This window comes from Lissotriton vulgaris, unplaced genomic scaffold, assembly GCF_964263255.1.
Source record: "Lissotriton vulgaris unplaced genomic scaffold, aLisVul1.2 SCAFFOLD_1706, whole genome shotgun sequence".
Classification (NCBI taxonomy): Eukaryota; Metazoa; Chordata; class Amphibia; order Caudata; family Salamandridae; genus Lissotriton; species Lissotriton vulgaris.
In genome coordinates, this window is record NW_028246877.1 from 298 (window position 1) to 144,476 (window position 144,179).

General features: G+C 46.7%; 1 protein-coding gene across 1 annotated transcript; it reads left to right on the forward strand.

Annotated features, from left to right (window-relative positions):
- The first annotated feature begins 12,989 nt into the window (after window positions 1-12,989).
- Window positions 12,990-95,673, forward strand: LOC147665720 (putative phospholipid-transporting ATPase IA). Its single transcript, XM_086949565.1, has 4 exons — window positions 12,990-13,074; window positions 13,565-13,657; window positions 49,952-50,043; window positions 95,370-95,673. The coding sequence occupies exons 1-4, from the start codon at window positions 12,992-12,994 to the stop codon at window positions 95,465-95,467; spliced, it is 366 nt and encodes a 121-aa protein (XP_086805691.1). The 5' UTR covers window positions 12,990-12,991; the 3' UTR covers window positions 95,468-95,673.
- Window positions 95,674-144,179: the final 48,506 nt, after the last annotated feature.

Sequence of the window (144,179 nt, forward strand, 5' to 3'; positions counted from 1 at the left end):
GGCAGTACCAATTCCGCTTCTGGCCATGGGTACGGAATGCTGGCATCTGGGTGAAACCAGGTGTGCACATAGCTACATTGTGCAACTAAATAGTACAGCTGGAGATTTGGAACGCTGAAGCCACCTCTTTCGTAAGGAAGGGTCATAACCTTCCATTTGACCCTGGGCCTCTTGCCTCCCCAAGTAAGTCTAATGAGGTGGGAATGCAATGTTAAAAAGAAACTGTTCGTGAGTGGAATTGGGATACTGTTGAAGAGATACAAGATTTTAGAAAGCACTACCATTTTTATAAGAGCCACTCGACCCGCAATCGAGAGGAGAAGACCCAGCCCTCTCTCAACCTGCGACTCGAGTTTGTGAACAGCCTATCCAATTATTTGAGCTGCTTTTATATGGATATGGATTCCTAAGTACTTAGTCGAATTGTCACACCATTCAAGCGGGAATTCAAAATCCCACTGCTTAGTGTTGTTGGTAAGGGGAAATATTACCGACTTGTGCCAATTGATTCCCAGGCCAAAAAAGCGACCAAACCTCAGAATTTCCCTAATCAGGGGTTCAAGGTTTACTTGTCGGTTCCGAACGTACAGAATAACGTTGTCCGCGTACAGGGATACGAGGAGGGGACCCGTGTTAAACTGGAGCCCTCTCTGTAAATGTTTCTCCTGAAAATATCTGACCAGTGGGTCCATTACTAGTATAAATAATAGCAGTGACGGGGTAGCCTTGCCTGCTGCCCCGCGAGAGAATAAATGAGCTGGATAGCATGCCATTACGGTGTGGTCTCGCAGTTGGGCCGCTATATAGGAGCGCTGTAACATCAATTAACCCCCTGGGCATATCCAACTGACAGAAAAAAAGGCCACACCAGGGAGTCAAAAGGCTTTTTCTGTGTCCAGTAGTACTGCAGCAGCTGGGACTTCCAGATTTATTCTGTGCAGCACTGAACACAGAGTTCTTAGGTTTAGAGAGGTGGATCTGTGGGACAAAAATCCCAACTGGACAGGGGAGATAATTCTATCCAGCAATAGGGCAAGCCTCAGGGCAATCATTTTTGCGAGTATTTTGTAATCTAAATCTAACAGGGAAAGCGGTCTGTACGACCGGCACAGCAGGGGGTTTTTCCCCGGCTTGGGCAGCAAAATGATCACTGCCTCCCTGAGGGAGGGGGGCAGTTCTTTCCACTTGAGTGCTTCATTATACACCTCGAGTAGGTCTATATAAGATTTATAAAAGTCCTGAGTGAAACCGCTAAGGCCCGGCACAGTGGGGCCATTCAGTACCTCAATCTCGCTGGTGATCTCGTTTGAGGAGAAGGGTTCGGCCAGGAAGTCTTGCATAAATGTTTCGAAGTATACCAAGGTTATTTCCTCAAGATATTCCTCCTGTGCGGTGGAGTTATGCATGACTCCAGATGTATAAAGAGCATCATAGTATGTTATAAACTTGTTGCATATCTCTGGTGTTGGGAAGGAGTTGTCCGGAGGAGGATCTAAGTTCAGTTATATAAGATTTACTATATGGAGGTCGCAGCAGCTGCGACAATGTGTGGCCTGGCCTTTCACCCTCTCCGTATCGGTGGGCCGTCACATACTTGCTTAGAAAGTGGGTTTCGCATTCCGCCGCTTCCCTAAATTCAGTGAGCAGGGTTAAGCTTTGCCGCAGTCCGTCTGGCCGTGAGTGGAGAAGCAATTCCCTGTCCAGTTCTACCAATTGCTGCTCAATGGAGGCCACGGTCACTCTTAGATCCTTAAAAACTCTTGCGTGCTTTGCAATACAGACCCCCCCCCCCGAATGTATGACTTAAAGGCCTCCCAAAGAACGGCCCAAGTATCAACCGAACCAGTATTTAATACAAAATAGTCTTCTATTGCCTCTCTAATCTCGGTGTGGAACATATCGTCATTGAGGGCTCAGCCTGGGAATCTCCATTGCCGCTTGCATCCTTCTATTCTGGGGACCCGAACTTAAATTACTACTGGGGAGTGATCTTAGTACTTTCTGGGGAGTGTGTTGATGGCCTCATACCATGGTCATAGACTTGGGGGAATCAGCCAGTAATCTAACCTGGCCCATGTGTCGTAAGTGTGTGTAAGTGGCGGCAGATGGGTTGCGACGTCTCAATAGGTCTAATAATATCAGGGAGACGCATAGTTCTAACAGCACGCGACGTGTGCCCGGCTTTGTGTCCAGCGAGGTGGAGGAGCAATCTAATGCGAGCTTTGGTAGCAAATTAAAGTCCCCACCCATAATCGTGTGGTCTTCACCCAACCAAAGGATTTGAGAGTATAAATTCTGGAAATATTCAGGGCAGTCAGTGTTGGGAGCATACAAACACACTAATGCCACGTTGTGACCCATCAGCTTTCCAACCACAATCAGGCCCGGACTGGCTGTTGCGGGCACCGGGCAATCCCCCGGTGCGCCGCAAGGGTGGGGGGGGCGGTTTTGGGCCCCTGGGGGCTGTTTTTGTTACAGCGGCCCTGTAACAAAAACGGCCGAAAAACGGCCTTGGCAAAGAGCTCGGTCCCCCAGGGAGGGGGGCCGGCCAAGCACTTTTCCAGGGCCGGTTTTGGTTCCCAGTCCGGCCCTGACAACAATTGTGTAGCGGCCTTCGCTGTCACAGCAGGCTTTATGTAAGTGGAAAGGGAGCCGTTTGTGGATCAATATCCCGGTGCCCCTAGCGTATGTGCTGAAATTTGAAAAATAACGATGCTGGCCCCAACTTGATGCGAAATGGGTGGCTTCTGATTTGGGGAGTTGAGTTTCCTGTAAGAATGCCACATCAATTTGGTGTCTCTGCAAATAGTGTCGTACCTGTTTCCCCTTCCTACTATTGTTAAGGCCCCTAACGTTCCACTTGATCAATGACAGGCCCGAGTGGCCAGGCAGTTTAGCTATCGCGGCCATCTTAGCTGCCGTTCTGCAAAAACAATAGTGGCTTCATAAAGAGAAATTTCTGGTGCAACAGTGAGCTTATTGATAAACAAGTGACTATGATGAAATCTATATCCAAACCCCCCCCACTACCCTCAGACAGCCTTGCGTATTCCAACGCAAGGAACCAACACCTTCAAACAATACCCAAATGTATCCTGTAAACATCCTAGTTGTAAAGACAAATGTATAGTCAGTTACATCATATCAGTGATACCTTCAACATGATATATACACACTGGGGGCAGGCAACGCCCGACGACGTCCAGTGTAATGTTACATTGACCTGAAAAAATTATTAGCACTATCTCAATGAATATAAACACACCAAACTGAAAAACAGTGCTACTGCACTATACAACGTGGTCATTGTGTTGAAAAAAGTTAAACGCTGCTGACCGAGCCATTGTGATGAGGGGAGTAGACTGTTCCTGTGGCTTTCTACTGGCCGATATTGTTTTTGTAAGTTCCGCAAAATTCCTGGACAGCAGTAAGTGTATCAAAAATACAGGACCTGCCCTCGATGTCCACGCCTAGTTGTGCAGGATATAACATGCCGTATTTAAGACTTAAGTTCCTGAGAATAGCTTTCACTCCGTTATATTTTTGCCATGCCTCCTGCACCATCGCTGTAATGTCCGACTATAGTGCAATTGTTGAACCATGCAAAGTAGTTTCACCCCTTTCTCTAGCAAGACGCAAAGCGGTGTCCCTGTCCCGGAAATTCATGATGCATGCAATAATGGGCCTGGTAGGGCAGCCAGGATTTGGGCGAGGGCCCAAAGAACGATGCGCTCACTCGACGACAAAACCAGGCATGAAGGCTTCTTTCCCAAAGAGGTCAGAGAGCAGGGATTCCACAAAAAGATCAATTCCGCCCGTGTTGGTTGATTCCTGGACCCCAAGAATGCGAAGATTATTGCGCCTGCTGCACGCTTCCAAATCCTCGTTTTTGATTGCAACATCCTTGAGGATTTTTTCCATGCTCTCAAATCGCTTGGTAGATTAGGCTGCCCCGTCCTCAAGATCCGAGATTCTCCCCTCCACAGTGTCCAACTGTTTATCATGAACGTCAATGTTGGCCCCCAGGTTTTCCAGGCTTTTCTCTAGAATAGTGCTCTGAAGCTGGCTCCAAGCTCTTGCAATAAGGAAGATTGAGTGAACGCCAGGTCGCCCGTGGGCCCTGTGTCTTGGCCTCCCTCCACCATGTTGGGGCCTGTCTCCTGTGCTTTTTCAGTGAGTTTGCCAAATGGTAATACCCTTCATTTAGGGTCTTTGCTGGCCATACCATTGTGCATGTGCGCAATGGGAAATGTTTATGGTGGATCGTGAAGCTACTGGCGAATCATCTGGGCACCCGCTCTCCCCCTTCTGAAGACTGGCAAGAGAGCATTCACAATGCAACATCCCCTCCTGCAGAGCCACTGAACAATGCACCCCCAGCGATCTGTTGTATGATAAATATGGGGGAGCTGCTATTAATTTAATTGCCATGGTGCGGCAGTCATAATCTTGCCAGTGTGCGCTGCGTAGTCAGTGTCTGTGGTTGCACACTTGAAAGGAATATGAGGGCAACAGGACCCTGCCCCACCAGCCAAACCTCCACACACCTGGCGTTTTCAAAATGGCAGCAGGGCACACCACCACAATCTGTCTCAGCACACCCCCAGTGATCTGTTGTATGGTAAATGTGGGGAAGCAGCTATTAATTTAATTGGCAACCTGCGGCTGTCGTAATCTTGCCCGTGGGTTCTCCAGTCTGTCTCTGTGATTGTGCCCTTTAAAGTAAGAAGAGGGCAGTTGATTACAGGGCGAAATTGTTTGTTCCTTTTCTGTACCAGAAAGATGTTACTGAGGAAGTCATGGGGTCGAACTTGGTTTGTTTGATAGCTTGTTTTGGAAGTAGTGACTAAATTTCGTCCTGGACCAGAGAAAACTGATACTGAGAAAATTGTAGAGGACGGGGCAATTGTAATTGCATAGGGAGAAATTGTAATTGCATAGGGGGCTAGTAGAGCTCTATGTAATACCCTTGAACTGTTTGAAATACCCAGGGATCTGTGATGAGAGAAACCCAAGCACAGAGAGCCAATCTGCCTTCAACGGTAGGAAGGCCAGAATTGGAAATTCTGACCTGAGTACTGGTCTGCTTTATTCTTTTATCCCCTGAACTGGAAACCTCTGGAACAGCGGGGATAGAATTGGGGTTTGTAATTCGAGTATGCCTCCAGGTGGGAATCTTGCTTGAAGAAGCCTTAGTTATAGGATTGTCCTCTTGCGGTATAACGGCCGGCAAAGCAACTCATGTCATTGATGGCCCTGCCAAAAACCAGAGAAGAAAATATTTCCCTCTAGAGAGAGAGGGGCCTTATCCATGGTGGCAAATGTGAATACATATTTGCCTTGTTCCTTGATGAAGGAATCTCCAAACAGGAGGCTGTTAGCTTGTTGACCCTCTTCTTTGGTGCAAAAAAACTGCTAAATTTGGGATCTATCTTCACTAACAAGTGTTTGCCCCTGACATGGGAAATGTGAGAGTATGCTTTGCCCAAAATGCATGTAGCCCATTGGGCCCAGTTAAAGAGGGTATCCGGATCAATTAGAATGCCTTTAATTTTTGCCTCATCAGCCAGATCCCGCATTCTGGTGAGAGGACAAGCCATGTCTAAAATCCTGTCCTATCAGTTGGACCATGCTCCTGTCCACCCCTTTCTTCAGATCCTTTTTTTTGTGAAAAACGTTCAGCATGTTTGGATTGATGAGAAGAGAGATAGCAGCAATGTTGTTGTGGAGGGAAGGCCGGGGACATTCTGATTTTATTTCTAGAGGATTTATCTAGGGAATGATGAATATAAAAGGAAACGTACTTTGAAACATGCCCAGAACGAAAAGTTAGGGTGGTGAAATAAAGAGGGCTCATACATGGGTTCCCCTAAATGGGCAACTAGATCACTATGAAAATTGTGTGGTGGTAGAACAATCGCACTCCTGATTCAAATGGAGGGTAAGAGTTTGCTTATAAGGTCTGTAGGTGATATTTGGTACTCCTTTCGGGGCTGAAGAATGAATCAGTACGTTGTGTAGCGCTATCCCAAATGTGGGTAGCGTCACCAAATGCACTCAAGGAGAAAAATGTTCCAAAATGTTGTTATGAGTTTGTATCAATAAAGTTTTATTGAAAAAAGTTTTTTTGTTTCTGTATTTTTTAAGTTAAATTCACATCATTTTGTTCATCAAACTTCAAAATTCATAATTCATTTTCAGTTGCCCAATGCATTTCGGGCACTTGGCCCTTCATCAGGGGATTATATGTGCTGCAAACAAAGGATTGTACACAAACATTAATACATGCAGTAATTCATTACGATCATTGTAAAACATATCATGGTTATATATACCAACATCATCTTCACTTTGTTTAAACCATTTACGACCTGTATGGTACATCTTATATCCCACATGATTTAGAACACTTTTTCGTGTCTTTTACACTCATTGCAATGCGTTTAAAAAAAGGCTCAAGCACTAATTAACATGCACGTAGTGAGTGCGTTTTATGAAGTGGTGCATAATACTGGTGATTCATAGAAGTGAAAGGAAACGTGGCCTAAAGACATAAACGAGTCAAGGCTGAATTACAAATGATAAATAATAAATTGTACACGTCCTACCTTTGGACCTGTTATGTTAAAGTGAAAAGTCGCACATGTCGGAACAACGGTGCCCTAAAAAGCGGAAAAGTACAATCAATCTAAAACGTGATACAGCACAGAAGGTGCGTAATCGAGGTGCCATCCCCCTTATTTTCAACAATCTCGTGAGTATCATACCTTATCAGCGTATGTCACACGGAGTTCCACTATGTTGAATAGGATAGGTCTGAAAGAAAAAAGGTCCCGATGTAACAGAAGGCGATTTAAAAGGTCTTCGCCACAATAATATCAGCCCTGCCTGGGGGGTGCGTGTATCATGACCACCGAGGTCACTTACCAAGTTGGTCGCGTGCAGCCCACTCACAAAAGATTTCGCGGAGTTCTGCTACAAGTAGCGTGATGGAATGCGGAAATCGCAGCTACCGGTATGTGATCAAAATTACGTGACCGGCCACGTCACGTGGCTCAACAGTAAAGAAATACTTCACGCGTCCAGCGTGAGACGAAAACAGACTGTAAAAGGCAGAAACGAACCGTTCTGACCTACGTGGTGCTGAAATCTAAACTTGAAAAAGTGAAAGTAAACCAGCATTAACAATGAAATACGAAGTGCAAAGAGTGCGCCTATTACTAATTACGGTCGGAAATACGGACTAGGGATATGTGGGTCGAAAAGGTATCAGACAGAGTCAATAAGCCTTGTGAACATGTCCAAGGAATGTATACCTATGTAAAACAAATGGATTGTGGTTGAGAATCAGGTCAATTCCACTGTCATTGTTACAAAGTTAATGACCATTTGAATTAGAAAAATAAATAAATTTTAAAAAACTGGTATGCCAATGTATATAAGTCATCACATCAAAAGATAGTAGCTTCGCATATGGTGTCTGTTTACAAAAAGCAATTCAGATCCAGCCAATCATTGAGTCCTTTCGGTTGGATCGTGGTCAGACGGTTGATCCAGAAGACCTCGCGTCTGAGTAGATGTTGACTATTATCTCTTCCTGGTAGAATACTTGGTTGCTCCAGAACAAGAAATCTGAGTTGACTGGGGGTATGATTATGGGTGTTGAAATGTACTGCCAGTGGTGATTTCAGGCTCTTCGTTCGAATGTTACTTTTGTGTTCATTCAACCTTGTTTTTATTTTTCGTTCAGTTTTGCCGACATAGGCCAGGTCACATGGGCATTTGAGCATGTAAATTACATTTCGACTGTCGCAAGTGGCAGACACTTTCAATTTGATTACCGTTCCTTGGCTAGGATCTCGGAATTCTTTGTCTTTGATAATGGCATTGCAGTTCCCACAGTTGTGGCATGGTAAAATTCCTTTGTATGTAGATGGTTTCAATTCACTTCTTTTGTTTAGTATTTCTTTCAAATTTCTTGTCCGCTGATACGCAAACCTAGGTGGAGTGAAAAAATACCATTGAAGTCTTCTTCTAGTGCCAATAGTGACCAGTGTTTGAGTATGATTTTTTTGATGCAATGGCTTTCTGTAGAGTACTTGGATATAAATGCTGTTCTTTCTTGTTGCTTAATTTTTTCTTTGGTTTTCAACAAAGACGATCTGTGTATGGTTGATGCCTTGGTGGTTGCTCGATTGAGGATATCAGTTGGATAACCTCGCTCCCGAAATTTATCAATGGTACACTGCATGTTTTCATTGTACACTTGGTCAGAAGACTAAATCCTTTTGGCTCGTAATAGTTGAAAATACGGAAGGTGTTCTTTTAGTGAGGGTTGATGAAAACTTTGAAAGTGTAGTAGTTTTAGTAATGTAGCCACTTATTGTAGGGAGCTCCGATTTCTTCTACTGTCTATACTTGCTTTTGCTGTTGTGCTCCTTTGTTCTATCTGCCAAAAGGTTGACCTGAAGGGAGTGACATGATGATCGCTCTATATTAATGGGGAATTACCATGGCATTTCCAGGAGGGAAACCAATGACATTTAGTGTGGGTCCGGTGGAGTGAGTAGGCCCAATATAATCTGCCACAGGTGAGGGCCTGACGGTTAAATGTTATGAAAGCAGTTTGAAATTGGTTACCAAACCAGATGCTGAGGTTCTCTAGGATGTAAAGGTTGGGGTGATTTAGCTGGAATTTGGGATTGCATCCTGTTCACAAACATTTCCAGCTCTTGCTGCTTTTCTGACTATAAGTCTGAAAATACCTTGGATTTTTTATTTATTTCACCTATCCCAATGTGTTAGTCGTGGCTATTACTAAACAAAGCTCTCTAAGCTTGCTTTGCACCATGCTGTCCATAGTGGTATCCAAGCTACGAGGTATTTATTGCTTACTGGAAAAAAATTAACCTCTGCAAAAAAAAAAATGTCTGATTTATGGAGGTGATTTTTACCTGCTTGAAATAGGGTTAGGGTTGATCAAAGTATTATTCCTTGATTTAAGCACTGACCAGCTATTTGTATTTGTTTCTGTAATGAGGGAGCAAACAACTGACTATCTTAAGCGGTTCCTGGCTGAAGTTCTGTTGATGCAGGTCTTTCAATCAATCAATCATTCAGGGGTTTGTATAGTACGCTACTCACCCATGAGGGTATCAAGGCGCTGAGGAGGGTCAGTCGAAAAGTCAGGTCTTGAGGTCCTTCCTGAATGTGTGCAGGGTCGGGGAGCATCTGATGTTGACGGGGAGCTTGTTCCAGGTCTTTGCTGCGATGTGGGAGAAGGCTCTCCCTCCGGTTTTGTTTCTGCGGATGCGGGGGACCTCTGCCATGGCGAGGTCGGCAGAGCAGAGATTCCTCTTGGGTACGTGGAAGGATACTCACTTGTTGAGGTATTTGGGTCTGATGTTGTTGAGGGCTTTATATACGTGGGTGAGGAGCTTGAAGGTGACCCTCTTCTCAATGGGGAGCCAGTGGAGGTCGCGAAGGTGTTGGGTCATGTGCTTGTGATGAGGAGTCCCGAGGACGAGTCTGGCTGCTGCGTTCTGGATGGTTTGGAGTTTGTGTAGAAGAGTTCTGTTGATTGCGGCATAGAGGGCTTTGCTGTAGTCGAGTCTGCTAGTTATGAGTGCATGGGTGACGGTCTTTCAGTTAAGTGCATTTGTCACAAGGCCTTCAGACAAATGCAGCTGATTTAAATGTCCTTGGTAACTTTTACAGTTTGACCTCGAAAGTATCTTTTTTGATCTTCTTTGCACAGGAACTTTTTGCAAGAGTCTGGATAATACTTTTCACCCACTCGACTTATGAAAATACAATATTTGTTTATTTTAACCACTATGATTTATTTCAGCCTCTGTATTTGCGTTCATTGAAACCGTTCTCTTCAAAGGTTGTATTGACGTTAATACATTTTGTGTGTCGTACTAGTAATCAGCTACCATTAAACGCATATTTTCTTTACACTGCTGTTTATTGAAGAGAGTAATCCTCAAAATAAAACTTTTTTTTCTGAAGGTAATTTGTGTATCACATTTACCAGACAGACATTCTACTATCTTTTATCATTCTCTACTTCCATCCAGTGCAGAGATAAATATGGTTTTCGGTATCTTACCAAAGGTTTCTTGCACAGCACATAATCTGAGGAAGCTGAAAGTTTTTAACCGATTAATGGTGTGCGAGGTCAAAAATGCAGCCCAAAAAATTACTGGATGGAGAGGCATGTGCCTAAGAGTCGTATTTGCTTAACTGGTGGCTGTAGACCCGTTTGCAATGATCTGATATTCCGTTCCAAAAAAGCAACCGTCTAGATGCAAACAAATGTCCTGATCTTTATGTTTTCGTTTACTTTTTAAATGTCTTCCATTCAAATGGGAAGAACAATTTAGAAAGTTTGTATGTTGACTTAAGGAAGTCTAGCAAGAAAAAGATGAGCAAAAACGTATCTATACTTTCAGGAAAAAAGTGATCGATTATAAATTTTGGGAGAATACCAATCTCCGTGAAAGTCGAAAATTATATTTACAAGCAAAGAATGATATAACATTGGACTGTAAAAACTGCGCTTCTTCAGGCCTGAACAATTTATCTGAATGATTTTTCCAACATCTTAGTTCAATGAATCTGTTAGCCAAGTATTGAAAGACAGGTAAAACATAGCATTTTTACTGGAGCTATTGTTTAAAAGATACCAGTACCGTACTCTGCCAATTACAAAAAAAAGAAATATGTTAAAGCTCATCCCATTTACAAGTATTAGGGAGTAAAAAGAAACCCTTTACATATTTTTTAAATACCGCATAAGAAGATGTGCTGCCTGGGCTAAAAGTTACTTTCCGTAGAAGGGTGAAGGGGATTTTATGTTTTCTAAAGTATTATGCTTTCTATTCAAGATTCATTCTCCCTGTGAGCCACTTACTTTTGAGGCAGGATTCCATTGGTTTCACAGGGCCTGGACGAACAAAACTTGGCATAAATCGTAAATCCCACACATTAAGAACAATTTGTAAACCGCTAACAGAGGCATCCAGAGTCCATGTGGAACAGTCTGCTCCCGTTACTACCATTGTCTAAGAAGGGCTGGTTTACCATTTCCCTAATGATTTCTCTGCGAGCACAGAGATGTGAAAAGTTAGAAAGAAAGAATGGTTCTTGAGAGAAAGGGGAGGCGCTTTATTGGGTAGAAAGGAAGGAGGAATGTATTTTCCTCTCTTCCTCCAAAATATACAAAGAGGCACTCTGTATTTAATACGAATGTCAGCTTTAAATCTTTTAAGTTTGGATTAACTGCTTTAGCAAAAAAACCGTAGGGCTTTCAAATATGACGCAAAAAAAGTCTCTCCCAACTCATGATGTTCATTCGTAAAGCCAAAGGCCGGGTCCACTGAATGGTGAGCTCCAGTCGTCCCGTCTGCCGTAGTTAGCATGACAATGGTTAGAATTAACATCCCAAGAGCTACATTATCACTTTTTGCTCTTTCACCAGCGGAAGCTGCAAAGACAGTAGTAGAAGATACGTGTCCCCTTCCTTCACATTTTTGGGCAATTTAGACTTGCAGAGACGTGTGGCAAGCAATATACGGCGAATGCGAAAGGCAAGCATGTTGTCGCGTTATGATAAACGTTCTTCGCATCGTGTCTGTCACGGGTTCATTTTACGCCTATAGCTCGGTCTGCCATTCAGAAATCACTGCCGTGCAGGGAAAGAGATCCTATTTTTTTGCTTTTTGTGTTTATTCTTTTTGAAAGATCCTGAGAACAATTACGGTACTTGAAAACTAAATGTTCACCGCGTTGTTTTACACAGTTTTAGGAATCTCTTGTTAATCTTATAAACTCAGTCGTTCCCGCCCGTCTCTCCTTTAGTGCCATGTGTAAAACGACGTCCGCGCGCAATGCCGCGTGCGTGTAACACGCATGAGCGTCAAAGCCGAGGCTGGCACGGCGCGAGGCCTCTCGCGCACCACGGTAGTATCGCGCTTTCATTTCATACAACAGAAGCAGAATGCTGCAACGCGGACCTGCCTTCTTTTTTACTCATAATAGCAAAAAATTTCTACCGGCATTCCAGAAATTTTGCTGCAAACTAAGAACAATGACAGCATTTGACATGCCTCACTTTTTCTGTTTGACAGACTCATGGAGCCATGTTTGAGAGCTAATTATACTCTAAGGAATGAAACAAACTAATTGTTAGCGTATAGGACCCAGGTATGCTGCTTTTAATCTTGGACATCTAATTTCTTTGCCAAGGCATGTGTACTATTGTAATTGCTGCCAACTGACAGACAGTAATTTGTTAATCAGAGAATGCTTTTTCGTGCAGCAGTAGTACTTACCTCTGTAGCAGGGGGTTAGCGCGTTGTACAAAAAAATCAGACCATGGCTCATTTTCTCTTATTATTTTACTTCACAAATGTCTTTTGTTTTTGTTTCCTATTTGGCAACCGGTGTGCAACTGAAGGAATTTAAAGCGTTTGAACGTAATATTTTCCGGTTGTTGCAGAATCCAATAATATACATTAATATTTATTTGACATACTACTTAATTTGAAGCAAATCATCTGTTTCTTTTCTGCTTTTAGAATGTCTTTTTTCGGCGTTAACCTACACTCTTGGCGTCTTGTTAACTGCACAAGGCTCAGTGTAACATTTCATCAACAATTTTCCGAAAAATATTTCCCTGTTTTACAGGATGAAAGAAACGCTAATTTTTCGGTAAATTGGATGCTGCGTGCTTTGTGTTCTTTCAAAGTCACATGTACAAATGCGGCACAAAGTGCAAACATCCTAATTTGTTCATATTTTTTATCAGATTGGCTGCATTAAATAGCTTTTTCGGTTCTCTGTTAAATGCTTTGTATAAAAATGTACTACAGTTTGGTTTCCTCTCTGGCTAACATTTGGAAACAGCACAGTATAAAAGGGTCTGTTTTCATCCACAGATGAGAAATACTCATACATTCTCCTGATTTGTGTTTTTCAGGCTAACATGATGTTCAGCTCTGGCGTTTTCTGGATGGGTCTTCTTTTTATTCCGGTGACCTCTTTACTTTTGGATGTAGTATACAAAGTGTGAGTGTAAATAACAATGTTTTTATTAGCATGTTGTACCTGAAACTTTTTACCTTATTCACATAGAAAAACCTAACTTCTTTTTTATGTACCTGTGGAATAAAATGCAAAGATGGTATTACTATCACTCCTTTGGTCTGTAGTAAACAGTACATTCTAATATTATATAACTAATTACTTTTACCTTATTGACATAGAAGAACCTCACTTCTTATTTATGTACATGTGGAATAGCATGCAAAGATGGTTTTACTGTCACTACTTAGGTCCATAGTAAACAGTAGTATATTATATGATAACGTGATAAATTAGAAAACATTTTTAGTAGTTGTGATAATAAAAAAAGCTCAATGTTAATTCGATGTTTGTTGAATTAAGTACTTTGTTTATATAGTTTAAATTTGTCTTAGAAATAGAACTTAGTCTAAAACTTAGATGCTAGTTTTCCATGTTGAGCCTTTCTTTCCATAATCCACATTTTCAATTGCAGTGTTAAGAGAACCAGTTTTAAGACATTGGTCGATGAAGTGCAGGAGCTAGAAGCCAAGTCACAAGATCCAGGGGTAGTTGTACATGGTAAAAGGTAAGAGCGACTGCTTTTATTCTAAAGCCTGATTCACTTTTAGATGCTACATACTTTACACTGTATCCTGTAATATATTTAGGTACACACTTACACTAGAATTACAATGGGGTGTCCGCTTTGTTGAACAGATTTTAAGGCAGCATAGCTGTGGAGAATTTGAGAAATGTAATTGTCAAATGATTTCTAGTACTTTAAATTCGCTTTGGAATATTTAACTAGTAGATTAACAGTTGCCATTTCCGTCTCAGGGTTTGTTTCTTCATTTAGATGGCACTTTGGAGCTGGGATTTTTTTTACCTTTCTTTGACTTCTAGCTAGCATGACAGTGAATCATAGATTCAACATAATGTTTTACTTGGTTTCATTGGTAGTTTTGTTTGTCATTACCTTTGACTGACTGTTGTGTTTTTTCATGTGAGTGATAAAGCATAAACAGTACAGAACCATGGCTAATGTTCTTAATAGTGGCAATGGTACTTATAATTCAGCTGTCTCATTCCAAATACAGAATACTCATTCCTGTCACCCCAAAAGGCTACTAACATTACTTGATGGGTTACAATATATTTGTGTGTTTGCCTGTTGACTTATAGCTCCTATTTAAGTTTAGTCATAGCAAACAGCATTTTTAATCCGCTCTGCCCTCCAACCCAATGACCAAGTGAATGAATGAATGAAAATCCATTTGATAGGCATGCACAGCTCCTCCTGCAGGGAGCATCTCAGCGCTTAGCCAATTAAGGAACTGACATTCAACTGCATTTCTCTTAAAAGGAAGGGTTGTAAGCCAGTTTTAAAAGCTGATTCCATTTTAGTCTCCCATAATTTCATTGGCAAGGTATTCCATAGCCAGGCTCCCCATAAGCAAAAGGATCTGCCACCATTCTGGCCTTTCGGACTTTAAGAATGCAAAGAAGGTTCTGGTTGGCTGATCGGAGTGCTCTATTCAGAACTTACAGTTCAACTCCTACCTGAAGGAAAGTAGGACTTCTTTTGTGTTGTGCTTTGTGAGTGATCATTAACGCTTTAAATTTGACTCGTTGCCTGATAGAAAGCCAAGGCAGTGCTTTAAGGCCATTCCCTATGGGCTGATTTTAGGGATATTCAGAGTGAGACAAGATCCAGCTTTCTGCACCAGTTGGAGTTTATTCAGAAGTTCCACCGTGCCCCCAAATACAGGATATTTGCATATTAGTCTATTAGATAGGAGGGACTTGAACCACCTTCAAGCTTAATCTACGATTCCTGCTTCTTCCAATCTCTTAAAGAAAATCTTGAGGGACACCGTCTCAAATGCAGCCGAGAGGTCAAGCAGAATCAGCCCTGTTTTTTCCCCACAGTCGAAATTGTTATAATGAGTACAGTGACCTATGACAACGCTACTTCAGTACCGACCCGGAGCGAAATCTATATTGAGAGGGTAGGAAAATTAATTTCCCTCAGTAAACCTGTTAATATGGCCATTAACTCGTTTTTCCAGCATTTTTGCAAGTGCTGAAAGAAAAGAGATGTGTCTATAGTTACTCAAGCAGCGTGGGTAGGCATTTGTTTTTTTAAAAGTAAAGGCATCTCTAACTTCTTTTTCCAGGCAGTGGGCACTATTCCTTGTTCCAAAGACTTGTTAAACAGTGTGTTAACCAGATCATTAATGTGCGGAGCAGCACAAACTAGAACCTTAGGAGGACAAGTATCCAAAGTTGAGCCTGAACTTGCTTTTTAAATGCTTGCTTTAGAATCTGCCAAGGAAATCTTCTCAAAAGCTGCAAGCTTACTGTTAGTGTTTGCAGCCATTCCACCCTTGTCTGCTTTAGAGAAACATTGTCATAGAACAACTTTTCTAGCCCTTCTCGGAGTGGCGCAAAGAAAACACAGACACCATTGCTTAGGAACAGAGTAAATGTATTTGCAGGCACAGATGCTTATTGGCTAACCAAGGCAGAAGACTGACACACATCCCAGTGGTATGCCTTAGAAACTGACTTCTTCTACCCTGAATCACTCTAGTGTTCCCTCTATATACGATACAGAGATGCAGCCACTAGTAGAAACCAAAAAGATAACAGTTCAAACAGGGGCAAACCGAATTGCCACATATGCACAAACTAAAAGAACACAGTGCCAAATATACATAAAGGCAGTGTAGGCAAAAAAGAGAACATAAAATAGGTGTACAGTTTTAGGCAAAGGAAGCTATGACCCTGCTTGTGGATTGTCCTAACGAGTAAACCTTAACGTGTGAGACAGGAGCTAAACTTAAGGGAGATACATTAATGGCATGTAGCCTTGGAGTGGTTTGTATGTACAGCTGTAAGAGTTGTCAGAGAGGTCAGCGGGGAAGCCTTGGTTGACGACTGTAATAGATCTGTGAAGGAGGGGGAAACCACTCTGTGAAGGAGAGGACCCCTATCAGTATCACTTGAGTGGAGAGAAGAGAAATGCGTTCTAGACAATTGTTCTGCAATCTGCCGAAAACTTTCTAAGGTAATAGTAGGATTTCATTTTCAGTGGTCTTTGTGTCCCTGAACGGACTGTAAACAGGCCCTTGACCGATGCTGAGTAGTGGAATTAGCCTCCTTTCTAGTTGTCCACGCCTCTCTGTCAGTCGTATCTCAGAGCTCTCTTGCATGTTATTTCATTGTGCTCTAGTCGCCAGGATTCTCACAGGTGCGAAACCCCTGGCCCCATTGGTTCGCATGGACAACATATTCAACAGATCCTCATCCCTCTGGATATAAATCTATTTCTCTTTTTCCTGTGGTTGAGTGGGCTGGGGAGTCGATATGGAGGAGACAGAGAACTTGGTTCCTAAGCTAACTAATTTGGTACTCTAGTCTCTCCTCGGTATGTCACATTCCTCAGACTTGGGATTCTTGCTTATGCTTGTGTGGCTCCTCATGCCATTGTAGGAAGAGCGGCCCTTGCTCAGCGCCTATTTTGTTTTTTGGGTCTTTGGTTTCTTCTGCAAATTTGTTAGTCTTTCTATGTCAAAAGTACTGTGCTTAAGAAATGAATTCTCACCATCCTCATTAGTGATTCCCACCCACTTTCATCACTACCTGCACATGCCTTTACCTTATCATAGTATGGGAAAGGGACCCTTTAGGTGGAAGCGTACTACATTGAGATTTTTCATCCCTCATATCTGCTTCTTATGGATATGTCTACCTGCAGATTCTTCAGCTTTAGAACAAATCCAGGTGCCACATTGGATCCGGGAACTTCAAAGCTCTCACATGGTGGCTTCAGATCGCTGCCAGAAATGGTGTCATGTGAGGTAACTAAAGCCATATAGCACACGCCCGTGCAATGTCAGTTCCCTTTTTGCTGCCCTTTCGATCCAGAGCAGGAGCTTATACTTCCTTCCAAGAAGCCATGGTTTAAACCCTGTAGGCATTACGCGGAACAAATGTCTAACGCAGACCCCCATGGCATGTGTCTGTTACCTATTGTCGGACCATGACTCCAGGACCAGTGCTTCATGTTGAAGCATGCCCCCAAAGGCCATAAAGGAAGAGCAAAGAAAGCTCTTGATGGCTCGGGCCAAGAAGGACCATCTGAGTTGGAAGAGTTCCAGGCACTGTTCAAAGTCTCCATCCTCTTCCTCCAGGGGTAAGACGAGGAAACATAAAAAGAGCTTAAAGCACTTAACAGGTAAGTCCACTCCCTAAGAACCTTCATCCTCGAAGCCAGAGATAGTTGACATTGAGCTGGTCATCACCCTCTGAATGGCCTCGATCCAGTGGTTTGGTTCCACTGGACCCAAACTGGGCCCTTTCTCCATTGGACTAATCTGCGTCAGGAACGGCGCTGTCTGTCTACCCTGCACCAACTCCAGCATACCCCAAGATACTAACTACTGGGTCGGGTCTTTGCGGATGTTCTCAATGCCATGCACTGTATTTCCTTTAGGTGTCAGTGCCAACCAGCACCTGTATGGGTTCTTTCACACCAAACTGATAACCATTGTTCATGCCTATGGCCCTGATGCAGCACCGCTGGCCCTGGTGCCGGCCCAGCATTTCTTTCACACAGCGATACACAATGCCATGGATAGTGCTATTACCACCAGTGCCGCCTCCACCTCTGACTTCGGAAACAATACCACTGGTGCCTAATGCCACTCCCAAAATGCGATCTCATAGGGAGGCAAAGCGCCTCATTGCAGAGGAACAATACAGGGAAAGGCTGCTTGAAATCTTTGGCACTGATTCAGACACCCTGAATATGCACTTCGATCAAAATCCACAAGGAGAATTTCAAGGCTTATCTGCAAGCAGCCTGGACATCTGTCCTGAAGTGGCTATTGACTTCCTCACTGGACCACCAATACCTGAGGTGAATTTTCTTCATAAGATCATAGTGAAGGCTGCAGATGCACAACATCTGCAACTCCAACTGCAGAGACGAAGACTAATGTCCTCACGAAGATGATCCTGCCATTATCACTACAAAGGAACCCCTATTCCCCTTTAACAAGGCCCTCTTAGAGCTAGTCATGGCAGTGTGTGAGATATCTTCCTCTGCCATGACTGTTAACAGGCTGGTTGCTTGTTGGTATCGCCTTGCTCCCGGTCATTGATTCAGGCTTCCTGCTCTGGACAATCGGGATAGACCTTCCGATACACCCCCGATGACAGAGAGTTGAAGCACCTAGAGCATGAGGAAAGAAGACCTTCTCTGTGGGCAGCTTGGCGCTAAATCCATAAATGCGAAGTGTCTACAAGCAAGATTCCCCCATGCCCTGTGGAATATGGGCCAAATGGTAGTTCCTCCATGTGCCGGAAGACATGTTCCGGCATATTCAATGAGTGGTTCAGGACTTAATTGCGTTGGCGATGGGTATCTCAGTCTCGATCGGGAGGCAGGCCGGACTAAGAACCTTGAACTTCGTGGATGTACAGATAGCTTGATGGAGTGCGCTTGTCAGCAAAGCCAATTCTGCATTATAGCACTTCAAGACCAGTAAGGCCACCACTCCTTCCATGTTCTTACAACTACGTTTCACCTCAAGGGATTACCATCAATTTCACCATTTTCGTGGCTTCGCTAGGGGCTTTTCCTTTTGCAACAGGCAACAATATTGGCCTCAAGACCAGCAGTAGCAAAATCCACTGCTTAGGCAGTACAGACATAGATCCAGAGGAAGGGGCCAAGGTTCCATTTAGCAACCCTTCTCCTTCCCTGCACCTTCAGGAAAGCAAACCTCGTTTACTTCCCAACCTCCACCTGTAGCTGAGAGTGTGTCCTGCTTTCTCTCTGCCTGGAAGCCCATCACTTAGCTGGGAGCGTGTCCTCTTTTCTCTCAGCCTAGAAGGCCATCTCATTTGACCAGTGTGCCCTTCAGATCGTGTAAAGTGGTTACACCCTCCATTTTCTTTAGGCTTCACCCCTTATGCCCCCCTGCCTTCTTTCCTCCACCCCCTCAGACCACCTGGCCATTCTTTAACAGGAGGGGGCAGCATGTCTGAAGAAAGGAGTTGTGGAGTTAGTGTTGGAATAGGAAAAGGCACAGGGATGTTATGCATGTTACTTACAGGTGCCCAAGAAGAACGGCGGTCTGCGTCCGATCCTGGACTACAGAGGCCTGAACCTCTTCCTCAAAAAGGAGGTCACGATGCTAATCCTAGCTCAAGTTCTGCTGGCGTTGGAGCTTGGAGGCTGGACGGTGTTTCTTAGCCTATAAGATGTTTACTTCCCTAACCTGAGGTGGCATCAGCAGCACTATCAATTTATGGCTGGTACTACGCACTACCAATTTGCGGTACTACCCTCTAGCTTGACATTGACACCTCAAGTCTTCACAAAGGTGATTGCAGTGGTGGCGGCACATCTCACAAGGTTGGCCATCTCTATCTTTCCATATCTGGACTTCTGGCTAATCAAAGCAAATTCGCCATGGGTGGTGTTCTGGGATTTGTGGTCGCCAGTATCTCTGCTGTTCGGCCTGGGCTTTTCAGTCAGTGAGCCCAAGTGTCACCTGCAGAGGAACAGGTTCTTCACATCAACCTGTTAGAGATGCAGGTGATTCGGCTGGCGCCACAGACCTCCTTCTCCATCTAAGGCCAGTCCGTCCAGACCTTGACGGACAATACAACTTCAATGTGGTATGTCAACAAACAAGGGGGAGTAGGCTCTTGCCTCCTGTGCCTGGAAGCATTGAGACTGTGGTATTAGGGACACCAATAAGGGATCTGGCTTACCTCCAATTACCTAGGGGGGTCTCTGAACGTCAACGTCAGCCTGATCTTACTGATCACTAGTAGCGTCTTCTACGAAAGATAGTCCTGGACATCTTATGCTCAGTGGGACACTTTTCAGTTGGTTTTGTTCACCTTTTCAGAAAATGCTCATTGTCAGCAATTCTGTGTCCTCTAGTATCCGTCGAGGGTAGACTCAGTAAATTTAGTTGAGGTGGACATTTCAGCTGTATTACAGGTTTCCCCTCCTACCTTTGATTCTAAGGACGTTTCACAGAAACCGAGATAAAGTCATAATAATTGCCCAAAATTGGCTGAGGAGGTGTGGTATGCAGACTTCCCGCGCTTCTACACATGTCCCCTATTAAGACTTCCACTCTTGCTGCACCTTCTCTCCTTGTCGAGGGGGAATGGTTCTTAACCCCAATCTCCAAGGCCTCCACTTACATGCTTGGAGATTGAGCGGTGACATCTGGGCTATTTTCAATTGTGCATCATCCTTCCACCAAATCTGCTTACTCAGGCAATTGGAGCAACTTCGTTGCTTGGTGTCACAGGTACTGCAGTACGCACTATCCCTTGCTCAGAATAGTTATGCAGTAGGCACTGTCAAGGGGCCACAGGTGTTCCCATTGCAGATATATGCAAGGTGGTGATGTGGACATCCCTGCACACATTTGCTAAGCACCACTGCCTGTACTCTGAAGTGTGTAGGGATGGACACTTTGCCTGGTCGGTTCTGCAGGATTTTGTTGTCTGACCATCCATCAACCCTCCTACTTAGGCAGGGTATTTCTCTGTGATCTGCTCTACAGGTGAGAAATGTGCAGGGAGAAGTATCCATCAGATGAAAAAGTTATTTTGATATGATAATTCTTAACCAACTGTCATAATTTCCCCCTTTCCAAGAAGGTTTTGTTAACTATACCATATTGACAGGATTTTCTTCTTTTTTCTAGTCGGTTTTGGAAACTGTACTTAATTGTCAATCCTTTTCTCTATTTTGCAACCCCCTTTTTTCAAGTCCTTCTTCACTTTTTACTCCTATGATATGAGACGCTAGTCCTTCAATTTTTACCCATGAGACAACCATTTTGTTCTAAAGAATGGCGTGTGAGCCGCCCGCTTCTGATCTCCTTACTCATTGGAACACCACATTTTGCAGTAGTTCCCTTGTGCTACAGTCGGGCTTAATCTTCATCAGCCACACTGCAGGGTAATTCTTGATTCCTCACCTTGTGGATTGAAGTACCTTGAGGTATGTTGAACATATTTGCTAAACAGGCGGTCTTTCATTTGTTTTTCCTAATTAAGTTTTATCTGATTTTTCCTGATTCAATTAAGCTCTGTTTTTGGTTTTTAAAGTGGCTGAGTCTTAATCCTGTTTTTGTTGAGTCTTTAATGGCAGAACTTTTGTTCTAAGATATTTTTCTTAATGGTACCACACTTCCTTATGGGGTCACAGTTTTTGGATTCAATTCTTACAGTTGTTTGCCAGTTTATTTGTAGATTCAGATTGCTGTACCAGGTTCAGTGAGCTGATGAGTTTACCCTTTCTTTAAATAAATAATGAAGGTCCCGGAGCCGTTCCTGGAGTCGTACCTTCCCGTCGGCTCTCTGAACCTCAGCTGGAGATGCCTAGCGGATCACGAATGGCGTCTCCATCCAGAGGTAGTGCAGCATCTCTTTCAGGAGTGGGGAGAGCCATGGTTAGATCTGTTTGCCCCCGCGAGAACACACAATATCAGCAGATTTGCATGCTGGAGTTTCCAAGGCGGCTATCGGTTGTAGGCGCATTCCGTCTCGATTGGTGCTCTAGCCTCCTTTACGCCTTTCAGCCAGTACCCCTCCTGCCCAGAATTCTCAAGAAGATCACACTGGGCCCAAGTTATTCTTGTGGCTCTGGATTAGGCACAGAGGTTCTTTCGCGGTTGCCGGACCTCCCTTGTTTGTTCAAGCCACCTGTTGGGGCTAGGTTCCTCAAAAGCTGCAACATATAGGTACTGTGCATATCATTTCTGGCCCACATCGCTGACTCTGAGCTGAAAGGTGCAACCTACCTGCTCACAGCTTGAAACTTCTGGATCCAGTTTAACATCTGCAGAATATTCTAAAGTGAGGAATCTATGGCTAAATAAAGTCTACTAAAGCATTATAAAAGGCAAGTAACTTGTTTATCAGTGCATGTTCACAAAGCATTATTTCCTGACAGACAGGTCCGACAGAAAGGACATTTTGGCCGTTCAGTCCTGCAGGACATTTTGGTCTGGGTGTTGGTGTCTATTCTAAAGGGGAGGACTCTGCAGTTAGATGTATCCCATCAGAAGAACATGTTCCTTACCTTTGGTAACAATTTTTCTGATGACTACTCTATTCAGTCACAGATTTCTCGCCATCTGTCTGACTTCCTGTTATGTGGAAAGGACTCTTATGCTTCTAAAAAGGTCCCAGGGGGGCGTGGCCAAGATGGCGGTGTGAGTGGACGCGTCTCCAGGAGCTCCCGCCGCCGGCCGTCTTTAAAGCACCTTGTACCGCTCCGGTCCCCCATCGGTGGGTCCCGGCTGAGAGCGCTTACCGCCAGGAGGGGTTAGCCTGCGGTGATACAGGCGGCGCGACGCGAGGGACGCCCGGAACCGGGACAGAAGAGGCGCCGTGAACGAGGCCGGGCTTGGCCTAGCAGAGCGGAGCCGCGGGGCGTGGCCGAGAGCCCAAGTAGAGACGTCCGGCTGGGAGGTGCCTCGGGCGGCAACAGACTACGCGAGGCCCGGCGGATTGGCAGTGGATCCGGCCCGCGCACTATCAGCGCGAGGCCCCTGGGGCAGATCGGTCCGGGGGCTGCTGCGGATACACTAGCAGGCGATCGCTGTGGCTGAGGTTGAGGACGGGACGTCTAGAAGCGGCCGCACGGGCGGCCGAGTGTGGTGGACCCGTTGGCGGAACACGGAGGTCGGGGGACGGTCCCCAGGTCCCCCCGAACGGAGGTGAGGTGCAGCGCGAGGGAAGCACTTGTAGGCGGAGGCCGACAGAACCGGCGCGCCAGGTGTGGCGCCGCATCGGGACTTTGCAGGGCTCGCGCTGACGGGTCCGGTGCGGCCTTTGGCGCCATTGGGCGAGCGCCCGCCATTTTGAACAGACAGACTGCCCCTTGTGTAGCGTCCTGGGGGCACCAGCTCAGCCCCGGCGCTACAGACAGAGCGCAGATGTGCAGCCCTTAGTGGGCAGCTATAGGCTTGAGCGGAGCCAGGAGCAGCTAGAGGCTCGAGCGGAGCCAGGAGCAAGGAGGCACCGGCGGCTACTGACCCAGACCGGCTGAAGGGACCCAGTGGGGCGGTTAGACGCACAGAGGCATCTTCTGGACAACGAGGGGGGATTCGGGGGTTCCCTGATGGGCCTTGGTGGTACCCCCTGCGTAATTGTCTGGCCCAACAGGCCCCCTGCACGCTCGTGGTTGGAGAACTCATTGGCTAGCAGCACTGGTGGTGGCTGGGTCGGAGGGGCTCGGAGGGGCTCGAAAGGACATGTCCTCGGGGAGGCTCCGGAAAGACCGCACCATCAAGGAGCTCTTCACCCCTAACACGATGGGGAAGCGGACAGACGCTGCCACATCCAGCCAACGGGTTGACGCCGAGAAGAAGGCCTCAGACTCCCCGTCCTTGGGAAAGACGGACCTCGAGGGACCCGTCACACGGTCCTTTTTGGAGTCCCTCTTCACTGGCCTACGGGAGGACATCCACGCTTTAAAGAAAGAACTGCAGGAGGAAATAAAGGAAGTACGCCACGACACCGACGCCATAGGTGAAAGGGTGGCGTATTTGGAGACCAAAAGCGATGAGCGAGACGTGGAGATAGAGGCGCTGCGACAGGAGATAGTTTGCATACATGACCAACAGGTGGACCTCCAAACTCATGCCGAGGATTTGGAGAACCGCTCTCGGCGGCATAATATCAGGATTAGGGGAGTGAAGCAGTCCCTCGACACGGAAGACCTCTTTCAATTTACCCAGGGACTGTTTAACCACATTTTGGGCCGGCCTGCGGACTCCCCTCTTCGGCTGGATAGGGCCCACGGGACGGGCCCGCCTAGAGCTAATGCGGCCCACCCGGCAGGCATCCTGGTCTGTGTGCAGGACTTCAGAATGAAGGAAGAGATTCTTAGCAAGGCGCGCCAGTTGGGGGCGGTCTCCTTTGGAACACACTCGCCGACTCTGTACCAGGACCTCGCTGCCATCACACTAGAGAAGCAACGAACCTTCAGGCCGGTCACGGCGGAACTGCGGAAGCGCAACATTTCCTACAGCTGGGGTCATCCCTTCCGCCTGGTGTTCAGGCTGGACAACAAAATTCACCAATTGCGCTCTCTCAGGGACGCTTGCAATCTGCTGGGCCTTGAGGAGCCGGCGGAGGATGAGGTCCCCTCCGGGGAGGGTGCTGCCGGCGCAGAAACCCCCGGACGATGGAAGCAGCAACGGCGACGTCGCAAACCGAGGCGCCCAGCAGCAACGGAGATAGAGGAAGGTCAACGAGCAGCAGTGGAAACCGTGGCGCAGGGACTGGAGAAGTCCGACAGCGGATGACCACCATTATGGCGGAGTTAAGGCTCTGATGTGAACGATGGGGCTGAGACCACTTACGCCGGCGGCGGCTATGGACTCCGACACATTTCCCCGATTGTGACCCTAATTCTTCATCTACGACTGTGGATGAGGGACAGGACTGTTCTTTGTACTTTTCCAGTCGTCTGTGAGAGATGATGGACAGTGATGTACTTTTCTGGCACTTTGACTTAAGGTTTTCAGTTTGGGGAAGTTGGGGGGGGGGGGCCGGGGGGGGGTGGAGGGTGACTGGAGGTGTGCATGGGGGTAGGGTAAGGGTAGTTTTGGTTGTGGGTTGGCGAGGGAGGGGTTCCAGGTCCAGGGGGTTCCGAAGTGACAGGCAAAGTGGGCATTCCAAGTTGCAGGGGGCAGGCCGCAGCTGGACGCGACACGGCACGATCCAGGAGCCCGGTCGGGGAGGGATTGTGGGCACTGAAGGTCAGCATGGCGATCGGGGGAGGGAGGTACGGATAATGATTTATGGCCTCTACTGAAGTGCGCATCCTCTCGCTGAACGTGCGAGGTCTCAACAACCCTATCAAACGTAGGGCAGTACTGTCGTGCCTCGAGCACTCACAAGCAGATATCTGTCTCCTCCAAGAGACGCACTTATTGCAGAACGATTGCACACGCATGAAAGCACACAACTTTCCACACCAGTTTTTTTCGTCCGCACCACACAAGAAAGCTGGGGTTGCCATACTAGTGGCAAGAAGGTTCCGGGGGCGGGTTCTGAGACAGGGAGCGGAAATCAAGGGGAGACTCTTATCTTACCACTTCTCACTGGGGGGGTTCAGATTTCTGGCAGCGGGCGATACCTTCCTAGACTCTGCCCAACTACCGGTGCTTACCACAGACCTGGAGGCGGCCTTGGAAGGCGACATACGACCCGAAGAGGTAATATCGGCCATCTCCCGGCTCCGGCTGGGGAAAGCCCCAGGGCCGGACGGCTTCACGGCCCTCTTTTATAAAAAATTCTGTGTGCAGGTGGTGCCGCTACTTACCACTCTATTCAATCATTTCTCTGAACCAGGAGCGATCACGGAAGACTTGCTAGATGCCACCATTTCCGTGATATCTAAACCGGGGAAGGACAAAACGAGCTGCGCAGCATATCGGCCCATCTCGCTTCTCAATATAGACTTGAAGCTCTATACGAGTATCCTCGCCACGAGACTCGGCCCACTGATGCCGAGACTGATCGACCCAGACCAAACAGGGTTTATTTCGGAACGCCAAACCATCGATAACACCAAAAGGGCACTACACCTTATAGAAAAGGCCACGCACACGGAAGGGGAATATATGCTACTGTCCATCGACGCAGAGAAGGCCTTCGACCGCGTCCATTGGCCGTACCTGGAGCGGGTTCTGATGAGGGCCGGATTGGGTGACCGTTTCCGCGCATGGGTGCTCAACTGCTATTCAAGGCCCTCGGCGACAGTACGGGTCAATGGGTGCTCGTCGCCCCGCTTCCCTATAGAACGTGGCACGCGGCAGGGATGTCCTCTCTCCCCCTTATTATTTGCCTTATATATGGAACCCCTGGCACAAGTAGTGCGACTTAACCCAGAGATTCGTGGCATCAAGATGGGGGCCTTTGAACATACCATCAGCCTATACGCGGACGATGTCCTGTTGTCCCTCTCCTCCCCTCGTGAGTCCCTCCCGGCCTGTGTGGCGGTACTTGACACCTTCGCGGAGGTGGCTGGTTTTAAGGTTAACCTTAGCAAATCTGTGGCGCTTGACCTCTCCTTGGAGGCGTCCACGAAGACATTCTTACAGGGCCTCTCCCCTTCCCATGGGCATCGGAGGCCGTCCCATACCTGGGTGTCCAACTGGCACCTACTCTGCAGGGCACGGTCCGCCTAAACTATGCGAAACTTAGACACACGATTCGATCGGAGTTGGGCAGGTGGAAACACCTTCCACTGTCTTGGCTTGGCAAGGTGGCAGCGATTAAAATGACGATTCTACCGCAAATATTGTACTTATTCAGAGCTGCCTCTATGGGGCCGCCGGAGGGATGGATTCGTCAAACCCAAGCTGAACTGGCCAACTTCATATGGAATGGGCGGCGCCCGCGCATGAAACTACGCTTGGCAATGCTGCCTCCTGCACAAGGAGGATTGGGCCTCCCGGACCTGTTACTATACTTCCAAGCGGCACAGTTAAGAACGCTCGTGGAGTGGAGCAAATGGGAGTCGGAGAAGCACTGGCTCTTCCAAGACCAGGCAGTGGTGGGTCGCACTCTGCAGGAGGTACCTTTCCTACGGTGGCGCCATCGACCCCCGAATCTCTATGCTTCCTTCATTACGAGGACGCCTCTGGAGGTGTGGGATCAGGTGAGCATACCACATGAGCTAACGTCCTTCCCATCCCCGCTGACACCTCTAGTGTCCAACCCGGACTTTGGTCGCGGCATGGACGTGGTGGCTTTTGCAAAATGGGGCCCTGCGGGTTGCAAAGTGTTGTCCCACATCTATGCTAAGGAGGGAGCTATCCCCTTTGATGCCTTCTGCCGGAGGGGGAACGTCTTCGCTACTTCCAGTTGCGACACTGGGCGCTCCACCCCACCATTAGAGCGGGGGCTGACCGCAGACTCAGCAACTACGAATACTGGCTGCTCTCTAGGAAAAATGACCGCGGCTTGATATCGGATCTTTACCGCATGCTATTGGGCAGATACACACATATTCACAATGCAGGAAGGGCGAGGTGGGAAAGGGACTTGGGGCGCACACTGAGTAATAAAGAGTGGGAAGGCATTTGTTACAGGGCCCGTCATTCTGCGCACCACATGGGATTAACAGACACTCTCACTAAACTGGCCACATACTGGTATTATACCCCAATTTCCAATTTAAAACATTTATAGAGCGCAGCGTGCACCGTACGGTTTCTTGGCGCTAGTAGAGAGTTTAGGCAACTGAGTTGAAAAATAAAAACCTGTCGTAAAGGAGAAGGGAAGTTACACGGGGAAGGCCTGTTTGAAAAGAAACGTTTTTAGGTCTTTACGGAAAGAAAGATAATGAGTGGCAGAACGAAGGTGATCGGGGAGGGAATTCCAGAAGGTGGGAGCTAAGGTAGAAAAGGTGGTTCCACCCCACTTTTTACGTTTGAAACGTGGGATTTGAAGGAGAGACTTGGAAGAAGAGCGAAGCTCTCTGGTGGGGACGTAATCTTTTATTAGCGAGGAAATGAAGGCGGGGGCAGTGCCTTGGCGAGCCTGGAAGACCATGCAGCCTATCTTAAACAGGGAACGTTCCTTAACAGGAAGCCAATGAAGCTCCCTGAGGTGGGGTGTGGAGTGATGATAACGTGAAAGACCATAGACCAACCGGGCCGCCTGGTTCTGGACCATCTGAAGCCTCCGCAGGCTGTATGCTGGAATGCCGTTGTAAAGGGCATTGGCGTAGTCCAGCCGTGATATCACCAGTGCGGCCATGATCAACTTAAGTGCCTGGGGAGAAAAGAAACGGGAGACAGTGCGGATGGTTCGGAGGGTGAGGAAGCAAGAAGAAACTACAGAGCTGATTTGTGAATGGAGGGTGAGCAGGTTGTTCATTTTAACACCCAGTGTTTTGACCGTGGTTGAAGGAGTGGGGGCGGGACCAAGAGTGGGGGGCCAGAAGAAAGGGTTCCAGGGACTGGAGGAACCGCCGGTGAGAACCAACTCGGTTTTATCCGGGTTCAATTTGAGATGGTTGTGGTTCATCCAGTCCCTGATGAATGTCATGGTGAACTGAAAATTAGAGACAGAGAGGGGAGAAGAGGATAGATCAAAGATGAGCTGGAGGTCATCCGCATAATTATACACGGTGACCTCCAGCTGCTGAAGAGCGAAAATAAGAGGATAGATATAAAGATTGAATAGTAAGGGGGAAAGAGAGGAACCCTGGGGGACACCACAGGTGACAGGGAGTGGGGTGGTCGTGAAGTCTCCTAGCCGGACCGCCTGGGTGCGGTCCCTCAGGAAGGAGGAAAGCCAAATCAGGGCTGAACCCTCAATTCCAGCCGCCTTGACACGGGACAGTAAGATGGTATGGTCCAACGTGTCAAAGGCGGCGGAGAGATCGAGGAGTACCAGCGCCTGGTGTTTGTTATTATCCATACCCTTCCTGAGGTTGTCCAAGACCGAGACCACAACTGATTCGGTCGAGTGCCTGGGGCGGAAGCCGGCCTGGCGAGAGGCCAGTCCCCCATTAACCTCTACGTGGGCGCTGAGTACCGCGGTGACATGGCGTTCCAGCACCTTGCCCAAATAAGGCAGCAGGGAAATGGGGCGATAATTGGCTGAGATGGACGGGTCAGCGCCAGGCTTCTTTAAAATAGGCACTATGGTGGCTGATTTGAGTGCAGGGGTCACTACTCCCTGCGCAAGAGAGCTGTTGAGGAAAGTAATGGGGGGTTCAGGGCAAGAAGAGTAGATTTGTTGCAGGATACGTGCCGGACAGATGTCTGCCGGAGAACCCGACTTTACTTTGGGGAGTATCTCCTGGAATATTGCCTCAGTGAGGGGGGGGAATAGAAGTAAGATGACTTTGAACAGTGGAAGGGGAGGGGTCAACAAAGGCGGACGAGGGGGGGGGATGTTGGCCTTGATTGTAACGATCTTATCCAAGAAGTAAGTGTTAAGTTGGTCGCATAATGACTGGGATGGAGGGATTTGGGGTGAAGCTCTATCGGAATAGGCCAGGTCCTTCACTATACCGAAGATTTCCCTGGGCTTGTTTTCGGCTGACATGATTTTTGTTGAAAAATAAGTGGTTTTGGCGGAGAGGATTGCAGTTTTGTATTCGGCAAGTGATGTAAGATAGAGGATTTTTAGTGAGGGGCAGGAATTTTTTCTCCACTGCCTCTCTGCCTGTCGGACGGTCAGTTTTAGCTTTTTTAGGTGGTCATTAAACCATCTGTTGGAGTCCTTGGGTCGCCGGATGGAAATGCGACGCAGGGGAGCCACTGAGTCACAACCTCCAGCCAGCCAGGTATTAATAGCGTTGGCTTGAGAGTCGGATGAGAGACCAGAAAGGGTCGGAGTGGAGTTCCGAAGCAGGGAGGACAAGGAAGGAAAATCAACTCTGTTCCAATTCCGTGCCCAGGTATTTTTGGCGTGTGGGGCTTTGGATACAGGGTTGAGAGAGATGGAGAAAGAGATGAGGGCATGGTCGGACCAGGGACAAGGAGATACAGTCACCGAGGAAACTGGAAGGTTGAGGGACCAAACCTGGTCAAGTATGTGGCCGTGAGAATGAGTGGGGACAGTTATGTGCGGGACAAAGTTCAGAGAAAGAAGGGATTCTGTGAACTCTTTCGAAGCAGTGCACTCAGAGGGGTCCGAGGGCCAATAGTTAAAATCCTCTAGCACCAAGACCGAAGCGTAGTTGACCACCAAGTTGGCCAGCAGGTCTTGAAATGCCGGTAAGAACAGAGATGAAGACTGGGGTGGGCGATACATTAGAAGGCAAGTAATAGGGGGGGAGAAGAAGAGGGAGCGGACTATAAGGAATTCAGTGAGGGGGATGGGGGAAGAGGGAAGGATTTGAAAGTTCAGTTCAGATCGAGCGATTAACGCCACACCACCGCCAACCCTGCCCGCTGGGCGATCGGCACGTAAGGCAACGTAGGAAGGGGGGAGAGTAGCCAAGAGGACGGGGAGGGAAGAATCGCAGAACCAGGTCTCGGTCAGGAGCAGTAAGTCAGACTTCTCAGTATCGAGTAAGACAAACAGCTCGTGATGGTGCTTGACCGCTGACCTGGTGTTGAGTAAAAGAACAGATAATGACGGAGTAGGGGGGGAGGGATCAGGCGGGGAAAAGCAGCGTGGCGGGGAGGCCGACCGGGAAGGCGGCAATGTTGGAATAGAAGGGGGGGCAAGCCCTAATGAGGCGATGTGCCTACGGACGGTTTCTGAGAGTGGCCAGTGGCCTTGGAGGGTGGTAAGCTCCTCAGAAGAGTATGATGTAATTTTGGCATGGAGTCGTGCCCCTAGCCCCGTCCGGGCGCAGACGGGCTTGCCTTAGACGCGCCTTCGGCGCGCAAACGGCGCGCCCGCTGCGCACGTCCGCTGCGCGTTCTGAAGTTGCACATTGTTATAGGAGGCCTCAAGGGCGGGAAGGGGGCGTGGCCTCAGGGTGGGCGTGGCCAGCGGCGATGGCAGCCGGTGCAAGGGGGTCACGTGAGCGCTAGGTCCGCTCTACCGTGCCCTGAAAGTGCGAGGTGCTTAAGAGATGGCAAGGCAAGTTTTAAAAGTGCAAGTAAGTTTTAAAAAGACAAACAATTCAATTTCGCTTCTGCTCCCGGCTTTTCGCCTCAGGAGACTAAACCCAGCCGAGCACTAGCGTGTCAGGGCTTATGAAGGGCGGGAAGGGGGCGTGGCCTCAGGGTGGGCGTGGCCAGCGGCGATGGCAGCCGGTGCAAGGGGGTCACGTGAGCGCTAGGTCCGCTCTACCGTGCCCTGAAAGTGCGAGGTGCTTAAGAGATGGCAAGGCAAGTTTTAAAAGTGCAAGTAAGTTTTAAAAAGACAAACAATTCAATTTCGCTTCTGCTCCCGGCTTTTCGCCTCAAGAGACTAAACCCAGCCGAGCGCTAGCGTGTCAGCGCTTATGAAGGGCGGGAAGGGGGCGTGGCCTCAGGGTGGGCGTGGCCAGCGGCGATGGCAGCCGGTGCAAGGGGGTCACGTGAGCGCTAGGTCCGCTCTACCGTGCCCTGAAAGTGCGAGGTGCTTAAGAGATGGCAAGGCAAGTTTTAAAAGTGCAAGTAAGTTTTAAAAAGACAAACAATTCAATTTCGCTTCTGCTCACGGCTTTTTGCCTCAGGAGACTAAACCCAGCCGAGCGCTAGCGTGCCAGCGCTTATGAAGGGCGGGAAGGGGGCGTGACCTCAGGGTGGGCGTGGCCAGCGGCGATGGCAGCCGGTGCAAGGGGGTCACGTGAGCGCTAGGTCCGCTCTACCGTGCCCTGAAAGTGCGAGGTGCTTAAGAGATGGCAGGCAAGTTTTAAAAGTGCAAGTAAGTTTTAAAAAGACAAACAATTCAATTTCGCTTCTGCTCCCGGCTTTTCGCCTCAGGAGACTAAACCCAGCCGAGTGCTAGCGTGTCAGCGCTTATGAAGGGCGGGAAGGGGGCGTGGCCTCAGGGTGGGCGTGGCCAGCGGCGATGGCAGCCGGTGCAAGGGGGTCACGTGAGCGCTAGGTCCGCTCTACCGTGCCCTGAAAGTGCAAGGTGCTTAAGAGATGGCAAGGCAAGTTTTAAAAGTGCAAGTAAGTTTTAAAAAGACAAACAATTCAATTTCGCTTCTGCTCCCGGCTTTTCGCCTCAGGAGACTAAACCCAGCCGAGCGCTAGCGTGTCAGCGCTTATGAAGGGCGGGAAGGGGGTGTGGCCTCAGGGTGGGCGTGGCCAGCGGCGATGGCAGCCGGTGCAAGGGGGTCACGTGAGCGCTAGGTCCGCTCTACCGTGCCCTGAAAGTGCGAGGTGCTTAAGAGATGGCAAGGCAAGTTTTAAAAGTGCAAGTAAGTTTTAAAAAGACAAACAATTCAATTTCGCTTCTGCTCCCGGCTTTTCGCCTCAGGAGACTAAACCCAGCCGAGCGCTAGCGTGTCAGCGCTTATGAAGGGCGGGAAGGGGGCGTGGCCTCAGGGTGGGCGTGGCCAGCGGCGATGGCAGCCGGTGCAAGGGGGTCACGTGAGCGCTAGGTCCGCTCTACCGTGCCCTGAAAGTGCGAGGTGCTTAAGAGATGGCAAGGCAAGTTAAAAACTGAAAAACTTCACGAGATGGACCACACACGAGACGCGCTCTGCTGGCCGGGCTGCGGGGAGAGGGGTACACTGGTACACCTGTTGTGGGACTGTTCTCATCTGCAGGATTATTGGAACCAGGTGCTAGACGAAATAGATCTGCACTTAGACACCACCATCCCGAGGTTCCCCGCATATGTGCTGCTAGGCTCTCCCAATCCCATCACTTACCCCCTGCGCTCCTACAGAGAAAGGCTGATAGCTATAGCTTTGGGATCAGCGAGACAAAATATCCTCACTTATTGGCGCACTACACATGTTCCCACTTTTCAGGGCTGGCTGCACCGTCTCTGGTACGTCCTGGGGATGGAGAAACTGTCACTGATTGCTAAGGGGGAGGGCGACAAATATCCAGAATTATGGCAACCCTTCTTAACGCCTCTGGCTTCAGAATTTCGAGAAGTGACCTGCCCCAGATACCTACGCCTGTTGCGGCTGTCGCAGCCGGCTGCCACAAACACGGAGGCCTGAGAGACCACTGTTACGAGGTAGGAAAATGGACCTGGAATAGGGGTGGGGGGTGGGTAGGCTGGGGGGTGGCGGGGATGGGGACATTTCGTTTGGTTATGGTTCTTTTTCCCTTTTTTGGACACTGCTAAACTGCCTTGATGCGGACCCGATTGCAGGAGCAATCTGAAAGAGACACGTTAGTGATAGATTCCTTACCTTAGAATATCCCCAGGCGTCAGACTGGATCCGGAAAGTTTTGCGTAGCAGTACCCTTGCTCGTCGGTAGGCGTCGTCTGCGGCTCCACGTCCGTCGTCGGCGTCGTGGGCGCCGTGATGACGTCGTCGGAGTACTTAGACGCCGCCTCCGCGTGCTGACGTCAGTTCTTCTTTTTTCCGCGCCAGCCAGCGCAGATCTGGAAAAAGCAGTTCCCTAGTCATTTTTTGACTAACTTTTTGGATCTTTTGATCTATTTCGAAGTCTTCACGACTCCGACGGTGCCGTTAGGGATGCCCGGCTTCAAGCACTGCGACGAGTGCGAACGCCTCATGTCGATTACGGATCCGCACCGCCTGTGCCTGATGTGTTTGGGTGTCGACCATGACGACGAGGCCTGCTCCGACTGTCGGGCCCTCTCGAGGAAGGCCAGGCGGGAGCGGTCCCGCAGGCGACTCGAGATCCGCCAGTCGGCCCCGCGCCGTGTGAGGTCCCGGTCCCGGTCCCACGGGATGTCGAGGGACAGGTCGCGGGGGCGGAGCCGTCACAGCTCCGGGAGTCGGCACCACTCCTCCGGGTCCAAGTCGTCAGGTAAGAGACATAAGAAGTCGAAGAGACATCATCGCTCTTCCGACTCCCCCCGACGCTCGCGCGATGCGGCCGGGGGTTCGGGTGACACCGTCCACGCGGCTCCTCAGGAGTCGCGGGCGCCGCGTTCGGCTCCATACCCCCCGGTCCCTGGGCTGAACGCGACGCCGGAGGAGATAGAGCGCTTCCTCATGGCCATGAGGTCCCTTTCTTCTCCGACGGGTTCCGCGGCGCCTTCGGGCCCAGCGAACCCGTCTGGGGGCCCTAGTGGGTCGGGGGCTGCGACCCCGACGCCGTCGGGTGCTTCGGCCCCGACGCCGCCGGCGTCTTCAGCGCTGGCGCCGCAGGGCTCCACGATCCCGACGCGGCCGCTGCCCTCGGGCTCGGCGCCGCAGGGTTCAGCGGTCCCGGCGTCGTCGGTGCCTTCGGGCCCGACACCGCAGGGTGCCGTTCGGCCCTCGTCGGGCGTTGGATCGTCCCCGGTGGACCTTACGACCCCCCCGGGGTCGGTCCGTGTGGTGTCCCCTCTGGCGTCGGCCTCGGCCGACGCCGTCCCCAATGCCTCCTCTCTGTGGGTTCCGGCGTCGGGACGGAGCCTGTCGGCGCCGATCTCGACGCCGGTCGGGGAATTCCATCCCTATGACCCATCCTCATTCACTTACGACCCTGAGTCTCAGGAGATGGGGGAAGAGGAGGATTGGGAGGGGTCTGAGGACCCTCTGGCAAGGGAATGTCAGTCTAACATGGACTGGACAGGAGACCTTGGGGAGGCCAGTGGCCTGGACACCTCTCCAGACCCTGGATTCGTCTCTCCTCCTTCCGTGGCTTCGGAGGAGGGCGCGACATATAGTGTGGTGTTGATGAGGGCTGCTCAGGCGTTGGGCCTTGAGCTCCCCGTCGCGGCAGTGAGGACTAACCTCCTCACTGAGGTCCTTAAGCCGCAGTCATGCTCCATGGAGCCTATGCTGCCGTTTAATGAGGCCTTGTCGGACGTTCTTTTGGGCACTTGGTCCAGGCCCGCTACAGGTTCGCCTGTAGATAGGAACGTGGCCAGACGCCACCGCCCGGCCCCGGGCGACCCATGTTTCCTGTCCACCCACCCCACCCCCGAGAGTCTGGTTATCCAGGCCTCTAATTCCCAGACCGCCTTCCCGACGGCCCCGCCGGACAGGGAATCCAAGAGGTACGAGGCCTATGGCAAAAAGGTGTTCTCGTCCCTCAGCTTGGGACTGCGGTCTTCCAACACCGCATGCCTCTTGGGCCGTTACACCCATTCTATATGGGAAACGGTGGCGGAGTTGCTGCCAGAGTGTCCGTTGGAGGTACGGGCCAAACTCGGCCAAGCCCTAGTGGAGGGCCGGGACGCAGCGAAGTATTCGATCAGGTGCGGACTGGATACAACTTACTCGCTGGGCAGAGCGATGGCTACGACGGTGGCGATTCGACGCCAAGCCTGGCTCAGATCCGCAAACTTCTCGGCTGATGTCCAGAATACACTCATGCACATGCCGTTCGATGGCCGTCGCCTCTTTGGCGACAAGGCAGACCACGCGCTTGAGCGCTTTAAGGACTCCAGGGCTACGGCCAAGTCCTTGGGCCTCTCGGCCCCGCGCCAGCAAGTGGGTGCCTTTCGCCCCTTTCGTGGCCAAGGAAGGGGCGTCCCCACGCGTGCCGCCAGCCACTCGCCGCAAACTGTCGTCCAGCGCGGCGGCGGCCGTGGAAACCGCCGTGGAGGCGGTCGGGGAGGCAAGCGGTACCAGTCCACACCTGCCCCCGCAGCATCCGCCTCTAAACCCTCCTAGTCCGTGCTTTTCGGCCCATGTGACGCCAGTGGGGGGCAGGGTTCGCCATCACCACTCTCACTGGCGCACAGTCACTTCGGACAGGTGGGTGCTGCAGATCGTCCGAAGGGGCTACTCCCTCCCCTTCGAGACGACCCCTCAAGCCATGCCACCGCAACACCACCGCGTATCGGGGGATCATTTGCGGCTCCTGCAGGAGGAAGTTTCGGCCCTCTTGGCCAAGGGGGCCATCGAGCGCGTTCCTGGGCCAGAAGTAGGTCGTGGTTGCTACTCCCACTACTTCCTGGTACCCAAGAAGGGCAAAGGGGCCCTACGCCCTATCTTGGATCTGAGGAACGTCAACGGCTTCCTCCGGAAGGAGAAGTTCAAAATGCTGACACTGGCTCAGGTCTTGGCTGCCCTAGACCCAGGAGACTGGATGGTAGCGTTGGACTTGCAGGATGCGTATTTCCACATCCCCGTCCTGCCGGCCCACCGGCGTTACCTGCGGTTCACGGTAGGCCTCGAGCACTTTCAGTTTACCGTGCTCCCCTTCGGCCTTACCAGCGCCCCACGGGTGTTCACGAAGGTGATGGCGGTGGTCGCAGCTCACCTGCGCAGGTTAGGGGTTTCAGTCTTCCCCTACCTAGACGACTGGTTGTTGAAGGCGGGCTCGCCCCAGGCAGTCGTCAACCACCTCCAGACTACGGCGGATCTCCTGCACCGGCTGGGATTTTCCATCAATGTGCCGAAGTCACACCTGTGCCCCTCTCAGAAGCTCCTTTTTATCGGAGCAGTTCTCGACTCGGCACAGTTTCGGGTTTATCCGCCCGAACAGCGGGTTCGGGATATACAGGCCCTGATTCCGATCTTCGGGCCGTTATCCCGGGTTTCGGTCAGGTTGACGCTGCGGCTTCTGGGGCTGATGGCCTCCTGCATCCTTCTGGTGCATCACGCACGGTGGCGGATGCGGGCTCTGCAGTGGGACCTGAAGTTTCAGTGGGCCCAGCACCGGGGCAACCTGTCCGACCATGTCCTGATCTCGGAGGGCACTGCGAGACAGCTGCAGTGGTGGCTCACGGACCGCGATTGGGTCAGCGGCAGATCCCTCTCCCTCCCCCAACCGGAGCACGTAGTTGTGACGGACGCGTCCCTCCAGGGCTGGGGTGGCCACTTGGGAGAGGCGGAGATCAGAGGACTCTGGTCTCCGGCGGATTCCCGGCTCCATATCAATCTGTTGGAGCTGCGGGCGATTCGTCTGGCACTGAAAGCATTCCTCCCGTCTGTCCGAGGGAGTGCAGTGCAGGTGTTCACGGACAACACCACCGCCATGTGGTACTGCAACAAACAGGGCGGGGTGGGGTCGTGGACCCTATGCCAGGAGGCTCTGCGCCTCTGGCAATGGCTGGAACATCAGGGCGTGACTCTGGTGGTTCAACACCTGGCAGGTTCTCTGAACGCCAGGGCGGACGAACTCAGCCGTCGGTGCTCGATGGATCACGAATGGCGTCTGAACTCGGACGTGGCGGAAGGCCTCTTTCTGCGATGGGGAGAGCCTTGGTTAGATCTATTCGCCACCGAAGAGAACGCGCAATGTCATCAGTTCTGCGCGTTGGAATTTCCAAGGCGGCGCTCGCTCGGAGACGCTTTTCGTTGCGAGTGGAGCTGCGGTCTGTTGTACGCCTTTCCGCCTATACCTCTTCTGCCCAGAGTGCTGAAGAAGATCAAGCGCGACCGGGCACAAGTCATCCTTGTGGCTCCGGACTGGGCACGAAGGTACTGGTATCCCGAGCTACTCAGTATGTCAGTCGATCCCCCGGTTCGTCTGCCTCTTCAGGAGGACCTTCTGTCGCAGCAGCAGGGGACGGTCCTCCACCCGAACCTGTCCAGTCTCCACCTCCATGCATGGAGATTGAGCGGCGACAGTTGAGGCCATTTGACTTGCCTCCTGAAGTTTGCAACATCATTCTGGCAGCCAGGCGTCCCTCCACGAAGACGGTATACGCCTGCAGGTGGAACAGATTTGTGGCATGGTGCACAGCAAAGGCTGTGGATCCTCTCAATGCCCCTCTCTCTGAGATTCTTCTCTTCCTTCTTTCTCTTGCCCGGCAGGGCTCTGCTCTGGGCACTATCAAGGGCTATCTTTCGGCTCTTTCAGCCTTTCTGAGGCTGCCTGACCAACCTTCTTTGTTCAAGTCCCCTATAGTAAACAGATTTCTGAAAGGCATCACTCATACCTTTCCTCCTGTTCCTTTCGTGATGCCTCAGTGGGACTTGAACCTGGTTCTAACATTTCTGATGTGCGCTCCCTTTGAGCCACTTCATAACTGTCCACTTCGCCTTCTTTCTTTGAAGACTGCCTTCCTGGTAGCCATCACCTCTGCCAGGAGAGTGAGTGAGCTCCAGGCCCTCTCTTGTAAGCCTCCTTTCCTTTCAGTCCATCCGGACAAGGTTGTTTTGAGGACTAGGCCCTCCTTCTTGCCTAAGGTGGTCACGGCCTTCCACATTGGGCAGTCCATCACATTGCCCACCTTCTTTCCGCCTCCGCACCCCTCGAGAGAGGAGGAGAGGCTCCACCGTCTGGACCCAAAACGTGCGCTCTCGTTCTATCTGGATCGCACACGCCAGTTCCGGGTGGATGATCAACTCTTTGTTGGGTACGCGGGCGCTAAGAAAGGGAAAGCGGTGCACAAGAGGACCATTTCTCGATGGATTATCATGTGCATCCAGGCGTGTTACTCCTTGGCAAAGAAGGAACCACCTGTTGGGCTGCGGGCTCATTCCACTCGAGCCACGGCCACTACAACTGCCTTGGGCCGAGGTGTGCCCTTGCAGGACATTTGCCAGGCTGCTACGTGGGCTTCGTTGCACACGTTTGCGAGGCACTACTGCCTGGACAGTCAAGTCCGGAGGGATGGCTACTTCGGCCGTTCCGTTCTCCAGGACTTTCTGGTGTGAATATTGGTTTGCAGACCCACCACCACGGGGATGGTATTGCTGGGGTATCTATTCTAAGGTAAGGAATCTATCACTAACGTGTCTCTTTCAGATGCACAAGTTACTACTTGTGTAACGATATATCTGTAAGAGACATTAGTTAGTGATAGATTCCTTACCGACCCACCCATCCTCCCCGTTCTGCGAACCGATATCTAGGGTTAAGGTCATCCCCTTTCAGGGCCCTAGTTTCTTGGCACCAGTGTCGGTTTTTGTCATGGCTCTGCGCTTCTGGCGCGGAAAAGCTGTGGCTAAGAACTGACGTCAGCACGCGGAGGCGGCGTCTAAGTACTCCGACGACGTCATCACGGCGCCGACGACGGACGCGGAGCCGCAGACGACGCCTACCGACGCGCAAGGGTACTGCTACGCAAAACTTTCCGGATCCAGTCTGACGCCTGGGGATATTCTAAGGTAAGGAATCGATCACTAACTAATGTCTCTTACAGATATATCGTTACACAAGTAGTAACTTGTGCATTACCTTTATGTGGTGCCCCACTATTCCGGGTCACCACCAATGGTGCCTTGAAGACACTCTATTAGCACTTGGGCTTCAGGACAGGGTCCGCAACACGCATATGTCCAAGCACCCTTCTCTCCCTTTTCCCTGTTTTGACCTGTTACTAAAAGCTGTATTGACGCTGGCTGGGCTGAATGTTGACGCCACGCCAGTCTGTGAAGCATATTGGTATGATACACTGAATTTGCAGCGCAATAAACAAAGTTTATACATAAAAAGGTCCCAAATGAGAGATCTGCACACTAGGTCACATAATTGTTTTTGGGCTACATGTTGGATGGCACTGACAGTGTCCAGAAAGAAACTGACGTCAGCACTTGGGTGGTGCCTATATGTGGTTTCAGTTGTCACTTCTGGGGTTGATCGGGCCAAAGTGGAACGAAATGATGCCACCTACTAGCAGGCATGAGCTATGCTGAAGAATCGTCTGGATTTGGATTAGTCCCTGGGTATATTCTATATTCTACAAGGGAGAAATTGGGGGTTAAATGGAGTATCTACTAGAAACATTGTTACCTAAGATAAGAAACTTGTTTGTTTGCTACCACCAGAAACACTAATTCCCAACAGTTCTGTGTCCTCCAGTATCCACTGTAAGGATGCTTGAGAACGCTTTTTGGTTAAAGTGGGGTGTTTTTCTTTATTATGCATTTCCTCCTATGCAGTGTATTCCTTGAGTTCTGAGGATAATTTGCCAATACCAGGCCCAAATCATTCTAGTAGCACCGGATTGACTGAAAGGAATGTGGTGTACATCTCCTCTGCACCTTTGCCTATGCCCCCTGATCTGTCAACCATTCAGAGCAGACCTTCTCTGTTAGTCAGAGGGACAATATTTGCAGCCAACCATCAGAGCTTCTACCTTCATTCCTACAACCTGAGCGAGGGCATCGGACTTCTTTCCAGATATCTGCACAGGATAAATGTTGTTCTCTCTGCCCCCCATCATTCCACCTAGATTGTTTGCGCCAGAAGGTGAAACAGGTTTGTCACCTGGTAAGCGGAGAATAACCTGGATTCCTTGAAGAACCATTTGTCTGACATCCTCAGATTTACCCTTTCTCTAGCTCAGCAAGGCTGTGTTGTGTAGGGATACCTAGCAGCCTTCTCAATTTCCTTTGCCTTCCAGACCAGCCGTCTCTCTTTAAGTCGTCCATTGTCTTGTGTTTCCTCCTGGTACATTTATCATGCCTTAAGGGGGTCTTAATTTGATCTTAATCTTTTTGACAGGCTCACTGTTTCAGCCTCTTAACAATTGCCAGTTGCAAACATTAACCATTACAAACCGTTTTCTTGGTGCCATAACTTCAGCAAGATGGGAGAGCGAGTTGCAAGCACTAAGTGTCCTACCTCTTTTCACTTGCTTTTTACGTGACAAGTTGTCATTTAGATTAGAGCTGCTTTCCTACCCAAACTAGCAATTCCATTCCATCTGGACCAGTCCATTGTTCAAAGTTGTTTTTATTGTTGCCAATCAAAGATAGTACAAATCAGTGACATAGATGAGACCGCACAAGGTTGCACTCGCCCCAACTCCCACCTCACTCCTTTGCTCCGCCTTCGCCCCATGGGCACTGGACACATAATCAAAAATGTTGATGTCAACATGTGCACAACAGCTTACCAAGAAGAGCCTATTCCCGACGGTGTGGATGTGGGGTCAGTTAGGCAAAGTAATCGAAGGTAGGGCAGGTCAATTCCGTGAACTCGTGAGAAAAGAGTGAGATGAATGGCCCCCAAATCTCTAGATAAGACTCCCCTTGTGCTAATATCATCATGGTAATCTTCTCCATCCCCAGCAGATGCCACAAGCAGTGAAGCCAACCGTGGCGAGTCAGCACTCTTTCAGTACCCCAATTTGCCAAGATAGTCTGATGTGCTGCCCCCAATGCAAGGCCTATTAGTCTGCCCCTGCGGGATTTGAGTGGAAATGTTAGTGGGTTGGGAAATTCCAACCTAGGCATTTGGGTCTGTAAGAACGTGTCCACGTCTTTCGATATGTCCTCCCAAAATCGGGTTAGACGGGGACATTCCCCCAGAATATGCAACAGAGTCCCAAGTGTACTATATCCCCTCCAAAAATCTGCACTACGCTCTGAGTTACCTATATGTAGACGGACAGGGGTCAAATACCAAAATGTGGCAATCTTGATGGAAGCTTCCTTGGTGGATTTGTTATTAGCCATATGTCCTGCCCTATAGTATATATCCTGCCAATCCTCAGGGACAACTGTCTACCTAGTTCCGATTCCCATCTAGCCTGCGCTGCCGTCTTATCTTCAGGGGCCAGGCCGAGCAGCATAGTATAGAGATCCATGATCAAGTGGTTATCTGTATCCTTAGTACGAAGCCACTTTTCGTACCTTGTGAGGTGCCTTCGTACCGCCTCCCTTACCAGGGGATGCACAAGCCAATGCCGCTTCTTGAGATAGGGAAATCTCTCAATTTCAGAAATGGGATTATCCTGGCATAGCTTGTGGATGGGTATGGTGCACTCGACAACCTGCTTCCTCCCACACCCTGAATGCCACCCCCTCGAGGCCCAGTGAAAAATCTGGGTTGCCCACCACCGGGGTGAGGGGAGATGGAAATTATGTGAAGCCCCTTAGAGTCGCCTGGTTATTCCACACTCTCAAGAGCTACCTAGTTATTGGAGAAACATAAAAGAGACAGTGGGCGTTGAATATGAGGCAAAAACTGGATTATCCACAGAGGGATGCCCTCCACTGGTCAATCCATGCTTAACCAAGGCTTCTCAGATTCCACCCAGGACCATTCGACCAAATATCAAAGTTGCAACACATTATAATAGTGCTCGGGATACCCAATCCCCCCATCCTCTGGGGGCACCAACTCAACTCCCAATGCATACATGACCGCCTGTGAGCTCCAACGAAGCATCGTAACGCAGTTTGTATGGATTTTATCCATATCCGAGATGGTTGAAGTGGGTGAACCTGGAAGAGGAAGAGAATTCTTGGGAGTACTGCCATCTTCAATGCGGCTATATGGCCCTGTATTGAGAGAGGGTACAGCTATCATCGGCCCAAGTCAACTCGGACCCGCCCATCAAGAGTACGCTAGTTTAGAGTCCTGATTACTTTTAGGGTGGGCGCCAGCTGTAAGCTGTGTTAGGGAAGAGGGCAAGGCAACCAAAATATTGAGTAATTTTGGGCGATAGATGCCATAGAGTCGGGCGGGACCGAAATACTCATGGCCCGTGATTTAGTCATATTATCGATGGCCACCAAAACGTCATCCGCGTTTAAGGTAATGACGTGCTCGTCACCCCCATAGCGCACCCTCGTAATACCAGTGTGGTCTCTAACCATCTGGGCAAAGGGCTCCACATAGAGAGCAAACAGCAGGGGTGACAAAGGGCAACCCTGCTGCGTGTCTTGCCAAATTGGAAAAGGGGCCGAACTTCTCCCATTAACCCTCAACGAGGCACAAGCTAAAGTGTTTTTACACCTCTGTCAAATGCCTTCTCTGCATCGACGGAGAAGAGCATAGCCTCCCGCTGGGATCGATAGGCTTTTTCTTTGAGATGTAGAATTCTTTTAATTTTGTCTACACATTGTCAGTGGGGAATAAACCTCTCCTGGTCTGGGTCCACCAGTCCAGGCAACACTGGAGAAAGACGCGCCGTCAAAATACTTGTGAAGAGCTTTGTGTTCACATTAAGCAGGGAGATCTGTTTATATGACCCACAGAGCTGCTCGTCTTTACCAGGCTACAACTGAAGCATCCAACATCGAGGGTGTGATGGTGGCAGGACCCTAAATTAGTTAAAAACCCTAGTGAGAAGGGGAGCTAACCGGATGCAAAAAGTCTTATAGAACAACGACATGAAGCCATCAGGGCCATGGAATATCAAGAGCTTCTGTTTCGAGATGGCAGATACCACCTCTTTGATTCCAATCGGTTGTTCGAGTCTTGAGGCCTAAGTCCTGATCAGCCGTTAGGTGAGTAGTATCCGCATGATGCAAATAAAGATCCGAGTTCTCCCTAGGGAGATACTGCGCCGTATATAGGTCGGCATAAAATTCCCTGAAACGTGAGGCAAATGACCCATCATCCTCAAAAAGGTCCCCATCCTTGGTAAACAGAAAGGTAACTCTAATAAAAGAGAGAGGGACCCCAGTACCAAAGGGATAGGGTTCCACAACTGACTTTCGTCATATAAAGATTCCCTTTGCGCACCTTAATGTAAGGACCCAAGTCCACACAGGCATATAGACATCCAATCAATAATTAAAAAATATTAAACTAAAGAAGCAATGTAAGAGCAAAAATACTCTAGTAAGGTTATCCTGTACAGTTTATTCATATCAACATACAATGAAACATAATTAAAATTGGGACACAGACATTTTTAAAAAACAAGGAAAAATGGAGTTCCTATTAGTAAAAAGGAGATACCAAACAGAAAATTAATCCAGCAGAAGTCAGAATTATCCTCAATTAATGTAAGGTTTATTTCTCCTTTTGCATCGACACGTTTCGGCGGACATTAAAATACAGCCACCTTCATCAGGAATACATCTAATGTCTTCCCTAGTAGTTCTTCCAAATATTTCTATGTTTTCCAACCCTGGGGTCTATGCCTCCTTATATTCTCACGTAGTCTCGTCCAGCGAGTTGAAGGATTTTCATTAAAATAGTATTCATGTAATTTAAGTGCATATCTCTTATCGCATTAATATATATCAGGGCAATTACTCCGGTCGTTCTTCAGCGGGGTAACAATCTCTCTTTAAAGACCCAAAGGTGGCTACAATACGTTGTTAAGTACACACGCGAGAAGCTGTAATCAGTATTCAGCCATGCACGCGGTATCTCATACCTGCGTCTCCATGGATCTGTTACGAAGAAAAGCGTTATGACGCTCTCAAAGTATGCATGCGGTAAAATATGGCCCAAAAAATGATATCCAAATGCGGCTTTATCCACCCACGTCCCATGAGGCTAACACTTACCCAGGTTCTGTCTGCCTTAGGCCCTTGAGACTTTATGGTAGTATTGGACCTGCAGGAAGCATATTTTCAGATCCCTGTCCTGCAGGCCAATGAGCGTTCCCAGCGGTTCACAGTGTGCTAGGTGCATTACCATTCGCTGTGCTTCCCTTTGATCTCACTAGTATTCCTCTGTGTTCCCGGAGCTGATGGTTATGATAGCAGCACATCGTCAGGGGTCCCAATCTTATCCCTACCTTGACGATTGGCTGAGGAAAACAAGCTAACTCAGATAGTTTTCACCCACCTCCAAACTATGGCGGACCTTCTGCTTTCGCTGGGATTCACTATCAACATGCCGAAGTAACACCTGAGTTCTTTTTAGATGCTCCCTTTCATCAGGGCCATTCTGGACACGGTGCAATGTAATTCCTATCCTATAGAGGGGAGAGTCCAGGACATTCGGGCAATGATCCCGATGTTTTGACCTCAGTCCTGGATTTCGGTGTGACTGACTGTAGGAAAGTAGGATCTGCTTTCATGGTTCCCCAACTTTTTGCTGGTGTCAGTCTTTTACTAGTGTGGCTGGGATCCTGAAATCAGGACCCCAGCCACTGTGCTTCCTCCCTAAATTTGTCAGTACTTTGGTACCTCCACAATTGTCTACTGGCATACCCATGTAGGTCCCTAGTATATGGTACTAAGGTACCCAGGGCATATGTACACCAGGGTTCCCCATGTGCTGCAGCATGTATTCTGCCATCCATGAGAGACTACTCAAACTGTAACTACAGTCCTGCCATTGCAGCCTGTGTGGGCTGGTGCTAGCACCAATTACGACAGACATGTTTTCGTATATCTGAGGCCACTACACTTAAAACCTATAAGTCACCCCTAAGGCAGACCTTTCAATCTGAGGGTGCCCTACATGAGCAGGATATCCCTCTAGAAACCAGAAGTTGATTCTCCAGGCTTTGTAAGTACGGTCAGCTATTTTGATACATATATACACCATGCTTATTATGGTCATTACGCAATGGCTAACTATATACTGGCTGTCCTGAACCTGATCAGGTTTGGTTTCAAACGTATTGGAATCATACTCCATCACCGTTAACGGTGTTGGAAGTATGATTCCATGCACTGGAGGACTCCTCCGGGAAGTCCCCAGTACTCCTGGTAGCAGCCTTCCAGGGTCTGCCAGCAGACTTGTGCTGCTGCCGACCCCAGACATGATTCTGCCCTCCAGATGCTGAGTTGAGCTCGAGCAGGGGAAGGTAGAACAATAGGTTTCCTGTTACAGGGAGGTGTGACCACCTCCCAGACAAGACTTTGTGTATTGAGCTGGGTTGGGGGTGCTTTCTAGCGCCACCAGACGGCTTTGAAGGGCACATTTGGTACCCTCCGTACATACTCTAGTTAGGTTAGAACCAGTTCTGGGAGCCCTTGGCTTCTGCTCTGGTGCAAAACTGGACAAAGGACATGGGAGTATACTTCCCTCTGTCCAGCCCCTCCTCTGGGCGGTACCCATGAGTCATCTTAACCCCTTTCTTAGTGTATACAAGGGCTTACCTGTGGCTGGGTCCTCAGATTCGTCGTGGGACAAGACTCAAGCCTGAAAGTCGCTCTTTGACTGTATGGACACTTGGACTTCGCTGAACTTCGCCTGGAACCTAGACTGCATCACGGAAGAATCCTGATGCTCCTGGACTCGCTGCTCTGCAAGTCTTCTTCGCAATCTGTGTCTGTGCTTCATCCAGGATTTTCAACAGACTTGTGGACATCAAGGACGCCCAAAGTATTCTCCCTTGTAGTAAAGTAATCACTCCCCTGTATCTGCAGGCACCGCAAAGAAGCAGACCGGTCTGCTGCTCCTGACGTCCGACGGACTTCGAAAAGCTCAGCAACACAGGTGGTGGTTCTGCAACTCCCTCGAGGCCTGACCTGTCCTCTCTGGAATTTTGAGGCCAGTATCCCTTGTCAGAACCGCTGGGACTGAACCCCTGTGCACAGCATTGATTTGCCGTTGCCAAGGGTTGTTGGCTCTGCACTCCAGAGACCTTTGGGCTACAGGAAGCCCCAGCCTCCAGTATCTCTTGCTGCCAAGATCATCTTCCTCACCACATCCTATGTATCGAGGGCCATCCTCTTTGATGAGCTGCTCAAGGTCCTCCAGCGACTAATGTGCCTATGGTCTGTGGGTCCTCTTGAGGGTCTTCTCTTGCTTCAGTGGGCTCCCCTGCTACCAGGGCCTTCTCTGACTCTCCTGTTCTTGGTGAGTCCCTTGGGCCTAACTGGTCCCCGTTTTGCTCCTTCGTCGTTTTCTACATCTTTTGCTGCTGCCAAGGCTAGTTGGTGCTCCCACCAGACACCGACCCCCTTGTTCCTGACTTCTGACGTGGGACAGCTCGTGAACGACACCTGGTCTTCCTCAGCGTCACCTGTTCCACACTGCTGCAGCGACAAGGTCACGTCATCATTCCTGCATCTTCCATCATTGGTGGTCATTGCTCTTCCATGCCTCCTGGTCATCCCTGAGTGGCATAGACTATGTCTCTGCCTGCAGTTTCTTCTATTCTAGAATCTATTCTAGAATCTATACTTGGATTCCACCGGACTCTTGCACAGTCTTCACCAGCGGCATCGTTTCTGAAGTCCTCCATTGTAGTCTATGGCAATTTCCGATGTTACTACGCACCTATGCACCCGGCTTTCTTGGTGTAGTTATCCTGGTTCCTGGGGAATCCACGGGTGGGGTGACTCCCCAACCTTCTGTCTTCCACTGGGTTTCTTCAGGGCCCACTGGGAAGGGTCCCTCTTCAAAACTGCAACCGCAACTTTCCCGTTGACTTTTATTGAGTACTCAGGTGTGTTCGTGCTCTGCACACAGCTCCGTGGGTTCCTGGATACTTACCTTGGGTGGTTCCTTGAGATCCCAGCTCGTCTGAGTCTCGTGGTCCAAGCCCCAACTTAGGTTGCAATTCGCATTCCACTTTCTTAGTATATGGTTTGGTCTCCCTTTGAAAACCACTGTGTATTGTGCTTACATACCTGTTTGTATTGAAGTATTGTGTGTATTTGTGTTGATATCTCCGGGTAGGAGATATACCAATGTGTTAGTGAGTGTTCCATAATAAATAGCCATATTTTTATAAATGCACTGTGTGGTTCTTTTTCATTTAACCTACACTACATGATTAGATCAGGTAAAACAAGCTGCTTAACACTCCTGAACTAAGCTTGAAGGCTGCTCTCCACATCGACCACTTAGAGAGCTTTCTTTGTTTGCCTAAGACCACTAAAATCACCATAAGGGTTGTCTGGATTAGTGTAATTTCTTCACTTAAATAAGTGTGCACCATATACTAAGCCATCCGCCTACGCTGACTTTGAGACTTCTTGGTCTGATGCCCTTCTGAAGTAGGAGCTGAAGTTACAATGGACACAGCATGAGGAACACCTGGTCCAGATGTCGAAGGAGACTGCAAAAGACTTGCAGTGGTGGCAAACAAACCCAGACCCCACTCTCTTACCCACCTAGAGATGACAGTCGTAACTGATTGTTTCTGAACTGAGGCGGCCATCTGGGGCAGGTGGATGCCAGAGGCCTTTGGTCTTCAGTGGAGACGCAGCTCCACATCAGTGTTCTGGAGCTCAGAGAAATTTGCTAGGCATTGAAAACTTTACTATCATCCATCAAAGGAAACCTGGTCCAGATTTTCATGGAACACACTACCGCCATGCGATACTGCAGCAAGCAGGGCAGAGTAGGGTTGTGGAGCTTGTGCGAGGCAGCTCTGTGCCTCTGGACATGCTAGGACGCCAGGACATTTTCTTGGTCATGCAGCACCTGGAAGGATCTCTTAACGCCAGCTGTCGATGCCTCACAAACCACAAATGGCATCTGCATCTGGAGGTGGCTCAAAGTCCCTTTCGGGGCTGGGGAGAACCTTGGCTCAATTTATTCACCACTGCCTAGTACACCCAGTGTCAGCATTGGAGTTTCCAAAGCGCCTGTCGCTCGGAGACGCATCACCTATACGTCTGCCTGCCAATACCTCTTCTCACTCAAGTTCGGAAGAGGATAAGAACCGACCGGATCCAAGGTATCCTGGTGGCTCTGAATTGAGCAAGGAGAGTTTGGTATCCAGAACTCCTGGGCATGTGCAATCTGTCCTCTGATCAGGCAGCCCCTTCGAGAGATCTCCTGTTGCAAAAACGGGAGGGTTTTGCACCCGAACCTGCACAATCTCCAACTTCGTGCTTCGAGGCTGAGGGGCGATAGTTAAAGGTCTTCGATCTTCTTCCAGAAGGCTGTGAGGTTGCCATCAATGAAAACTGTGTTTGCGCTTGTTTGGGAATCACGATGTATGAACAAGAGCGATGTGGGGTCGAAACGAGTCATATTTTCAGCCTGAGTACTGGAATAAACAAGAGCCATGTGGGGTCGAAACGAGTCATACTTTCAGCCTAAAAATTGGATTAAAGCTTCACCACAAAGCAGTTCCAGTTTGGCATGCCTCTTTTCTTGAACACTGGTGTGTGTTGTATACATATATGTATGTTTGAGTGTGTGTGTGTGTGTGTGTATATATATATATATATATATGTATGTATATATATATATATATATATATATATATATATATATATATAGAGAGAGAGAGAGAGAGAGAGAGAGAGAGAGAGATATCAGTATATATAAATAAACATGTTTTTGTGTATGTATATATTATATATAAATTAGAGGTGTGTGAAATTTGTGTAATTTGCTTTAGCATAATTCAGCAAAATTACAGCAAAATTATGTATCATTCTGCAGAATTACAGAAAATGCTAATCCACCATTTTGTGCTATATTTTTAAAATGTTTACCTTGAAAGGCACCACATTATATATGATGTACAGACCCAAGTGATATGGTCTTGTATTGCCATTGAGGAGTTCTGGTGACCTCATAACCCACAAGTTGACCTCCTGGTTTGTAAATGTCACCTGACCATTTGCCCGGTGATGCCAATATAGGACTGTATGACACCTGTTATCCATTGTATATTTTCTTCTATTATAAGTTTGTCTTGGGGTAGTTAGCTTGAAAAAGCTGCTTCTTCAAAGTACAGCTAACAATGGACACTGAATAGAAATGGAACGTTTAGGCTTTGTTTATATCTCATGAATACATGTTTGATAAAACAATAAGCAGTGGTGAGGTCCAGTGGATTTATGTGAATCCATGGTTGTTGCGTTTAATGCATAATTATGGAGGTTTTTCATTTGCAACATAAAATACAGTTTTAACAAAAATGTTGTTTCTATCTCAATTGGATGAAAAAAATTCTGCCAGAGAATATGCTGCATAATTTACGGGGTTGCCGAATAGTTTAGCTAACCTTACCGTGTAATCAGGTCCTGCATGCGAAAAATCCTGGGAACAGTAAAGCTCTGCAGAGGGGCTTGAGCGCTGAGGGCTGTCATTATTTTATAGGGAACCATTAAATATTTTCCATTTTTCAGGTTTGCCTGTGAAATATGGGTTTTTATCCCTTTGTATTATGTGCAGTTAAAACACTCCTACATATAATGTATACAAGATTAACACTAACTGCATTAACTAGTATTGCCACTAGTTATTATTTACTACAAAGATCAAAAGTGTATATTCTGTCCTGCCTCGCATGCTCCGGAGGTGTACACAAACTGCCACACGGTTGCATTAGTTCTTCACAGGGCATTTATGCATTTACACTTGTATGAAACGAAGGGGTAAATGTTTACAATATATGTGAAAAATCAACCAAAATGCGATAGTTTCATAGGATTTATTGTGGAATTAATTTCTTTAAATTGAAATCTGTTTATCTCCTAGACAAAGAAAGGTTAGCTGTCTGCAGTAAATATGCTCTCTGAAGAGTGTAGCGCACAAAAATGTACGAGTTCTGTTGATTCTTTATGGGGAACTTTTGGCATTTTTGTTAATAAGTAGTAATTTTACAGATATTATGGGTGTGGGTACTATACTGTGTTTTTTTACGATTGCATCGTTATGATGACTCTTTTCCCATTATAGGAGAAGCAAAAGCGTTTAAGGTGGTTTTATGTATTTTAGAACCGAAAAAAGCATATTTGCTATGACATTAATAAATGTAAAATGGTGTCAGTGTTGTTTTAACAAATTTAACAATTATGATTTGTTACCAGCTTGACGGAAAGAGCTCAGCTTTTGAAGAATGTTTTTAAGAAGAACACATCAAATTTGTATCGCTCAGAATCATTACAGCAAAATCTTCTGCGTAAGTGGTTTATATATTTTTGCTTCATTTTATGTTAGTGATACCAAAAACACTTGTGATTCTAAATGTGTTGTTATTTTTACTTAAATGCTAATATGTAGAGTGTTTACAACCTCTGTACCTACATAAAGTGTGTGACAAGAAGTTCTCAACTCAAAATGTGAAGTATTGTGTCTTCATTACAGTACCAACGTCAATATGAAGAGTAGCCTGCTTATTTTATTGATTTACAAAGATTTTGGTTGTTTTTAGTGCCCCCTTCCACTCCACCCCAAATGAAGCTGTAGCGGAGTTCTGACTAAAAGGCATTTTGAATGGAAATAAAAAGGAATTTAATTTTTACTGAAACTTTCTAGTAGGCAGTTGCGTTATGTATTTTTGCTCATTGCAGTATTTCGGTTCATTATAGCCCGTGTTTTGGGGCGGTTTCAATTTTGTCCGTTTCTAGTGTGAGACTAGATTGCTTACATTTCCTTACTTGCAAATTATATTTTGTCTAGACGAATTAAATAGCAAAAACAACTCCAGAGGATGGGAGGGGTCAGCGTTATCGACTGAACCCACAGAAGCAGTTGTTAAACAAATCAGTGAAACTGAGTACGTTTTCTGGAAGACAAACATATGGAGCTGCAGTCGTGTGCAGGGACACCACTAATTTTATGAACGCGTCTAAAATAAAATCGTTTTATCCACATGTTTACCCAATATGGATTGTGCAAAAATATTTCTTCGGAGCTATGCGAGTCGCTTAAAATGAGTTCGGGCAGCAGTTTGTTGCAGAATTACAGATTGAAGGCCCAGACCTCCAGCAAAGAGACGTATTTAAATGGAAAGTTAAGTGCCTATTGTCTGTTGAGCGACAACTAATTGACTGCTAAGAATTACCCGAGTTTGAGATTAGTGTATTATGCTGGTTTTCTGCCATAAAATGCGAATATTTCCTGTGAATTCAAATGTTTTCACCCTTGGTGGGTATTCATATTATTTGTGATGCATATCTTTGGGCTTTCTTAAACTCTGTGGCTCTCATTATACAAGCAGTAACTCTTACCTCATGTTTCGGCTTGGGAAAAGTGGATGCACCACAGTCTACATGGCAAGTGAGTGGGCGTGTGACAATGAAGAAGTTGTGAATAGGGAATGACTCTATTCATAAGGTGAGGCCTGGGATTTCCACGGAGACACCGCCCACTTATTATTGCTACCCCCCTCTCTTCTTGGCCTCCAGGTTTTTAGAAATATCTGAGGTACCTTTATTCTGTTCGCGTTAATCTGGTCTGAATAATTCGGGAAAGGGTTGCTGAATACAAATGGGGCTGACGTTTGCTCTGACTTGAGCCTGCCCTTTGTTGAATGCAAAGAGTTGACCTCTAAGCTAAAGTCTTTTTGGTTTGCAACCTGTATTTTAAAGCGTTCATCAATAGACTGCTGCCTGAACCCGGGAATACAACTGAAGAATGTAATTATATCCATGAATTAAATAATTTTTACTATTCGCTGACATTTTGTGTGTTCCTCCTTTGTAACGCAAATGTAGAAACTGTTACACCTAGTTTACATTTACTCAAAATATTTTACTTGTATCAGATATGTATGGCAATTGGAGTATGAGTCAGAAGTGATTTGGCACATAAAGAGCAAGGCATTTATGGCCATGCCGCCACCAAAACTTGCTGTATAGTTGTTTTATTAAAATGTCGGCTAATCCTTGTTTTTTCTTAGTTTTTTAAGTTCCCTTTTTTTAGTCCATTGTTGAGAAACCTGCTGCCGTTTTCTCGTATTGAAACCTTACTGCGTTGTCCTGAAACTGCTTCTCCAAATCCATTTTAATGATATACTGGAATTTATTTTTTATGCAGTGTTTGAGGAGATATCAAAGTGCAAAATAAAAGCAAGGCTATCTCCAAATATTAAAGGGGCTGTAGCAATAAATGTGTGATTGAATGACAGCAACCCAGCCGAACCATGCGCATTAGCTAGATAATAATTGTCTCCGAACCTTTAACAGTTTCTGTTGTAAACATCTGTAATAGAGTGAGGCATATATTGAATCGTGGATAAGTCTACATCTATCCCTCTCCGAGGCACGTTGTATCACTAGAAAGAAGTCATCTAAGTTGCAAGGAACATAAAAGAATACAAGCACTTAAAAAGAAAACAAAGAAAGCAAAATTCAGTGGGACGGATGTATGTCGTTACAACGCCTACTTTTACAACGCATACCTTTACAACACATTTTTTACACCGCAACATCCATTACAACGCATTCCATTACAACGCATGCCATTACAACGAATTCTTTGAAACTACCTTTGCAACGCATTCCACTACAACGCATACTTCATTTACAACGCATACCATTACAACGTATACCATTACATTGCATGTATGGTAAGTATTGGATAGTGTAGGGGTAAAAATTACTATTCTAACTCCAGGGGGGTGCAACAGTAGGGTAAGTGTTGGATAGTGTAGGGGTAAAAATTACTATTCTAACTCCAGGGGGTGCAACAGTAGGGTAAGTATTGGATAGTGTAGGGGTAAAAATTACTATTCTAACTCCAGGGGGTGCAACAGTAGGGTAAGTGTTGGATAGTGTAGGTATGCGTTGTAATGGTATGCGTTGTAATGACTGCGTTGTAATGACATGCGTTGTATGTATGTATGTGTGTTCTTATATAGCGCTCGATGACCCGAAGGGTATCTCGGCGCTTGCCTTGGGAACCCGTCCTGGCTTTTCCCTGTGAGATAGCCCCTACAGGGCATCCCCAAGGTGAAAGCCAGGCATCCCGCCGCGGGGAGCCATTGTGGAGATTAAGCAAGCTTAATGCCCAGAGTTGCAGAGTGAGAACCCATGATTAGAGCAGGCACCGAAGCGAGAATTATCAAGTCCGTGGACATTTGAGCTCAAGACCCTGCCGCGTCGGGAATTGAACCCTGGTCCCGGGTCTGACCTCTGCTTCAGGGTCTGCCTGCTCTACACCATGAGCCACACTTCTCCACTACACGTTGTAGTGGTATGCGTTGTAGTGACATGCGTTGTAATGGTTGCGTTGTAATGGCATGCGTTGTAATGGATGTTGCGTTGTAAAAGTTTCGTTGTAAAGGTAGTGCGTTGTAAAAGTTGCGTTGTAAGTGTTGTTTCCCCAGTGGGACAAGTCTGCCATAGCATCCTAAGCTGAGGCAATTCATGGCCAATAGAATGCTAGGGCATTTGAAACTTTGCCTTCATACGATGCAGACTAAGGGCCTGATTTAGATCTTGGCGGGACTCCCGTCGTCCTTCCGCAGTGGAGTATAGAAGTACTCCCCCAAGCTGACGCTATCCTTCCCCAGTATTTAGATGTCGGATGACTGAACTGCTGTCCGAGTCAACAGACTGTTTCCCGATGCGTAAACAGTGCACCTTTGTCGATGCAGCAGACTCCTCTGCTGGCTAACAGTACTCCACCGGCTTTCCAGGGTAAGTCTAGGAACAGCTGACTGGTATGCAGTTTGTCAGGCAGTACTTCCTCTTTGAAGTAGCTGGTAGTCCATGGAGCATTTCTCCATGCAGAAAGGGAAATTGATTACTCCTTATACTGTTTGGTTCCCAAAAAGGACAGGGTCTGGATTGGGGTTTCATTGGTTCTGCAAAATCTCGAGATTGGCATTGCAGTTTATAATTCACAGACTGTTCCTGTGCCTCACTGTAGAGGATGTACACTATTTAATTTGGTATCCTCTTTCGGCCACTGTAAAAGTGTTCTCAAAGGTGATGGTAGTGGTAGTGGCTCAACCCAGCTGGGCTTACGGATGGCTGGTCCAAAAAATAATTTTCTTCTGACTGACTATTCACTTGTTTTGCAAATTCCACAAAAATGAAACAATGCTTTATGAGCATAGCAGGTCAGACATCACGTTGTAAGGTTTTGGGTTTCAAACCCTGTTGATGTTGCCATAAGATTTCATTGTCAGATCCTTTAGACTCACCCTGGATTTTCTGGAGATTTTCCTGCTGCTCTAATGGATATACTAATTGAGAAGAAGCTCTTATGTTACGGCACAATTGTTAGAACTGGCCTCTATGGCTAAGCAATTCCACCAGCAGTGCTGTCGCTTTCACAGCCTTCCCATACCGTTGTGACCCTGCAGCAATCCTTTCACTCTTTTCACTGACAAAGTGAATATAAGGGACATTAGCAACAGTTTCAGTCATCCCTTCTTCCACTGATTCTGCAGCCTCAAAGCCACTTTAGTTTGCCCTCCCTCCTTCATCAGCTTCTGATCAGGGGAGTGTTTCCCATTTTCTGACTCAATTAGGGTCCATTACTTCAGATCGCTGGGTACTCCAGTTAGTCTTCAAAGGTCATGTGCTCCTGTTTCTGTCCACTCCTCTGGACTGCCACCAGGGCGCGCCCTCCAGCCTATGAGTTGCTCTGGGGCAGAAGCCCTGACCAAGTTCTGCCCATGGATGAAAGTGGCATGGGATTATTTTACGTTTACAACTTATTTCCCAAAAAGGACAGTAGCTTCAGGCCCATTTTAGACCTAAGGCTCTTGAGTGTATTGGCCAGTCAGGACAAATTTAAAATGTTGCCCCTCAATTGGATTCTCCGCACCCAGAACTCACAGGATAAGATTGCCCCTGTATCTGCAGGACACATATTTCCTCCTGCTGATACAGCTCATAGATGTTAACCTTCACCAGTTTGCCATACTGGCTTTTGACTTACACCACTTAGCAAGTCTTCACCAGGGTGCAGACAGATTGCGGCTTCCTAAGAAGGCTAGAATGTCATGTATTTCTATACTTGGATGATTGTCAGGTGTAAGGGCTTGTGCTAGTTTTTGTCCATCTAGGATGCACCCTGACCTTGCTTCAGTGGTTGGGCTTCTCAGTCAAACAGCAGAAGTGCTACCTCCTCTGAACTTAGAGGCTGGCCTTCATTGGAGTGATCCTGTACTCAATAATCTGAAAGAAACACGTTAGTTAGATTCCTTACCTTAGAATAATCCCCAGACGTCAGACTGGATCCGGAAAGTTTTTGTCAGCAGTACGCCTGCGCGTCGGTAGGCATCGTGATCGCCGGGATGACGTCATCGGGGTACTTGATGCCGCCCTCGCATGCTGACGTCAGTTCTTCTTTTTTCCGTGCCAGAAAGCACAGATCCGGAAAGAGCGTACCCTTAGTCATTTTTTGACTAACTTTTGGACTTTTTTGGTCTATCTTTTTCCAGTCGACATCAACTCCTGGTGCCGGTAGGGATGCCCGGTTTCAAGCCGTGTGACGCCTGGCACTGCCTGATGTCTGTTACCGACCCCCACTGCCGGTGTCTCTACTGTTTAGGGGCCGACCACGACGACAAGTCGTTCCCCGACTGCCGGGCCTTGACGTCGAAGGCTAGGCGGGAGCGTTCCCGTAAGTTGCTCGAGATCCGGCAGTCGGCTCCTTGCCGCTCGAGGAGGAGGTTGAGGGACCGGTCGCGGAGCCGGAGTCATCACCGTTCGTCGGGATCCAAGTCCTCGCACTCCGGTAAGTCGACGCCGGTTGACCTCACGACTCCTGCGCTGGCGCCGGCCCCGGTTTCAGCCCTGGTCCGGTGCCATCTCTGACACCGACTGGTGAGTTGTTCACCTAAAATGTAAAAATTTTAAATGTAGTGCTTATATAGCGCACGTATCACCCCCGAAGGGGTCTCAAGGCGCTGTACACATACCGCTGTGGAACCCTTCCTGGCGTTTCCCTGTGAAGTGCCCACTCCTGGGCACCCCAATGCGAAGCCAGGCATCCTAGCGCTGTTGGGGCCGTTGTGGAGATTAAGCAAGCTATTGCCCAGAGTTGCAGAGTGGGACCCATGCTTAGAATAGGCACCGAGGCGAGAATGATCAGGTCTGGGGAAATTGAGCCCAAGACCCACCAAGGCGGGAATTGAACCCTGGTCCGGGCCAGACCTCTGCATCAGGGTCTGCCGCTCTAACCATTGAGCCACACTTCTCCACCTACGCCCCGGCTCTGTCATTTATGCCTGTTTATCAGGACACGGATGAAGGGGAGGACTGGGAGGGGTCTGACGACGCTCTGGCACAGCAGTGCCAGTTAATTCAGGACTGGGCAGATGAGCTAGGGTAGGCCAGTGGTCTAGACACTTCGCCTGACACTGGTTTTCTTTCTCCTCCTTCCGTGGCTACGGAGGAGGGAGCTACTTATGCTGTGGTGCTGCGCAAGGCAGCCAAGGCCTTGGGCCTTGAGCTCCCTGCAGCGGTCGTGAGGGCTAACCTCCTCACCAAGGTGCTTCAACTGCCAGTAAGCTCTTCGTAGCATCTGCTGCAGTTCAATGAGGCCCTCACTGACGTTCTGATGGGCACTTGGTACAAGCCCACCACAGTTCCTCCTGTGGATCGGAACATGGCCCGGTGCCACTGTCAGTCAGTCAAGATATCTTTATTCGACTTTAACCAAGTCATACAAAGAAACATAAACAATAAAAACACATGGCGTAAAAATACATATATACAGTTGAGTGTTTAAAAAAAAGTACTATATACAATGGTTTAAGAAGGCGAAATTTTACCAGCAGCTTTCATCCTTGCTGCGGCCACTAAAAAGTTAGCAATACAAAATGTTGAATGTGGGTTTGACGCAAGCTGTAGATAGAGCAGCGCCGGACGCACCTGAGTAAACCCTGCTTCTCTCAAGATGGGGAGCAAATATTTTTTCCTCGGCTCCTGATATTGGCAACAGAACATGACGATGTGCATTGTGTCCTGCACCGAAAGGTCATCGCAACTACACGGTGGGGCTAACTCTGGCTTCTGCCATTTCTTAAAGGAACCCAGGTAAAAATGTATCAGGTTAAACCTGAACTTTGTTAGTAAAAACCTGTGGTAGGGATGTGTGACAAAGCTAAGATACGGGGCTAGTAAGGGAGCGCTGACCAGAAGGTTATGTGCCCTGACTGCGGGCTTCAATAATTCAACATCCTCTCGACTAGCTGCCTTCTTTTCCATAAATGCCTTTTTTATATGGGCAATATCTGATGCCTTAATTTTTCCTGGGCTTAAGAAAAGTTCTGGACGGTCTAAATCAGTAAATGACTTCTCTAAGTAGGACAGCCATGGAATGCTCTTAGATTTATCTAGGGAGAGTACATCTTTCAAGATGGTATGGTTCAAAGGGAGATCGTCATTCAGCCACATTTTCAGCCATAAGGTCAGCGGCGCTAAGTTTAATAGATCCGACAGGTAGGGTAAACCCACCTCCTGATGTATTGAGTAAGTTGGGGCTGACTGTGGTAAGGAGAGGAGAGATCTGATAAATTTATTCTCCGCTCTCTGAATAGGCTCGAGGTTAACATATCCCCATAACGGAGATCCATAAAGAGCTATAGCCACAGACTTGCACCTATAGATCTTTAAAAGGGCTTCCATTGGCCTTGCCCCCAGCTTGCCCGCAAAGCCAAGGATCGCTAAGGAGGACCTAGTTACCGCCAATCTTTTTGCTGTTACCTGCGGCCCCCATGTTCCCTTATTATCAAACAAGACTCCCAAGTAGGGGAACATAGTAACTTTCGATACGGGGACCCCATTACAAAAGAATGATTTATGACGTTTTTTAGTGCACTCCCTCCCCATAACCATCGTGTGAGATTTTGACACATTCACTTTCAAGTCCAAATTGTCCATAAAGGAGCCAAAGGCGTCCAATAGGTGCTGCAATCCGACGCCAGTACGAGCGATCAGCACCGCGTCGTCCGCATACAGGAGTGCCGGTATTTGCACGTCTCCTGCGCGCGGAACGTCCGCGTCCTGACCACGCAGATGTTCTCCTAGGCCATTAATGTACAGGGTGAAAAGTGTAGGGGCCAGGATACACCCTTGCCTTACCCCCTTTAAGGATTTGAACATGGGGGTGCACCTGCCATTGGTTGAGACACGTACTGCGGCAAATAGTTCCCGGTGCAATGCGGCCATGAATAAAACCAAAGCTTTATCAATACCCAACTCTAATAAAATCGCCCACAGTTTTGATCTATTTACAAGATCAAACGCCGACGAGAGATCCATGAAGGCGAGGAATACGGAACCCTCCTTGGCGACTGTGTACTTGGAGATGAGTAGGTGCAGGTTGCAACATTGCTCAATAGTCCCTTTCCTCTCCCTGAAACCGTATTGTAATTCAGACAGCCCCCCGCAGGCCTCAACATTCTCCCTCAGTCTTGCTAAAAGTACTCGGCCCAAGATTTTTACAGTTGAATCCAGGAGGGATATTGGCCTATAAAATGCTGGGTCGTCCCGCCGTCCTTTGTTTTTAAAAATGGGGACGATGATGGATTGAGCCCATGAGGTGGGGGCTAAATTTCCATTCACCGCGTTAAATACGTTTGTCAGGACCTCAGCCCAGAGTTTAGGTGAGAACAAGAAGAAATCTGCAGGTACCCCGTCTGGCCCGGGAGCCTTGTTTTTTGTGGTTGCCAGCAGAGCTTTTTCCACTTCTTGGGGGTTGAAGGTGATATGATGACCATCGCTGTTCGACAGTGAGTCTTTCTTTGTTCCTTCGTCATCACCCCCGTATACTTTTTCAAAGAAGGACAACCAAGACTCATCAGTGATCACGCAGTCCATGGGATCGTTGGTATCGTCGAGGAATAAAGGCTGTTTGATTATTTCCCAAAATCTCCTACTGTCTTTCAAAACAGCTGCCGAAAGGAGATTCTCCCATGTTTCGTGTTTGATATTATCTTTGCGGTTCTTAAAGGCCGCTTTGTAGGCTTTCCTTAGGCTCACAATGTCCTCTTTGACCCTAGGCACAGATTTGAGGGCCACCAATAAATCCCTGTGAGCTTTGGAACATGCATGGTCAAACCAGCGCTTGTGACCATCGATGCCCTGGATTGGTTTAACAAGTAAATCCTTCGAGACCTGATCACAGATTGCCTCGTATGCTGCAATGATTTTATGTCTTTGGGAACCCGGATCTCTGCACTGTTCCACCTGTGCTGTTATTTTAGGATAACACTTTTCATAAAAGTTTTCCGGGATGACTTTAGCCCACTTGATGCGTCTGGCTTGGTCTGTAGACCTCAGGGGATGGGTAGGTTTGTGCTTTGCTGGTGAAGGCCCCAAATGAGCTCCCCATGCCACTTCGAGCAGGACTGGATTGTGATCGCTATGGATTGTAGGGACTGTGCGATAGGCCATAAACCGCTGCAAGATGCCTGGTGAAACAAAAATGTAATCAATCACAGTTCCCTGATGAGCTCCGTTGAAGGTTGGATTTCTCTGCCCACAGTCCGGTTCGTGTAGATCAAAAAAGGCCAAGAGCTCCTCGAGCTCCTGCCCCTCGGCGGAATGTTCAAAATGGGGTCCACGTGTGGCTGCCTCATCAGCCTCGTCAACTTCTCTGCCCTTACAGGCAGAACCACATGGGTGAATGTTAAAATCGCCTAAAAGAATTAACTCAAAAGAAAAATCGATATCTTGTGAGACTATATTTAAAATATTTTCCAAGGTAGCAATGTTGCGGCCGCTGTAGTCGCTATTCCCGGAGTTGTAGAAATTAACAAACAGTGTCCTGCATTCTTTGTTTATCACCCTCTCAACTATCAGGATATTATCAGATTCAGTACTTATCTGCCTGTAGGTACCTTTTAAGGCTAATGAGAATAGAAGCGCCAGGCCGCCTTTGGCTCTTCCCGCTCTACTAGGTCTTGCAGGTTTAACGAAACTAGAGAACCCATCCAGCCAAAAGCTGTTGGAGGTGTCCCACGTTTCTTGAAAGGCGATGATATGATGTTCTGAGACAAAGCTCAGCCAGGCTTTGTCCTGACGTTTTGCATTTGTCCCTGCTACGTTCCAGCTTATGATCTTGCATGGGACGAACGATGATGGTTTTTGAATAATTGGAACTGCCGGGACTATTCCGACTGGTTGTTGTAAAGCCAAAGCATCACTTAATGGTGGTGACTCATTTGGTGTCTCCCTGGTTTGCCTGAGATTAGTATCGAGTCAATCACATATGTTAAGATCCGATAAAGGGGCAAACCTGTTGCCTGTGCTAACACCCCAGTCAAACGGAGTAGCTACATGGCCCTGGCCATGTTGTATTGGGTTCCATGTAAGTAGAGGAGTGTTGGGGTACTGCGGTAACTGAGCGTTTCTCTGCCACTGAGCTTGCCTAAAACCCCAGGTGTTACGAGCCTCGCCCGGCAAGCCCCCATCCCAAACACTGCCTCTTGGTTCACGCCCCAGGGCAGGCCTGGTGTTCAGGTCAGTTGGGCGAAACAATTTTCCAAAGTCCTGATAAGCTGTGGGCTGGAGCCAATCATTCCGGTGTCTGGGTCTGGCGGCGTCTCTCCAGTTATTCCTAGTGGTGTATCTATTGTAACCATTAGGGTTAGGTAAGGTACAAAATTTTGATTTATCATAAAAGAATTTGAGAGTGAGAGGGACTATAGATCCTCTGCGTCGTTGGGGCGGGAAGACATTATTCAGAACATCTGGAAGGACCTCCGCGTTAGCGAAGTTTAGAATGACACAATCCCCTGTGAACTTTTTGGGCTTACTTCCTATCCAGGATACCCTCCTGGACATAACGATATCTCCTGCCAGCTTATCGTAACCTTGGGCTGACATATGCATATTATTAGTGAGCCAATACAGCGCCTTGTCTTTTACATCCTGATTGGACTCTATTTTGCCCTCAGCTAAGGTAGGAACATTTGCCAACACCAGAACAACCGGTGAGGCTTCCAGGATAAATTCGGCAGAAATATCCTCCTGCTGGATCCCCATGGGGGCTGGGGTTGTGCTGGTGCCGGGGTCTGCTGCATCCACGGCTTGACCAATAACAGGCAGTAAGATTGGTAATGAGGAGGATGGGAGCGAAGAACCCTGATGAGTAGGTAATGGGTTACTTGCGTTAGAGATGTTCTCCTCGTTAATAGGTATCAAATTTGAAACGAGAGAAGACAAGTTTTCCATATCTTCCGCCAACTTACTATGGGCAGTACTCAGTTTTTTGACCTCAGATGTTAATTTATCCAGCTTCCCTATCAGGGGTTTAATTATGGTCTTGATTTTAATGTCCATCATTTCCTGGATTCTGTTAAAGAGATCATCATCATTGTTGCTTCTAGACTCAATCACGATATCAAAGTCAGCCTGTTTCCCTAGCCGCTTTGGAGGTGGGGAGGAGACCTTTTTCCTGCCAGGATGTTTCCCCCCCCGTTTAGATGTAGATTTGCGGCAGGCTCTGACCGCCCGTGTTGCTGGCCGCGGTGATTGAGGTTCTACTTCCGTGCTAGATGACTGATGATTTGGATCGTTAATGATGTTTAATGAAAGATCTGCTGGGTCTACTCTGACTGTTTGAAGATTATCATTGGCGTTGTTAATGTCCTCAGAACCATTAGAGTGAATGGTCAGGTCTGTGAGTTGTATAGCGGGGTTCACTTGCAGTGTGTCAGATGCCCCAGCGCTAAGTACACTAGTGGATGGGCTTTCAGGAGGCATAATGGGTGACTGACTAAGTCCAAGGGATTGCCTTCGCTTATTGTTAATGTCATTTACCACTTGTACCATGTATGAGTCTATAGTGTTCACTGTCACCGCCTGTGCTGGTAACCGTTTTTTTCCCATTGCCTTTTCAGTATGTTTGACAACGTACAAACGACTCGTCCTCAGCCGAAATTAGCCTAGGAAAGAGCCGATGTGACTAAACGACGATATCTGTATTGATACAGGCCTAGTATGTCGCAGCATGAAAGGACACTTCAACAGATTAGAACAGTACCTTGATGCAGATGAAAGGAAGAGGCCTCGTCTGGCCTCCTCGTGCCACTGAGGGCCACAGAGGGCCCGCCCTTTGCCCGGGCTTAGCCCCGGGCGTCCCGCACGCGTCCCGCGTAGCTGAGGGCAGGTTGTATTTCTACGCCCCTCCTGACGCCTTGGATCGGCGTCAGGGAACGCGCCTCCGCCGCAAAGGCTGCCGGGACCTGTAGTCCCGAGGCGGCGGTGGCGTGCCTGGTGCTCGCGGTCTGCGGACTCCTCGTGCCGGTTCTCCTGGGCAGTGGTACTCCTGGACACAAAGCAGGTATGGAAAGTGCCCTCGTTGCTTCCGCTGACAAATGCTCTGAAGAGAGCTCCCCCCGCTTCACCGAGGGCAGGTTGTATTTCTACGCCCCTCCTGACGCCTTGGATCGGCGTCAGGGAACGCGCCTCCGCCGCAAAGGCTGCCGGGACCTGTAGTCCCGAGGCGGCGGTGGCGTGCCTGGTGCTCGCGGTCTGCGGACTCCTCGTGCCGGTTCTCCTGGGCAGTGGTACTCCTGGACACAAAGCAGGTATGGAAAGTGCCCTCGTTGCTTCCGCTGACAAATGCTCTGAAGAGAGCTCCGGTGCCACTGCCCTGCTCTGGGCGACCCCTGCTTTCTGTCCACCCACCCCACCCCTGAGAGTCAGGTTATAAAGGCCTCCACGTCCCAAACCGCCTTCCCGACCGCACCACCGAACAGGGAATCCAAAAGGCTGGAACAGTTTGGCAAGAAACAGTTTTCCTCCCTCAGTCTAGGGTTGCGAAGCATTAATACTGCATGCCTTTTGGACCGTTACACCCACTCTCTGTGGGATACGGTGGCGGACGTGTTGCCCCAGTGTCCGGAGGAGGCCAGGGCACAGCTCGCCCAAGCTCTTGCTGAGGGGCGGGATGTAGCACGGTACTCCATCCGATGTAGACTTGACACCACGGACTCGCTGGGTAGAGCGATGGCAAAGACGGTGGCGATTCGTCATCATGCCTGGCTGAGATCCACAAACTTTTCAGGGGGTGTCCAGAGCACCCTCACGGACATGCCTTTTGATGGCCTTCGCCTCTTTGGCGACAAAGCTGAAAGTGCTCTGGAGCGCTTTAAGGACTCCAGGGCTACGGCCAAGTCCTTGGGCCTATCGGCCCAGCGCCAACAAACTTATGCTTTTTGCGCCTTTCGTGGCCACGGAAGGGGCACCCTCGCGCGTTCGTCCATCCACAGGCCGCAGAACCAACCTCAACGTGGTTGTGGAAGTGCATCCTGTCGTGGCGGAGCAGGGGGTCAGAGACCCCGTCAGTCCACATCCGCTCCCGCAGCATCTGCCTCAAAGCCTTCCCAGTCCGAGCTTTCAGGCCCATTCCACGCCAGTGGGAGGCAGAGTTCGCCATCACCTGCTCCACTGGCGTACCATCACTTCAGACAGGTGGGTGCTTCAAATCTTCCGAAGGGGCTACTCCCTCCCCTTCGAGGCGTTTTTCCATAACTTATAGTTCAGTAAACATCCTCGTTCACCCATACCTTATAATTAACACTCTAGGAAATTTATTCTTTTCTCCTAGACGCCTCTTGTTTTGATTGAAATAAACTATTTTTGCTTCTGTCTTTACAATGTATAGATTGAGGCTGCCAATAAGATAAACTGACCGTCCCCTTTTGGAGGTAATAATGGGATATGTAAGTTTACACACTTACATTTTCTGCCACATACATTAGGATAGATATAATACCATTCCTTGGTATTTAGTAATCCACAGAATTGCATGTAGGAATTGAACATTGATACAAATGCTTGAAGTTAAAATAATCTAGAAGTTCAAGTACCTATTATGAGATACAAAGGTACATATCTGTTTTATCTGGTCTTGACTAAACATAGAGCGCACATAAATGTGAGGCCTGATCATCGATTCTTTGTCACATCTTACTCCTTTTCTGGCTTGTTCTATGAGTGACACTCCACATTGGTGATGGTCCTGAGGTGCTTTTTGTCACAGAAAAATAATGTCAGTCTGCACATAATCACAAATCCTCTTTTTCCTTCACTTGGAATTCCTTCTAGTGACTAGTGTTTTTCTTTTTTTTTTTTAAATGATAGTTCTATATTTTTAGAAATTTGAAAAAACTTTGTAAATAGGACAAAATTGCAACACTGATATATGTTTTTGTCTACATGTACCTTTTTTTAGATTTCAATTCATATATGTACATGGCGTCCTGATGAAGGCTCCCAGCCGAAACACACGTAGGAATTAATGTGTATAAAAGCCATGCCCAAGATTAATTTGTTCTCCTCTCAGTATCAATTCGCACTTTGTACATGATTTTGTCATTGTTTAATGAATTTTAGAAAAGCAAACAAATCATTGTACCCTCCGTTGCAAAACAATTGAAGTACTTATTTATGTAAACAGTTTTGTACCATTTGACATAGAGGTCATCATTACCTTGAATGTATTTCTTTTTCTCAAATATGATCAGTTTATAAAATAACAAAAATAAAAAATATATATTTTTGTAATAAATGGTGCATGTATGCTAATTTGTGAATGCTCTCCAGGTCCGTTATAATATTTTCTATGTTCCTAAATTGTCTTTGATCTCAAGTAAGTGATGCACCCTGATTTTGGAATTACCATCAGGGGTACCCTTTTCTTTACAAACGACGACCCCTCCAGCCATGCCACCGCAGTACCACCGCATGTCGGGGGATCACTTGCACCTTCTGCAGGAGGAAGTTACGGCCCTTTTGGTCAAGGGGGCCATCGAGTGTGTTCCTGGCCCAGAAGTAGTGCGGGGTTGTTACTCCCACTACTTTCTGGTTCCAAAGAAGGGCAAAGGGGGCCTACGCCCTATCTTGGACCTATGGAGCGTCAACCGCTTCCTCCAGAAGGAGAAATTCAAGATGCTGATGTTAGCTCAGGTTTTGGCTGCTCTGGACCCTGGAGATTGGATGGTAGCGTTGGACCTGCAGGACCCTTTATTTCCACATTCCCTTCCTGCCGGCCCACCGGCATTACCTGCGGTTCACGGTGGGCCACGAGCTCTTTCAGTTTACCGTGCTCCCCTTCAGCCTCACCACTGCCCCTCGGGTGTTCACGAAAGTGATGGCGGTGGTCGCAGCTCATCTGCGCAGATCAGGGGTTCCAGTCTTCCCCTTATCTCGACGACTGGTTGTTGAAGGCAGGCTCGCCCCAAACAGTTGTCTCCCACCTCCAGACTACGGCCGACATCCTGCATTCGCTGGGGTTCTCCATCAACGTGCCAAAGTCACACCTGAGTCCCTCCCAAAAGCTCCCTTTCATCAGAGCAGTTCTGGACTCTGCGCAGTTTCCGGTTTATCCTCCCAAGCAGCGGGTTTGGGATATTCAGTCTCTGATTCCGATCTTTCAGCCTTTATCCCGAGTTTCCGTCAGGATGACCCTACGGTTGCTGGGTCTGAGGTCCTCCTACATCCTGCTGGTACATCACACCAGGTGGCAGATGCGGGCTCTGTTGTGGGACCTGAAGTTCAAGATCATCTGTCAAAGTCTCTCGACTCCGACGGTGCCGGTAGGGATGCCCGGGTTCAAACCCTGCGTCGATTGTTGCCGACTAATGTCGGTTACCGACCCCCATCGCCGGTGCCTTCACTGTCTGGGCCCCGACCACGACGACAAGTCCTGCTCCGACTGCCGGGCTCTGACGTCCAAAGCTAGACGGGAGCGGTCCCGCAAGCGACTCGAGCTCCGGCAGTCAGCCCCGCGCCGCTCGAGGTCCCGAACCGGAAGGAGGTCGAGGGACCGGTCGCGGGGCTGGAGTCACCACAGTCCGGGAGTCGTCATCAGTCTTCGGGCTCGAAGTCCTCAGGTAAGAGGCACAAGAAGTCGAAGAAGCGGCATTGCTCTTCTGACTCCCCCTGATGATCCGAGGCGCCTTCGGGCCAAGCGGCCCCGACTGGGTCCCCAAGCGGGCCGGGTGCTCCGGCGCCGTCGGCGACTTCGGTCCCAACGCCGCAGGGCCCCGCCGGATCCGGGTCGTCGCCGGTCGACCTCACGACCTTGCCACCGGCGGCCCCCAGGGTGATGCTCCCAGGACGATGCCGTCCCCGGTCCTACCCTCGATTCGGGTCCGGCGTCAGTGCCCTCCGAGATTAGGACGTGGTTGGACAGGTTGCTCTGATGCACAAGTTACTTACCTTAGGTAACGATATATCTGTAAGAAACAGTAGTTAGTATTAGATTCCTTACCGCCCCACCCATCCACCCCGTTCTGCGAACCGATATCTAGGGTTAAGGTCATCCCCTTTCAGACCCTAGTTTCATGGCACCAGTGTTGGTTTTTATCATGGCTCTGCATTTCTGGCGCGGAAAAGCTATGTATAAGAACTGACGTCAGCGCGCCAGGGCGACGTCTAAGTACTCCGGCGACATCATCCAGGCGCCAACGACGCCGACGACAGACGCTGAGCCGCAGACGATGCCTACCGACGCTACGCAAAAGTTTCCGGATCCAGTCTAACGCCTGGGGATATTCTAAGGTAAGGAATCTAATACTAACTACTGTTTCTTACAGATCTATCGTTACCGAAGGTAAGTAACTTGTGCATCAGAGCAACCTGCCCAACCACGTCCTAATCTCGGAGGGCACTGAGAGACAGTTGCACTGGTGGCTCACGGACCCCAATTGGGTCAGTGGCAGATCCCTCTCCCTTCCCCAACCGGAGCACACAGTGGTGTTGGATGCGTCCCTCCTGCAATGGGGGGGCAACATGGGAGAGGCGGAGATCAGAGGCCTCTGGTCTCCAGCAGAGCCCTAGCCCCACATCAACCTTCTGGAGCTGCAGGCGATCCAACTTGCACTGAAGGCATTCCTTCCCTCTGTCCAGGAAAGTGTAGTGCAGGTGTTCACGGACAACACCACCGCCATGTGGTATTGCAACAAACAGGGCGTGGTGGGGTCGTGGACCCTTTGTCAGGAGGCTCTGCGCCTCTGGACATGGCTGGAACATCAGGGCATCACCCTGGTGGTTCAACACCTGGCAGGTTCTCTGAACGCCAGGGCGGACGAACTAAGATGTCGGTGCATGATGGATCACGAGTGGGGTCTGAACTCGGACGTGGCGCAAGGTCTCTTTCAGCAGTGGGGAGAGCCTTGGTTAGATCTATTCGCCACTGAAGAGAACGCGCAATGTCATCAGTTCTGCGCATTGGAGTTTCCAAGGCGGCACTCGCTCGGTGACGCTTTTCGCCGCGAATGGAGTTGCGGTCTGTTATATGCGTTGCCGCCTATACCACTTCTGCCCAGAGTGCTGAAGAAAATCAGGCGCGACCGGGCCCAAGTTATCCTTGTGGCTCTGGATTGGGCATGAAGATACTGGTATCCCGAGCTACTCAGTCTGTCAATCGATCCCCCGTTTCGACTGCCTCTTCAGGAGGACCTTCTGTCGCAGCAGCAGGGGACGGTCCTCTACCCGAACCTGTCCAGACTTCACCTTAATGCGTGGAGATTGAGCGGCAACAGTTGATGCCATTTGACTTGCCTCCTGAAGTCTGTGATGTCATTCTGGCAGCCAGGCGTCCCTCCACAAAAACGGTATACGCCTGCAGGTGGAACAAATTTGTGGCATGGAGCACAGCAAAGGCTGTGGTTGCCCTTTCCGCCCCTCTTTCTGTGGTTCTCCTCTTTCTTCTTTCCCTGGCCCAGCAGGGCTCTGCTCTGGGCACCATCAGGCGATATCTTTCAGCTGTTTCAGCCTTCTTGAGGCTGCCTGATCAGCCTTCGCTCTTTAAGTCCCCTGTTGTGAATAGGTTCTTGAAAGGCATTACTCACATGTTTCCTCCTGTTCCCTTTGTAATGCCTCAGTTGACTTGAATCTGGTGTTAACGTATCTGATGTGTGCTCCCTTTGAGCCACTCAATAACTGTCCTCTTCATCTTCCGACTCTTAAACTGCTTTCCTGGCTGCCATCACCTCTGCCAGAAAAGTGAGTGAGCTCCAGGCTCTTTCTTCTAAGCCTTCTTTCCTCTCTGTCCATCCGGACAAAGTTGTTCTGAGGACTCGTCCGTCTTTTCTACCCAAGGTGGTTACTGCCTTTCACATCGGCCAGACCATTACCTTGCCCACCTTTTTTCTGCCTTCGCATCCTTCGATAGAGGAAGAGAGGCTCCACCGTCTGGACCCAAAACGTGCGCTTTCCTTTTACCTGAACCGCACACAACAGTTCCGTGTGGACGACCAACTTTTTGCTGGCTACGTGGGGCTAAGAAGGGACGGGCGGTGCACAAGCGGACCATCTCTCGTGGGGGTTGTTTTGTGCATCAAGGTCTGTTATTCCTTTGCTAAAAAGGATCCTTCTGAGGGGCTGCTCACCGATTCCACTGGGGCCTCGGCGGCTACTACTGCCCTGGGACGGGGAGTCCCTTTGCAGGACATTTGTCAGGCAGCCACGTGGGCCTCGCTGCACACGTTTGCCAAGCACTACTGCCTCGACAGCCAAGTCCAGAGGGATGGCTTCTTTGACCGTTCGGTTATCCAGGATATCCTGGTGTGATCTTGGTTCCCAGACCCACCACCGGGGTTGGTATTGCTGGGGTATCTATTCTAAGGTAAGGAATCTAACTAACGTGTTTCTTTCAGATGCACAAGTTACTTACCTCCGGTAACGATATATCTGTACGAAACATTAGTTAGATTCCTTACCACCCCACCCATCCTCCCCGTTCTGCGAACCGATATCTAGGGTTAAGGTCATCCCTTTCAGGGCCCTTGTTTCATGGCACCAGTGTCAGGTTTCTTGAATGGCTCTGCGTTCCTGGCGCGGAAAGCTATGTACAGAACTGACGTCAGCGCGCAAGGGCGCCGTCTAACTACTCCGACGACGTCATCCCGGCGAATACAACGCTGACAATGGACGCGGTGCCGCGGACGACTCTTACCGACGCGCAAGGGTACTGCTGACGAAAACTCTCCTGATATAGTATGACGCCTGGGGGTTATTCTAAGGTAAGGAATCTAACTAACTAATGTTTCTTACAGATACATCGTTACCGAAGGTAAGTACCTAGTGCTTTAGATTCAAAGAACCTCATACTTCCTCTATCTCAGAGGATCTCTAACTTCTAATGGACACTTCTATCTACAGATTCCTCATCTTTAGAATATCTGCAGATGACAGACCGGAAAAGGAACATTTTTCAGCATAGCCCCTACATGCCAGTTGGTGGCATCATGGAGTTCCACATCAACTTCGCTCCACCCCTGAAGTGACAGCTGGAGCCACATATAGGTTGCACCCCAGCATGCTGATGTCAGTTTTGTTCTTTCTGTGCCTTTGTACGCAGATCCAGAGTTACCTCCCACATTTTTTTGCCAGTGAACCAGCCTTTTCTTAAATTTAATTCCACTGTGCAAGAATACATGTCCCCTTCTAAAACAACAGGGTTTAAGATCTGAAGGAATTTTTGACAAACAAATGTATGTGACAGATCCCCACATGGTGTGTGTCTGATATTTGGGGTCAGGCCATGACTCCAAGTCAAGTGAGCAGTGTGCCCTGATGCAACCAAAGGCAATCCAGGAACACAAAGCCAGTCTGTATGTCACTGAGCACAGCAGGACGTGATATATTTACCACAGCAGGAAGTCATGTATTGGCCATGTCCACTCAAAGTCCAGAGCACAGACCTATTCCCGCTCATGACCGGTTGTTGTTGTCGTCTTCTGGTGAGTCCAAAAAGAAGCACAAGAATTCCAAGCAGGCATCGTCCTCTCATCGCACTCTCCTTTGAGAAATCATAAGGACGTCCAGGTGCCCCACAGTCTTGCTTCATGCCTACTACAGAGAAGCCAGTTCCACCACTGAATCTGATGCATCCCGGGACCATCAGTGATGCCACAACAGATTGAGGAATATGTAAGGAGACCAGGCTCCACATCTACTACACCCTACCAACTTTCCTCTTGGGTGCTTTCAGGCCATATGGATCCTCTGAGAACTCCAGTCAGGTTACTGGTGTCAGGTCCATGCTCCGCAATGTGTGTGTGCCTCCCGAACCCATTTCGGGTTCAGCTTTAACTTTGGAGCTGACTCCACGCCTAGCACCATGCCAGAGGAATACGTAGATCCCATGTTCTCCCCTACTCAGAACCAAATCCGCTTCAACCGAGGTCGCATCCTGGAACAGTTCCGATCCGACCATCCCCTGTTCACTTAGACTCTGACAAAACAGCACTTTTGCCTAGGAGCTGCCCTCCAGTGCTCCAACAATTTTTTGGATAAAATTCTGATGAAACCCAGCCAACCTTTGGCGATGATGGAGGTGATAAGGATACATTTCCCCCACAATATGATGACAACAATTTCTATTATGACCCACAAGAAGCTAGTGGACTGAAAACTTCAGCTGACATGAGGCTGGGTTCTCCTTCTGGAACCTCAACAAAAGAGACATCCTCATTTGCTGTGTCCATCAGATGGGCAGCAGAAGCTCTGGACTTAAAATTGCTGTCTGTTGTGGTAAATAGACCGGTAGCACGATACCACATATCTGCTCCCAGTGACCCTATCTTTTTGACCCCACACCTGAAGAACCGGATTAACCCACTTACTGGGTCTCGGCGGCGGGGGAACCGCCCAAGCCTTCCAAACCCTTCATACGTAGTAAAAGGAGACACAGGAGCCTTCGTCTGCAGGAGGAACCCATATTTATTCAAATAGCCTGGGCTATGGAACAGAGTCCCAAGCTTGTCAGAAACAAGACAGAAGAGGCTGCTGCTTTACTCCGCAGCTTACAAGCCTTTTATACTTTCATCTCAGTCTTTTAGCTGTTAGTTCATTGTTCAATCAGGGCAGTGTTTGCAGTTGATAACCAGATCCAGACGACGTTTGTATATGGTGACCTGGTCAAGGCTTGGTACACAAATCATTGTTCACTCGGCTTGATCGAAGCACAGTCTTTCAGGTCATTGTTTAATCACCTTGATCAAAGCCTGGTCTTTCAGGTCATTGTTTAATCACCCTGATCAAGGCCCAGCAGTCAGACCATTGTCCAGATAAGCTGATCACGGTGTCAAGGATGTTTACGAGGCTGGGAGCAGGAGATGGAAAACAAATCATTTACACAGGGTGTGAGTGTCTCATGGCTTTCTGTTGAACTGCAAGAACAGGGGGGTTGGGTGTGCGACAGTTCCTGGGCAGAAATGCAGGCTGCAAGATGGCTGTTGTCGTGTTAGTTTGATTTTTTTCAGGCATCAGCATAAACAACCAGGTGGGTCGTGTGGAAGTGTTTGACACGAGATGGCAATGAAAAAGCAATGGAGTCTCGGTACAAATGATGCCGATCAGAAGAACACTTTTCCTCAGACCCTCCTTTTGCCATTGAGTGGCAAATACTTTAAGAAATGTCAATGTTCATAAGGCCATCGGTTTCTTGTTGGAGCATCATCATCATATTGGTGTTGTGAATGTTAGAGGGTGGAGGCTTGACGGTCTGAACACACATTGTATAGAGCGCTGGCAGACACTGAAAGCACAAACAGCAGGAGACCAGGACAGTTACTCCCAAGGCAAGGAAGATGAGGATCCTCCAACCCCACTGGGAAAGGAGGCCCCATATCCAGCCTGTGAGGGACCAGTTGCCTTCATCCAGATGAATTTCGGAAGAAAGGCGATGCAGACGTTGGATGGCATCGTACACTGTAGGTTCGTTGTCTCGGATGTACACGCAGTGGCTGGAGCGGATCAATTTACACACACCACCACGATCAGCAAGGATGACATCTAGGACCATTCTGTTCTGGAGCGTTATGAGGCGGTCCGCCTGCAGCTCTGCAGTGATGTTGGAGAGGGCACCAGCTGTTACTGTGATGGTGGCTTCAAGGACCCTGGAAAGTTCTCGTACAGCCCGACTGTTGGCCCTGGGCCTCAGAAAGGAAGGAAACCTTTAAAGAAGTCCCCGGTTTCCTGGCCTGCTGTATCCTCGCCTATTATGATGCCCCTACATGAGCGGCGCAGAGCGCCCTTCATTGACAGGTGATAACCTCCATGGTGTAGAATACGTTGGTGGAAGGAGGAAGGCCAGATAGCAGGTACCGGACCAGTTACGGGGGAACCAAGTGTAGGCGGCAGTGCCACAGATGAAATAGGTGTTGGGGGATGCCACCAGCTTCGGAGGAGATGTGGAGTTCAAAGCTTTTGTGATATCACACGTACTGGTACCAACTTTCTTAGTCCCTAGGCCATGAATGCAGACACGGCCTTGCACATTTATGACATTCACAGTGTCTCGTTCATCAGGCAGTATCTTTCTTGTGCGGAATCTGGAAAATGTTCGTCGATTAGTTGAGTTGAATACTACCATCTCACAGAGTTCATCTGATGATAGTAGCGTTGTGGATGAGCTGGTCGGGCTAAAAGGAGCATTGACTTGGCCAGACCTGTTCCGCCAGAAGTTATCCCGAAATGTTCCAAGGGCAGAATTGGCAGGACCATTAACAGTGTAGGCCTCCTGTATCAACATCTACCATGCAAGACAAGACCCAGAGATGGAAAAGGGGTAGGGAAAGAATGGGACAGGGTGTATCATGGAATGCGGCATCAGTCCACAGCAGTTGGAAGTGTTCATGATCAGCTGGTGATGATGCAACATTTGGATGAAGGTGTTGTTGAAGAATTCTGCACGGCGGGGTAATTTGTGAACTGGTAGCGTGAAATACTGGTGTTCTGCAGGAGTCGGGGTAGGAGTTGGTGAGGTAACAGGATGGTAGATTAGCAACAGCCAACCAAGGATAGTCAGGATGAGGGAGACAAACAGCCTCACCACGGTGGCCATGAAGCATTTACTATGTCGGAGACTGACATCTTGTTTCTGGATTCGGGTGTTTTGGACGGCTGCCATTGTGCTAAGCCAGGGACCTCTAGTGGCTGTCTGTGATTGGTGGTTGCTTCACTGGGCGCAGGTGCCAAGGGCCCTATGGCGTACCTTAGTCTGACACACCAGCACTACTCTCAGCCGGGGAAGTTCACAGCCCTTCAGCCTATAGGCACTTGGCGAAGTCAACGGCAAGCCTTTCCTCGGGGGCGCAAGTTGTATCGGTCGGAAGTAGGGACAGTATGGTCGGGAAACAATTGTTCTTGGTGTTGAGCAGAGTTAAGGGAGGGTTCCACCCTTCCTTTCAGTATGCTGTCACACTCTGCTTCCGTAGATGTAGAATGCAGTCTGGCATCGCTGAATGGGACAAACGTCGGGACTGTTTCTGTTTCTGAGTCTCCTTGTCCTTCCCTCACCCACTGATCATAGGGGAGGGGCAGAGGCACACGCCTGCAGTGCGATGAATTCACCCAATTCTTCCGACCTTCTACTTTCACTGCGGTGCGGGTGGCCAGCAACACGTGACGGTGCTATGTCCAGTTGGGCTCGAGGCTCTTAGTCCGTTGAAAAATTTTCACCAAGCCCTAATCCCCAGGTTGGATGACGTGTCCTGGGCCCTCGCTCTTGTCAGGTATGGCCTCATGCACCTGGTGATAAAGAGTACGAAAGGTATTAGTCAGACTGTACAGATAATCAGTTAATACAGGGTATTTAATGTCAGACAGTTTCTTAGGCCGCAAGACATCCCATACATTGGCAGGCCTCCCGAACACAATCTCATGGGGAGATAGCCTTATTCTGGTGTGGGCAGTTGATCTTGTGGACAGTAGGGCTAAGGGCAGAGCATCAACCCAAGTGACACCTGTCTCGGCTACTATTTTGGCCATTTTAGTTTTTAGGATGCCATTGTACACCTCCACTAGACCTGCTGACTGGGGATGGTTAGCGGCATTAAATTTTTGTTTTATACCCAATGCTGTACAGACATATTTCATAATTTGAGCCGTAAAGTGGGTCCCATTGTCACTCCACACCAAGCGGGGCAAACCGAATCGTGGGAGGTACTCTTTTAATAGCACTTTGACGGTAGTGATAGCGGTGCAGTCTTTGACGGGGTAGGCCTCCACCCATCGGCTGAAGGTACAGACCACCCTAGGGCATATTTCAAATTGTTACATTGGTCCATCTGGATATAATCCATTTGGAGGACTTCAAAAGGGAAGGTAGGAGGAGAGAATCCTCCCTTAGGAGTAACTGTGCCTTTTCCTGGGTTATACATTAGGCAAATCATGCATGTTTTAACCAGCTTGTCAGCATATCCTGGTATCTTAGAGTTGTACCATGTAGGTTCCAACAGTTTACATATCCCTTTTGCACTGATGTGAGCAGGACCATGGGTCATCGTAACTACTGGTAGCACATGACTATCAGGTAACATCCATTGTCTTTCCATAGTCGTACGGACCCAACAACCATCGATTCCCTCCTTTGCTAATTGCTCCTTCCACACCCTAAGTTCCTCAGGAGTAGTATGGGACTGAATATCAATCACACTCTGTACTGTGTTTTCAACCATGCCCTCGTCTGCCACCCACCTAGTGGGACCTCCTACATACATTCCTTCCCTTTTCCTAAGAACTGTTTGTCTGGCCGTCTGGTCAGCCAGGTCATTGCCTTTCCCAACATCATCTGTCACTTTCTTATGGGCCTTACATTTTATAATGGCCACCTTTCTGGGGAGTGTCAGGGAGTCTAACAATCGGTGAATTAGGGGGCCATGTTGAAAATTGGTCCCATGGGAAGTAAGGAAATTCCTTCCTTTCCATAACCTCCCGAAGTTGTGGGCCATCCCGAAGGAATATTGGCTACCAGTATAAATATTTACAGTCATCCCTTTGCTTAACTCACAAGCTCTAGTGAGGGCCACTAATTCTGCTGCTTGAGCAGAGCACTGCAGAATCTGAGCTGTTTCTACTACTCGCCCTAATGTTGTGAGGGCGTAGGCGTCTGAGGTGTTACCATCTGGCCCTCTGAGACATGATCCGTCCACATACAGTGTACCTTCTGGTTCTGCTATCGGGGTGTCCTGTAAGTCAACCCGTCCCTTCGTCTCCTCCTCTGTCCTTAATATTCAATCATGTGGGTCTAAGCGGGCATCCTGAGTATCCAGTGGGAGTAATGTAATCTTTTGATGTTAATGTGGCTGGCAAAGAGTGTCAGTTCATATCCTGTGAGTCGTGCGCTAGTGAGGTACCGTGTCTTGGTGTTATTAAGGAGGGTATCTACAGAATGGGGGACCATCAGAGTCAGGGGGAAGATCATGACGATCCCCGCACTCTGACGGACCATGAGGGCGGCCGCAGCGGTCGCCCGTAGGCATCTTGGGAGAGCCCTTGCAACAGGATCTAAGGTGGCTGAAAAATAGGCACATGGCCGATGGTGACCTCCGAACATCTGGGTCAAGACAGCGCATGCACAGCCGTCTGTCTCATGTACAAAAAGAAAAAATTGTTTGTTATAATCAGGAGTACCGAGGACTGGAACAGTACACAGAGCCTTTTTTAAATCTTGGAAGGCCTGTGCATGCTCTCTAGTCCATGGAAAGGAACTGTCTGATATGTCTTTAGTGGTGAGGGCAAGAAGAGGTTTGACCATTGCCGAAAAATTGGAAATCCACTGTCTACAGTATGAGGTTAGGCCTACGAAGGCTCGCACCTGCTTTTGTGTTTGTGGGGCCGTCATAGCATTGATAATGGCTACACGATCAGCGGTGAGCTGCCTTCCCTCCTTCGAGAGGAGATGACCTAAATAGGTCACCTTCTCTTTACATAACTGAAGCTTTTTCAAAGAGACTTTGTGATTATGGAGGGCAAGGTGGCGTAACAAACATAGAGTAGCTTCTTTACATGCTGGGGCAGAATTTTCAGCAATGAGGAGGTCATCTACATATTGTAATAGCGTGGAATTATCAGGGAGTTCCAAGGAATCTAGTTGACTTTTTAGGGCTTGACTATAGATACTGGGGCTCTCGGTGAAACCTTGAGGGGTGCAGCAGAATCTAAAGCTCGGCCCACAAAGGGAGAAACCAAAAAAATTTCGGCTGTCAGGATGTATAGGAATGCTGCAAAAAGCATTCTTCAGGTCTATGACAGAAAAGTGTGTGGCGTCAGAAGGGACCATCGTTAAGAGGGCTGTAATGTCAGGGACAACAGGATATTGGGATATTGTTATTTTGTTAAGGGCTCTCAGGTCAATCACAAATCTGTATATTTTAGGGGAGAGAGCATCTCCATTTGGAGATAATGGGACTGTTACAGATATTGCCACGTGTCTCCTCCACTATGCCCTTGTCCATTAATTCAGATATTATTGTTAAAAGGGCCATTTCTCCTTCCGCAGGCAGTCGATACTGCCGGAGGCGGGGGAGAAGTGCACCTGGCTGGATGCGTACCACATGAGGGGATATGTTGAGACACCCTACATCAGTGTCTGATGATGCCCAGAGGGAGGAAGGTAAAGACTGCAACTCTGGTGGGAGGGGACCTGATAGATACATAAAGGAAGCTGCGGTGGGGGAAATTGTTAGGGATACATCTTGGGAACTACATGATATGGTCGCATACAGAGCTTTCAGTAAATCCATGCCTAACAAGTTTTCACTGCAACCTGTAGTAAAGACCAAGGGAGCATCAACATGTGCAGGGCCAATATCGAGAGGAAGGGGTTCAGAGACAGGGCTGGTCACAGGTGTTCCTGCAAAACCCACGGAGACATTCATATTGCCAGAAAGGGGAGCCTCCGGGACTGACAGACGTGCAATAGAAGACCAGGTGGCCCCAGTATCCACAAGAAAATTCTGATTGTTCCCCACAACTGACATTTGAACATACGGGCCCCTTTAATCCACTAGAATTTGCACTCTGGTAATACCCCTTTCCTGGCTGTCCTATGCTTGGTAGGACCCTGTCTCATCAACTTCATCATAATCATCATTGTAATAAGTGCGTGTTGCTTCGTACCCATCAAACCTATTGGCCGGGCGCTGCCGGATGGGAGCGTATTCCCTGGGCCTGCGTTCTTTATCCTGTGGATGGGGCGAGCCATGGTCCCTATTCGGCCTCCCCTCCCTGGGAGGGCGAGGCCGAGTCTTCCCTGTTCGGATGTTTTCAGCTAACACTGGACACTCATCTAGCCAATGGCCGTACCCCTTACAATAAGCACACTGATCTGTTTGGAGGGCTCCCGTACGTTGAGGTCTGGAAGGGGTAGACTGGCGAACCCTCGGAGGGAAGGGTTGAGGTCTGAAATTCCAGCTGGCATCGGGACCTCGAGGAGGGTAAGCCTGCTGCAGAAGTGCCTTAGTCTTAAGATCCCTAACCTTCTTACTTTCCTTGTCTCTATCTTCATTCTCCCTATTCTCATGATATTGTGCCATAGCCAAGATACCAGTCATAGTTTGTGCAGACCATGTACTTTCAACTTTCTTAAGCCTGGCGGAAATCTCAGGAAGCAAGTTGCTGACAAACTTATCGACAAATACTGCGCCAGAACCTGGGGTCCGATGATCCAAACCACTATGTCCCATGTATTCTGTCTCAAAACGGGTAAAGAAGTCAGCCACATTCTCATATTTTCGCTGCCTACAGGTGTTTGCTTTATCTCAGTTAATGACAGTTTCCGGTAAAAGTGTTTCCATAAACGTTATTATTTTACCAGGCAAAGTCAGGATGACAGCTTCTGGTTTAGTCCCTCCTACCCTTGCTTCTTCCATAGCCTCTAGGTCAGCCCATTTACCTCCCAACGCTACTTCATGGTCAGTATGTCGAATTTTGTCCCAAATTTCAGTGGGGACAACTGTACCAAAAAGTAAATCTATATCCTCAAGAACGAGAGTACCTGCAGATATAATCTGACCTAATTCTCTGTAAAAGGCAGCCGGATTCTTTCGGGGATCTGGTAATTGTCCTTTTAGCTGCATTACTTCTGACCTTTTCCAAGGTACATGAGCCAGTGTGCCTCAACAGCCCCTCGGCCATTATTTTGGGCATCGGTAAGTGCTTTAACAAAGACAGGGGCCGCCTCTCTCATTGGCATAGCTGTTTCTAGAGGGGTGTTGGGAAAAGCGGTCATATCAGGGTAAGCCATTAAAGCAGACATAGTGCCAAACAAACATCCCCTTTCCCTGAACATCGCCTCTTTTTATTTGCGACCTAAGGTCCATTAATCCGGTGGGTATCTGCATTAGCGCATTCTCAAATCTTTGCATGACTAGGGTACACATGTATTCAGCCCAGGTGGTCTGTTCCATAATCGTCCACTGGGAAAAGGTGGACCATGTTTCTTTAAAGGCATAAATATTCATGTTATTTATCCAACATTCACACTGTTGCCTCTGTAGGTCATTTTCTCGAAGGGACGAAAAGTTGACTGCAGAGCGCAAGGAGGCCAGTCGGGGGGAATTCAACAATTTATATTTTAAATCCTGCTTAACTGTAGACCACCGGGAAGCAGGAAAAGGGCTTGTAGGGGTAAAGCCGCAGGGGTTGGGCGGATGGAGACTTGTTGTCATAACCACAGCGAGGACAGGGTTAGCGGGCGTGGTCGGTGTCATAGGAAAAATCGGGAGGGATGGTGTGACAGGGAGAACAGTAAGAGGGGCAGTGAGGGCAGGAGTGGGCTGAGGCGGGAGGACAGGGTACATTGGGGCATATGCAGGAGGGCTTTGTAGCATGGTATCAAGCAAGGGAACACCTTCTTCTCCCCCTTCCATATGGCCCTTTCCTTTCTCCACACAAGCTGGATAGCATTTTTGTACCTGGGCCCCATGCTCCCTATCGGCTATTTCTACTGATTTTGTCATTTGATTCTGTAAATTTTCTCTGGCATGGTTGGCCATTGACATATGTTCGTGTTTTCTTTCTTGAGCCTTCTGCTTTCTAGCTCTCTGCTCTATCTTTTGACTCCAAAATCGGACAGATTCAAACATAGACGGGCGAGTTTTTCTCTTCATTAATTGTTCCTCTAGGTTGGCGAGAACTTGGGAATTAAAGGAGCCATAAAGTGGCCACTGTAATTCCGCGTTACTTTGTTTCGTATATTTTACCCAGAATGAGGAAAACATTATGGCAGAAGGGCCATGTTTAACATACATCGTATAGCATGGGGTCCCTTCTGGAGGAAGCGGACAAGCCGCCTCCAGCTGAGACTCCTGCGTACACATACAACAACATAATCTCTTGAACTTACTACTGACTGGCATGCTTGAAAACAGATAACAGACACCAGCGGGTTTTAAAACTCACCTCACTCGCTTGGCTTTTGCAAAAGTCAATAACAGCAGAATCATACAGAACAGACACCAGCGGGTTTTAAAAACTCACCTCGCTTGCTTGGCTTTGGCAAAAGTCATTAACAGCTTGGCTTTTGCGAAAGTCAATAACAGAATTATACAGACTTGGTGAGTGATCAGTCCACCCTTACCTTACAGGGGTAATTCTCTTCTGTGGACGTAGGGCTGTCCTGCTCCTGAAATTATTTGCTAGGGAACTCCAGCGAGAACGTGGTCATGTCGCCCAGACCGGGTGAAGAGGAACAGCAGGCGAGTCGTTCGGCTTACCGGATTGCAAGAATCCCTCGGGTAGGGTACTTCCGTCGGAGTCTCTTCGTGCACCTCCTCACATCCACCTTGCCTGACGTTCGTGCTCGTGGAGTCCCTGTTCAGGCGCCATTTGAAGAACCGGATTAACCCACTTACTGGGTATCGGCGGCGGGGGAACCGTCCAAGCCTTCCATACCCTTCATACGTAGTAGGAGACACAGGAGCCTTCGTCTGCAGGAGGAACCCAGATTTATTCAAATAGCCCGTGCTATGGAACAGAGTTCCAAGCTCGTCAGAAACAAGACAGAGGAGGCTGCTGTTTTACTCCGCAGCTTACAAGCCTTTTATACTTTTTCATCTCAGTCTTTTGGCTGTTAGTACATTGTTCAATCAGGGCAGTGTTTGCAGTTGATAACCAGATCCAGACAACGTTTGTATATGGTGACCTGGTCAAGGCTTGGTACACAAATCATTGTTCACTCGGCTTGATCAAGTCTCAGTCTTTCAGGTCATTGTTTAATCACCTTGATCAAAGCCCGGTCTATCAGGTCATTGTTTAATCACCCTGATCAAGGCCCATCAGTCAGACCATTGTCCAGATAACCTGATCACGGTGTCAAGGATGTTTACGAGGCTGGGAGCAGGAGATGGAAAATAAATAATTTACACAGGGTGTCAGTGTCTCATTGCTTTCTGTTGAACTGCAAGAACAGAAGGTGTTGGGTGTGCTACAGTTCCTGGGCAGAAATGCAGGCTGCAAGATGGCTGTTTTCGTGTTGGTTAGATTTTCCTCAGGCATCAGCAGAAATGACCAGGTGGGTCGTGTGGAAGTGTTTGACACGAGATGGTAATGAAAAAGCAATGGAGTCTCGGTACAAATGATGCAGATCAGAAGAACACTTTTCCTCACACCCTACTCCAGAATGCCTGGTGGTTCCGGCTTCCACTGGCAGGATCAGTCCCAGCTCATTCCTTCCAACACCACAAGATAGAGAGTGGAAGAGAACTGAGACACTTGGGAAGCAAGATTTCTGTTCAGCTAGCCTCGCCCTTTGCTCAGTCCACACCAGCTGTTTGTGAATAGGTACTTCCATGCATTATGGCACATGGTAGCTGTGAGAAGTTGGCCTGGCATATGATGTCCACTATTCTAGTGGGCACCTTGCACCAGTCCAAACGACCCTTATTGATGGTAGGTTTAGACAATCTTTATAGAAAGCTATCCTAGTGGTAGCTGTGGAGAGCAACCTTCAGGCTAATTCTTGAAGGAATGTAAAGCAGCTTGTTTTACCAGCCTATAATCTCTTGAATGATCAAATGAAAGAGCACCACACCAGGTATATATATACAATATATGTATTTATTCTAAACACAACCCCTCTAGTCTTTTTATGAGGCTAGAGGCAAAAGAACAATACAAGAACATAAATAGCACACAGTAATCTAGCACAGTATACGTTTTGCCCTAGGGGCCTCATAAACCATATACTAAGAAAGTGGTATAAGTACTGCTCTCAACACAGAAACCAGGCCTTGAGCCTGTAGAACCTCTGAGGCAACTAGGAACCACCCAAGATAGGGACGCAGGAGACCAACGGGGATGCGTGCAGTGTCTAAACACAGCCGCGAATCATTATTGACTTCTATGGAGAAAGTTTAAGTTACAGTTTTAAAGTTTAAGGGCACTTAGGAGTGGACTACAGTGAACCCCTTTCAGTACTGGACACTTCGAGAGTCAAGACCCACCAGAGCACCGGAGTGCTCGTGTTACCTCACCCAGGGAAGCAGGGTGCATAGGTGTCTTTTCGTGTCAGGTTTCGTCGTCCATTCCAATGTAGAGCTGCAAAGAAGTGCTGCAGGCATCCAGGAGAAGAGTGTCCGGATAGATCCAAGGGTGGAACAGAGATCTGAAGAACCTGAAAGCAGAGGGGACAGAGTCTGGGGCACTAGCCAGTGTCCAGGCTGGCGACAGGAAGATGCCAGCCGATGTCTGGTGCTTTCAAATGAAGTAGGCGACGCTTGACTCTTCAGCCACGAGGTCCAGGAGGCGTTGATGACAACCAGGAGCTGGATTCGAGCTGTCCCGCGTCGGATGTCGAGTGCTGCAGCGTCGGTATCCAGATTGGACCCAACAAGCCTTGGCAACAGCTACCCCCACAAGATGACAAGATTGACTTTGGTGCAGACCAGCAAGGTCTGAGGGACTCACCCTTTGGAGGGGAGTCAGGGCACGTTTGGAGCAACCAGGAAAACCCAAGAAACAAAGGATTGTCCTTCGTGGGGACCCACCAGTCGACAGACTGGGATCGCAAAAGCGCCTTGAGCTGAGATGCTGAAAGCGGGCCCACTGAACACTCGTGGAGTGTAGGCCCACATTCTTCGAGGCAAAAGGTGCTCAGGGTTTGGACTACAAGTAGCCCAATGCACAACTTCAGGAAAGCTCGGGAAGTCGATGCACTAGCAAATGTGCAAGATGTGCAGGAGTTCCGGTCCCACGTCTCTCGTGATAGCTACAGGTCTCAGCTTCGCTGGGGACTCGTGTCAGCCTCGGAGATGTCTGGAAGTCCGTGTCCTGTGTCGCAGATTCTTTGGGATCCGTCGGGAGCCTTGGAAATGCAGACAGGCAGGATGCTTCTTTGGTACCTGTTTGAACAGGGGAGTCACAACTTGACCCTAAGGGTGATTTCTTCCGTCTTCCAGTCGATATGAAATGTCGAAGGTCCAAGATTTATGTATCAGAGTTTCGTCCAGGGTAATCTAAAGTCCTAGTGACTGGGTTCCTATAATTATACCAAGTTTAGGGGTTGGACTAACTCTAAGGTCCCACCTATGAGAGGCCCTGGGGAGTGGGTGGTTACACCCCTTCGTCCAGTTTCACGCCAGAGCTGGGGCTGAGTGCCTCAGCAACTGCTTTGAACTGGGAAATGCACGGGGACCTTGTGTGCCCCAGGTGCTGTCTGAAAAGCATTCACTGAATGCAACCCACCCTGCCCCAATACACTAAAGCCTGTCTGGGGAGGTGCTGGCCCCTCCCTGGACAGGAAACCCATTGCCCAGGCCACCCCTGCCGGAGTTCCGTCCAGCAGCAGGAGGTCAGACTCGTGTCTGTGGCAGCAGCATCCATTTTGTGATGCTGAGGCTCTTTTAAACTTTTACGGGGTAAGTAAGTGTGTACATGTTTTCTCCCTCTAGAAGGGTGGAATGCTACCCATCCGCCAGAACTGGCGGGGGAGAGGGGGTAGTATTCCAAAGTGTTTGACACCAAACACAACATGTTTTGATAAAGCCATTCCAAAGTTAGCACTAACCGCAAGGATTATAATGGACTTAAGAGTATATGGTATGGCTATATAATAGAACAACTATAAGGAAGGGATTCCGAAAGCTGTAAAGGGGCTCAGCTCATGCTAGGGCACCCTCTCGCACAAAACCAAGCACTCTGTCTTCAGGATTGTCAAGGCCTGCCATAGGAGTGACTTATAGGCTTAATATGTGTCTATATATATATATATATATATATATATATATATATATATAGGTAGATATAGGTATACTATATCTAAGTAAGGGGTGCTTACACCACCTTACCCAGGCTGCAAGTGCAGACCTGTGGTGCCATTTTGGAAAGCTTCCCAGGGGTGGCATAATCCATTCTTCAGCCCCTGGTAGGCCTCCGGGGTACCTATGCCCTTGGTACCTAAGGAACCATATACTAGGGAATCACAACGGTAACCCAGTAACCAATCTGGAGTGTACCTAATGTACAGGTAAGCAATTTAGAGAGAGAACAGCTAGGCTGTGGTCCTGATTAGCAGGGCCACAGCCAGACTAAAGTCGATAAACCAGTGAAACACAGCAAAAAGTGGGGGTAACCATAGGAAGCAGATCCTGCTGTCCTACAGTAACTTGTCAGCTGGCCAGAAGAAATTCCGTACCAACTTTGCTCAAACCATTCAGGACATTGCCAAATATGTCATGCGGTAAGGTCTGAACACAACTGTTTGTTTAGGCAGAGTAGTTGGGACTGCCATTGTGCTCTGGCACCACGCTGGGTGTGATCCACAGGCTTCTCGTGTGACATCCAGGCACCACTCATGGATATGCCTTTTGACGAGTCTCACCTGTTTGGCAAGAAGGCCAAAGAAAGGACTGTTGATTTCCTCAACCATGCTCATTGGCCAAACCAGGTGGCATATGTGGGCTTTGCAGTGGGATCAATAGTCTGTGTGCCCAGCACCAAGGATATCTATTGGATTTCATCCATGTTTGAAAGAGACTGCAAAAGATCTGTAGCTGTGGCTGTTCAACTGTAATTGGACCAGCTCTTGGAAACCCCTCTTCCAACCACACCCAGAGCAGACAGTGCTGACAGATGCATTACTGCTGGGTTGGGTTGGGTTGGTCATCTGGGAGAGGTGGAGATCAGAGGACTATAGTCTCCGGCGAAGAGGCATCTCCACATCAACTTTTTGGAGTTGTGAGCCATTCGCCTGCTATTGAAAGCCTTCCTGCCATCCATAAAATTGCACTGTAAAGAAAGTAGAGCCACGGTGCACTCCCTTAGTCCCTCCACCCCCGCAAGGCAGTGTAACCAACAGTTTCACATCATTTGAAACCTCACTGGTGGGAGCAATTACCTGCAATGTTCAGGCCCACCACCCCAACAAGAAGCACCCTAGTCCTTTTAAGGTTGGGGTATGAAATCTAGTAGGCAGCATCTAGGCCAATAGGAACAGCAAACCTCTCAGTACCCCGCTCTTTCTAAGAGCAGCCTCCTGGCTGCTTTAGTTTGACCTTAGGAGCACACAACCACCCTGTGGGAAGCAGAATCAGTCATTTTCTCCGCAGTTGGATGACCATAGCATCCAACAGGTGGATCCTGCATAAAATTCAGTAGGACTACACTCTTACTTTCCGACCTTCCCCTTCTTCCACCTACATCAAAGCAGGTTTGGGGGAAATACTTGTCGATTTTGCTGCAGGAAGTTCAGGGTCTTTTATAGAAAGGAGCCATAGAGTGAGTCCTGGCCACAAACAAAACTCTGAACTGGATCTTACTTCCATTATTTCCTTGTTCCAAAAAAGGGCGGAAGCCTTCATGCTATTTTAGATCTTCGGCCTCTCAATTTTTTCCTGCGGTAGGACAAATTCAATATTCTCAAGCTGGCCCAGGTTCCAACTGCCCTGGAGCTAGGACCCTGTATAGTAGCACTTGACCTGCAAGATGCCTGTTTTCATGTTTCCATCTTATAGGCTCTACCTGCAGTTGCAAGTGGGCCACAGGCTTTTTCAGTGTGGATGACTCAGTTTCTGCCTCACCAGTGCCCCTCAGGTATTCACAAAAGTGATGGCTGTTGACGTTGCGAAAGTTACTGTTCACAGCCTCATTCAAAGTTGTAAAGATTGTGTGTTCACTGGGAAAAAAATTAGTTTACTGTTAAACCTGGCCCTTTTTGCAGGGTCACCCCTCCCCAACCAGATGTTTTGCCTAATGTTACTCAATCATTTTTGTTTACTTTATGACTCTGCACTTTTTCCCTGCTAACCAATGGTAATGTGCTTGCACTCGCTCCCTAAAACATGGTAAAATTGCCCTACTCTTGATTGCTACATTTAATTTACTTGTAAGTCCCTAGTATGTGGAGCTACATGTGCACAGAGCCTGTAAATTAAATTTTACTAGTGAGCAGCAGGACTAATGCGCCACCCACTAAAAGTAGCCTATCTGAAAGAGACTATTAATTATAGATTCCTTACCTTAGAATTACCCCCAGGTGTCAGACTGGCTCCGGAGAAATGTTTTCGTAGCAGTACCCCTGCTCGTCGTAGGTGGCGTCGGTTGACTCCATGTTAGTCATCGGCGTTGTGGACGGAAGGATGACACCGCCCTCGCGTGCTGACGTCAGTTCTTTCTTTTACCGCGCCAGCCAGCGCAGATCCGGAGAGCGGTACCGCCTGTCACTTTTTGACTTCTATTTTTCGACTTTTGTCAACCTCTTTTTTGAGTCGTGTTGACTCCTGGTGCACGCAGGGATGCCACGTCAGACCGGCTTCAAGGCTTGTGACTCCTGTCACAAACTGATGCCGGTTACAGACCCGCACCTCGTGTGCTTCTGGTATCTGAAAGAAACTCGTTAGTTATAGATTCCTTACCTTAGAATTACCCCTAGGCGTCAGACTGGTTCCGGAAAGTTTTTGCGGCAGCAGTACCTCTGCGCGTCGGAAGGTGGCGTTGGTCAGCTCCACGTCCATCGTCTGAGTCATGGACGCCGGGATGACGTCGCGGCAGCTACTTAGTGCCGCTTTCGCATGGTGACGTCAGTTCTTTCTTTTTCCGCGCCAGCCAGCGCAGATCCGGGAAGAGTGTTACCTCAGTCATTTTTTAACTAAGTTTTTCTCGACGTGGATCCGCACCGCGTGTGCCTCTTTTGCCTGTAGCATGACCACAACCCCAAGACGTGCTCCGACTGTCAGTTGTTGATGCCGAAGGCTTTGCGGGAGCGGTCTCGAAAGCTGCTTGAACACTGACCGTTGGCTCCGCACCGTTCGAGGTCCCGGTCGAGAGGGAGGTCTAGGGACTGGTCGCGTAGCCATCGCCGTTCCGACAAATCATCAAAGTCTTCGCACTCGGGGTCGGGTAAGTCGAAGCATAAGAGAAGTCGAAGCAGCATCGTCGCTCTTCGACTTCTCCTCGACGGTTGGGCGATCCGACGAGGCCCCTGAGTGGTGCCCCTCCCGTGCGCAGAGCCCGACGGGTCGGCTCCAAGCTTCCCTCCCTTTCCGAGGCCCTGAGCGACCCCCACCCAGCTTTGTACGTTCTACGAGGCGATGCATGCCATCTTTGGGAGGACCGACCCCGCCGGGGCGCCTTCGGGCCCTGTGGACTCAGTTGGGGGGCCTAGGTCTTTGCCGACTCTGGCACCGCAGGCCCCCTGTGGATCCAGGCCTCCATCCAAACGTGGACACAGAGCCGGACCGGCATTAACAGACGCCAGATGGGTACACCAATGGGTACTTTTGTCCCTGTGTTCCACCCTGGCCATTTTCAGCCCAATAGGAAGCCAGAGAAAGGGGAGGAGGACTGGGAGGGGTTAGGTGACCCTTTAACTGACTAGCTGGATACTGAGCAGGACTGGAGAGAGGAACTTGGAGATGACAGTGGTCTTGACACTTCACCCGACCTTGGCATGTTGTCTCCTCCTACCGTGGCTACGGAGGAGGGAGCGTCTTACTCTGTGGTGTTGCATAGGGCAGCCGAGGCTCTCAACCTCGAGCTGCCTAAGGTGGCGGTCAGGACTAACCTCCTGGCTGAGGTGCTTCAACCGGCAGTGAGCTCTCCGGATCCCTGCTGTCTTTTAATGAGGCCCTCACAGACGTCCTTTTGGTCACGTGGTCGCACTCAGTGTGGGATACGGTGGCGCACGTGCTGCCTAGTGTCCGGAGGAGGCCCAGGCAGTGCTCTCCCAGTCTGTCGCCGCCGGGATGGATGCAGCAAAGTTTACGATCCATTGTGGACTGGACACCGCCGACTCTCTGGGCAGGACCATTTCAACGTCGGTAGCGCTTCGCCGCTACGCCTGGATGAGGCCCACTGGCATTTCAGGGGATGTCTAGAACACCCTGATGGCCATGCCCTGTATGGCCATCGCCTTTTTGACGACAAAGCAGACAACGCCCTACTGCTCTTTAAGCAGACCCCCTAGGATATAGCGGCATGGATTAGCAAATTTAGCAGCACAAATATGGAAATTTAGCAGCATTTTTGCAACACTTTATTTTACTCCTAATCATTCATTTTCAGCATTAAAACAATGAAAACTGTTTTAGCATAGTATTCCACTTTGAAATAGGCCCTGATTAGTATTTACATTTAAGTAGCATTGCTTGCAGGCATAAGTTTCTCTATGTATCTTGGATAGTGAATACATAAAAGTATACGCCCGGATTATAACACGCCCAATAAATTGCGATCCCCCTTCAAACACCTGTTTGCCCAGAGACCGAGATTGTAAGTGTTGTGATGCCTATCAGACTAAATATTACCCTTTGTTCGATTTTAGCAAAGCAACCCTGCGGGAATTTAGCCAGAGGAAAAGGCATGGTATGTACAGGACTGGTAAATTTTTGTGCATTAAGGAATACTTCTATGAGCTCACCAACCGTCCAAATTTCACGGGCAGTTTTTTAAAAATCGCGGCATTTTTACAAAACTGCTGCTTTCACGATTTTTTTGCAAATCGCAAAATCCTGGAGGGTCTGATTATACCTGGCGCAGGTATAATGTGGCGCAGGGGTTTTAAAAGTGAGGCATCTACCTAGATGCATCACTTTGTAAATATGGTGCAACAAGGCACATTTTTTATGCTGCTGGTGCGTCACAAAAAGTGACGCACCAGCGGCGTAAAAGTGACTCACAGCCTCATAAACGAGGCCCTTAATCTTTATACAGAGAGAATACTCAACTAAACATTACATTACAAAATGTATGGTACAAGCAAAAAAGAAGTTTGAAAAAAATGACTTACTGACTACTTTATAAATGAAATTGTTACAGGCATAAGCATTGTGTCAGTAAACCCCCCAGGTTCTTAAACGCATCAGCTGACATTTATAGCTTTTTCATAGTTACAAGAATTTATGTGTCAAGTCTTCTGTCCAACCACATACATCCACTCCACTACAAACCAAAACACAATGGTAAAAGACATTACCATTTACATCGCCGATAGCTCTAACTCTCACCAATGCGATACTGATTGCATTGCAAATGCTTGTTATAAATGAGGCGCCCAGAATTGAAAGGAAAAACTGTGACTGAAGCAGCTAGTCATGCATAGTCCTCAAAACATGGCAGGACTGACCCTCATAAACATCTGACCTCACCCTCATTTGAAAGCCAGCTGGTTGACCGCTTTGCTATCCGCTGTCGCTGCTGGTCTCCCAGACAGTCTCAGTTACACCGTGCATCCCTTGGGCGCCATTTTGTTTCCATTCGGTCACCATCAATGCTCCACCAAATTGTAACTCTTCGCCCCTTCCTTCAATATCGGCGTTTCATATTCACTTCCTTTCTCTTACTTTCCTCCTACCATTGGAGTTGCTTTTTTATCTTTTCATCGTGTGGTTGGTTGATCTTGATGTGTTTGTTACATTGCACAGTGCTTTAATGAAAAGGCGCCATAAATAACTTTAGCACCTCCCACGGAATGCCGACATTGACTCTGCCAATCCGAATGCCTAGTGTGCTGGCAGAAACTACTGTGTTTGCCTGACTTCTAAGCTCGGGGAGTGCGTAAGACGGGGAAATCGATAAGACAGGGACATTTGACCTGTTGTCTGTCTCTGTTGGGTGTGAGCGGATTTTTTCAAAAGTGCCGATTTCGCGGGCACTTTTGTAAAAATGCAGCGGTTTTTACAAAAGTGCCGATTTTCGCGGGCACTTTTGTAAAAATCGCGGCATTTTTTCAAAAGTGATGATTTTGCGGCAAATTGCGAAATCCTGAAGGGTCTGTTTAAGGTCTCACAGGCTACGGCCAAGTCCTTGGGCCTCTCCTCCCGTCCGGCGCAGTCTGCTTTTCGCCCCTTTCGTGGCTACGGAAGGGGTGCCCCGCCTGGTCCCACCCTGGGCCACAGGCCGCAGCAAGTTACCCAGCCTTCGCACGGCCGGGGACGTGGAAACAACTGGTGAGGTTCTGAGGGCCAGGGGGTCGGCCAGTCCACCCACCCCTCTCTGCAGCAGCCTCCAAACTCTCCTAGTCCGTCCTTTCAGGCCAATCAAACGCCAGTGGGTGGCAGGATTCGTCATCACCTCCCCCACTGGCGTACCATCACTTCAGACAGGTGGGTTTTGCAAATAGTCCAAATGGGCTACTCCCTCTCCTTCGAGACTACACCTCCAGCCATGCCACTGCGATCCCACCACATGTCGGAGGACCACCCGGGCCTTCTCCAGCAGGCAGTTACGGCCCTCTTGGCCAAGGGAGCCATTGAACGCGTCCCTGTGCCAGAAGTAGGTTGTGGTTGCTATTCCCACTACTTTCTGGTTCCCAAGAAGGACAAGGGCCTGCATTCTATCTTGGACCTCAGGGACATCAACCGCTTCCTCTGGAAGGAGAAATTCAAGATGTTGACATTGGCTCAGGTTCTGTCTGCCCTCGACCCTGGAGACTGGATTTTAGCGTTGGACTTGCATGACGCCTATTTCCACATCCCCATCCTGCCAGCCAACAGGCGTTACCTACGGTAGGCCACAAGAACTTTCAGTTTACCATGCTTCCCTTTGGCCTTACCAGCTCCCCTCAGGTGTTCACGAAAGTGATGGTGGTGGTTGCAGCTCATCTGTGAAGATCAGAGGTTCCAGTATTCCCCTATCCCGACGACTGGTTGTTGAAGGTGGGCTCGCTCCAGGCTGTCATCTTCCACCTCCAGACTATGGCGGACCTCCTGCACTCGCTGGGGTTCACTATCAATGTGCCGAAGTCACACCTTATTTCTTCTCACAAGCTCCTCTTCATTAGAGCAGTTCTGGACATGATGCGGTTTCGAGCGTATCCTCCTGGGCAGCGAGTCCCAGGTATCCGGGCTATGATTTCGATCTCTCAACCTCTGTCCAGGGTTTCGGTTAGAACGACCCTGTGGCTGCTGGGCCTCATGGCCTCTTTCATCCTGCTGGTGGATCATGCCAGTTCCAGTGGACACAGCATCAGGGGAATCTTTTTGATTGCATCCAGATCTTGGAGAGCACTGCACGCCAATTGCAGTGGTGGCTAACGAACCAGGATTGGGTCAGTGGCAGATCTGTCTCCATTCCCCAACCAGAATTCACAGTGGTGAAAGATGCCTCGCTTCTGGGGTGGGGTGGCCATATGGGAGAGGCGGAGATCAGAGACCTCTGGTCTCCGGCGGAGTCTGGTCTCCACATCAGCCGTCAGGAGCACTGGGTGATTCATCTTGCACTGAAGGCACGCTTTCCTTCTGTCAAAGGAAGAGTAGTACAGCATTTCACGGACAACACCACAGCCATGTGGTACTGCAACAAACAGGGCAGGGTGGGGTCGTGGACCCTCTGTCAAGAGCCTCTTCACCTCTGGACATGGCTGGAACATCAGGGAATATCCCTGGTGGTTTAACACCTGGCAGGCTCTCTGAACGCCAGGGCAGACAAACTGAGCCTCAGGTGAATGATCGATCACAAATGGCATTTTCCCTAGGAGGTGGTGCCAGGTGTCTTTCAGCAGTGTGGAGAGCCTTGGCTAGGTCTATTCGCCACCGAAGAGAACGTGCACTGTCAGCAATTTTGAACATTGGAATTTCCAAGGCAGCACTCGCTCGGCGACGCTTGTCATCGCGAGTGGAGTTGCGGTGTTCTATACGCCTTTCTGCCTATACCACTTCTGCCCAGAGTGCTGAAGAAGATCAAACACGACTGGGCCCAAGTCATTCTTGTGGCTCCTGATTGGGCTTGAAGAGTTTGGTATCCCAAGCTGTTATAACTGGCCACCGATCCTCCGATCCGACTGCCTCTTCAGGAGAATCTCTGTCCCAGCAGCAGGTAACGGTCAACCGCCTGAACTTGTCCAGCCTCCATCTCCTTGCATGGCGATTGAGCAGCAACAGTTGACAGCCTTTAACCTTCCTCCCGAAGTCTGTAATGTTATCCTGGCAGCCAGGCGTCCCTCCACTACGATGGTATATGCCTGTTGATGGAATAGATTTGTGGCATGGTGCACAGCAGATGCTGTGGATCCCCTCTCTGAGGTTCTTTTGTTACTCCTTTCTTTAGCCCAGCAGGGCTCTGCTCTGGGCAGGCTTAAGGACTATCTCTCACCCATTTCAACCTTTCTTTGGCTTCCTGATCAGCCTTCTCTTTTCAAGTCCCCTATTGTAAATATATTTCTTAAGGGCATCTTTCACCTCTTTCCTCCTATTCCTTTCGTAATGCCTCAGTAGGACTTGAACTTGGTCTTGGCATACCTTATGTGCTCTCCTTTCGAGCCGCTAAAGAACTGTTGTCTCAGACTTTTAACCTTACAAACTGCCTTTCTGGTTGCCATCACCTCTGTCGCTGAGTGAGTGAGCTTCAGGCTCTGTCTTCTATGCCTCCTTTTCTAGGTGTTCATCTGGGAAATGTTGTCCTGAGAACCAGACCTTCCTGTCTTCCCAAAGTGGTTACTTCTTTACACATTGGACAGACCATCACTTTGCCCACCTTCTTTCCACCTCCATATCCCTCAAAGGAGGAAGAGAGACTCAACCGTCTGAATCCAAAACGTGCGCTGTCCTTTTATCTGGAACGCACAAGACAATTCCGTGTGGATGACCAACTCTTTGTTGGCTATGTGGGCGCCAAAAAAGGTTGGGCCGTGCAAAAACCAACCATCTCTAAATAGGTCATTCTTTGCATAAAAATTAGCTGCTCTTTGGCAAAGAAGGACCGTCTAGTAGGACTGCGAGCCCATTCCACCAGGGCGACTGCAGCCACTACTGCTTTGGGACGTGGAGTTCCCCTTCTTGATATCTGCCAGGCAGCCACGTTGGCATCTCGGCACACGTTCACAAAACACTTATGCCTGGATTCCTACGTCTGGAGAGATGGCATCTTTGGCCATTCTGTTCTCCAGGACTTCCTGGTGTGAACTTAGTTTGTAGACCTACCTCCAAGGTTGGTATTGCTGGGGTATCTATTCTATGGTAAGGAATCTGTAACTAATAGTCTCTTTCAGATGAACAAGTTACTTACCTTCGGTAACAATATATCTGTAAAAGACATATATTAGTAGTAGATTCCTTACCGCCCCACCCATCCTCCCCGTTCTGCGAAATGACTTCTAGAGTTAAGGACTCCCTCGCAGGGTCCTAGTTTTGTGCACCAGTAGTCAGTGTCTTGCATGGCTCTGCACGTCTGGCATGGAATGTTTTGTAAAGAACATCAGCGCGCGAGGGCGGCGTCTAAGTAGATACCACAATGTCATCCCGGCAACCACTATGACGATGACGAATGCGGAGTCTACCGACACCACCTATTGAAGCGCAGGGGTACTGCTACAAAAAAAATTCTCCAGATCCAGTCTGACGCCTGGGGGTAATTTTAAGGTAAGGAATCTATAACAAATATATGTCTCTTACAGATATATTGTTACAGAAGGTAAGTAACTTGTTCTTTAAAACATATCTCAGGCTTGCCACTACAGCTTGTAGTGCAGTTTCAAACTCTCAATTCAACCTGGCAAAATAAAATCTTTGCTAGACGTAAACTTTCCTTTTTAATACCTATAGGTCACCCCTATATAGGCCCTAAAGACTCATCAGGGTGCATTGTATTTGAAAAGTAGGACGTATATTTAAAATTTCATGTCCTGGCAGTGAAAAACTCCTGAAGACATTTTTCCCTGCTGTAAGGCCAATATCTCCCACTGACAAACACTGGCTTACCTTATTACATTTAATAAGTGGTAACTTAAGACTGCGAGCAGATAGAGCTTTGCTGTTTACACTCAAATGAATTGTAATTTAAAATACTCTTCAACTGTGAAGTCGGATTTTAAGTTACAAATTTGAAAATGCCACTTGTAGAAAGATTACATTTTCTTGTTCCTACGAATTGTGCCTTTCTGCCAGTGTCCTGGGTAACATGACTGTGAATGGCTCTGCTGTTGGGGTTTGTGTATTACTTCCAGACAGTGAGACAAAAGAGGCGTAGGTGTGGACAGGATGGGCTATCCTGGCAGGATGACTGGGGAGGTGCTGTATCAAGTCTCAATTGGACTTCAAGGGCCTTGCCTACAGCACACACAAAGGAACCAGATCTGCCCTGCATAGGTACCCCCAGACAATTTGGATGTTTGGAGCCTTAACCAGTGGATGGGGAAGAACTTTCCAGACCCAATTGTAGAGTAGAATAGGGAGTACGCCACACAAAGGTCAACATTAGTTCTACAGGTACAGTTTCTTGCCACCATCCCTGCACTTATTTCTTGAAAACGGCAAATCAGAAACCTGAATCTCTGAGCAGTAGAAAATGAAGAAATAAACCTAGTGTGTGTTACCACGTTTTGTAAGTTAAGACCTCAAAAGAAATATAGTTCACAAAGTGCACTTCTTATACTTTGTTTGCTGTCAGTTGATGGTAGGTTCGCTGTCAGCCATATTAAGGAGGCTTGCTGCTATGTTTTACCAAAGCGCTCTCCTGCTTTTTAGCTCTCAAACATGCAAGGGGCAGTCTGTAATGTGTGCCTCTTCTCAGCACTACCAGCTAGCACCCCCACGGCCACTCCATCTCCCCCTAGCCAGCCAGTAGTATCACAAGCATTTGTGTCGCCACTCCACTTTAAACCAGAAAAAGACTTCACTACGTGACCACAAAGAGGAAAGTGTGCCTGAGCAAAGTTGAGGCAAAGGGATGGTAGGGAGGAGACTGAGAAAAATGGACAGTTGGTGGGAGCAGACAATATACAAGCAAGGGAGTAATGTTGGTGGAGGACTGTGTACCGAGAACAAACAAGTACTTAACAGTGACACGGGGCATGAAGGGGGAAGAGAAGCATACAAGGAAGACTACTGGAAAACATGCACTCTCATGTACTGCTGTATGAAAAGAAAAAAATAAGTTCCAGAAAAGGATGCACTTGGGAAAGAATACTAGGAGCCAGTCCAAAGGCAGTAGACCGGCTGAGCTTAACAGGTGGGACAAAGGCATGCTGGAGGGGCTATAACCCATAAAGCCAGCAAATGTGAGTGACACAACGCAAAGCAAATGATAAGCATTTGGTAGAATGCACTCTTAAGAAAGCTTTCAGAATGTCCCCAATACGTCTTTGCAACAAGGCAGCTGCACTGTCTGGTAGGCTTCGACCTAAAAATGGGTTTTCTATTTAAGAAAAAACACTTAAAGTTGGCCGCCATTGTCCACACATGCACATGATTCTGTGACGCTTGTACACATGTACACCGTGACAAATGTGTGTGCATGTACTGTGATACATAGCGACTATTTTTTATTTCGAGTTTTCGCATGGTGGACAGTCATTTTAGAAAAGTCAATTTAAATGTATAAAAAGTGAACAATAAGTTCATGCGAAGTGCAAAAAGAGTGCATGCAAAGTGTAACAAAGGCAGTAAGCAGCCTGGCAGCACTTTGCAGCTACCTGGTCCTTGATGAAAAAAAGAAATACAAATAATGTTGAGTGGGGAGTGTGATCGGGAAAAGGGAGCAATGCAGTTAAAGGATACAATACATAGAATCTAATTACTGTGAGCCCGAAATACTCCCAGGTGGGATGGCCACAAGAATAGGGAGAATGCCTTCAAATCAAGAGTGAACAACTAAGATAGACAGGAAAGCTATCCAATCATTACCAAGGGGTTGACACTCACCCCATCCTAACTATACGTTATTTATTGCAAACAGTATGTTTTGCCAGAAGCCATCTAAAGCCTTCTGTAACCCAGACCTAAAAATGGTAGGGGTGGTACACCAGCACAGTTCTCCAAATACCCCTGCCAGACTTAGAGGTGGGAGGAAGTGTTTTTTTTTCTGACAACAAAGCTACAGTAGGCTCCACCAGTAGAAACTTACTAACTATAGGGCCACTGTCAACAACACTTTGTTTATAGTCTGTCCTCCATCATATATTTTTCATGTTCGCTTGACTATATAAATCATTGTGGTCATAGAAATGGAAATATGCCCCCATACAATGTTAGAAAACTCAAAACACGTCAGGGATGTTTCTTTAAAAAAGAATTAAAATCAACAAAACCCTACTTCATGCATTTATTTCTTTAAATCAAAAAAATGGCGAGCAGATTATCATGATATGGCAGCCACCCTGCCTTACATTTTTGCCAAACGTTCTTCTGCCACGTCAATGAAAGCATTTAAATCACAAATGCAGCACTAGAGAAGCAGGTAACATTTAATGTTGTGGACGGCTGCAGCAGAACTCCGCCCCAACAATTTAGCTGCCTACCAGCCCAACTCTGAATAGACCCCCAGATGATCAACATGTGGCTGCACATTTTTTGCTTAAATCCACAGCATCTTGTATTCTTAAACAACGATTAACTCAGAAATAATGTTTTATTTTTTTTATTTACAGATGGATACGCCTTCTCTCAGGATGAGAACGGAATAGTTTCACAATCTGAAGTGATTAGAGCATACGACACCACAGTAGAAAGACATGATGAATGGTGAAGTGCTTTTACCAGTGAAACAGAGCCATAAAAGTGTCTTCAAACAGACAATTGTTTGGATCTTTGCAACGATCTCAAACGCCCTTGCCATAGAGATTCAATCAAGAGGTTTTATGAAGATCTGTATGCAAAGTTCTGTCTCCTGCATTAAGATTATAAAAGCACTGTGCAACTATGCTGTAACATGCATTTTGAGTTTCTATAAAACACACATAACTTTGATCTTGGTGAACCGAGCTGAGGCTTGGAATATGACTGGAAAGCCCACTGGAAACGAGGCAGTCTAAGTTGAAATTTGTAGTCTAACATCGTAGTTCTCAGTGTATTATTATGGGTAAGACTACAATGGAACAATATTGTTACAAATCGTAAATAACAATTGGATTGTAAATCTATTATGTTTGAAGTGGAAGTAAACGAAATAATTCAACAAAGATAGCAATATTTTTGGGGGGTTAACGATTTCACTGGACAAGATTTCCAAACGAAGCATTTATATGTGTTTGTTTCAAACTAGCCATATAAATGTTTGCCAAAGAGATAAAACAAATATGCTTCACTTGTTTATACTTGCTCAAAGGTAGATTTAAGAAGAAATTAAGTGTAAAGGTATACGTCTGATTCCCTATGCCTGCTTTTCAGTGCGAAAGTTCCAGTGTGTGAGACTAATTATAGATGCCTTAAAGGCACCGTTTTTAAAATATGTGTGACATTTTGCACCTTTGGCCTTATTCAGTACATACTTTCATTGTGTTTAATGTTCATTTGTTGAAGTTAAAGATGTTTGTGGTTAGTAAGTTGACTTCATATGATTCATTCAGTAAAAAAAAAAAAATCACATTTGGAAATTGTTCCATTTTCAGAAAGTTCAATTTCCTACAGTGTACAACAACCGCACACTCACTCGCACTCCCTCTCTCTCTCTATATATATATATATATATATATATATATATATATATATATATATATATATATATATATATATATATATATATACATGTGTGTGTATATATATTTAGAGACATATACATGTGTGTATGTATGTATATATATATATATATATGTACAGATCTCATTAATCCTGATTACTTACACTATAAAAAATAAACTGAAAAGTGGAATATTTAACATTTAAATTCCTACATAGAAACTTAGTCGGAGATATGAAGATAAAGGATATTATTTCTTGTAGATCTAAATGTGATCCTAATATTCTCTGATATATTTAGACATGACATCATCAAAATAGATCATCCCTGTACTAAGTGAAATTGCACTGGAATTTCTTTTTCGATTTGTACTGTACTTGCATTCGTTTAAAGCTATATCATTATTCTGAGTGATTTTGTTCATCTTGATCACAGCTACGATGTGCATTTGTGTTTTTATCGGAAGTCAGAAGGCACTTGACTTGGCTAGGTGCCTCTCATTGCCTCCAAGGCACTTCACATGCCCACACATGTGAAGCAAGAATGCCAAATGAATACATATATTTTGCACTCTTCATGATCTTGAATGATGTACATGCTGAAAAACGAATACATCATTTCTGCCTCCTCAGATAACTATGTGCAGACAGCTTTCAGGCTCCTGAAAGCTGAAGTGAACACATTTCTGTGAGAATTACAGTAAACGGTTTGCTTCAATAACGTTCTATTCTCCTTATGTTGAAAGAGTCCAGGAATGTTAAGGCATATATGCCTTACATTCACTATGAACAACTTAATAAACCACCAACGTAGAACATGTGGAGTAGGTATGGGCATCCTTGACATCACGTGTCCTCAATATTCAGTATATTGAAAATGCTTTTTTGAAAATACAGTATTTTTATAACATGCAGCTTATTGCACTTGTCATATCATCAGTTCATACACCAACACAACTTACCTTCTTGGAACATCACCTTTAAGCAAAATATAATTTCAGAGATGCCTCATTTTTAAATGACAAATCAGTTGCTAAGTTTTGTCTGTAGACATATTTAAAAAAGGATAATAGATATTTTGTCTGCAATTAAGTTGTATAAATGAACTTTTAAAGTACAGCTTAATCTATAACTTCACTTAGTTCTGTCATAAATGATCACATGGATGAAGTTTTTTAATCTATATGGCTGGTAAATAAGTCAAACCACTATTAAAGTTTTAATAACATGTCATATCCTGTCATTTTCATGCACATCTACTGTCATTGCATCTTTAAGTGTGAAAATGTTAAAACACATTTAAAAAATGTTGAGTTCTAAGTAAATAATTCAATTGAGTGTAGGTTCACTAATGAAACCTGTTACGTGAAAATTAATGGAATGTATGCGCTCTTGTGCCATTGATATTTTCAAATTATTGCCTGGATATTATGCTAACCTATAGATTTGCTGATAGGTAGAATTGTCATTAAGTCTCTTCATCTAAAAGTACCTCATTGAATTAATGTATTTTAAATTTTAATATGGAGTGAGAAAGAAAAGGGAAATTTTATTAATTCCAAAATTGAGCCTACTTGGTTCATAATTTTACAAATATGCACCTCTATATATTTGCTTACATATTGAGTCAAAAGATATAATTTCAATTTCAAATGCGGAATTCCTGTATTGGTTATGTGACTACATAGTCAATTGACAAGCAAGCGAGTTCCGAATTTGAGCTCAGAGTCTCCAAATGCTGGTAAACATTGGCCCTTTTAGACCGTTATATTTGTTTTTAAATGTTGTTATGAATTTGTGTGATATTATTTAATGTTTTGTCCTACAGTTAATGCCAGTCAAACAGCTGTGTTTGTCAACCAGTGGTTTGTACCGAAGAACCTCTGAACATCAAATAGTGCAGCCAAGATATGTTAGTGGAAGTAAACATGTAGAATACATTGATTAGAGGCTGCCCTTTTTGACTGTGGAGTCAAGACCCCTGGATTTTATTCCTTTGTTACCCACTTAAAAAAATTATGTAAACCTGGCATGTTATTTTACTTCTGTCTTTTACATTTTCGGTTATCTGCCAAAAAAAGGTTTGCATACAAATAAAAGAACTCACAGTATTAACTATGTATAAATGTATATTTGTTTAGCATTTCCTAGATTAAACTCTGATTTTGCTCACATCATCTGCCTTGTTTTGTAGTTTTAAATTGTAATGTAAAAGTAAAGGGGGTGGGAATGAACCCCTTCTTTGTTCAGAATTTTTTACTTTGATTTATTATCTCCTTTCTATGTATTGTCAGTGAAGAGACAGCATGTGATATGGCTTTGAGAGTGCCTGTAATAAGCTATACCATTCCCTTTCCGTTCAGAGATATGTACTAACTAACACCTTCAGACTTTTGTATGAGCTGCCAATTGCTCAAATGCACTGCAGTTAGCCCAAATCAGGCAACCAACTCCATTATAACACTGTTTCCTAATCTGCATAAGTCCAAGCAGGTGTGACAGAAAAGCGATCCTACATTCACATGATGCTGCTGTATTCCATTTTGGTACTGTGAGTTGGTATTTGTTCCATATCCATACATTTGAAACCTGTGACCAAGTTTGTTAAATGTCAAGTATCATGCAAGTTTGTGTTTTTGAGTAGCAATCACGCGTTGTAGCAATGTTGTGTTTACTTGATGAAACCTGGTTTTGATGCTTGAGTAGCTCAGTGTTTAGTGATAAAGTTACCATGCTGGACAGGCCACTGTGAGAACAGATTTTGAATGTGCAGCTTGATAACGTTTGTCAGATCCCCCTAAATTACTCTTTCTAAGCCTTCTGTGGGAAGTGTAAAGCTGCATGAGAGTTTTCACATCTGCGTGTTTGATATTTTCTCTCAGGATTTGTTTTAATGTTCAATGCACTGTTTCTTTAATTATTTTTAGTAACTCAATCAATTGTATACATTGGTATGTACTGTTTCTTTGGCATTATTGTGAATGTGCATGTTCTGAGCTGCAAATTAAATATGTTTTGTCTTTAACTGTAAAAGAGGTGAATAAACTTTAACGTTGACTAATGCATATGTGTATGTGATATATTATTATAGTTCTATCATATTTAAGAGTGTGTTATAGTAAGTGAAAGCTTGCAGCCTCGGTGTGAACACCAACTTTAAAGACGTGAAGATGTGAATAGTTTTTATTTCTATTTCATACTAGTTGTTTCTATTATCAAATTCAGGACGCCCTGCCACTTAGCGGCGAAATCAGAAGCGCTTCTATAAGTGTTAAAATAGAATTTTTGTTGTATGGCTGCCTTATTCACACCTCTTACTCCTCCTAAAATATATATTTCCTGGGTAGACTCACCGATGCCTGAGGCGTATTTCCTAATGTATAACTGCTATTTGCTATTCCATTTATGTTCATTCAGAGTAAAACAAAACTTTATTATTCTTGGATAGTGGGTTTATAGTTCATATGCTATATATTTATGAAGTGTAACATTCAGAGAAAAGCACAGTGATTTTGAATAAATATGAAAAAGAATTGACATGCTTCTATTCTCACCTCACACCATAGATCGTTGGGTTCATTTTTCCCTTAATAGGGTTGAAAAATATAATCTGATAGAGAATCTAAGCCACAGATTCCTTCCCTTAAAATATCTCCAGGCGTCAGACTGGATCCAGAAGTTTTTTGAGCAGTTCTCTGGCAAGAAAGGCAATAGAAGTGCGTGGGAGCTTGTTCTGCTGCTTTGTTGATTTCCGTGCTGCATTTGATTTGGTAGGTCGTAAAATATTGTGGAGTATGTTGATAAAGCTCGGAATCAACAAAGCACTTCTTTCATTAATCCAGGATATGCACTCTAAGAATTGGGCTAGAATAATCCTGGATGATCTTGGGACATTATCTAAGAAGATTCAGATAATGAATGGCCTGGGACAGGGCTGTGTTTTGGCCCCTTTGTTATTTTCCCTGTTTTTATCTGACCTACCAACCACATTGAGTAAAGCGGGAGGTTTAAGCCCTAAGATGGGGGTAACCCATATTTCATGTCTGCTATACGCGGATGATTTAGTGATAACAGACATGACTGAGTTAGGCTTACAAAAGAAATTGGATACCTTTTTAGAATACTGCAACAAGAAAAGCCTTGCGGTTAATCTGGAAAATACCAAAATAATGGTATTTGGTAAAAGAAAAAGTTCCTTCTACTGGAGACTGGGGGAGGTCAAAATTGGAATAGTAGATAAATATAAATATTTGGGCATGTGGTTTGATAGTAGATTAAATTGGAAAGACCACATACAGTCCTTAAAAGCGAGGTCCCTTTCCACGGTCTGGGGCCTCAAACAATTTAAACAGAAGTATGGAGACCCTTCGCTGCGACCAATACTCTCAGCTTTTACTGCATCGGTCCAACCACAATTTTTATATGGTGTTGAGGTTTTATTCATGGGGGTAAATCAGATTGGAATCAAGAAGAGGGAAAATGTGTGAAGCAACTTCTTGCCCTCCCACCTTCAACTATGTTACAGGCTGTGCGAGTAGAATGTCATCTCACAGCCTGGAACTATCGGGGCATGCAAGCGACATTTAATTTTTGAAATAGACTGAAGGGAGAAGGCCCCCACAAAATTGCATATCTTTGCAAGAAAGAAATAGAGACCAGTGACTTTACCTGGTTGGCTCAAGCAAGGAATAAACTAGATAAGCTATGTGTTAAACTTACTCTAGAGCAAGACCATTGGAAATCAATGCAGCAGATTTCTAAGCGGGAGTTACGGGCCATAGTTGATGTGAAGTCACAAGAAGAAGACCTATGCTACTTGAAGAGTAAATCTTCAGTCCGGTTTCTGATAAATGGATGGGTCAATGAGGATATTTTCCCCTATATAGAAGTTATACCTAATCCAAAGCTTAGAAATGCAATATTGAAATTTAGAGTCGGTCTGAACCCAAGTAACATTAATGGGAAGATAAAATCACTTTTGACAAACGACCAAGGACTGTGCTCTTGTGGCCTACAAGTAAAATGCAGTAGCGAACATATTTTGATTGATTGTTTGCACTTTTTTTTAAAAGAATGGAAAGCATTTTTAAAACCTATTTTTATTGTTTATAAAAGTTTTAGTAGAGACCAAGCACTTAGTTTAATGACAAATATGAGATTTTTAGACGTGGCATGTGCAATAGGAAGATTTTTAATTGCTATACAGGAATCAATGAATGAAATGGCATAAATTGAAAAGAACATATGGTGAAAATTCAATATTACCTATGATCAGGGGACTATGCAAGATTTTGTACAAATGTATAGCTACGGTATAACGCAAACCCTTGCTGCTTTGGTTATGATTTAAGAGCCCTCATATAGGAGCCTTTTATGACAAATCTTAGTAGGCCTTCATCGTGTAGTATACTGTTTTATGGGAAAACTGTCCGGTTAAAGCATGTTTTAAATGTTTGTAAAGTGCTAATTTTTATGGTTAAATATGCCAAATTAAAATATTCAAATGGATGGAGCAGTACTCCTGCGCTCGTATAAGTGACTTCGTTCGGCATTGCACCGAACTTAACTTGCGCAGTACCTATATAGGTGCCACCCCAGTGCACTTACCTCATTTTCTTCCTATCCATGCCAGATAGCACTGATTGGTCTGAGCTACCCTTAGTCATTTTTTGACGGGCTTGTTCGCAACTTTTGAGTGAGGATATCACCGAAGAAACTGGCTGGTTTCAAGTCATGTGGAGCCTGTCACAGGCATATGTCTGTGACAGACCTCCACTTGGTGCATTTGTGGTGCTTGGCGCATGATCACGACTCCAAGACCTGTGAGGACTGCCACGCTATGCACCTAAAGGACCTAGGGTGCAATTCCTCAAGCCCGTCTCCACCTTATGTGGGATGACTCTGCGATGCTCAAGATCTCGTCAAGTGAAAGGTCCCAGGATCATTCACGTAGCCACACCTGATCTTCATTGTGCTCCAAGTCGTCAGGAAGATTGGCTAAATCCCACAAACACAAAAAATTCAAGAAGTTGAAAAGGTCTTCAACTGCTCCGTGCTCAATGAAAATGTCTGACCAGGTGCAGGATCATTGGCACTCCAGGCCTCGTGCTTCAGCTGAGCCAGAGTCGGGGTCCGCTCTGCATTTCCCTGATTTTCCGAGAGCCGGAGCGACCTTTACCCAGCTCAAATGATTTTATGAGACCATGCACCTCATATTTGGGTGACCCGGCCCATCTGGAGCGCCTATGGGCCCCACGAGTTTAGGGGGCTGGGCAGGCAGCAAGACTGAGAACTTCCTCGATGCCTGTTCCCGTGCTGCGCCCCACGGCAACACCATCCCCATCCTCATTCCCAGCTCCAACACGGAGCAAGATAGGCGCCGCCCGACACTAGTTCTAATGCTGGCCGGAACCATGCTCTCCGGAAGAGAGCCAGTGCCTTTTTCTCTTGATAGGCCTGGAGAAGAAGAGGAATGGGAGGGTTCTGAGGACCCTTGTGGTTACCAGCATCCCTTAGATGAGGAGAACAAATGGTATGAGGAACTGGCAGAGGCCAGTCGGTAGGACACTTTGCCTGACATTGCCTTGGTTTCTCCTACCATGGCTACGGAGGAGGGTGTCTCTTTCGCTGTGGTGGTGAGTAGGGCAGCTGAGGTCTTGGACCTTCAGATGCCCTCTGTGGCAGTCAAGACAAACATCTTGACAGAGGTATTTTAGCCAGGAGTCACCCCGTCTGAACCTTTACTTCCATTTAATGAAGCCCTTACTGACCTCTTACTTGGTGCCTGGTCCAAGCCGTGCACAGGGGCTCCTGTGCATGGGATAATTGCCCGCCGCCATAGCCATGCTTCTGGGGACTCCAATTTCCTTACCCAGCACCACACTCCAGAGGGCTTTGTGGTCCAAGCCTCCACTTTTAGGATCAACCCGGCATGTTACCTAACGCTCCACCGGATAGGGAATTCAAAATGCTGAAAACCTTTAGAAAGAGAATGTTCTTTTCCGCCAGCCTTGCAACTACAGTTGGTGAACACCAAGCAGCTTTTGGCCTGATACTCCCATACAATCTTGGATTCGGTTGCACAAGTCCTGCCCATGGTTTTAGAGCCTAGCAGGCCCAAGCCATACTGTCCCAAGTTATTACTGATGGGAGGGATGCAGCAAAGTTCACCATATGATGTGGACTCGACAATACAACCAACTCGCTAGGTAGAGCCATTTCATTGTTGGTGGCCCCGCTCATCTTGCCTGTTTTTTCATGGGGATGTCCAAGCCTTGCTTATGGACATGCCTTTTGATGGCTCACACCTTTTTGGAGAGAAAGTGGACTCAGCGCTGGAGCGCTTTAAAGACAGCAGAGCTACACCCAGGTCCCTGGGCTTAACTATGGTCCCTCATTATTCCCAGTTTGCCTTCCTCACCTTTCATGGCCACAGAAGGGATTTCCAACCACGTCCTTACCCTCCCGGCCAACAGGCTTCCCAGTCTTTCAATGTTCAGGGATGTGAGTCCCATAACTTTGTGGGACAGGCAGCCATAGGTCAGGTCAGGTCAGGTCAGTCTACTACCCCCTTGGCAGCCACCAAAACCATTTAGTTTGTCCTCAGACGATCATGGGAATCCAGTCGGAGGTGGGATACACCATCACCTGCACCACTGGTGGTCAGTAACATCAGACCGTTGGGTTTTGCAAATAGTTGAGCTGGCTACTTTCTCCCCTTTGTGACTTCTCCCTCCCCTTTGTGGCTACTCCTCCACCTATGTCACCCATGCCACCCACTTAAGACTAGCTGACAGAGGACCACATCTCCTTGCTTCATCAGGAAGTGCTGGCTCACTTGGCCAAGGGAGCCATCAAGAGGGTGCCAGCATCAGAAGTAGGTTGTGGTTGCTAATCCTGCTACTTTATGGTGCCCAAGAAGGATAGAGGCCTTCATCCTATCCTAGACCTCTGCCTTCTCAATTTCTTCCTGGAAAAGGAGAAATTCAAGATGCTCACTCTTATGGAAGTTTGTCTGCCCTGGCCCTATAAAGTGGATGGTAGCATTCGATTTGCAGGACGCATATTTCAACATCTCAGTCCTGCCTGCCGTCAAACATTAACTGTGATTCATGGTGGGCCAAGCCAAGAGCACTTTCAGTTTATAGTGCTCCCCTTTGGCCTTACCAGTGTTCCTCTGGTGTTCACAAAAAATATGACAGTGGTTGCAGCTCATCTGTGGAAAATGTGATTTCAAGTATTTCCACACAATGATAATTGGCTGTTGAAGGTGGTGTTGTATAGTATGTTAGGACCCTCTGTAATTTTCCCGATTCATGCCCTTATATGGGTATAAATCACCATATCCTTATAGAAATAGAAATCATAACCATATTTAGACATAGCTCATGCATTCCAAATAAGGCAGGGCTACTTCCACTAGTTCCGAAAATCCACAACGATTTCTTGGAAAACTCGGCTTCAGCAGTTAGGGAATTCCCCTTGCTTGAATATTGATTTGTCCAATAAGTCATGGAGTTTTCAAAGAACTGAGACTCTTTGATGACGTTATTATGTCCACCTTTACGTCAAACTTGGCACCTTCAAGCTATAAATATGCCCACACTTGCCATAGCAAACACACGGTGGTTTGGAGCAGTTCGACTATCTACTTGCCCGACGCATCTCGCTACAGCAAGTGCCGAAGGAAGCCGACCCTCCAGCAGACGCACTGAGAGAGACGCTGTCTTTTCCAAGCTACCCTTGCGGGTTGTTGGGAAATCGAGTCCTGAGATTGACCTTTTTCATTCTAAACCAAGGTACGGAGCTGATTAGGCCCTAAGAGAAATCTTGGATAGATTCTTGGCAAAGAATACTAAATTTATGCTACACCTCACTTACTTCTTCCCTCGTACTAAGCTTAGGTTAGGTACATTGGGGTAGGCGTATTTTAGAAGCACCAGTTGAGTATTTTTTAGCCTCTGTTATTTATGTATGTATTTATCTATGGTCTAGGAGCCATACAATGCTCTTACAGTATTATTTTATTCTACTCTTTTTACTGTATGGACTATATTTTGCAACCAGTATTACGATTGTAGCAGTTCATTTCTTATGCTTGAGGAATAAGACTGTTCAATAAATACCTTTTATTGAAAACGCCCGTCTATCTATGTCTCTGCACCTCTGGTGAAACGAAGCATGCACGAATGACTGAGTAAAATATCTATCGTTTCCACGACTCAGTTTTATCTTGGGGAAACAAAGTTGTCATGTTTATGCGGTTATCAGAAAGTAAATCTCTTCTTGTGAACTCGAGAAAGTTTGTAGTGACCTCTGAGCTAGCTGGCACTCACAATTAAGTCTAATATATTCGTTAGAGACCTAGTAGACATAAGTCCTACGTCACGTCTATAGGATATATTATTCCAATGTGCAGAGCCTATTGGGAATATAGGAACTACACTACAGTGGGCTCGCGCCAGGCAATCATCCCCCACCGCCAGATTACAGCAAACCTTCTGCATTCACTGGGGTTCACTATCAATGTGCTGAAGTCACAGCTGACTCCCTCTCAGATGCTCCCATTCGTCTTAGCTGTTCAGGACACAGTGCAGTTCTAGGCTTATCCTCCCGAGTGGTGAGTCCAGGATATTTAGACTATGATCGATGTTTCAGCTTCTGTCCTGGATTTTGGTGAGAAACTCTCTGAGATTGTTAGGCTTAATGGCCTCCTGCATCCTGCTTGAGACTCATGAGGCACAGGGTCAAGGCTGATTTGCATATGGCCATGTCTGAACTGGGGTGGTTTGGTGAGCAAAAAAACGATGTAGGCCCATATCTCTGTACTGGGGTAAATGTATGACATTGTTCTGCATCATGTCCATCAACTGTTGTTTTTGCTTCTTTTAGCCCAGCACTAACCCTGAAAAGTGATTCTAACCATACTTACCAGTAACTTGTATTTCCTTCAATAGGAATCCATTGTCTGGTTTTCAGCAGGAAAGTTTCTGTGTCTATTTTCACAAACTACAAATATTCCTTACAAATCGCCTGTATGACTTAAACGCATTCTTTCAACTGTTTACAGGAGATGCACCAGTGCTGGATCCAGGATACACCACTGAGTAAGAAAAAGTAACGATAACACTACTTACCTGCTAAGTGAATTCCCTTCCATAGGGTAACATTGACTGGTTTCACTTGGAAATTCTTCTAAGTGTGGAGTTTTGGAACTTTAAAATATTCACCTAAAATCAGCCGAACAACGAATTCCGATTTACTCACCTGTTATCAGGAGAGACCTCAGTGCTGCATCTTTGAGCCCAGCACTGATCCTGAAAAGTAATTCTAACCATACTTACCAGTAACTTGAATTTCCTTCCATAGGCTAACATTGAAAGGGTTCCACTTGGAAATTCTTTTAAGTGTGGAGTTTTGGAACTTTTAAATATTCACCTAATACCAATTTACTCACCTGTTATCAGGAGAGAACTCAGTGCTGCATCTTTTAGCCAGGTACTGACCCTGAAAAGTAATTCTAACCATACTTACAAGTAACCTGCATTTCCTTCCATAAGAATCCATTGTCTGGTTTTCACCAGAAAAGTTTCTAAGTGTCTATTTTCACAAACTAAACATATTCCTTACAAATCACCTGTAAGACTTAAACACATTCTTTCAACTGTTTACAGGAGATGCACCAGTGCTGGATCCAGGATCCACCACCTGAGTAAGAAAAAGTGACAATAGCCCTACTTACCTGCTAAAGGAATTTCCTGCTATAGGATAACATTGGTAATTCTATGTGAAAAAATGTCTGTGTCAACTATTAAAATACAATAATATTCCTTAAAAATCACTACTGTAACTAAAACACTTTTACTCAACCGTTTACAGGAGATGTCCAAGGACTGAATCTAGGATCCAGTCCTGTGGTTAGAAAAGTAATCCATTAAGTAACTAATTGCATTTAACTAGAAATTCACATTGAGGTCAATGTTGCATTGTGTTTGAAATTGTGTTGCCCATTGCAACAACTGTAACTACTGTATTTGTAAAGTATTTAAACTAAAGTCATTCATTCAAAGAAAGTATATTTTGGAATGTAATATATAATGTAATTATAATCTATTTTAAAAAAATAAAATATTTAAAAATAAATAGTTTAAAAATGTAGTAAATCAGTATAAAAAAATAAATATAACAAATAATACATTTAAAAATTGTTATTTACTAAAGCTTCGAAATTCACTGAAAAAACCATAGGTTTCAGGTCTGATATAGTTAGGAATTAACATTTAAAAAAACCTTTGAAATTCACTGAAAAAACCATAGGTTTCAGACCTGATATAGTTAGGAATTAGCATTTAAAAAACCTTAGAAATTCACTGAAAAAAACATAGGTTTTAGGGGTGTGATAGTTAGCTGGACATTTCACTCGTACAAAACCAGTGAAATTCCTCCGATATAGTTAGTTGTACTCACTATATCTCGCGCGCCCGCAATCTACTGCTAATGATGTCACATATTACATCATTCATAACATGGTCAGTGACATCACTGATGACATCTGAAATGGCATCACTGATGACATCATCCAGTGAATGTGGTTTGCTTCGTTATTTAAACATGTTATATATATAGCAGTTTGCATTGAAGAATGAGTGTTTTTTTCTGTGAATTTGAAAGGTTTTTTAAATGCTAATAACTAACTATATCAGGCCTGAAACCTATGGTTTTTTCAGTGAATATATATATATACATATATATATATTAGTAGCAAACGTCCCTTCAGGGAGGAGCGGCTATCAGCTGGTGCCGGCGACGAGGCAAGGACTAGCCTCGTTAACATTTGTTTACAGCAAGTATCACAAAGGACGCCGCACTCTTCTTTGTTCTCATATAGTGAGCCACAGCTGGACATTATTGGGCGTGCTGGTGGTTTATTCAAAGTTTTATGAACTTTTGGCAAACAGTAGATGGTTGGAGTTATGGGATTTGAAACTATCAAAAAGTTCTTTTCCTCTTGGCTTAATAACCCTTTTTCCTGCCACTCTATTATTTGCTTATGTATTTTAATTGTCATCTCCAACATCGGATTGCCCATAAGTATTGTGTAGTTGTGTGGATCGTCAAGTTGTCTATTCGCCTCATTTATGTAGTCTTGTTTGTTCAGGATCACGATGTTTCCACCTTTGTCAGCTGGCTTTATTTCAATTTGATTATTTTCTTTTAGAGATTTTATGGCTTGGCGTTCATTCCAAGATAGGTTTTCTTCTTTGTTGTTGTTACTGTTCTTCATGACGTCTAGGTCTGCATTTATTAGATCATGGAATGCATCAATTAGATTTCCCGGATGGAGTACTGGGCAGAATCTTGACTGGTTCTTAAATTCCGTTCTAGGATGTACATTGTGTGGAACTCCCATATCTGTGAGTAATTGTGTATCTGTCCTATCTATTTCATCTACTTGATGTACTAATTGATAAGCTGTTACTAAACTTGGTATTTCCGATATTGCATATCTTTTTTATGCAGTTCCTTCATTAACTTCTTCTTCTGGTCTTTCTGTAGATATAATAGGCATTTTGGCAAATAATTTTTTGAGTTTTAGTTTTCGAATATACTTATACATATCAATTTTTGTTTCTACTCCATCTTGATGTTTTTCAGGGCAAAAAGTGAGTCCCTTATTTAACAATGTTTGTTCTGTTTTGGAGAGGGTGTAGTTGGATAGATTGATTATCAAATTTTGGACTGTATCGTTCTGTTTGCCAGTGTTCATTTTCTTGTCAATGTACGATTGCGCAGAGGATATCTTTGTGTGCCTTGCTCTTCTGGTTTTGCGCTTTGGTTTTGGTTTGTATATTGGCCTTGCCCTCGGCCTCCAGGTCTTCCTCTGCCCGACCCCTTCCTCTGGGTTTTGGATACTGTTGATCCAAATATAGCGGTTCTATTTCCTCTAAAAAAGAAAACTTTTTTGTTGTAGTTGTCTTTCCTACCCGTGCTCTTTGTTCTCCTTCACTCACGTCCGATTCCGTTTCGCTCGCAACTGGTGGTGTTCCTCTTGTTTTGGTTTGTTTGGTAGTTCCTTGTTGTTTCTGAACATCAAACCTCTTTGCAAAGGTGAAGATGATACCATTGGCATAATCAAATTCATCCCTTCTAAGTTTGCGTTGTTTCCTCTCCTCTATTTCATTTTCATGTTTATCCAAATTTTTTTCCATTATCGCTCTTAGCCTGTTGGCTTCTTCATCCTCTTGTTCCGCGGCTTTTATTTGTTGTTCCATTTCATCGATTTTAATGTGTAACTCTTCTACATTTTTCTTCGCATATTTCACAAAAATCAATATCATGGTTCGTGAACACTCCATATTGTTGCGCCCCCATTCTTCAAGCATTTCCGCACTAGTGTCGGGGTGATTGGGTAGTGTAAAAATGCGAAGTCCTCTTGGTACTAGTCCTAGTTCAAGATATTTTTCGAGGGTGATAATTTCCCATCCACGGGATATCTCTTTGCGGAGCAGTTTCTTTAATTGTTGGAACAATTGTTTCAATGTACTTGGTACAGTCGCAGAAGGTGTTGTTTTAGGATTTGTTGTTATTGTGGATGCCTGTGATTTGGAAAACATGCTTTATGCTTTTTCAATGAGTTTTGCCGCTCTTCTGTCCAGAAAACGATCCATACACCACAAATGTGGTGTTATGGTTAAGATTCATTGATGATCTTTTCCTTCTATGGAAAGGCACAAAATCAGAATTCCTTCAATACATTGCCATACTCAATAATAATGATGTGGGACTTCAATTTACATGTAACATACAACAAAAAGAAATAGACTTTTTGGATACCAAGGTGTACATCTATTGCCCCCTCACAGATTCTCTCCTACCTGGTCCAAACAGAAGTACCTTAAAAGATTTCTGTCACTGTCATGTTTTATGGAAAAATGCCGGGCCACTGGGTATGAAAAGTCCTTATTTACAATGGCCCGCATATGTTCCAATATTCTTAATTTGACGGAATTGATGGTACTCCCAACGTATCTCAACATGCAGGGGCATACTAGGCAATAGACTGCATAGTCGGTGTGACATGACATAAATTTGTTTATTTTCTTCCCACCCTTACAGCCAGGGACCTCATATGTTAATGTCCTTTTGCTTGCTGCACAGGCTTTGCATTTTCCACAAGGGAAGAAGCCTTTGGTGTCCTTTAATGTGCCTAGTTGTTTGTGGATGGGTGGTAAATAGCTATGAACTATTTGATCACGCAAGGATCTTGCCTTCCTGAACGTTATTAATGGTTTGCTGGGAATATGGTAGGAGAGAATCCGAGAGGGGGCAATAGATTGCTCACACTTAGGAGACTTGAGTCCCGATATATTATAGATCTGGAGACTAAGGCGCCCAAAGGTCTGAATATGGGAGAAGAATTGGCCTCTCACCTGGGTTGATAAAATGGATCACAGTATTATGTGAGTGCAACAAGTATAGCATGATGTTTTGAGATGTATCATAGTCTGGAGTTTTTTATGATGAAAGATGCTACCCCAAGCGACATTTGTTTTTATGAATTGCTTTGGTTTGTTACACTTTCACTGTGGCAGTCCTAATGGGCTGCAATTGCCGATCCACGGCAAGATTTGCCAGACGTTCTCGCATTTATCTTGCGATTTTCTGTCTGGGTTTTGAGTTATGTTTAATAACGAACTGTTGTCTTGGCCACAATTTGTTTAAGAATATGTATAACGAGTGGTTTATTGTCAAGATAACAACTGTGCCGATACACGGCTTTATATCTGGTGTAACTGAAATGTTAGCAGTTCCATTTAACTTATGTCTAAAATGCACATTCAAAGATGGTGCTCAATTTCGCGCTTGTGGTATAGTCCTTTGTTTGTTTTGAAAGTTTTGACAAACATAGATAATGGTGCTGCATACCATCACTCTGATGTGAATACCAACGAAGGACGTGTTCTCCCAAAACGCGTCTGTTCTAAATAAACCCCCCTGCTAAATACACTGCTGTGCTCGTGAGTGCTGTTTCCTGAACCCGGCTGGGCAATAATAGGAATACGGAGCTGACATATGACCGCGGACACCATCGTGGTAGAAGCACCCGCTTGTAGAGTGACTCGTTTCCATGGTGTAAACTGGAGCGTTTATATATATATATATATATATATATATATATTTTTTTTTTTTTTTTTCAGTGAATACTGAAAAAACCAAACGGTTCAGGGACGTTATAGTTCGGTATTACCATTTTAAACTCTTAGAAATTTACTGAAAAAAACAAATGGTTTCAGGAATGTTATAGTTAGGCTGACATTTCACTTGTACAAAACCAGAGAAATTCCGCTGTTATAGTTACCTGAGTAAACTATAATTCTCGCCCCCTCAGTGCACTGCTTATGACCTCCCATATTACATCACTGATGTGTGCCATCTCAAAAAACATCACTGAGGACATCATTCAGTGACTGAGTGATTCTTAAAAGTTTGACTGTTAAATATGCATACCAAGGTGTATTGGTGAATCATTTGGTGTATGAGGGCCTGATTGGATGATTCAGTGGGTGTGTGAGTAACTGTATAAGTGAATAATTAAGCTTCTCAGTTAATGTATGGGTGAGTGACCTATGTGAATGTCTGTATCTGTCAGTTGGTGTCTAAGTGGCTGCATGGGTGTGTGACTGGGTATGTGAGTTTCTGTTTGTGTGAGTGTTTGGTTGAGTACCTCTGGGTTTCTGAGTGTGTGGGTGGGTGATGAGTGAGTGGATGAGTCTATGGGCTATTGAGTATGTGTGTGTGGGGCTGTATGGGTAAGTGAGTGTGTGTATGGCTGTGTCGGTGAATTAATGGATGTGTCAGTGGTATATGGGTGAGTATCTGCATATGAGAAAGGCAGTATAGGTGTGTGTTGGAGTATGAGTGCCTGTATGTGTGATTGCACGAGTGGCCGTATGGGTGAGTGTGTGCTTGTGTCAGTGACTGTGTAGGTAAGTGAGTATGTGTTAGTATCTTTATGAATAAATTAGTGTGTGTGTGTATAAATGTATAGGTGAGTGTGATTCACACTAAAGGTGACTTAGTAAGTGTGTGAGTAGCTCTATGAATGACTGGCTGTATGAGTGGATATATCAGTGGCTGTATTAGTGAGTGAGTGGCTTTATGAGTGTCTGTATGGGCGAGTGAGTGGATGTGTACTGTAATGTACTGGCTGTGTGGCCCCCTTCCCTTGACCCTGCTATGGGATGGCCCCCCTCCAACAGTATTGAATCCCCTGGCTGTGTGGTGGGCTGGAGCATATGGTGCGGATTGGTATCCACTTGAAGACTTTCTGGAGCATGCTTAGGGCGAGGAAGCAAGCTGAGGATATGGAGTTTTCAAGGTGAGCCTGCTGTCAAGTATGATGCAGAGGTTCCTGGTGTGTTCTGAGGTTGTTGGTGAGGGACCTAGTTCTGCTGGCCACCAGGCTTTGTGACAGGGGAAAGTGTCCCATGAAAATGGGTATCTCATTTTGTCAGTGTTAAGTTTGAGGCAGTTGTTTTGCATCCAGCTGACAACGCTGGTCATATACCTGTGGAAGCTTTCTTTGGTGTTGGTGTAGTCAGCAGATAGGGAGAGTATGAGTTGAGTATCATCTGCGTACGAGATGATGTTCATACTTTGGGATGTGACCAAGGCGACCAGTGGTCCATGTAAGCGTTGAACAGGGTGGGACTAAGAGAGGATCCTTTGAGGGCACCACAGATGATGTTTTTGTGGTACGAGGTGTAGGGCCGGAGGCGGACCCTCTGTATTCTTCCAGTGAGAACAGATGCGCTCCATCTGTGGGCATCTCCTTGGAATCTTGTCAGTGGCTACTACTAGGGCGGTCTCTGTGCTATCAGAATTCAGATTGGGCGGGGTCCAGATGGTTGTTTTTCTCCAGGTGGTAGGTGAGTTGGTTGTTAATTGCTTTTTCCAGGAATTTAGCTGGGAAGGGTAGAAGTGAGATCGTTTTTGAATTCTTGAGGGTCAGCAGAGGGTTTCATGAGTAGGAGGTTGAGCTCAGCGTGTTTCCATTCTGCTTGGAAGAAGGCAGCAGAGATGGCGATGTTGACAATTAAGGTGATTTTTTTGCTGATGGAGTTGTTCCCTAGGTTGTACATGTGGTGGGGATATTGATCCACAGGTGCACCTGAGTGGATGGATCTCATGATGGTGGTGATAGTCTGTGTGGTGAGGGGGTCCCCAGCTGTGAACCTTGGGAGGGTGTGGGGTCGGCGAGGATGAAGAGAATGTGGGAGTTGGAGTTAAGTTGGGGTCGAAGTGCTCATAGATTGTGGAGATTTTGCTATAGAAGAAGTCTGCTAGAGTGTCGCCCAGTTTATTATAGGGTTTGATGGCGTTTTCGGCTGCTTGGGGGTTGGAGAACTCTTTGACGATGCTGAAGAGTTCCTTGTGGTGCGAAATGGGGATTCAGAAAGTCCTTTTTGGCTTTTTTCAGGAGCAGGTGGAAGTGGTTTAGGGCCTTTTTGAAGTTGGCTTAGTCGTTGGGCATTTGCTGGCACTCCAGATTCTTTCCAGTCATTTGCAGGTGCGTTTGGAGGACTTAAGGTCTGTGGTGAACCATCTGGTGTGTTTGGTGGGTCTGCTAGGTGTGGCAGGTTTGAGGAGGTAGATTCTGTTGGAGCATTCTGTGATCCATGTGTTGAAGTTCTTGACAGCCACCTCGAGGTTGGAGGTGGTGTCAGGGGTGGGTATGTTGAGCGTGTCAGTCTAGAGGTCCTCGGTTACCTTGTTTCAGCTCCTGTGGGCTGTGTCAAAAAGGGTGCCGTGGGTGTCAGCTGATGGAGAAGTGGACAATAGAGTGGTCGGACCAGGTTATTTCAGAGGCGTGGCTGTATCTGAGTCTGTTGCTGGCTGTCAAGATGAGGTCCAATGTGTGCCCGGCTAATTGCGTGGGGTTGGTGACTAGTTGTGTGAGGCCAAGGCAATTCATGCTCTTGATTAGGGTGGCCATGTTGGGATTTCTGGGTTTCTCAAGGTGGGAATTAAGATACCCGAGGAAGATTATCTTTCTGGGTTTGAGGGCCAGGGGGGCAATAAAGTCAGAGATGGCCTCTCAGAATGTGGGCCATATCCCTGGTAGTCTGTATGCCCCTAATGGTGGTTTTGGAATCTGAGTTGAGTTTGAAGTTTAGGTGTACCATGATGGGGGTGGTATCCTTAGTGGATGCTGTGCAGTGGAGGGATTCTTTTGTGTATGATGGCGATACCACCTTCGTTTTTATTAGCAGGGTCCCTGTGTATGATCTTCTATCCACTTGACATGGTGATGTCCGGTGCTGAGGCGGGGTTGAGTCATGTCTCTGTTAGGAAGACGACCTCTAGTTTGAGGGAGGTAATGGCATCCCAGATTATGGGGGCGTTTTTGTGGAGGGAGCGGGATTTGATCAGGAGGTACTGAATTCCCCCTGGGTCTGTGGTTGTGGGCGGAGGCTCTTTGGACGGCAGTCTGATGCTGCTGGAGAACCGGCAAAGTCAACAGGAAAAAGGTCCTGCCGTTGACATAAAAAGGCTTCCAGGCTGGTATGGGCACCCTACCTATCAGCGTTAACTCTCCTTGCGAAAAAGGCAATTGATAACTCCACCACTCTATATACATGTTTTTTAGACTTGAAAGCGGCTTTCGACAAAGTGCCAAGATCTAAACTTTGGGCAAAAATGAAAGCTTGGGGTGTCCCTCCGAAATTACTGGGAGCAATCATAAATTTATATTCGCATACCTGGGTTCAAATAAAAAAAGGAGATGGGCGATGCCTAACAAAGAATGCATTTTGGCCCCTAGCCTATTTAACATATACACCGCTGACCTAGAGCGAGAATTACGCACAACCCAGGGAGATCCACCAAAATTGGGACAAACACCCATAGCGAGTTTACAATACGCAGACGACATTGTGCTCTTCTCACAAGCCCCCTGTGGCTTACAACGGTTGATTTGTAAACTTGCGTTGTACATTTCCAATGCACAACTAACAATAAATCTAAAAAAAAAAAAACATTCTATGTTTCTCCAGCTCCAGAAAAAAACGACCTAAATTTGTTTGGAGGTTAAATTCTTGCCCCTTAACCCAGGTAGATAAATACAAATACTTGGGGATACTACTAGACCATCATCTGAAGTACAAATACCAGTTAGATCTCGAGAAATCAAAAGCCAAACAACTTCAATGTGCCTTCAAAACAGTACAAAAACATTTAAGTGGAAGCTCAACGGGTCACGTGCTAAAGGTCGTAGCAGCAAAATTCCTGCCCTCGCTCACATATGGCTCGGAACTGATGGCTACCATGGATTCTACAATGCTAAATCTTGCCCAATCAAGATTGTTCAAAAATCTCTTCTCGATTCCACGACATATTTCGCAAACTTTAATACGTCTGGAATACGGGTTAACAAATCAGATTCCGGCAAGACAAGGGGCCCTGGCCAAATACTACTGGCGCATGAGGGATGCCGAAGAAAACACACTTGCTCACCTCTGTTGGGAAGAAGTCGAAAAACAGGCTAGGCATTCCAACTACACATGAAAGTCTCTTAGGCAAGCGCTTCTATCACTAAATCTGGAAGAAGCTTGGCATTCACCAATGTCTTACAACGCTTTTAAACAGATCACTAAGATAGCTGTCAAACAAGCATTGCTGCAAATGGACAAAGGCTCAGTGGCTGGCAAAAGCCACGTTTGGATTGTGATGCCAACATATAACCAACTGAAGCAACAACCTTACTTGCAAGAATGTTTTAGGGACCACTACAAGAGGAAATTAAGCCTCCTGAGGCTGGGTTGTTTCATGAGTAAAGACCTTACCCCCAGATGGCTACGGGCCTGGTCAACCTCTGACTGCCGCCTTTGTGAGAAGGGTGATGAGTCGCTACTGCACCTACTATGTATTTGCTCAGCATTACTAAACTTAAGGAAGACCTTGTTGAAAGCACACTTAAGAGAAGCTCAAGTCATGACCTGCAGGGCGGCGGTGATAAAATGCCTCAGCGGGTCTTCGATATAACTTTCCTGCAAAACGATAAAATTCCTGGCTTTCGCTGCCCAAGAGCTAGAAAAAATACAGCAATGAAAGATGTCCTGGGCTTCATGGTCTCGCCGTGGCCGATTCTGGACTCTCTCTTATTTTCTTAATAGACATTTTCCTCCCCATTTTCTTGGTAAATGCACTTTATCAGTCTGACCATGTGACAGTTATACTTAGGGAAATACACCTCCTAAGTACATTGCATCCTCGGCCACGGTATTCATTTGCTGGTCTCGATGTTTTTATGAGACAGCAACTCCTTCACTACTACTTTTATATTTGTTGCATATTCGTGCAATGTAGTTAATGATCTGAGTCATTCTATTGTGCCATTTTATGTTGATTTTACGTTGATTCAAAGATGTTGATGTTCATTGCATGGTGGTATGATCCACCCTTTTATGATTTTTACAAATCAAATAAAGTAACATATTATCTTACCTGCCGTTGAGCATGGGGATGTGCGGTTGCCGTTGCTGCTTGATCCGGAGTTCAGGACTATTATTTCGACGCTGATGTAGCTTTAAATGGGGAGAGATCCAGGGTTCCTGACACTGGGCGCGGTCCAGGCATGGACAGATGCAGCTGGCTTGCCTTTAGCACGCCGGCAGCATGTACGTGCTGCGGCCTGCATTAATTACATTTCCCGGGAGATGACAGGGCACTGGGGGAGTTGAAAGAGTACAGGAGAGAGTGAGCGGACGCAAAAGTCAATGGAAGAAAAATCTAGTGGAGGCAAAAGTAAACAAAACAATGGTTGGAAAACAAGGGGAGATGGCAGTTAAGTGGAGGCAAATGTCAAAGGAAGGAAAACTAGGGGAAAAAAGGCAGTAAAGTGAAGGCAAAAGTCAACACAATGGGAGGAAAACGAGGGGAGTAGGCAGTTAAGTAGAGGCAAACGTCAATGAAACAATGGGAGGAAAATGAGGGTATAAAAGGCAGTTAAGTGGAGGTAAACGTCAATGAAACAATGGGAGGAAAGTGAGGGGAAAAAGGCAGTTAAGTAGAGACAAAATTCAATGGAAGGAAAACAAGAGGAAATAGGTTGTTAAGTGGAGGCACAAGTCAATGGAAGGAAAATGAGGGCAAAAAAACAGTTAAATGGAGGCAAAAGTCAATTGAGGGAGAAGGGGGAATATCCTCACATATTTTAGCCATTGTTTTTGTGAGGGAGTGTGTAAGAGATAAGTACTGTGATAAGTAAATGGTCATTTAATTTTTTTTTAAAGTTACAATCATGCCAAACTCGGGGGATCGTGAAAAGTAGAAAGGAGTAGATGATATTTGAATACACTGTAGTATGCACACTTGCTACTGTATGAAGGCATTTTACTGGATATGGTGTTTATCCGAGTCTACTGTTTATGCCCATCTGCTTGCTAAGAGTTGTGAGTAGAGTACATTCTCTTCCCATACCCAACTGTGCATCCCCATTATCAGAGAGAGGGGTGTTAGCAGTAGGACAATCCCTCGACAGAGCATACACATGTCAACTGAGAGAGAGGTCTGAAAGAGAGATCTGTCCATGCACTCACCTTGCTACCCTGATCCATATTCTGTGGGAGAAGTCTGGCAGGAGAAGTCAGTCTATCTTCCCACACCCTTACGCACACTCGTTCAACTGAAAGAGAAGTCTGTAATGAAAGGCCAGTACTTGCACACTTCTTACTACGCCCACCCATCATCTGAGAGCAAGGTTTGACAAGAGAGATCAGTACATCTACACTATCTACTACATACACCTTTTATCGGAGAAAGAGGTCTGGAAGGAGAGGGCCATCCCACCACACACTATACTACACACATCCATTATCTGGGACAGAGATTCGAAAGTAGTGGCCAGTCTATCCAGAGATCCTACTATGGTCACCCGTCATCTGAGAAAGGTCTGGAAGGAGATGCCTGTCACTTCCTGCACCTTAATATACACTAACACCTGTCATTTGAGAGAGATGTCTGACAGGAGAGGCCAGGCCATATAAACACCCTAATATGTACACCTGTCATTTGAGAGAGAAGTCTGTAAGGAGAAGCTAGTCCATGTACAAATCCTACTACACAAACCTGTCATCTGAAAAAGAGGTCTGGATGAGATCCCTTTCTCTCCCCACACCTTACTACGGTACCCCATCATCTGAAAGAGAGGTCTGACAAAAGAGGCCAACCCCTCCCCACACACTATTGTGCACATCCGTTTTCTGAGACTGAGATCTGAAAGAAGAGGCCAGTCTATCCATACAGCCTACTAGCACGCCCATCATCTGAGAGAGTGGTTTGACAGGAGAGGGCAGTACCTCCCCACACACTACTATGCATACTTGTAATTCAACCAAGAACTTTGAAAGGAGAGGCTAGTCCCTCCTCACTACCTGGTATGCACAACTATTATACAAGAGAGGTTTCTCAGTGGAGATACTTGTCCCTCCCAAATACTACTATTGTCCTACAATAGTGTTGTGTTCCCACAAAGGACTCGCAAGAGTACAATGCAAGCTTTAGGGATTGAAGCTTTGCGCATGGGGTTCGTTCGATCTCGCAAGCATTTCGGGAGACCGGCATGGAAATTACTGGGCCTGCAACGAGGTGTTTTATGATCCTGTGAGTCTTCTTCTCAAGATCATATGGGGAGGAGTAACAAAAAGGACCAAGGCTCAACGAATAGTTACCATTCTTATTACATGGTCGAAGAAATGCGCTGATGTGATTGGGTGCTGAACCAGATAACTCACTTTGTCCTTGGTGGTTTCAAGGAGAAGGAAGTCTGTTTGAATTTTGCTCAGCAGAAGTGAATGTATTTGGAGCTGACAGATTTTGGTGTCTTCATCTACATTAAAGAAAGAACTCCAAGTTCAGGTAATTCAAAATATATTTTATAAACTTTGCTGTAAAGTGTCAGTAAGTGTACTAATGATGGTATACGTATTCTGTAGCATGTTTACAGAGTGAAACTGTTTGGGGAGGTGTAGATCTCTTAATATAGCTTTTGAGAGGTAGACATTAGAATGTAGAGAGAGATCAGCAAGTATTGCAGATTGCGTTGAGAAATGAGGCAGTGTTTCTCAAATTATAAAACAAAGAATGTGAAATGTGTTAACTAGTTTCTGGTTAAAGGAATTACAGGTTAGTGGTATACTTGATATGAATATGTGATTGTTGGTGAAAGATGTAGAAAACCTTACAGAATATAGTGAAGAATGACTTATGATTTATTGACTAGTATGTACGTTTTGTTTTTTGAATTTTTTGTCTTTTTGTAGGAGGAAAATTTTGTCTTTTTGTAGGAGGGAAATGGAAAACAGAAGTTGTCAACAAGAAAGCTGCCATGTGGGAAAATACTTGGAGGGAAAAGGGTTAGAGAGGTGATAATGTTTGTATTGCATGGCTGGACATTTGTGATCTTGACCAAGCTTGTCCTGTGTGGGTGTACTAGTCTTTGATGAAATAATTATCTGCTTCAGAAGCAGCTAAAAAGAGCCTTGTTAGGTCAATCAGGATTATTGTCTTGTTCAGCAGTAACTACCTGACCAGGCAGAGTGTATTCAGGTTCAAACGATGTTGAAGGACCTGAAGAGCTTTCTAGTACTGCATCAATGGCTAACACTGCCTGCGCTATCCCTTGGGAGCTCTTTTTAAAAAACTGTACTTTCTAGATGTGCTACTTTGCGAGGACAATTTGACCACCTAGCCTGCTATGGCATAGGAGGAAACTTTAGACTCTTTGGCAAGCTAAGAGGGCTAAAAAGCAGTAGAGGAAGCTCTGCATACATCAAAATCCAGTAGGCAAATGAAGAAAAAAGGTGGGAGACATGAGCCCCTGCTGATGAGCATCAGATAAAAATATCATTGGTAAAGTTGGTTGTTTTGTTTGTTTTACAGTTGTTGATATTGGGCCTCAAGCATTATTGATAATAGCAGTGGCAAATGGGTAAATCCGCTATTTGTGCATTTCGGATGCATCATTCCAAATGCAAAAATCGCTATTTAAGTAATCTCTAAATTTGTGATTACTTAAATTACAATTGCATTAAGGGAAGCAAAAGTATTAACTTAAAACTCTTTCCCTAAGGTAACTATAACTTGTTCCCCTGCCATGCCCAATATTCTTAACAAAAATGTAATTGCAAATTTTGAAGTGATGTTATCAATGATTTCAGAAGATGTTATGAGTGATGTAATATGTGGGATAATTAGCAGTTCATGTCATGGGCGTGTTTTATGGTTACCTTAGGACACAAGTTATAGTTACCAGAGATAACCACAACTGGTAATTTTGAAAGGTTTTGTAGTGGGTAGTAAATGTTTTTAAAGGTACAGGAATAGGTAGGGGTAGGTATAGAAAGGGTGTTTCAGGTTTAACTGATAAGGAGGAGTAGAAAATGGTAAAGTGTTTTGGGGGTTTACGGATAGATAGGTGTAAACAGTAGTAAGAGATTTTTAGGTTTGAGTAAAGGGTAGGAGTAATGGAGTAGCAAAGGGTTTAAGGGTTTCCACCAAATGTATTAAACAAAAATTGTATATGTGTGTGTACATATATATATATTTTCACTGAAAAAACCATAGGTTTGACACCAGTTATAGTTAGGAATTAGCATTTAAAAAACCTATTAAATTCACTGAAAAAACCATAGGTTTGACACCAGTTATAGTTAGCTGGAAATTTTACTGCAATTGAAATTTCCACGTTATAGTTAGTTTGACTCACTATAACTTGCGCGCCTGCAATGCACTGCTGATGACGTCACATATTACATCACTCATGACATGATCAGTGACATCACTCATGACATCACTGATGACACCATCCAGTGATGTGTGTCTTTCTGAAAAATAAATATGTTTTATATATGTATATGTAAAGGTTGATGGAAGAATAAATGTTTAAATAAGTGTCTAAATGGATGTTTTTTTGTAAAAGAATTGATTGGGTAACTGGCTTATTAAGTGTATCTTAGTGAATACATATATTAGCGAGTAACTTTTAAATATTGAAATATATGTATCAGTGTTTCACTTTGTGTATAAGTGGCTGCATGGGTTGGTGACTGACTCACTGTTTGTATTTTTGAAGACAGCATATGTGCAGGACTGTAGGGGTGGATGAGTGGTATATGTGTGTATTAGTGAGTGAATGACTGTCTCACTATTGTCTTTATTAGTAACAACATATGTTTTAATCTAGTATATGTGAGTATTGATGTATATAAGTGAGTATATGTGAGAGTGAGGGACTGTAAGAGTTCCTGTTTAAATAATTATGTGTTTCTATAAGTGATTGTTTAAGAGAGTAAGTATGTGTAAGTTTTCTTAGAAGTAATGTGCTAGTGTGTGTTTAGTTGTATATGCAAAACAATGGATGTTCAATAGTTTATTTGCATGTGTGAGTATGTGTGTGAGTAACTTTTGGATGACTGTCGGTGTGTAACAGGATGTATAGGTGTATCACTACATATGATGAGTGAGTATATGTATGAGTGACTATATAGAACTGTTGGTGAATGAGTGGATGTGTATATAGATGGTGGAATTACTGAATTGGTTGTTGTAACTGGTATGGGTATCTCCATTTTTTTGAAAATGTTAGTTTCTATTTTTGAATATGTGTTTCAAGGGTTACATTACACTGAAATAAGGTCTGTCACTCTGTCACAAGGATGGCGTCATCAGTGATGTCATGAGTGATGTCACTGACCAAGTCATGAGTGATGTAATATGTGACGTCATCAGCAGTGCATTGCAGGCGCGCAAGCTATAGTGAGTCCAACTAACTATAACGTGGAAATTTCAATGGTTTTATGTCAGTAAAATTTCCAGGTAACTATAACTGGTGTCAAACCTATGGTTTTTTCAGTGAATTTAATAGGTTTTTTAAATGCTAATTCCTAACTATAACTGGTGTGAAACCTATGGTTTTTTCAGTGAATTTCATAGGTTTTTTAAATGCTAATTCCTAACTATAACTGGTGTGAAACCTATGTTTTTTTTCAGTGAATTTTAAAGGTTTTTTAATAGCAAATTTCTATAGCTATGAAATGTAATATTTTTTATAATGAATCCTATATATTTTTTTAATGTATATTGTTCATGTGTTTTTTTTTTTTTTGCCCTGGAGCGCTCCCGGTGCATGCACCAGTGAGCGTCCCGTTTGCGCTATTGCCGCGAACAAAAACATCATCATGACGTATCGTGTAGCCGCATCCGCATGATACGCACGGCGTAAACGCACCCGGAAGCACTCGAGCGCATACAATCGCGCAACGTAAGCATCCGACGCGCTTACGCGCGCGCCCAGGGGCGCGTAGCGTAAGCGCGTCGGGTCATGTGACCTAAAAATAACACTTTTTATTGGTTCAGGACAGTTTTGGTTTCCAAATGATGAAAGCCCTGGTCATGTGACCTGAAAATAACACTTTTCATTGGTTTAGGACAGTTTTTTTTCCTAATGATGAGTGAAGAAGACCTGTTGAAAGACCTCTCTGTACCTTTTTGGACTGAAAAATGGCTTCAGTAGTAGCAGCAGCAGGAGCATCTCAGCCACCACCACCACCAACACCACCAAGAGGACCACCACAACACCACAGTGGTGGAGATGAAGTAGAGGAGGAGGAGGGGAGGAGGACATTCCTGCCCGAAGATAATACCCCATATAGGCCAAAGCAGCACATTATATGGGAGTTTTTTCCATCCCAAAGGACCAGAAGAAAGTGAATGCACCATGGGTTACTTGCCTAATCTGTGGCACTGAACTTTCAAGGGGGAACCCTAACAAGAAATACTCATTTGGCAATAACAACATGATTCGCCACATGCAGCGCCGGCATCCTAACAACTATGCTGCGGCAGAGGTCCGAGAACTGGCCAGAAACCCTCCCCAATCTTCATCCAGCACCTCCAAAAGAAAGCAACCCACTCCATCGGGACGAGAGGCAAGGGAGATGGTCCCAAACATACAACCCCAGTTTGGGGAATACAAAATCAGTTGTATTTTTTGTGGTAAAACCATCACCTATGGTGAGCAAAGCATAAAGCTCATCAACCGTGCTGGTGACAACCACAATTGCCCCAAAAAACCTTGATTTTTTTTTGCTCCAGTTGAGCCGTTTACAATTCCCTGTTTTTTGTTTGTCCCCATAAAAATAACAAAAAAAATATAAAATTGTTCATAAAAGCCAAAAAAAGTACAAAATGTTCAAAAAACAATAAAAAAATATAAAACAACATAAAAACTGTTCTTTTTAGAACTACCTCCAATTTATAAAAAAAGGCTACATTTTTTAAAAACTCTGTCATTCTTTTTCCCCCATGGTACTCTCCCTGGTACACTCCCCGGTGCGCGTACCGGGTGCTCCCCCCGCGCAAATCCAAAAAAAACAAAAACATTTGTTTTGCCCCGCGGGGCCCTTTTATGGCCCCCACATCAAACCTAGGGGGTCAGGGGGTCTACTCTGCCCCCTTTTGGTCATTTCCCCCTTTGTTTTTGCCACCTCTTGTGTCTTGATCCTACCGAGACACAAGATGGCGGCCGCTCCGGACTGTTTGGAATGTTGACAGACACCAGAGAGCCAATTAGCTTTCCGCGCGCAAACTCGCGTAGCGCGCTGGTTCGCGCCCCGGTGCGCGTACCGTGGCGCGCTTATAGATATATATATTTTTTTTAACCTAAATTACTCAAAATCCATTGGAGCACATATCTTGAGACATAGCAAAGGCACTTCGGGCTACCAGTCCCTACAATTTTGCCAAGTTTGGTGGAAATCCATTCAGCCGTTCGGGCTAAAAGTGAGTTTGACCGCCCTATGGAAATTAACATGGGGAAAACACGTTTTGGGACCCCCCTTTTATCTCGGCCCCGCTTGACGAATCCCCCCCAAACTTTCAGGGAAGGAGCAGAGCGCCGCGAGGCAAATTTGAGGAAAATTTCAGGCAGATTCCTCAACCGGCGCCAAAGTTATTCCCAATAGAATGTTGTGAATTCTCTATACAAAATAATCCTAACTATAACTACCTACTGGCGACTGCCAGTAGGTTATATATATATATATATATATATATATATATATAAATATTCACTGAAAAAAACATATGTTTCAGGGACGTTGTAGTTACAAATTAACATGTAAAATACCTTAGAAATTCACTTGAAAAAACACCGGTTTCAGGGACATTATAGTTAGTTGGACATTTCACTCGTACAAAACCAGAGGAATTCGGCCGTTATAGTTAGTTCAGCTAACTATAACTCGTGCTCCCACAATGCACTGCTGATGACGTCACATATTACATCATTCATGACATGGTCTGTGACATCTCTGATGACATCTCAAATGACATCACTGATGACATCACTGATGACACCATCCAGTGACTGTGTGTTTCTATAAAGTTTAAATATGTTTTATATATATATGCCAAGGTGCATTAAAGAATGAGTGGGTGTATAAGTGTTTAGATGGATGATTTAGTAGGTGTGTGACTGACTGTATAAGTCAGTTATTAAATGTGTCTTACAGAATGCATGGGTTAGTGACTGATGGGCATTCACACAGTTTAGTTTGTCAGTTAGTGTGTAAGCGGTTGCATGGGATGGTGAGTAGCTAAATGAGGATCTTTTTGGTTTTTTGATTGGTTGTCTGAGTATCTGTGTGGGTGCCTGAGTGTCTGTGTGGGTGGGTGGGGGGTGTGACTGTGCATAGATGTGTGAGTAGATAATTCACTGGGTGTATGGGTTCAAGAGTGCATATGTGAAGGGCTGTACGGGTGGGTGAGTGTGTGTATGGGTGTGTTGGTGAGTGAATGGATGCCTCAGTGGTACATGTGTGAGTAACTGCATATGTGAAAGGCAGTATATGTGACTGTTGGAGTGTATAAATGACTGTATGTGAGAGTGAGTGATTGTGAGGGTGGCTGTATGGATCAGTGTGCGCTTGTATTAGTTATTGTATAAGAGTGTAAGTATGTGTTAGTATATGTTTGAATAAGTGAGGTGGTGCGTGTATAATGATATAGGTGAGTAAATGGTAAGCATGGGCGGAAAATCCGTTACGCTCGCGGATTTTGCGGATTTTCGGGAAATTCGCAATCCGCGAGATTTGCGAATTTCTCGCAAAATTCGCACGCAGCGGATTTTTTTTGCGGCGCGCGGCGTTGGTGATACAATTTTTGCGGCGCGCGGCGTTTATCATCGTTTGCCGGGTTGTTTTTCTTGATAGTTTGCGAGTGCTGCGCCATTTTGGATCTTGCTGTGTGATCCCGCGGGAATTGGCGAGCGCGATTACGTCATCGCGGCTTGCGAGGGAGAGTTTGTCAACGCGAGTACGGCAAGATCACGTCTCGCGGTACTTCGCAATTGCGAGATTTGAGATGCGGCGAGCAGCAAGAATCTCGCACAAACGAAAATATAAAATTTGCAATTCTGCACAAGAAATCCACCAGCAAGCAGCATAAACCTTCTTGAAATGATGATTTTTATCTGAATAACTCCTTAGGTTGACATTTGCCTGCACTTTTTTAGCGAGGAGTCCATTTTGGGGAGGGGGGGAGGGGGGTGGGAGGAAGGAAGTGCCCCACAGTCTTCAACTTCCTGTTCCTGTCCAGCAGGCTCCTCCCAGTGCTTTGTCCATCTCCTGGTCACTTTTCATTTGGATCTGGAGCTGGAAGGATTACTTTTTGTGGATGCTGCTGGATATTTGGGTTTGAGGCCTTTTTGACTTTCTTTGGATCATTGTTGGATTAGAAATTTTACAAGTAAGTTTGTTTGGGGCATTACAGTTGCTGCAACTAAAATTTTGGAATTTTCGATTTTTGGGCTGTTTTGGGGCCTTTTGCCCAGGGGTACTCAGTGGTGGGTGGACTGAGTCTTTCTGTGGGTTGTCTTGAACTTAAACATCATGGATGGATTGGGATTGTGCTGATTTTTCAGTGATTTTCGTTTTTTGGGCCTGTACTTGTGGCCTTTTCACCAGGGGTATTTGGGTCTAGCATGGGCCTAGTCTTTCTGTGGGCTGTCTTGAACTTAAACATCATGGAGGGCATGGATGGATTGGGATTGTGCTGATTTTTCAGTGATTTTCGTTTTTTGGGGCTGTACTTGTGGCCTTTTCACCAGGGGTATTTGAGTCTAGCATGGGCCTAGTCTTTCTGTGGGCTGTCTTGAACTTAAACATCATGGAGGGCATGGATGGAATGGGATTGTGCTGATTTTGCAGTGTTTTTCGATTTTTGGGGGTGTTCATGGGGAGGGACAGGCCATGTGGCTGGTGGCCATTTTGAGTGCAGCTACAGGCACTGGCCATGTGCTGGCAGGCAAGTGGCCATTTTGAATGCAGGCTTTGTTGTTAGGCCTGCAACCATTTTGCCTACTTTTCAACCTTTATTTATGCCCAGGGGTAGTGAGTCTTGCATGGGCCTAGTCTTTCTGTGGGTTGTCTTGAATTTAAACATCATGGAGGGCATGGATGGATTGGGATTGTGCTGATTTTTCAGTGATTTTCGTTTTTTGGGCCTGTACTTGTGGCCTTTTCACCAGGGGTATTTGAGTCTAGCATGGGCCTAGTCTTTCTGTAGGTTGTCTTGAATTTAAACATCATGGCGGGCATGGATGGATTGGGATTGTGCTGATTTGTCAGTGATTTTCGTTTTTTGGGCCTGTACTTGTGGCCTTTTCACCAGGGGTATTTGAGTCTAGCATGGGCCTAGTCTTTCTGTAGGTTGTCTTGAATTTAAACATCATGGAGGGCATGGATGGATTGGGATTGTGCTGATTTTTCAGTGATTTTCGTTTTTTGGGCCTGTACTTGTGGCCTTTTCACCAGGGGTATTTGAGTCTAGCATGGGCCTAGTCTTTCTGTGGGCTGTCTTGAACTTAAACATCATGGAGGGCATGGATGGAATGGGATTGTGCTGATTTTGCAGTGTTTTTCGATTTTTGGGGGTGTTCATGGGGAGGGACAGGCCATGTGGCTGGTGGCCATTTTGAGTGCAGCTACAGGCACTGGCCATGTGCTGGCAGGCAAGTGGCCATTTTGAATGCAGGCTTTGTTGTTTGGCCTGCAACCATTTTGCCTACTTTTCAACCTTTATTTATGCCCAGGGGTAGTGAGTCTTGCATGGGCCTAGTCTTTCTGTGGGTTGTCTTGAATTTAAACATCATGGAGGGCATGGATGGATTGGGATTGTGCTGATTTTGCAGTGTTTTTCGATTTTTGGGGCTGTTCATGGGGAGGGACAGGCCATGTGGCTGGTGGCCATTTTGAGTGCAGCTACAGGCACTGGCCATGTGCTGGCAGGCAAGTGGCCATTTTGAATGCAGGCTTTGTTGTTAGGCCTGCAACCATTTTGCCTACTTTTCAACCTTTATTTATGCCCAGGGGTAGTGAGTCTTGCATGGGCCTAGTCTTTTTGTGGGTTGTCTTGAATTTAAACATCATGGAGGGCATGGATGGATTGGGATTGTGCTGATTTTTCAGTGATTTTCGTTTTTTGGGCCTGTACTTGTGGCCTTTTCACCAGGGGTATTTGAGTCTAGCATGGGCCTAGTCTTTCTGTAGGTTGTCTTGAATTTAAACATCATGGAGGGCATGGATGGATTGGGATTGTGCTGATTTTTCAGTGATTTTCGTTTTTTGGGGCTGTACTTGTGGCCTTTTCACCAGGGGTATTTGAGTCTAGCATGGGCCTAGTCTTTCTGTAGGTTGTCTTGAATTTAAACATCATGGAGGGCATGGATGGATTGGGATTGTGCTGATTTGTCAGTGATTTTCGTTTTTTGGGGCTGTACTTGTGGCCTTTTCACCAGGGGTATTTGAGTCTAGCATGGGCCTAGTCTTTCTGTGGGTTGTCTTGAATTTAAACATCATGGAGGGCATGGATGGATTGGGATTGTGCTGATTTTGCAGTGTTTTTCGATTTTTTTTGTGCTGTATAACTGAACTGATGTTCCTCTGTCTTCCATTGTTTTTAGGTGCACAAGACTCAAGAGAACCACCAGTGCCAGGAAGAAGTCCTGCAGCGGTGTGTGTGTGCAGCATAACGTCACGCGACGTCACGTCTGGCCTCAGACAACTCTACAATTCGTGCAACTGCGGCCTGCTGTCTGACCTGCTCTGAAGAAGATGGCCCCAAAAAAAGGTCTCCGTAGCTCCTCTAGCAAGAGAGTTGCTAGTAAGGAGCAGAAGAAGAAAGTTACCAAGGAGGCTGGTGTGCCACCCGCCACTTTTTTTGGGAGCAAAAAAAAAAGTACGCCTGCAGCAGCAGGATCTGCTGGGGACCAAGCTGGGAGCAGCACCCCTGCTCCATTGGGTTCAGTGCCTCCACCACCACGCCAACTTAAGTCAAAGCCCTTGAGTGCTTCAGAGGCAGTCAGTGTACTTCTCCAATTACCATCGACCAGTGATGTTGGCTCATCGCAAGAAAGTAGCAGCAATGTCCCTGAATCAACACAGGTTGTTGTAACTCATCTGACAAGTGTTGAACAACCACAGCCGCAACAACGACACCATGTGCAAGTACACGCCCAAGTACATGTGGAAGGAGAGGCAGCAAAAGGAGATGCGCAAGCAAAGGTGCATGGAGGTTCACAAGTGCCCACAATAGTTGTTCCTCCCGAAGTAGGGGCACATCAGGAAATCGACAATGAAGCCGAGGTATCATTGGAAGCCACTCCCCCTGATGATCATTCACTGTCTTCCATATCCCCAGCAAGGAAAAGATCAAGGGGGGTGTCTACATCTTCTTCAAGCCCACCTCCTACTGATGATCTGGATGACGAATGGGTACCACCACGGCAGCCTGAGAGTGAGGCACACCATGATCTGACAAAGGTACCTAAGCGTAAAAGGAAGGTCGTCGAAAAACTCATAGCTATGGAGTGTGATGAGGCTCAACAAGAAGTGACAGATACTGCTGGTGATGAAGCCTCTCACGATGACGACGAGCCAGTCATCACAAAGGTCACTGGAGCCCCACCGGGCATGCAGCAAAGAGACATTTTGACCCTATCCCGAGAAGCTGCTGAGCGTGATGATGATGTCGACGAGGAGGCAATGGAAATGGAATCATTAGATTTGGAGTTAAGTAGTACACCAAAACCTACCGCTTCCATATTTCTTCCTCGCAAGAAGGTACCCACCTCGACCTCAATTCGTGGTGGTGAAAGTGCAAAACGTACTAAAGTTCGGCAATCCACATCCTCCACTTCTGGCATTAGCAGCAGGACCACCACCACCAGTATCGCCGCCTCCTCCGGCCCCCAAAGACATTTCAAGTCTCCAGTTTGGGACTTCTTTAGTGTTTGCCCAAAAATGGAAAACGTAGCCATTTGTAGCCTTTGTAAGGTTCGAGTTGGTCGTGGTAAGCTTGGTTCTAACTATGGTACCGGAGGCCAGAGAGGTCATCTTAAGAGAGCGCACCCTGTTCCGCACCTAGAGGCGTTTATGCATGCCAGAATTGCACGTAATGAAAACGTTGATTTTTCATCTGATGATGACGAGGAGGAAGAAGACGATTCAAACACTTCACTTACACCCAGTACCCCTGTCAGCAGCACACCCCATGTGAGCCACACTAAGAGTGTGGGAGAGAGTGAGACATCAATGCGGAAAAGTTCATCAGCGAGCGTAACTGGGTCGAAGATATCATCATCATCCCGTAAATCCTTGGTCCAGGGCAACATTAAAAAGATGTTGTTTACAGAAGCGCAATATGAACGCAACCACCCAATGACGCGTCTGTATAACACTAAGCTGGCTAAAATGCTAGCTCTGGACCTTCTCCCTTTTTCTTTTGTAGAAGGGGTTGGTTTTCTAGAATTAGTGGCAGCGCTCTGCCCTAAAAGGAAGGTTCCTAGCCGGTTCTATTTTGCCCGAGTTGCGGTTCCAGCACTACATGAAGATGTTCTGAAGGTGATTGGGGCAGCTTTGCAGAAGAGTGCTGTTCACACTATACATCTGACAACAGACATGTGGACCAGTGGCGCAGGCGCTGATTACATGTGCATCACTGCACACTGGGTCTCTTTTTCAGGGGCTAAAGCAAAGCTAAACGCAGGTGTTGACACGGACATTGTTTTTAAAGCTGCTCGGAAACATGCAACACTAGCCATGTTTGGCTTGGAGAAACGTCACACAGCAGAAAACATTTTGGATGTCTTTAACACAAAGGTCCTTAACTGGCTGTCCCCACTAAAACGCCGGGTTGGTTATGTTTCCACGGACAATGGCGCCAATATAGTTAAGGCCATGAGGGACGGTTACTATTTCAGAGTGCCGTGTTTGGCGCACTGTATAAACCTGGTTGTCCAAAAATTCTTGGCTAATAAAGCCAGTGCAGCGTACAGTGTATTGGACACCTGCCGAAAAATGTGCAATCATTTCAGCCATTCTTTTAAGGCCCGGAAGCAGCTGAGGAGCCTGCTATATCAACGTAAAATGCCAGTGAAAGCACTCATCCAGGAGGTGGTAACACGTTGGAACTCAACCTTCTACATGCTTGAGCGTCTGTATGAGCAGTATACGGAACTCGATCAATATTTCCTTACAGAGGGTACAGAGGAGCTGAGGATGGGTGGGCCGCAATGGAACATAGTTCAAAGCCTGACACGCATGCTTCGTCCTTTTGAGTTCTTCACGCGTGCAGTCAGCAAGGAGGACTCTAATTTGGGAAAAGCTATCCCATTGTTGTACATGCTGGAGGACCAACTGAAGGAGGTGTGTTCTGTGTTTGAAAAAGATGACAAAAACCAAGACTCTTTGCTTCTGGCTGAGCAATTATTAGAGCTCCTACAAGGTGATGAACGTCTTAAAAAGATCCACTCAGAAGAGCATTACATTTGTGCTACTATTCTGGATCCACGCTACAAAAAGGCGCTGGCAGGCCAAGCATTCTTTCCTTTTGATGATCAACATGTTCCAAAGTACAAACGTTGGCTAGCCTTGTCAGCCAAGAGGTTTGAAAGAGAACGGCTGGAAATTGAAGGAAATGGCAGTACATCAGCAGGCCATCCCCAGTCAAAACAATCCACTTCTGCACCTGTGGCTGTGGCACAAGTGACCTCTCAGCCGTTAAAGACACCGGCAACCGGATCATCTGCACGAGACACAACAGAAACATTGGAGGCTGAAGAGGATTGGCTAGCTCTGCGTGGGTTTGGTTCTCAAAAGGTCAGAGGCACAGCAAGAGCTAAGCAAAGTGGAGGAACCTTGGAAGAGGACCTTGAGTCGATTGTGAAGGACTATCTGAATGACTCAACAGAGGTCTATGTTAATTCTGACCCATTGGCGTATTGGCATGGGAAAAAAGAATTGTGGCCACAGCTCACCAACCTGGCTTTAAACTACTTGTCTTCCCCACTCGCAAGCGTGTCTTCTGAACGGGTTTTCAGTGCTGCTGGTGGCATTGTAACTCCCAAACGGAGCCGCCTCTCGCCCAAAAATGTGGAGAGGTTAACAATGATCAAGATGAATCAGCACCTCATACCACCAGATTTCAGAGTACGAGAAAGCGTGCCGGATGAAGAGGAGGTGGCCAGCAACATAGATGAGGGAATTTCTACTCTGTCAGGTGACACTGAGCTCACCCTGCCTGAATTCGCAGAGTATGATGACAAAGCCTTATTCTTATTCCTGGACCGTGATACCGAGCCCTGAAAATGAGACCACGAATCAATAACTTTCTTTTTCGTCCCTATTCACTTTTATTCCTGTCTGTCTGTCTTTCTTTGTTGTGCACAGTTAATATATTTCAAACTTTAATCAGATAATCACAAAATCAAGCCCATCAGCAGAACTGTCTTCACTGGTTTGCTAATTGATTTGAAGTTGCCGCAGTCTGCATTCCTCAGGTTCACAAGTTCAGAAGAACATGCTCCTCTATCCTCCTCCTCCAGACTCCTATTTCCATCAAAACAGAGGGCTGGTTTACGCCCAATGAAGAAAGACTCAGCACTTGTGGGGGTGTTGTTGTACCTCTTTGCAGGTGAGTTGACGGCTCTGGGACCATTGTTGGGAAGCTCTAATACCGGATAAAAGTGGTTTGGACCAAATCCCAGGAAGAATTTTTTTTGTGTTTTTGATGACTTGCTTGCCTTTTAGGTGCTCTTAGGGAAGGTTCCGTCTGTTTGTGGGTGAGTTTCGTGGTCTGGGAGCATTGCTGGGACACTCTAATCTTGATTGCATTTGCTTTTCAGGAAATCCGTCGTGGCAACCCCGACTTATGGCCTAGCTACGCAGCGCGTTTGGACCGAAGGCCGAGAAATATTGCAAGTATGAGATTTTGCTTTTGGCCTGTTTGGGGGTGTTATGCTTCTTGGCGGGTGGGTTGGCGGGTCTTGGGGCATTCCTGGGAAGGTCTAATACCGGGTAGAAGTGGTTGGGACAAAATCCAGGCCGATTTTTTTTTGGCTATTTCTGACATTTTGCTCAATGTAGCGTTTTCGGGGGCCTGTTTGGGGGGCTTCCTGGTGTTTGTGGGTGAGTTTCGTGGTCTGGGAGCACTGCTGGGGCACTCTAATCTTGATTGCATTTGCTTTTCAGGAAATCCGTCGTGGCAACCCCGACTTATGGCCTAGCTACGCAGCGCGTTTGGACCGAAGGCCGAGAAATATTGCAAGTATGAGATTTTGCTTTTGGCCTGTTTGGGGGTGTTATGCTTCTTGGCGGGTGGGTTGGCGGGTCTTGGGGCATTCCTGGGAAGGTCTAATACCGGGTAGAAGTGGTTGGGACAAAATCCAGGCCGATTTTTTTTTGGCTATTTCTGACATTTTGCTCAATGTAGCGTTTCGGGGGCCTGTTTGGGGGGCTTCCTGGTGTTTGTGGGTGAGTTTCGTGGTCTGGGAGCACTGCTGGGACACTCTAATCTTGATTGCATTTGCTTTTCAGGAAATCCGTCGTGGCAACCCCGACTTATGGCCTAGCTACGCAGCGCGTTTGGACCGAAGGCCGAGAAATATTGTCACGATTCTGGAAACCTCAAGATCAGGGTGATGCCGAAAGGGGTCCACCTCCTGATTTCCCCACACTCTGACTGTACAAATAACACAGAGCGTAAAGGTAATCAAGCGAGGGATAAATCAGGGAAGGTAAGGAAGGGGTCTGGAACGGATGGGATAGCTGAAACGACAAGAAAGAGAAGATTATCACACCAATCCTGGCTACTCTCATTCAAGTCTCGCTAGTGGAACGATACATACCAATATATCAGGAGGAGGACCTCTTTCCTCTAAAACCATAGATACTTCTCTATACCAGAGGACTCCCTGTAAAGAAACCACTTGTTACTAAGGATTCTACTACTTTCAGCACAGCACCCAAAAGGCCAAACCTTCACCACACATACCATATAGTGCTTCCCTTGATTAGAGAATAGTTTTCTCCAGCAACCCAGTTGTTTTAGTTTATGATGCGGCCGTAGTTCCAAATCAATGAAGTCTAGAAATTCGTGAGATTCTCTTTCTATGCACTTCCAGTTCATCCAAGAAAAAAGAGTTCAATTTAGTATTCCTAGCTGGGCCCAACTACTAATGGAATACTAACAAAAAATAGAACTAAACAATGTTTCCTCATCCGAGGCTTACCAGCTTCCTTTTTGTTAGGATAGTTCAAATATGTGGTTGCACGATTTTTATCGTCTTCAGCAAACCAAACAATTACAGTACCAGCTGCTTTCGCTTCGCGGCAGCCGCTCGCGATCAAGACCAAGGCACCGTAGAGCTTCTTAGGGCTAACATGCTTCTTTTCAATTACTAGTTCCAAACGAAAAGCGCCCCTTGCAGCGGGCACCCAGGCACCGGTGATCTTCCCTCGCGGCAGCCGCTCGCGATCGGGAACTTCTCCTTCAAACACCAGAAGCACTTTCACCACCGCCGTTACACCAACCCGGCGTCTTTCGGTAATGACACGCTTTCTTCTCTGCACGGCAGCCGCTCGCGACCAGAAAGATCAAAAGAGGGAAAGCCTTCCCTCTCGTCTGCTTTGGCAATGCGTGAGGACCTCGCCACGCAGAACTGCAGCAAAGTACTAAATACAAATCTTCGATCCTGGAACAAAGCTCCCAACACAGGGAACACGACCACACTCTCTCTTTCCAGATTCAAAGGAGTAATCATTTACAGCGCCATCTAGTGGTCATTACAATTATATAGACTCTGTTCCACACCCATACTTATGGGAGTTGTAGTCCTGTAGGCGCAAATACTCGAATCCTGACAAATATTGCAAGTATGAGATTTTGCTTTTGGCCTGTTTGGGGGTGTTATGCTTCTTGGCGGGTGGGTTGGAGGGTCTTGGGGCATTCCTGGGAAGGTCTAATACCGGGTAGAAGTGGTTGGGACAAAATCCAGGCCGATTTTTTTTTGGCTATTTCTGACATTTTGCTCAATGTAGCGTTTTCGGGGGCCTGTTTGGGGGGCTTCCTGGTGTTTGTGGGTGAGTTTCGTGGTCTGGGAGCACTGCTGGGACACTCTAATCTTGATTGCATTTGCTTTTCAGGAAATCCGTCGTGGCAACCCTGACTTATGGCCTAGCTACGCAGCGCGTTTGGACCGAAGGCCGAGAAATATTGCAAGTATGAGATTTTGCTTTTGGCCTGTTTGGGGGTGTTATGCTTCTTGGCGGGTGGGTTGGCGGGTCTTGGGGCATTCCTGGGAAGGTCTAATACCGGGTAGAAGTGGTTGGGACAAAATCCTTGCGGAAAAGCCTTTTGGCACTTTTTGTAACTTAGGGTTCGTTAGGGTTAGCCCTAGCAGCAGGATTGCATGTGTTTCGGGGTGTTCTAGATTTGTGCAACTGAGTTCTGGGGTCTTAGAGCACTCGTGAGAATGTGTAATTTTGGTTGCAAGTCATTTGAAGAAAATCCATGGTGGGAAAGGGGGGATTTGGCATAGTTAAAGAAAGCCTTTGCAACTATTCTTAACTTAGGGTTCGTTAGGGTTAGCAGTATTTCTATTGCATGTGTTTGAGTGGGGGGATTTCGAGTCTTGGAGCGATGCTGGCTACTTTTGCTTGGTTGCTTGCAAGTGGTTTGAATGCAATCCACGGTGGGTAAGGGGTAATTAGGAAGGGGGTACTTCGGCCTACTTTTACTTTCAAAGTAAGTTTTGTCACCAGTTTTCTGCTAGGCCTCGTTTTTTGAGATTTGATTGGGGGTCTTCTACATTTTTGCGACTGGCTTTAGTAAGGGCCTGGGTGGGAGCACTGCTAGGAAGATCTAATTTTGTTCTAAAACACAGTTTACAGTACACCTAGCTTGAGGGGAAAGATCCGCTACATTAATTTGCCCATACTTATTTATCCTTCAAAAGGTGACTCAGAGTACGCACTTTCAAAAATATTGTACTGTCTACTAGGAAAATCAAATTGTGACTTTTTGCACTCCACTGCCTACATACCTTATATTTATTTATCAGTGGTGTTGTAATATTATATCACTTCCTGTTTTTCGTTGAATAATTACAGGCCGGGTTTCAGTCTCTGCAATGGGGAAAAAAGGATGGAGTCAGGCTTCACAGTAGCGAGCCACAATTCAGCATCAGGCAGGCAGTGGACAGGGTGTCTTCTGGTGACCAACATCGATGGACGAAGCGTCGGCTGCAATGGAGGAGTGCCGCTAATAAGAGGATTTTTTTTCTGCAGGCAACTTACTTACCACTTCCAACAGGACCACTACAACCACATAGATACAGTATCCCTTGCATTTTTCTCTGACTGTGACTGCATTTCTTGGATCTCTCTCTGCTTCTAAATTGATCCCTTAACACATCACTTAGTCCACTCCACTATCACATCTGCACCACACATAGTCATTTGTAAGTGCTCCTACGTAATTCGCAAGTCGCAGCACGCCCCAGGCCGTAGAGGACTGGGATGGCCCCAATGATGAAGCATGTCACCAAGGGGCAACCCTGGTGAGTGAGGGGACACCTAGAAAAAAAGCAATTTCTCCTTTTCTATCTACTATACCTTCCAGACCAACCCCACTGAGTGTTGTTGTGAATGGATTTATAGTGACCAGCAAGGCTCTCGGGTATCTGGCTACAGAGACCTTATGTTGAATATCGTTATCAATAATTCCACACAGGCCCTGTACTGTCGCATTCTTTCTTCCACAGTTGTCGAAAGTACTACTTACTTTTCACTGACATGCATGCAGTAGTGCATGCACTTTCAAAGATTGATGGATAGGTTTGTACCCAAAGAATTGTTTATGTTCAATTGTTTGTCTATGCTGTGCTTTTTTTACAGGTTGTCTTCTGGTCACCAACATCGATGGACGAAGCGTCGGCTGCAATGGAGGAGTGCCGCTAATAAGAGGATTTTTTTTCTGCAGGCAACTTACTTACCACTTCCAACAGGACCACTACAACCACATAGATACAGTATCCCTTGCCTTTTTCTCTGACTGTGACTGCATTTCTTGGATCTCTCTCTGCTTCTAAATTGATCCCTTAACACATCACTTAGTCCACTCCACTATCACATCTGCACCACACATAGTCATTTGTAAGTGCTCCTACGTAATTCGCAAGTCGCAGCACGCCCCAGGCCGTAGAGGACTGGGATGGCCCCAATGATGAAGCATGTCACCAAGGGGCAATCCTGGTGAGTGAGGGGACACCTAGAAAAAAAGCAATTTCTCCTTTTCTATCTACTATACCTTCCAGACCAACCCCACTGAGTGTTGTTGTGAATGGATTTATAGTGACCAGCAAGGCTCTCGGGTATCTGGCTACAGAGACCTTATGTTGAATATCGTTATCAATAATTCCACACAGGCCCTGTACTGTCGCATTCTTTCTTCCACAGTTGTCGAAAGTACTACTTACTTTTCACTGACATGCATGCAGTAGTGCATGCACTTTCAAAGATTGATGGATAGGTTTGTACCCAAAGAATTGTTTATGTTCAATTGTTTGTCTATGCTGTGCTTTTTTTACAGGTTGTCTTCTGGTCACCAACATCGATGGACGAAGCGTCGGCTGCAATGGAGGAGTGCCGCTAATAAGAGAATTTTTTTTCTGCAGGCAACTTACTTACCACTTCCAACAGGACCACTACAACCACATAGATACAGTATCCCTTGCCTTTTTCTCTGACTGTGACTGCATTTCTTGGATCTCTCTCTGCTTCTAAATTGATCCCTTAACACATCACTTAGTCCACTCCACTATCACATCTGCACCACACATAGTCATTTGTAAGTGCTCCTACGTAATTCGCAAGTCGCAGCACGCCCCAGGCCGTAGAGGACTGGGATGGCCCCAATGATGAAGCATGTCACCAAGGGGCAACCCTGGTGAGTGAGGGGACACCTAGAAAAAAAGCAATTTCTCCTTTTCTATCTACTATACCTTCCAGACCAACCCCACTGAGTGTTGTTGTGAATGGATTTATAGTGACCAGCAAGGCTCTCGGGTATCTGGCTACAGAGACCTTATGTTGAATATCGTTATCAATAATTCCACACAGGCCCTGTACTGTCGCATTCTTTCTTCCACAGTTGTCGAAAGTACTACTTACTTTTCACTGACATGCATGCAGTAGTGCATGCACTTTCAAAGATTGATGGATAGGTTTGTACCCAAAGATTTGTTTATGTTCACAATTGTTTGTCTATGCTGTGCTATTTTTTCTTGTCTCCCAAAACCTTTCCCAAAAACCCCCGTACCCATCCATTTTTCAAACCCTAACCCTCTTCCCCCGGGCTGTGTGGTTTTGATTGATGTGTGACTAAATTACAGCAATAAATCCACACACTTGCTGGGGAGGATAAGGTGATAGCAACAGGCTGGTGAAGAAATCCGAGGATATATTCTTACTCTGCTTGACAAAGAACCATGGCTAATGTCAAAGAACTTCAACCGAATTAGTAGTTATACTTTACCAATTGTTAGGCTACAATGTGGCACTGTTCTAGTGTACTTCTGTCACCTGCTATATTCTCAGTTGTACCGTTGAATTGCTCAGGAGGACAAACCAGATTTCATTTTCTTTTTTTTCATAGGCATGCAACTGCCACTGTGTCACACCACTAGTACCACCGCTATGAGGAAATGTTATCCGACCAAGATTGCCAACCTTATTCGCTGTTTCCCGTGGAGCCAGCCCTGGGTCTAGCCCTACTTTCAAACACAAATTACAGGTAAGATAAGCGTTTGGTGGTTTGGGGGTATAATGGAGTATTAGTAGGAGAGACGAGAGACTGAAGGTAGTACTACTAAAGTCCTAGGACTCTTGGATTCACTTCACTTACTCTGTGAGAGGCACTTAGTGTTGAAAACATTTGGGCATTTACACTTAAAGGAAGAAAATGGAACTAAACTTTCAGGAAAACAAAGTCACTGTTAAACCCCCACCCACCAGGCAAGCAGTAAGAAACGGGTATGCTCAGATAAAGTTTGAAAAAGTATATTTATATCCCTAACAAAATAATCTCCCGCAAGACCCTCCCTAACCCCAACGATTGTCCTTCAAAAGTCCCCAAAAACCCAACTCCCAATTCCCACCCCCCAAAAGTCTCTAAAAAAGAGGCAAGGGACACTATGGGTGGATGCTGTCAACTTTTTGGGCCAGGGCATCATGCTCCTGGCGGAGCAAGGCGTGCTCTACGCGGAGCCCCTCCAACTCCTTTGAAAAGTGGTGGAGCTCCTGCTGGAGGCGGGACACCATCAGGGTACTGCGGCGCAGGCGTGCCTTCAATGCCTTGCAGGTGCAACGGCTGTGAGAGGAAGCTGTTGTCCTTGCTACTCGGCGGTGGCGTTTGGCTTTGGCAGCCCGGCTCAGTCTGGGTGGACCACTGTGCTGGGTGGCACTGGCAGCCCGTGGGGGCACGGAGGCCGATGCAGACGACGTAGTTGTTGTGGTCGACTGCACACTTTCTTCGTCCTCCAGGGCCACCAGCCGCCGATATTCGGCCACAGTGGCATCGATCCTCCGTTGCCGGGCCGCTCTAGCCAGCTCCTTCCTCCTTGTTCGTTTGGAAGGAGAACCTATATGAAGAAAGAAAGACATAGTCTGTAACCAATGCTCTTTAAGATTAACTCAATCATTCAGCAGAAATTTGTGTTGCACTACAACTAGCAACTTGCAAGCGCATTACATAACTATTGAGGCCAGTATCTATCTAACCTCACACTTCTTCATCCTTGCTCTAACATTAGTGGGAGTTTAAGGAACAAATTCTACGAGCACTATGGACTTCCATTGGAGTCGACTATGAAAGTACACCAGTCTTATTCTTCTTCTTGTCTCTTGTTTAGGAAAATTGGTACGTTATCTTCTGCAAGCCGGCATAATGCCAGCGCAGTAAACTTGCACCCGAGAAAAAGAGACGCACGCCATGAGGAGTGACCTAGACTTGCGTTGCGTTACTGTACCCGTCCAGTACATGCAGGTGGTGAAGCTCTTACTTTTCTATTACGGGTGGCACTGAGAATACTCTGTTACAACTCAAGGGCTACTGCTTAATTAATTTAACTTTCACCCTACAGTGGAAATGAGTACTAGAAATGGAAAATTGAAGAAGATAAATAATCTGATTATCTATCACTTCACATGGGATTTTTTTGCTTATATATGGGATGACTTTAGGTGCTTTGCTTTTTATTGAGTGACCCGTGATACATCCACACATGAATGACTGAGTACTACTAAACTTATTAAGAGAGGTAGGGAGTGGCCACCGTAATAACCGGTCTATGCTGTGCTTGCAATACAAACTACTGCTACTATTGATGGTAGTATTTGGACAAAATTAAAACTTCTTTTCCTTGCCTTTCCTACACTGGAACGGACGTGCGGGTGCAGTGTTACATGCTCTTCAAAGTTACACTTAGTTCATCCACTGACCGTCTACTCTCTCTAGATCATGGGTACTCACAAACTTTCTCTCAGGGGCTAAATTTACAGTGTAGTTTGTGGCCGAGGGCCGCACTGGTGGGGGCGGAGTCAGAGGGGGCGGGGCTAAAGCAAAACGAAAACTTGTGACCATGAGGTTGCACACAGGTCCCTGCAGCAGATGCCCTCATCCACTGAGCCACCAGACCCAGCATTTACATACATCTCTCTCCCTCCTGCTCTCCCTCCTGCCCTCCCTCTCCATCTCTCTCTCCCTCCTGCCCTCCCTCTCCCTCCCCCTCTGTCATCTCACTGTGTGTGTGTCTATCTGTGTCAGCCTTCAGCCCGGGTTGAGACCGCTTCCTCAACGCGCACACACAGACAACAACACCAAAGTACTTAACAGGTCTTTAAAAGACCATTAACATATTATTGAGGCTTTGTTTGTTGTAGCACCCCTGCATCTCCACCCTGACAATTACTGCTTGCCCGGCCCCACAGAGCAGAGGCTTTGTTCTATTTCACCTCTTTGTGGCCTTGCATCTCCACTCTGCTCTGTGGGGGCCGGGGGAGCAGTGATTGTCAGAGTGGAGATGCAGGGGCGCTAACAGGTGAAATACAAAAAAGCCTCTGCTCTGTGGGGGCCGGGGGAGCAGTGATTGTCTGCAAGGTCTGCGCACCGCCAAGGAAGGCTTGCCGGGCCACCACCGGCCCGCGGGCCGTACTATGAGTACCCCTGCTCTAGATACACATATGCTATCTAAGAGCCAGATAGTAGCATGATCCAGGTATATGGACACATACAGTTTCTGTGTCACCCACCCAGGCTGTTGTCCTTCCACCCATCATTGCTTCATCATTCACCCAGCCATGCATCTCATATTCTTGCCTTCCCAGCTAGTCTTCAATCTCAATAAGTAAGGAATATATAAGAGCTTACCTCTGGCCGCCACCACCACCGTCTCAACTCTCACAGCCGCCGCCTCCTCCCCTGAAGAATCGCCCTCCGCCTCCGTGTCGAGCACCACCACCTCCACGCTGGCCCCGCCACCAGATGTTCCACCTACAAAGTACATTTCAGAATGTTAGAATAAAGCACTCACTAGTCTTTGGTCTAGGAATGAAGACATGTGAAAACAATGTAATTTGTGACTGTCTACTTTAAAGTTAAAAAAAATGTCCCTTTTTCCAGGGAAGGTTGTCTTGCTGCACTTTTTGGCACAACTGATGAAGGCTGTTTTTTTAACACGCACCATTTTTCTCCACACAGACAGAAGATGGACTTCTAACAACAAGATCAAGTTGAAACCAGGTGAGAGCTCGGCTCGACCACAAGAAATGTCTTCAATTAATCGTCAGCACTAACCACTTTTCCATTATCAGTTAAACGTTTAGTTTTATTATGACTTCATTTTAATAAATGTGTTTACTTTTAATAAAGCTTTTAAACTTAAATACAATCTGTGTTTTTTGGTCCAGACTAGAGTGACTGAGCGAAAGGTTTTGCAATTTTTGCAAGCATGAGTCCAGATAGAACACTTCAAAAGACATTATGGACAATCCCAGAGGAATGCACTAAGTTGACAGAGCTATTGCTGACTAGAATCATGGGAGTTTCGCCAACCGTGCAATCTTAGTTAGCTACACAGACAGACTAATAAGAATAATCTAGTAATACCACAGGGAGTCATAGTAGAGGCAGGATAAGAATTTAGATACAGTCTACAAGAAGATCAAAGACAATTTTGAAAAAAGTCAAATGACAAATAGGTACTAGTCTAAAATGAAAACTTACTGGGGCCAGCAAAGGAGCCCTCGCCTGCCCGATCCTGGCCCTGTTGAACAGCATCCGCCGCCTGCTGCTCCTGTGTCCTCCTCTCGCCCCTGGGGGGAGCTGACGTACAACATGAAAGAAAGAAAGAACAGAAAACATGGATGATTGTTGCTTGTCAATGTCAACCAAATCAAACATTTCAAAAGAACAATAACAAAATATTTCCGCGAAATTATATTGATTAGGGTTAGTTTTCAATTATTTGCGGACCTGTGACTTCGAAAGTCACGTAACTCACTAAACAAAGTACTGAAAGGTTCACCTGGGAGTGACAGGCAGCAGTCCGCAGGCAAGACGCAAAGTGACAGACAAACTCCATTGTGATTTCAGTCAGATCAGTGACAACACTAACAGTTGCCTGCTACATTACCAGTCATTTAAATAGTCAAACTATCAATCCACCGCCACTATTTTTCTTATTGTCAGGGGTACAAAGGAAGGGGCAGATTTAAGCCCCTTGCGGCTCTTTTGCGCCGTTCTTGCGTGACTTTTGTGACGCAGCAGCTAAACAAAAAAGGGCGCCATGGTGCGGCGTATAATATTATAACAACGTGACGCATTTGGGAGATGCATCCCGTTATAAAGCCCTGCGCCATCAGGGGGCGTTCCGGCGCAAGGGAGGGCATTCCTGCGCTGGAACACATCCTAAAAGTGGCTGAGGGAAATCTACAAAATTTCAATCAGTCACCTTTAGGACAATGATGCGTCACACAAACCCTGCACCTGCTTGAAGCAGACGTACGGCTTGACCCAGCATTGGGGAGATAGGGTACCCCAGAGCATTGCTGGAGCTGCGCCATCGTTGCGACGCTACTCCAGCAGTAAAGCTTCGGTGACGTTTTGGGCCCATGGTGCGCCGCATTGCAAATACGGCGCACCATGTTTGGTGGTGGTAGCGGGCCGCACAATTAATGGCGCATCCCTGCTACTTTGCAGGGATGCGACGGTAATTGCAATTCTGCCCCTTAGGGGCATACTTACTTACGCGTTCTGGCGCATCTCCAGAGATGCGCCAGATCAAATGCGTCACGCAAAACTACCCTTGCGACACGGCAGATGCGCCTCATTTACAATGCGGCGTGCCCTGGCGCAAGGGTAGGCACTTGCATGACGCATCTCGTCACGTAAGAGCGGCGCATCGCTGGAGTCACGTCGCCAATGCAATGCAACTCCAGTAATGCTCAGGGCCACCCAATACTTAACATGCTGTGTCAGTCCTTTCGCCTGCTTCAAGCAGACATAAGGAATTGAATTGACGTAGCAGCGTCACAGAAGTGCCTGCGTTAAATCTTGTAGATTTCACGCAGGCAATTTTGCGAGGCGCACAGCCGCCGGACCGCCCACCCTGCGTACTAGGAACGCACCCATTGTGGTGCAGGCCCATGGCTTTATAACGTGACGCATCTCCCTAGATGCGTCATGCTGTAAATGACTCGCAGGGATGCGGCACGTTTACGCCGCTGTTGCGTCACGCAGGCAACGTAAACGTGGCGCAAGGGGCTTGTAAATGTAATCTGCCCCCTAGTGTCTAGCATTACGCAGTTCTGTAAAGTACACTCATACATAATAGTTACTCAGGCCAATGAGACCACGAAATAGAAAACAAATAAGCATAGTAGCAACGCCACTGAGAAGGAGAGCAGTGCACCTGAAATGCACAGAAGATTTTGAAATATAATTTAACTACAATGTAATCGTCATCAGCGGCATTATTGGCTTGCTCCATGTGAAAAACAAATATTTGCAATACAACAACACAGAGCAGGAGAAAACATCATAGTAGTGAGTGATTAAATGGCTACTACTACTCACCAAGCCCGGGGATCTCCAAGCCGAGCTGGTCCAGCAGGTCGCGCTCGCGGTCCAGGAGGTCCGTCCAGCGATGGGTGACCTGGCTGTAGGTGCGCTGGACCCCGTAGAGGTGGGATATGGCCCAGCACACCTTCTCCCACCGCTTCCGGCGCTCCCGCATGTTGTAGCCGCCGGCCGCGATCCTGCCGCCTCCCGCGATGGTCCTGGGCAGGCGGCGCTGGACGAAGTAGACCAGCGCGCCCACTTCCTCCGGG

Bases quoted from the DNA above. Each gene is read 5' to 3' on its own strand.
- LOC147665720 (XM_086949565.1), top strand. From the start codon at position 12,992: ATGATGTTCAGCTCTGGCGTTTTCTGGATGGGTCTTCTTTTTATTCCG. The intron at 13,658-49,951 runs GTAAGAGCGACT...ATTTGTTACCAG, and splicing joins GTAGTTGTACATGGTAAAAG to CTTGACGGAAAGAGCTCAGC. The intron at 50,044-95,369 runs GTAAGTGGTTTA...TTTTATTTACAG, and splicing joins ATTACAGCAAAATCTTCTGC to ATGGATACGCCTTCTCTCAG.